Source organism: Salmo trutta, chromosome 30 (assembly GCF_901001165.1).
Source record: "Salmo trutta chromosome 30, fSalTru1.1, whole genome shotgun sequence".
NCBI classification, from domain to species: domain Eukaryota; kingdom Metazoa; phylum Chordata; class Actinopteri; order Salmoniformes; family Salmonidae; genus Salmo; species Salmo trutta.
In genome coordinates, this window is record NC_042986.1 from 28,270,102 (window position 1) to 28,412,694 (window position 142,593).

At 44.8% G+C, this 142,593-nt stretch overlaps 6 protein-coding genes and 1 long non-coding RNA gene across 14 annotated transcripts in view; 5 read left to right on the top strand and 2 right to left on the bottom strand.

The window, feature by feature from the left end:
* The first annotated feature begins 1,115 nt into the window (after nt 1–1,115).
* Nucleotides 1,116–23,172, top strand: brpf1 (bromodomain and PHD finger containing, 1). 3 transcript variants are annotated; one of them, XM_029723674.1, is made up of 16 exons: nt 1,116–1,464; nt 2,784–3,556; nt 5,552–5,741; nt 6,075–6,362; nt 15,025–15,542; nt 16,470–16,710; nt 16,978–17,109; nt 17,247–17,375; nt 17,484–17,865; nt 18,012–18,320; nt 18,499–18,768; nt 19,628–19,775; nt 19,903–20,036; nt 21,616–21,731; nt 21,898–22,052; nt 22,651–23,172. In XM_029723674.1, the coding sequence occupies exons 2-16, from the start codon at nt 2,829–2,831 to the stop codon at nt 22,832–22,834; spliced, it is 3,924 nt and encodes a 1,307-aa protein (XP_029579534.1). In that variant the 5' UTR covers nt 1,116–1,464; nt 2,784–2,828; the 3' UTR covers nt 22,835–23,172. The 3 variants fall into 3 exon arrangements, with proteins under 3 accessions (XP_029579534.1, XP_029579535.1, XP_029579536.1); XM_029723675.1 differs by having other exon boundaries at nt 21,619–21,731; XM_029723676.1 differs by having other exon boundaries at nt 16,470–16,668.
* Nucleotides 23,173–40,848: 17,676 nt separating this feature from the next.
* On the top strand, nt 40,849–62,058 carry LOC115168420 (interleukin-17 receptor C). Of its 2 annotated transcripts, XM_029723677.1 has the most exons (18): nt 40,849–41,023; nt 47,182–47,315; nt 47,527–47,542; nt 47,709–47,825; nt 48,050–48,144; nt 48,257–48,340; nt 48,522–48,636; nt 48,736–48,920; nt 50,904–50,972; nt 51,141–51,207; nt 55,426–55,622; nt 55,705–55,752; nt 57,748–57,793; nt 57,952–58,103; nt 58,402–58,470; nt 58,577–58,628; nt 58,822–58,929; nt 59,602–62,058. In XM_029723677.1, exons 2-18 carry the CDS (start codon nt 47,199–47,201, stop codon nt 60,573–60,575), a joined length of 2,511 nt encoding a protein of 836 aa, XP_029579537.1. In that variant the 5' UTR covers nt 40,849–41,023; nt 47,182–47,198; the 3' UTR covers nt 60,576–62,058. The 2 variants fall into 2 exon arrangements, with proteins under 2 accessions (XP_029579537.1, XP_029579538.1); XM_029723678.1 differs by lacking the exon at nt 40,849–41,023 and having other exon boundaries at nt 46,529–47,315; nt 48,745–48,920.
* A 1,839-nt stretch (nt 62,059–63,897) lies between these two features.
* Nucleotides 63,898–82,205, top strand: LOC115168421 (uncharacterized). The gene is given in 18 exon segments (XM_075074264.1): nt 63,898–64,246; nt 64,601–65,007; nt 69,436–69,460; nt 71,350–71,478; nt 71,904–72,014; nt 72,191–72,294; nt 72,442–72,550; nt 74,289–74,330; nt 77,360–77,499; nt 77,622–77,678; nt 77,818–77,875; nt 77,977–78,215; nt 78,305–78,367; nt 78,495–78,546; nt 79,065–79,160; nt 80,697–80,735; nt 81,039–81,806; nt 81,809–82,205. Coding segments are annotated over 17 exon segments (2,310 nt in total). The 5' UTR covers nt 63,898–64,246; nt 64,601–64,761; the 3' UTR covers nt 81,841–82,205.
* Nucleotides 82,206–85,637: 3,432 nt separating this feature from the next.
* Nucleotides 85,638–95,007, top strand: creld1b (CRELD disulfide isomerase 1b). The gene is made up of 11 exons (XM_029723679.1): nt 85,638–86,494; nt 90,223–90,365; nt 90,555–90,637; nt 91,107–91,217; nt 91,357–91,448; nt 91,534–91,713; nt 91,837–91,932; nt 92,427–92,510; nt 92,621–92,716; nt 92,896–93,036; nt 93,120–95,007. The coding sequence occupies exons 2-11, from the start codon at nt 90,249–90,251 to the stop codon at nt 93,338–93,340; spliced, it is 1,221 nt and encodes a 406-aa protein (XP_029579539.1). The 5' UTR covers nt 85,638–86,494; nt 90,223–90,248; the 3' UTR covers nt 93,341–95,007.
* Nucleotides 94,976–98,166, bottom strand: LOC115168423 (uncharacterized). Its single transcript, XR_003870664.1, has 3 exons — nt 97,827–98,166; nt 95,659–95,711; nt 94,976–95,562 (listed from the first exon to the last, which is right to left on the bottom strand). It is a non-coding gene; the product is annotated as an uncharacterized LOC115168423 (long non-coding RNA).
* Nucleotides 98,167–114,079: 15,913 nt separating this feature from the next.
* On the bottom strand, nt 114,080–116,576 carry LOC115168897 (methyl-CpG-binding domain protein 4-like). The gene is made up of 4 exons (XM_029724420.1): nt 114,965–116,576; nt 114,522–114,629; nt 114,459–114,468; nt 114,080–114,396 (listed from the first exon to the last, which is right to left on the bottom strand). Exons 1-4 carry the CDS (start codon nt 114,997–114,999, stop codon nt 114,322–114,324), a joined length of 228 nt encoding a protein of 75 aa, XP_029580280.1. The 5' UTR covers nt 115,000–116,576; the 3' UTR covers nt 114,080–114,321.
* Nucleotides 116,577–116,894: 318 nt separating this feature from the next.
* Nucleotides 116,895–142,593, top strand: part of ift122 (intraflagellar transport 122 homolog (Chlamydomonas)) — a 36,516-nt gene continuing 10,817 nt past the window's right edge. Inside the window, exons 1-23 of one of the 5 annotated variants that reach the window (XM_029723681.1) lie at nt 116,900–117,075; nt 117,433–117,499; nt 117,609–117,693; nt 117,785–117,863; nt 118,026–118,102; nt 118,220–118,286; nt 118,373–118,519; nt 118,779–119,048; nt 119,300–119,375; nt 120,726–120,917; nt 121,405–121,543; nt 122,003–122,205; nt 124,930–125,067; nt 125,214–125,378; nt 125,570–125,767; nt 125,880–126,020; nt 126,251–126,304; nt 128,613–128,774; nt 131,530–131,696; nt 132,177–132,348; nt 135,032–135,134; nt 141,058–141,198; nt 141,328–141,449. In XM_029723681.1, the coding sequence (XP_029579541.1) occupies nt 117,017–117,075; nt 117,433–117,499; nt 117,609–117,693; nt 117,785–117,863; nt 118,026–118,102; nt 118,220–118,286; nt 118,373–118,519; nt 118,779–119,048; nt 119,300–119,375; nt 120,726–120,917; nt 121,405–121,543; nt 122,003–122,205; nt 124,930–125,067; nt 125,214–125,378; nt 125,570–125,767; nt 125,880–126,020; nt 126,251–126,304; nt 128,613–128,774; nt 131,530–131,696; nt 132,177–132,348; nt 135,032–135,134; nt 141,058–141,198; nt 141,328–141,449 (3,024 nt within the window). In that variant the 5' untranslated portion in view covers nt 116,900–117,016. Of the gene's footprint in view, nt 117,076–117,432; nt 117,500–117,608; nt 117,694–117,784; nt 117,864–118,008; nt 118,103–118,219; nt 118,287–118,372; nt 118,520–118,778; nt 119,049–119,299; nt 119,376–120,725; nt 120,918–121,404; nt 121,544–122,002; nt 122,206–124,929; nt 125,068–125,213; nt 125,379–125,569; nt 125,768–125,879; nt 126,021–126,250; nt 126,305–128,612; nt 128,775–131,529; nt 131,697–132,176; nt 132,349–135,031; nt 135,135–141,057; nt 141,199–141,327; nt 141,450–142,593 lie in introns of those variants that run through there. The other 4 variants (XM_029723683.1, XM_029723682.1, XM_029723680.1 and 1 more) reach the window with 4 other exon arrangements.

The window sequence follows — 142,593 nt, forward strand, 5'->3', positions numbered from 1 at the left end:
TCAACTTGAGGCATCTGGCATTGTGTTGTGTGACAAAACTGCTACATTTTAGAGTGGCCTTTTATTGTCCCCATGACAAGGTGCACCTGTGTAATGATCATGCTGTTTAATCAGCTTCCACCTGACACCTGATGGATTATCTTGGCAAAGGAGAAATGCTCACGAACAGGGATGTAAACAAATTTGTGCACAACATTTGAGAGAAATAAGCTTTTTGTGCGTAATGAATATTTCTGGGATATTTTATTTCAGCTCATGAAATATGGGACCAATAATCTACATGTTGCCTTTATATATATATATTTGTTTATTTGCACCAAAGAAAATAAGTGATAGACAACAATACAGATGTAAAAAAACTAATATTATAAAAAAAAGAAAGTTTGCAGGTGTGGTTGGAAGTCCAAGGACTTATATGAAAACCACACCATGAAAATAAATGCAACACATCAGTATATTTCAAGGCTTAATTATCTTTCCTCCAGAAATGAGTCTGTTCAAATTGACCTCCAATGACAATTCCACCCACCTCCACTTTTTGATAGTCTGCCATCTTTTATTTGTATTACCATCATGATAAAATTACATTTTGGCCTACATTACTACTGTATAAATGTCAAATTACAGTAATCACAATAGATGACTGGCATTAAGCCTATAATAACAGACATGGCCTATAGTGAACAATGAAAATCTACATTTGACTGTAGAACTATATATATATTGTCTTCCTTTGCCAGGCTATATGAAAATGTGTGCATACTGATCAAATAATCAATTTCAAACCAACCGTGCACATGTAACTCTAATCTGTCGTTTTCATATTCAAATGTATGGCGGAAACCCTCCATATATGATTTACGTTTCCACATTGGCAGATTCGCAAGTGACAAAAAGAAAAAACAATGATCTTAGAAGTTTTCATAAAATCGAATGTAGCGTATTTTATCCGTATGTTTTTCGTCTTTGGACATTCTATTCTTTATAGTGCATATTTATCCAGATGTATATTAAAAAGTGTGAAACTGATAGTTAGATTCGCCACACCGAAAAATAACAACAAAAGGAACCAAATTACATTTAACGGTGAAAACGTGACGCCACTTCCCTAGGTTTCCATTGGTTTCAAAAGTACACCTTCCTCAAACATCAAAGAATAGTACACATCGAAATTAGGGCCTAATTTCGATAATACACCATAGAACAAATCCTTTTCTATTTGACGAAAGTGCCCACACGCGCCTATGCCGTACAGCAGTGGCTGCCCCTTTTGTTCGCTGGAGTTCCTGAATTATTCCTATCACAATGAAATTACTAGGATATTGTGTTGTCGTGTAAATCATTTACCCCACATTTCTTGTGTTAAGATAGTGTTTTATATCATAAATAAATCGATCTGCAATCGTCCCATTTACCGAGCTGGAGTGAGATTTTGCAGCACGCAAGCTTGAGGAGCCCTGAGTAGTAAGTGTTTATTAATTCAGAGCTACATTGACTATGTATTCGTGGTGTCTAGAGAGAAATAGACTTACATTTGTAAGGTGTTTTATGATTTTTTTCAAAACGCAATGTATTTGTGCTTTGATTTATGTTACAATTTGCTTTTCGAATAGTTTCTTATCCTATATAGGTAGCGAGATAAGACCCAGGATTCTGAGTGCTACATTAATATAATTATGACATATTTATCTTTCCCTGTTAGTAAATGTAATTCCCCTAGAACCACATTGATGACTAAGGAAATGGTTTTGCTTTAGTTACATTAATAGGTTGCAATCAGGTAACACAGGGTGTTATTTTGTAGTGGCTTGGTTGATCAGGGTGAGGTCTAAACATTGTGGAGGGAAACATTGTATCAAGCTGATACATCATTTGAGCTGTTACATTGTATCACCTCGGGTTGTTGTCACCTGTAAGAATGGTTACAATGTTTCTCAGGCTTCTATAGATACAAATGTATCATTTTTCTGCCAACTAGCAACAATAGTTGCAATCTAGTGGATATAGCTATCTGGTTGCATTTGCAAGCTATAGTAAATTGCTACACATTTCGTTGGATCTTTGAGCACGTGAGTAGAATAACATAAGATTACGTTATCCAAATGAATACAGGGGCTAAACATTCGATCGATCAAGAGTAAAAGAGTCATTCATATGATTTATTATCTTATACATTGATTAGCTTGCCAGAGTTTTATCTGGTACTTCTGGTGAATATGTTTATTCAATGACAGTGGAGGCTATCGGCAGGTGTTTAGAAGTCTACTTTATGATTGATATAAAAGCATCTGGTCGAATCAACTTGAATGTATCTGTTATCTGTAATCCAACATTCCAAACGTGTAATTTATCTCGGTTGTCAAATCGATCCGGTTACTGGCTATCTAGCTAGCTTTTTGTGTCTTCAGTTTAAGATTTTAAACAATCTTTTATTCGTTAACATTGTTTCTTGTAACGGTAAGTAAGCAGTATTGCAAGTAAAATTTAATTTGCATTGATTTAGCTAGCAAGAAAAATTGTCAGACGCACCTGTCGTTGCCATGGTAAAGTTGACAACTATCCAGCCACGTGCCTGCTGTTTGCAGGGGTTTGTTTCCTAGAAATCAGCAAGACAACATGGAATAGCTTTTAGGATTCCAAAGGGCTAAAGGCAATGGACACAACTGTGTTGTTTTCAACATAGACTGACTTTTATTTTGACATAATACCCACTGGCATGTCTGTGTTTCAATTATGTTGAAGTGAGAGATGCCAACACCCTCCCCCTCCCCTCTCTGTCTTAGATGTAAGCTTGAACAGCTCCTGTCCCGGCAGTGGCCATCGGCACAATGGGGCTGGACTTTGACGTGAAGACTTTCTGCCACAACCTCCGAGCCACCAAGCCCCCTTACGAGTGCCCAGTGGAGACCTGTCGCAAGGTCTACAAGAGCTACAGCGGCATCGAGTACCACCTCTACCATTACGACCATGACAACCCCACGCCTGCACAGGGCATGCCCCAGAAGAAGAGGAAGGGGCGCCCCCCTCGCATGTCCCTGGTGGGGACCGGGGATGGGGAGGGAGGGCTGGGAAAGGGAGGTGGGCCAGGGCAGGCAGGGAACACCCCTGGGAGTCCTAATCAGTCAGAGCACTCCCACTCCCCAGGCAGGGAGACGATGACCTATGCCCAGGCCCAGCGCATGGTGGAGCTGGAGATCCATGGACACATCCACCGCATCAGCATCTTTGAGAACATTGACGTGGTATCAGAGGACGACAGTGGGGCCGAGGACCCTCCGTCCTTGGGCGGAGGTGGGGGAGGGGTGTGTAATGGGGGTGACAGCGGGGGAGGAGGGAGTGAGGTGGGGGGCAAGGACAGGCCAGACACCCCTGCTGCTAACGGGGGGAAGGCCACACCCAAGTCCGGGAAGCACAAGAGTAAAGAGAAGAAGAAGGAGGGATCGTCACACCACCACAGCGCTTCCTCTGGCCCAGCAGTCAAGCTGCCTGAGGTGGTGTACAGAGAGCTTGACCAGGAGAGGCCTGACGCACCCACACGACAGTCATCCTATTACAGGTCAGTCACAGTACCGCGCGACCCTCATCCTACTGCAGGTCAGTCATAGTACCACACGACCCTCATCCTACTACAGGTCAGTCACAGTACCGCGCGACCCTCATCCTACTGCAGGTCAGTCATAGTACCGCGCGACCCTCATCCTACTGCAGGTCAGTCATAGTACCACACGACCCTCATCCTACTACAGGTCAGTCACAGTACCGCGCGACCCTCATCCTACTGCAGGTCAGTCATAGTACCGCACGACCCTCATCCTACTGCAGGTCAATCATAGTATCACACAACCATCATTCTACTACAGGTCAGTCATAGTACCACACAACCATCATTCTACTACAGGTCAATCACAGTACCACACAACCATCATTCTACTACAGGTCAATCACAGTACCACACAACCATCATTCTACTACAGGTCAATCATAGTATCACACAGCCATCATTCTACTACAGGTCAATCATAGTACCACACAACCATCATTCTACTACAGGTCAATCATAGTACCACACAACCATCATTCTACTACAGGTCAGTCATAGTACCACACAACCATCATTCTACTACAGGTCAATCATAGTACCACACAACCATCATTCTACTACAGGTCAATCATAGTATCACACAACCATCATTCTACTACAGGTCAGTCATAGTACCACACAACCATCATTCTACTACAGGTCAATCATAGTACCACACAACCATCATTCTACTACAGGTCAATCATAGTATCACACAACCATCATTCTACTACAGGTCAATCATAGTACCACACAACCATCATTCTACTACAGGTCAATCATAGTACCACACAACCATCATTCTACTACAGGTCAATCATAGTACCACACAACCATCATTCTACTACAGGTCAGTCATAGTACCACACAACCATCATAGTACCACACAACCATCATTCTACTACAGGTCAATCACAGTATCACACAACCATCATTCTACTACAGGTCAGTCATAGTACCACACAACCATCATTCTACTACAGGTCAATCATAGTACCACACAACCATCATTCTACTACAGGTCAATCACAGTATCACACAACCATCATTCTACTACAGGTCAGTCATAGTACCACACAACCATCATTCTACTACAGGTCAGTCATAGTACCACACAACCATCATTCTACTACAGGTCAATCATAGTACCACACAACCATCATTCTACTACAGGTCAGTCATAGTACCACACAACCATCATTCTACTACAGGTCAATCATAGTACCACACAACCATCATTCTACTACAGGTCAGTCATAGTACCACACAACCATCATTCTACCACAGGTCAATCATAGTACCACACAACCATCATTCTACTACAGGTCAATCATAGTACCACACAACCATCATTCTACTACAGGTCAGTCATAGTATCACACAACCATCATTCTACTACAGGTCAGTCATAGTACCACACAACCATCATTCTACTACAGGTCAATCATAGTACCACACAACCATCATTCTACTACAGGTCAATCATAGTACCACACAACCATCATTCTACTACAGGTCAATCACAGTATCACACAACCATCATTCTACTACAGGTCAGTCATAGTACCACACAACCATCATTCTACTACAGGTCAATCACAGTACCACACAACCATCATTCTACTACAGGTCAATCACAGTATCACACAACCATCATTCTACTACAGGTCAGTCATAGTACCACACAACCATCATTCTACTACAGGTTAGTCATAGTACCACACAACCATCATTCTACTACAGGTCAGTCAGTCCTCTGTAGTTTAGTTGGTAGAGCATGGCTCATACGTAAACAATGTATGCACACATGACTAAGTCTCTTTGGATAAAAGTGTCTGCTAAATGGCATATATTATCATATTATAGTCAGTCACAGTACCCTGCCTCAGCTGATGGTATTGAAGGTCTGAATTTCCATACTCTGTCATTCCATTCCTCTCTGCTCTCTCCCCACACTTTCCTCTCTCTCAGGTACATAGATAAGTCGGTGGAGGAGTTGGATGAGGAGGTGGAGTATGACATTGATGAGGAGGACTATATCTGGCTGGACATCATGAATGACAAGCGGCGAAGTGACGGGGTGACGCCCATCCCCCAGGAGGTGTTTGAGTACCTCATGGACCGGCTGGAGAAGGAGTCTTACTTCGAGAGCCACAACAAGGTGACACACTAGATACTCTCTCTCTCTCTCTCTCTCTCTCTCTCTCTCTCTCTATATATATATATATATATATATATATATATATATATATATATCTGGGCCTGGCTCTGAATGACAGATTTTGTGTCATTCCAGCTTTTTTTCACCTTCTTTCCAGACATGATGTTGACTTGCTTTGTCTGTCACCTTCTGTTGGGTGTGTGGTGTACTGTATTGAGTGAGCAGTAGGATGTAAAATGGCATTAGCTGTGTGAGTCTGTTCCCCTAAATAGTTATCCCTTTACTTACCCTCTTGTCCATTTTCTACTCCACCTTTCCCCTCCTCTCTATCAGACGGACCCCAGCGCCCTGATCGACGAGGACGCCGTCTGCTGCATCTGTAACGACGGCGAGTGTCAGAACAGCAATGTGATCCTGTTCTGTGACATGTGTAACCTGGCCGTGCACCAGGAGTGTTACGGCGTGCCCTACATCCCTGAGGGCCAGTGGCTGTGTCGCCGCTGCCTCCAGTCCCCCAGCCGTGCCGTCGACTGTGCCCTCTGCCCCAACAAGGGTGGGGCCTTTAAACAGACGGACGATGCACGCTGGGCCCACGTGGTGTGTGCCCTCTGGATCCCCGAGGTGAGAGTGTGTGTGTGTGTGTGTGTGTGTGTGTGTGTGTGTGTGTGAAGGTAGGAGTGAGTGTGTGTGTGTGTGTGTGTGTGTGAAGGTAGGAGTGAGTGTGTGTGTGTGTGAAGGTAGGAGTGTGTGTGTGTGTGTGTGTGTGTGTGTGAAGGTAGGAGTGTGTGTGTGTGTGAAGGTAGGAGTGTGTGTGTGTGTGAAGGTAGGAGTGTGTGTGTGTGTGTGTGTGTGAGAAGGTAGGAGTGTGTGTGTGTGTGTGAAGGTAGGAGTGTGTGTGTGTGTGTGTGTGTGTGTGTGTGTGTGAAGGTAGGAGTGTGTGTGTGTGTGTGTGTGAAGGTAGGAGTGTGTGTGTGTGTGTGTGTGTGTGAAGGTAGGAGTGTGTGTGTGTGTGTGTGTGTGAAGGTAGGAGTGTGTGTGTGTGTGTGATGGTAGGAGTGTGTGTGTGTGTGTGTGTGTGTGTGTGAAGGTAGGAGTGTGTGTGTGTGTGTGTGTGTGAAGGTAGGAGTGTGTGTGTGTGTGTGTGTGATGGTAGAAGTGTGTGTGCGTATGATGGTAGGAGTGTGTGTGTGTGTGTGTGTGTGATGGTAGGAGTGTGTGTGTGTGATGGTAGGAGTGTGTGTGTGTGAAGGTAGGAGTGTGTGCGTGTGATGGTAGGAGTGTGTGCGTGTGATGGTAGGAGTGTGTGAGTGTGATGGTAGGAGTGTGTGTGAGTGTGATGGTAGGAGTGTGTGTGTGTGTGATGGTAGGAGTGTGTGTGTGTGTGATGGTAGGAGTGTGTGTGTGTGATGGTAGGAGTGTGTGTGTGTGTGATGGTAGGAGTGTGTGTGTGTGTGTGTGTGTGTGTGTGTGTGTGTGTGATGGTAGAAGTGTGTGTGCGTATGATGGTAGGAGTGTGTGTGTGTGTGTGTGAAGGTAGGAGTGTGTGTGTGTGTGTGTGTGATGGTAGGAGTGTGTGTGTGTGAAGGTAGGAGTGTGTGCGTGTGATGGTAGGAGTGTGTGCGTGTGATGGTAGGAGTGTGTGAGTGTGATGGTAGGAGTGTGTGTGAGTGTGATGGTAGGAGTGTGTGTGTGTGTGATGGTAGGAGTGTGTGTGTGTGTGATGGTAGGAGTGTGTGTGTGTGATGGTAGGAGTGTGTGTGTGTGTGATGGTAGGAGTGTGTGTGTGTGTGTGTGTGTGTGTGTGTGTGTGTGAAGGTAGGAGTGTGTGCGTGTGATGGTAGGAGTGTGTGTGATGGTAGGAGTGTGTGTGTGTGAAGGTAGGAGTGTGTGTGTGTGTGTGTGATGGTAGGAGTGTGTGCGTGTGAAGGTAGGAGTGTGTGTGTGTGTGTGTGTGTGATGGTAGGAGTGTGTGTGCGTGTGATGGTAGGAGTGTGTGTGTGTGATGGTAGGAGTGTGTGTGTGTGTGATGGTAGGAATGTGTGTGTGAGTGTGTGAAGCTAGGAGTGTGTGTGTGTGAAGGTAGGAGTGTGTGTGAAGGTAGGAGTGTGTGTGTGTGTGTGAAGGTACGAGTCTGTGTGTGTGTGTGTGTGTGATGGTAGGAGTGTGTGTGTGTGTGTGAGGGTAGGGGTGTGTGTGTGTGAGGGTAGGGGTGTGTGTGTGTGAGGGTAGGAGTGTGTGTGTGTGTGAGGGTAGGAGTGTGTGTGTGTGTGAGGGTAGGGGTGTGTGTGTGTGTGAGGGTAGGGCTGTGTGTGTGTATGTGAGGGTAGGGGTGTGTGTGTGAGGGTAGGGGTGTGTGTGTGAGGGTAGGGGTGTGTGTGAGGGTAGGGGTGTGTGTGTGTGTGTGAGGGTAGGGGTGTGTGTGTGTGAGGGTAGGGGTGTGTGTGTGAGGGTAGGGTGTGTGTGTGTGTGTGTGTGTGTGAGGGTAGGAGTGTGTGTGTGTGTGAGTGTGAGGGTAGGGGGGTGTGTGTGTGTGAGGGTAGGGATGTGTGTGTGTGTGTGTGTGTGTGTGTGAGGGTAGGGGTGTGTGTGTGTGTGTGTGTGAGGGTAGGGGTGTGTGTGTGTGTGAGGGTAGGGGGTGTGTGTGTGAGGATAGGGGTGTGTGTGTGAGGGTAGGGGTGTGTGTGTGAGGGTAGGGGTGTGTGTGTGAGGGTAGGGGTGTGTGTGTGAGGGTAGGGGTGTGTGTGTGAGGGTAGGGGTGTGTGTGTGAGGGTAGGGGTGTGTGTGTGAGGGTAGGGGTGTGTGTGTGTGAGGGTAGGGGTGTGTGTGTGTGAGGGTAGGGGTGTGTGTGTGAGGGTAGGGGTGTGTGTGTGTGAGGGTAGGGGTGTGTGTGTGTGAGGGTAGGAGTGTGTGTGTGTGAGGGTAGGAGTGTGTGTGTGTGAGGGTAGTGGTGTGTGTGTGAGGGTAGGAGTGTGTGTGAGGGTAGGGGTGTGTGTGTGAGGGTAGGGGTGTGTGTGTGAGGGTAGGGGTGTGTGTGAGGGTAGGGGTGTGTGTGAGGGTAGGGGTGTGTGTGTGAGGGTAGGAGTGTGTGTGTGAGGGTAGGGGTGTGTGTGTGTGAGGGTAGGGGTGTGTGTGTGAGGGTAGTGGTGTGTGTGTGAGGGTAGGAGTGTGTGTGAGGGTAGGGGTGTGTGTGTGAGGGTAGGGGTGTGTGTGTGAGGGTAGGGGTGTGTGTGTGAGGGTAGGAGTGTGTGTGTGAGGGTAGGAGTGTGTGTGTGAGGGTAGGAGTGTGTGTGTGAGGGTAGGGGTGTGTGTGTGAGGGTAGGGGTGTGTGTGTGAGGGTAGGGGTGTGTGTGTGAGGGTAGGAGTGTGTGTGTGAGGGTAGGAGTGTGTGTGTGAGGGTAGGAGTGTGTGTGTGAGGGTAGGAGTGTGTGTGTGTGTGTGTGTGTGTGTGAAGGTAGGAGTGTGTGCGTGTGATGGTAGGAGTGTGTGTGATGGTAGGAGTGTGTGTGTGTGAAGGTAGGAGTGTGTGTGTGTGTGTGTGTGTGTGTGTGTGTGATGGTAGGAGTGTGTGCGTGTGAAGGTAGGAGTGTGTGTGTGTGTGTGATGGTAGGAGTGTGTGTGCGTGTGATGGTAGGAGTGTGTGTGTGTGTGTGTGTGTGTGTGTGATGGTAGGAGTGTGTGTGTGTGATGGTAGGAGTGTGTGTGCGTGTGATGGTAGGAGTGTGTGTGTGTGTGTGTGTGTGTGTGTGTGTGTGTGTGAAGGTAGGAGTGTGTGTGTGTGTGTGTGTGTGTGATGGTAGGAGTGTGTGTGTGTGTGATGGTAGGAATGTGTGTGTGAGTGTGTGAAGCTAGGAGTGTGTGTGTGTGAAGGTAGGAGTGTGTGTGAAGGTAGGAGTGTGTGTGTGTGTGAAGGTACGAGTCTGTGTGTGTGTGTGTGTGATGGTAGGAGTGTGTGTGTGTGTGAGGGTAGGGGTGTGTGTGTGTGTGTGAGGGTAGGGGTGTGTGTGTGTGAGGGTAGGGGTGTGTGTGTGTGAGGGTAGGAGTGTGTGTGTGTGTGAGGGTAGGGGTGTGTGTGTGTGAGGGTAGGGGTGTGTGTGTGAGGGTAGGGGTGTGTGTGTGTGAGGGTAGGAGTGTGTGTGTGTGAGGGTAGGAGTGTGTGTGTGTGAGGGTAGTGGTGTGTGTGTGAGGGTAGGAGTGTGTGTGAGGGTAGGGGTGTGTGTGTGAGGGTAGGGGTGTGTGTGAGGGTAGGGGTGTGTGTGAGGGTAGGGGTGTGTGTGAGGGTAGGGGTGTGTGGTGTGAGGGTAGGAGTGTGTGTGTGAGGGTAGGAGTGTGTGAGGTAGGAGTGTGTGTGTGTGAGGGTAGGGGTGTGTGTGTGTGAGGGTAGGGGTGTGTGTGTGAGGGTAGTGGTGTGTGTGTGAGGGTAGGAGTGTGTGTGAGGGTAGGGGTGTGTGTGTGAGGGTAGGGGTGTGTGTGTGAGGGTAGGGGTGTGTGTGTGAGGGTAGGGGTGTGTGTGTGAGGGTAGGAGTGTGTGTGTGAGGGTAGGAGTGTGTGTGTGAGGGTAGGAGTGTGTGTGTGAGGGTAGGGGTGTGTGTGTGAGGGTAGGGGTGTGTGTGTGAGGGTAGGAGTGTGTGTGTGAGGGTAGGTGTGTGTGTGTGAGGGTAGGAGTGTGTGTGTGTGTGTGTGTGTGTGTGTGTGAAGGTAGGAGTGTGTGCGTGTGATGGTAGGAGTGTGTGTGATGGTAGGAGTGTGTGTGTGTGAAGGTAGGAGTGTGTGTGTGTGTGTGTGTGTGTGATGGTAGGAGTGTGTGCGTGTGAAGGTAGGAGTGTGTGTGTGTGTGTGATGGTAGGAGTGTGTGTGCGTGTGATGGTAGGAGTGTGTGTGTGTGTGTGTGTGTGTGTGTGTGTGTGTGTGTGTGTGTGTGTGTGTGATGGTAGGAGTGTGTGTGTGTGATGGTAGGAGTGTGTGTGCGTGTGATGGTAGGAGTGTGTGTGTGTGTGTGTGTGTGTGTGTGTGTGTGTGTGTGTGTGTGTGAAGGTAGGAGTGTGTGTGTGTGTGTGTGTGTGTGATGGTAGGAGTGTGTGTGTGTGTGATGGTAGGAATGTGTGTGTGAGTGTGTGAAGCTAGGAGTGTGTGTGTGTGAAGGTAGGAGTGTGTGTGAAGGTAGGAGTGTGTGTGTGTGTGAAGGTACGAGTCTGTGTGTGTGTGTGTGTGATGGTAGGAGTGTGTGTGTGTGTGAGGGTAGGGGTGTGTGTGTGTGAGGGTAGGGGTGTGTGTGTGTGTGAGGGTAGGGGTGTGTGTGTGAGGGTAGGGGTGTGTGTGTGTGTGAGGGTAGGTGTGTGTGTGTGTGAGGGTAGGGGTGTGTGTGTGTGTGTGTGTGTGTGTGTGTGTGTGGAGGGTAGGGGTGTGTGTGTGTGTGTGTGTGTGTGTGTGTGAGGGTAGGGGTGTGTGTGTGTGTGTGTGTGTGTGAGGGTAGGGGTGTGTGTGTGTGTGAGGGTAGGGGTGTGTGTGTGTGTGTGTGTGTGTGTGTGTGTGTGTGTGTGTGTGTGTGTGTGTGTGTGTGAGGGTAGGAGTGTGTGTGTGTGTGTGAGGGTAGGGGTGTGTGTGTGAGGGTAGGGGTGTGTTTGAGGGTAGGGCTGTGTGTGTGTATGTGAGGGTAGGGGTGTGTGTGTGAGGGTAGGGGTGTGTGTGTGAGGGTAGGGGTGTGTGTGTGAGGGTAGGGGTGTGTGTGAGGGTAGGGGTGTGTGTGTGTGTGTGAGGGTAGGGGTGTGTGTGTGTGTGAGGGTAGGGGTGTGTGTATAGGGGAGTGTGTGTGTGTGTGTGTGTGTGAGGGTAGGGGTGTGTGTGTGTGTGTGAGGGTAGGGGTGTGTGTGAGTGTGAGGGTAGGGGGGTGTGTGTGTGTGAGGGTAGGGGTGTGTGTGTGTGTGTGTGTGAGGGTAGGGGTGTGTGTGTGTGTGAGGGTAGGGGTGTGTGTGTGTGTGTGAGGGTAGGGGGTGTGTGTGTGAGTGAGGGTAGGGGGTGTGTGTGTGAGTGAGGGTAGGGGTGTGTGTGTGAGGGTAGGGTGTGTGTGTGAGGGTAGGGGTGTGTGTGTGAGGGTAGGAGTGTGTGTGAGGGTAGGGGTGTGTGTGTGAGGGTAGGGGTGTGTGTGAGGGTAGGTGTGTGTGTGAGGGTAGGAGTGTGTGTGTGTGAGGGTAGGGGTGTGTGTGAGGGTAAGGGTGTGTGTGTGAGGGTAGGAGTGTGTGTGAGGGTAGGGGTGTGTGTGTGAGGGTAGGGGTGTGTGTGTGAGGGTAGGGGTGTGTGTGTGAGGGTAGGGGTGTGTGTGTGAGGGTAGGGGTGTGTGTGTGAGGGTAGGGGTGTGTGTGTGAGGGTAGGAGTGTGTGTGTGAGGGTAGGGGTGTGTGTGTGTGAGGGTAGGGGTGTGTGTGTGTGAGGGTAGGGGTGTGTGTGTGAGGGTAGGGGTGTGTGTGTGAGGGTAGGAGTGTGTGTGAGGGTAGGGGTGTGTGTGTGAGGGTAGGGGTGTGTGTGCGAGGGTAGGGGTGTGTGTGTGAGGGTAGGAGGGTGTGTGAGGGTAGGAGTGTGTGTGTGAGGGTAGGAGTGTGTGTGTGAGGGTAGGAGTGTGTGTGTGAGGGTAGGAGTTTGTGTGTGAGGGTAGGGGTGTGTGTGTGAGGGTAGGGGTGTGTGTGTGAGGGTAGGGGTGTGTGTGTGAGGGTAGGGGTGTGTGTGTGAGGGTAGGAGTGTGTGTGTGAGGGTAGCAGTGTGTGTGTGTGAGGGTAGGAGTGTGTGTGTGAGGGTAGGAGTGTGTGTGAGGGTAGGGGTGTGTGTGTGAGGTAGGGGTGTGTGTGTGAGGGTAGGGGTGTGTGTGTGAGGGTAGGTGTGTGTGTGAGGGTAGGGGTGTGTGTGTGTGAGGGTAGGGGTGTGTGTGTGTGAGGGTAGGGGTGTGTGTGTGAGGGTAGGAGTGTGTGTGAGGGTAGAGTGTGTGTGTGAGGGTAGGGGTGTGTGTGTGAGGGTAGGGGTGTGTGTGAGGGTAAGGGTGTGTGTGTGAGGGTAGGAGTGTGTGTGTGAGGGTAGGAGTGTGTGTGTGAGGGTAGGAGTGTGTGTGTGAGGGTAGGGGTGTGTGTGTGTGAGGGTAGGGGTGTGTGTGTGAGGGTAGGGGTGTGTGTGTGAGGGTAGGGGTGTGTGAGGGTAGGAGTGTGTGTGAGGGTAGGGGTGTGTGTGCGAGGGTAGGGGTGTGTGTGCGAGGGTAGGGGTGTGTGTGCGAGGGTAGGGGTGTGTGTGCGAGGGTAGGGGTGTGTGTGCGAGGGTAGGAGTGTGTGTGCGAGGGTAGGGGTGTGTGTGCGAGGGTAGGGGTGTGTGTGTGTGTGTGTGTGTGTGATGGTAGGAGTGTGTGCGTGTGAAGGTAGGAGTGTGTGTGTGTGTGTGTGATGGTAGGAGTGTGTGTGCGTGTGATGGTAGGAGTGTGTGTGTGTGTGTGTGTGTGTGTGTGTGTGTGTGTGTGTGTGTGAAGGTAGGAGTGTGTGCGTGTGTGATGGTAGGAGTGTGTGTGTGTGTGTGATGGTAGGAATGTGTGTGTGAGTGTGTGAAGCTAGGAGTGTGTGTGTGTGAAGGTAGGAGTGTGTGTGAAGGTAGGAGTGTGTGTGTGTGTGAAGGTACGAGTCTGTGTGTGTGTGTGTGTGATGGTAGGAGTGTGTGTGTGTGTGTGTGTGAGGGTAGGGGTGTGTGTGTGTGAGGGTAGGGGTGTGTGTGTGTGAGGGTAGGGGTGTGTGTGTGTGAGGGTAGGAGTGTGTGTGTGTGTGAGGGTAGGAGTGTGTGTGTGTGTGAGGGTAGGGGTGTGTGTGGTGTGAGGGTAGGGGTGTGTGTGTGTGTGTGTGTGTGAGGGTAGAGGTGTGTGTGTGTGTGAGGGTAGAGGTGTGTGTGTGTGTGAGGGTAGGGGTGTGTGTGTGAGGGTAGGGGTGTGTGTGTGAGGGTAGGGGTGTGTGTGTGAGGGTAGGGGTGTGTGTGTGAGGGTAGGAGTTTGTGTGTGTGAGGGTAGGGGTGTGTGTGTGAGGGTAGGGGTGTGTGTGTGAGGGTAGGGGTGTGTGTGTGAGGGTAGGGGTGTGTGTGTGAGGGTAGGGGTGTGTGTGTGAGGGTAGGGGTGTGTGTGTGAGGGTAGGAGTGTGTGTGAGGGTAGGGGTGTGTGTGTGAGGGTAGGGGTGTGTGTGTGAGGGTAGGGGTGTGTGTGAGGGTAGGGGTGTGTGTGTGAGGGTAGGAGTGTGTGTGAGGGTAGGGGTGTGTGTGTGAGGGTAGGGGTGTGTGTGTGAGGGTAGGGGTGTGTGTGTGGAGGGTAGGAGTGTGTGTGTGAGGGTAGGGGTGTGTGTGTGTGAGGGTAGGGGTGTGTGTGTGAGGGTAGGGGTGTGTGTGTGAGGGTAGGAGTGTGTGTGTGAGGGTAGGAGTGTGTGTGAGGGTAGGGGTGTGTGTGCGAGGGTAGGGGTGTGTGTGCGAGGGTAGGGGTGTATGTGCGAGGGTAGGGGTGTGTGTGCGAGGGTAGGGGTGTGTGTGCGAGGGTAGGAGTGTGTGTGCGAGGGTAGGAGTGTGTGTGCGAGGGTAGGGGTGTGTGTGCGAGGGTAGGGGTGTGTGTGTGAGGGTAGGGGTGTGTGTGTGAGGGTAGGAGTGTGTGTGTGAGGGTAGGACTGTGTGTGTGAGGGTAGGAGTGTGTGTGTGAGGGTAGGGGTGTGTGTGTGAGGGTAGGAGTGTGTGTGTGTGAGGGTAGGGGTGTGTGTGTGAGGGTAGGGGTGTGTGTGTGAGGGTAGGAGTTTGTGTGTGAGGGTAGGGGTGTGTGTGTGAGGGTAGGGGTGTGTGTGTGTGAGGGTAGGGGTGTGTGTGTGAGGGTAGGAGTGTGTGTGTGAGGGTAGGAGTGTGTGTGTGAGGGTAGGGGTGTGTGTGAGGGTAGGGGTGTGTGTGTGAGGGTAGGGGTGTGTGTGTGAGGGTAGGGTTGTGTGTGTGAGGGTAGGGGTGTGTGTGTGAGGGTAGGAGTGTGTGTGTGTGAGGGTAGGAGTGTGTGTAGGAGTGTGTGTGTGAGGGTAGGAGTGTGTGTGTGAGGGTAGGAGTGTGTGTGTGAGGGTAGGGGTGTGTGTGTGAGGGTAGGAGTGTGTGTGTGAGGGTAGGAGTGTGTGTGTGTGAGGGTAGGGGTGTGTGTGTGAGGGTAGGGGTGTGTGCATGCTGTGCATGTCTCTAGTCTGTCCTGTTGACAGTCCTGTTGCAATGAATGTGGCTGATCTCCTCACCTCTTTCTCCCTCTCCTTCTCTCTCCCCAGGTGTGTTTTGCCAACACAGTCTTCCTGGAGCCCATCGACAGCATCGAGCACATCCCCCCGGCCCGCTGGAAGCTCACCTGCTACATCTGCAAGCAGCGCGGCTCAGGGGCCTGCATTCAGTGCCACAAGGCCAACTGCTATACAGCCTTCCACGTGACCTGTGCCCAGCAGGCCGGCCTCTACATGAAGATGGAGCCCGTCAGGGAGACCGGCGCCAATGGCACCTCATTCAGCGTCCGCAAGACCGCCTACTGCGACATCCACACCCCGCCCGGCTTAGCACGCCCCCTCGGAGGGGTGGGAGGGGCTAGCATGGGCTCCTCCCACAGTGAAGGCGAGCTGGAAGAGGACGATGAGCCCAGTATAGGTCACGATGACGACACCAAGGGCTGGAGCTCAGAGCGGGCAAAGAGGGCCAAGGCCAAGTCCAGACTGAAGATGAAGAGAGCCAGGAAGATACTGGCTGAGAAGAGGAATGCAGCGCCCGTGGTGTCTGTGCCCTGTATACCCCCACACAGGTACTCACACACACACACCCTGTATACCCCCACACAGGTACTCACTCACACACCCTGTATACCCCCACACAGGTACTCACTCACACACCCTGTATACCCCCACACAGGTACTCACACACACACACCCTGTATACCCCCACACAGGTACTCACACACACACACCCTGTATACCCCCACACAGGTACTCACTCACACACCCTGTATACCCCCACACAGGTACTCACTCACACACCCTGTATACCCCCACACAGGTACACACACACACACACACCCTGTATACCCCCACACAGGTACTCACTCACACACCCTGTATACCCCCACACAGGTACTCACTCACACACCCTGTATACCCCCACACAGGTACTCACTCACACACCCTGTATACCCCCACACAGGTACTCACTCACACACCCTGTATACCCCCACACAGGTACACACTCACACACCCTGTATACCCCCACACAGGTACTCACTCACACACCCTGTATACCTCCACACAGGTACTCACACACACACCCTGTATACCCCCACACAGGTACTCACACACACACCCTGTATACCCCCACACAGGTACTCACTTACACACCCTGTATACCCCCACACAGGTACTCACACACACACCCTGTATACCCCCACACAGGTACTCACACACACACCCTGTATACCCCCACACAGGTACTCACTCACACACCCTGTATACCCCCACACAGGTACTCACTCACACACCCTGTATACCCCCACACAGGTACTCACACACACACCCTGTATACCCCCACACAGGTACTCACTCACACACCCTGTATACCCCCACACAGGTACTCACTCACTTACACATACTCACTGCAGACACAAAGGCATACCGATTCAGACCTCACATACTCTCCCAGTCTCTTCAGTCCTACCATCTCCCTGTGTGTTCCTCCCCAGGCTCAGTAAGATCACCAGTAACCTGACAGTGCCCAGGAAGAGCCAGTTTATGCAGCGACTGCACAGTTACTGGACCCTGAAGAGGCAGAGCCGGAATGGTGTCCCTCTGCTGCGGCGGCTCCAGACCCACCTGCAGTCACAGCGCAACACGGAGCAGCTACAGCCACAGCCGCAGGCGCCACAGTCGCAGGTTCCCACGGTAACCACCACACAGTCTCTGTCTGGTGTTGTTATCACAGCGGTAGGGAGAATACTACTAGAAGCTCTGCATGTGTTTGGACTGAAGTGTGCCGGCTTTTCAGAGACAGAAGGAAAGAGTGTGCTCTGTTTATGTAAATGCTAAGGTTGCATTGTCTCAGGCGATTGCCTTGTTTGATTCTGCTGTGATGTAGTGGCTGTGGTGCTGCTTCCTGATTTAACTATGTATGCAGGCTTACTGGTGTGTAACACTGCCAAACTAACCAGTTTGTGTGTGTTTATTTTGTGTGTGTGTGTGTTGGGGCCCCAGAGGGACAGTGAGGAGAATAACTTGGCTCTGAAGGAGCAGCTGAAAGCATGGCAGAGACTGAGACATGACCTGGAGAGAGCCAGACTACTGGTGGAGCTCATCCGTAAGAGAGAGAAACTCAAGAGAGAGACGGTGAGACACACACACACTCCTCACATCCTTACTTCATGCACACGTTTGTATATTGGCACGTGAACACACACTTGACATCTGTCCGTTTGCACAGTGAGCAGGTGTGCGGACACACGTTGATCTGTCTGTGTGTTCAGATCAAGGTGCAGCAGATGGCGCTAGAGATGCAGCTGTCTCCCTTCCTGGTCCTGCTGAGGAACACCCTGGAACAGCTACAGGACAGAGACACCAGCAACTTCTTCACTGAGCCTGTCCCCCTGGCCGAGGTAACACACACACACACTCACACACACGCACACACTCTGACACCCCTTTGTGTTATCTCACACATACTGTGGCCGGTGGGGTTTAACCCCTAACCTCTCTCTCCTCAGGTGCCAGACTACCTGGACCACATCGAGAGGCCAATGGACTTCCAGACCATGTGGAACCTACTAGAGGCTCACCGCTACCTCAGCTTCGAAGCCTTTGAGGCAGACTTCGGCCTCATTGTCAACAATTGCCTCAAATACAACGCCAAGGACACAGTGTTCTACCGCGCTGCTCTGCGCCTCCGGGAGATGGGCGGGGCCGTGATCAGGACTGCCCGCAGACAGGCAGAGCGAATCGGCTTGGACTATGACACAGGTATGCACCTCCCTCGAGAGCCCAGCCCGGACAGCCAACGTGACAGAGAGAGAGACCGAGAGAGGGACAGGGACCAGGAACGAGAGAGGGACGGAGACGGAGATAGGCCGCTGTCTTCCAATGAGGATGGTGAGTGGCTTAGAGTCCTGTATTATCACCAGATGTTCTACTCCCCCTTCTCCTTTTCTTAAAGTTGTACTCTTCCACTTAAGTTATTATGTTGCTGTATAGCCGTGTGGGATTCTGTAGTTGTTACATTTCTCTCTGTCCCTTAGACCTGCTCTTACCAGAGAACCGGCGGCGGCTGCCATTGGAGGAGCAGCTGTGTTTCCTTCAGGCGCGCTTTGATGAGGTCAGCTCAGGGAAGCACAGCATTGGTCGGTCGCGGCGTGCCAAAGCCCTGAGGAAAGAAATGACGGTCATCAAGAGGAAACTTGCCCACCAGAGAGAGGGAGGCTCAGGCATGGGGGGCAGGGACTCAGGGGGTGGGGGGGACAGGGGACCATCCCTCCCCCATCACCCCTCATCCACGGGACGCCACGACGAGGGGGAAGAGAGCAGCAGTCAGGAGATCAGTGGCAAAGGTGAGACTGAGGGGATATCTAAACTAAGCTCAGTGTACACGCTCCAGAATTAATTTACAAATTAATCTCACATAGGCTTAGCAATACTTATCATGTCTAACTCTCATTATGTTAGATTTATGAAATAACATTTTCAGTCTCTGTCTCCCTGCTTCTCCCTCCTCCTCTCTCTCTGCAGATTTAAGTGCATCGTCCTCGGCTCTCGCTCCAGAGGTGGGACGTCGTACCTCTGTCCTCTTCTCCAAGAAGAACCCCAAAATGGCCGGACCCCCCAAGAGGCCGGGCCGTCCCCCTAAGAACAGGGACGTGGGACACGGAGGGGCAGGGGTGAACCCCAGTCCAATAGGTCCCCCTCAGCTGGCCCTCTTGTCTCCCCCTCGGCAGAGGAAGAGACCCCACAGCAGCTCCAGCTCTGAGAGCGACAGTGATATCGACAACCTTCTCCCGAGTAAGACACGCACAATCAAACCAATCACATACACAATCACACTAGGCCTGTACAACATTATTACATTGTCATTACTCTTATCTTTTAACGGTTACGACTCTTTAAGGTCAGTCTAGTAACTGTAACGACTCTTTAAGGTCAGTCTAGTAACTGTAACGACTCTCTAAGGTCAGTCTAGTAACTGTAACGACTCTCTAAGGTCAGTCTAGTAACTGTAACGACTCTCTAAGGTCAGTCTAGTAACTGTAACGACTCTTTAAGGTCAGTCTAGTAACTGTAACGACTCTTTAAGGTCAGTCTAGTAACTGTAACGACTCTCTAAGGTCAGTCTAGTAACTGTAACGACTCTTTAAGGTCAGTCCAGTAACTGTAACGACTCTCTAAGGTCAGTCCAGTAACTGTAACGACTCTCTAAGGTCAGTCTAGTAACTGTAACGACTCTTTAAGGTCAGTCTAGTAACTGTAACGACTCTCTAAGGTCAGTCTAGTAACTGTAACGACTCTCTAAGGTCAGTCTAGTAACTGTAACGACTCTCTAAGGTCAGTCTAGTAACTGTAACGGTTACGACTCTCTAAGGTCAGTCTAGTAACTGTAACGGTTATGACTCTCTAAGGTCAGTCTAGTAACTGTAACGGTTATGACTCTCTAAGGTCAGTCTAGTAACTGTAACGACTCTCTAAGGTCAGTCTAGTAACTGTAACGACTCTCTAAGGTCAGTCTAGTAACGGTAACGGTTACGACTTGATAAGGTCAGTCTAGTAACTGTAACGGTTATGACTCGATAAGGTCAGTCTAGTAACTGTAACGACTCTCTAAGGTCAGTCTAGTAACTGTAACGGTTACGACGTTATCTGCTAGGCCTGCCCACTAACGGTTTTGGCGGGGCCAACCAGCCGGTGACGGAGAGTTTTCGGGTGTACAGGAACGAGAGGAGCCTTCCTCGATCCAGCTCTGACTCTGAATCCACCACCAGCAGCAGCAGTAGTGCTGCCTCTGACAGAACCAGGTAATCATGGACACACACTGTGATATTTATACACAGCCACATAGTCAAACACAACTGCACTGTCTATTATGCACACATTTGGTTTAGGATGAATGAATGACTCTCTTTTTGTCTTTCTCTCTCTCAGTACCACTCCGTCTAAGCAGGGCCGGGGGAAGCAGTCGTTCTCTCGTTCAGCCTTCCAGGAGGACAGCAGTGAGGAGACATCAGGGACAGAGAACGACTCCTACTCTGTGGGAGGGTCACGCAGCGTCTCACACTGTGAGTACCACACATACACACACATACATGCATTGGCATGCATGCACTTATCTGTCTTCGTCAATCTCATCTATCGTGCCACCTCTAACTCTCATTTTCCCAAAGTGTGTGTGTTTAGGAGGTATACACAGTGCCTTCGGAAAGAATTCAGACCCCCTGACTTTTTCCACATTTTGTTAGGCCTTATTCTAAAATTGTAAATCATTTTTTCCCTCATCAATCTACACACAATAACCCATAATGACGAAGCAAAAACAGGAATTGAAAACTGAAATATCACATTTGCATAAGTATTCAGACCCTTTACTCAGTACTTTATTGAAGCACCTTTGGCAGCGATTACAGTCTCGAGTATGATTCTGCAAGCTTGGCACACTTGTATTTGGGGAGTTTCTCCCACTCTTCTCTGCAGATCCTTTCAAGCTCTGTCAGGTTGGATGTGGAGTGTCGCTGCACAGCTATTTTCAGGTCTCTCCAGAGATGTTCGATCGGGTTCAAGTCCGGGCTCTGGCTGGGCCACTCACGGACATTGAGACTTGTCCCGAAGCCACTCTTGCGTTGCCTTGGCTGTGTCCTTAGGGTCATTGTCCTGTTGGAAGGTGAACCTTCACTCCAGTCTGAGGTCCTGAGCGCTTTGGGGCAGCATGATGCTGCCACCACCATGCTTCACCATAGGGATGGTTCCAGGTTTCCTCCAGAAGTGACTCTTGGCATTCAGGCCAAAGAGTTCAATCTTGGTTTCATCAAACTAGAGAATCTTTTTCTCATGGTCTGAGAGTCTTTCGGTGCCTTTTGGCAAACTCCAAGCGGGCTGTCATGTGACTTTTACTGAGGAGTGGCTTCTGTCTGGCCACACTACCATAAAGGGAGGACTGGTGGAGTGCTGCAGAGATGGTTGTCCTTCTGGAAGTTTCTTCCATCTCCTCAGAGGAACTGAGCTCTGTCAGAGTGACCATCGGGTTCTTGGTCAACCTCCCTGACCAAGGCCCTTCTCTCCCGATTGCTCAATTTGGCCGGGTGGCCAGCTCTAGTAAGAGTCTTGGTGGTTCCAAACTTCTTCCATTTAAGAATGATGGAGGCCACTGTGTTCTTGGGGACCTTCAATGCTTCAGAAATGTTTTGGTACCCTTCCCCAGATATGTTTCTTCGACACAATCCTGTCTCGGAGCTCTACGTAAAATTCCTTCAACCTCTTGGCTTGGTTTTTGCTCTGCCGTGCACTGTCAACTGCGGGACCTTATATAGACAGGTGTGTGCCTTTCCAAATCATGTCAAATCAATTTAATTTACCACAGGTGGACTCCAATCAAGTTGTAGAAATCGCAAGGATGATCAATGGAAACAGGATGCACCTGAGCTCAATTTCGAGTCTCATAGCAAAGGGTCTGAATACTTTAGTAAATAAGGTATTTCAGTTTTTTTTTTTTTTAATTAGCAAAAATGTCTAAACATGTTTTCGATTTGTCATAACGGGCTATTGTGTGTAGATTTTCAAATAAGTCTAATGTAACAAAATGTGGGAAAAGTCAAGGGGTCTGCATAGTTTCCGTGATTGTGATGTATTGGGTGTTTCTCTCAGTAGGGTGGGGACGGGGCCGATCAGGTTGTAGGACGCCATCAGATGACTACTCTTCCCTTGATGCTCTGGACCTGGTGTGGGCCAAGTGTAGAGGCTATCCTTCATACCCTGCTTTGGTAATCCAGCCATGGATGTACACACACATATTAGGATAAACTATGGTTGACATTTCCATTCGGCTACAAGTTGCTAGTATCTCATACCAACCAATACCATGAAACTTAAAACTATTGTATTTACTTGTCCTGTACCCTCCCTCTAACCCTTCCCCTCCCCCTGTAGATCATAGATCCTAAAATGCCCAGTGAGGGGGTATTCCACAGAGGGGTTCCTATCCCCGTGCCCCCTCTGGAGGTCCTGAAGCTGGGGGAGCAGATGACCCAAGAGGCCCGGGAACACCTCTTCCTGGTACTCTTTTTCGACAACAAGAGAACCTGGTCAGTACACTGTCTGTCTCTCTCTCAGTCCTCTGTGTTTGTCTTTCTCTGCCCCTCGCTCTCTCTTCCCCCGCTTTCTTCTTTCTTTCCTCCCTCTCTCTCTCTTCTCTCTGTCTTTGTTCTCACTCATTTTCCCCCTTCTCTCTCTCATGTGAACCTCTATCCCTCTCTCACACTAGTGGAGAAGTGTTGTTTTGAAGGCTTCTCATTCTATATCCCAGTGGAGGCAGCGGAGAACCCAGAATCAGAGTGTAGCAGCAAACCTCATTCTGTAGTCAACAATGTGCAGCTCAGCGGCATTAAATCATTTCAAAAGGCTGTCTGCACGTAGTACAAGAGCAAAGGATGTTGTTTTTTTTACATAGAAATGCAAGAAAGCAACAAAAAAATCCATCTCTCGCTAGCAGAAGTGGGTCAGGGGTGATTGAAGAGGACGCTTTGAGAGAGAACAAAGAGAGAAAATACACTTTGTTTTAGGTCACGACACAACACACAGCAGTTAGTGCTGCACTGTGGGTGTGGGTGGATAATTACCTACCTGTGAGACAGTGTTTCTAACCCTGTGTGTGTGTATGTGTGTGTGTGTGTGTGTCTGAAGGCAGTGGCTGCCGCGTTCTAAGCTGGTTCCTCTGGGGGTGGACCGGGAGCTGGACAAGGAGAAGATGCTGGAGGGAAGGAAGTCCAACATCCGCAAGTCAGTGCAGGTGGCCTACCACCGCGCCATGCAGCATCGCAACAAGGTCCAGGGAGACCCCAGCAGCGACACCAGCGACAGCGACTGAGCACTCGCACACATATGCATGGGCTGCACACTCACACAGATATGCCCAACACACAGACACACACACACACGTCTTTGCTGGCCTCCCCAGCTATTGATAGGGTATTGGTTTCAGATCTGTGGGTTTTTATCTACCCTGTGGCCTTGGAGAGCCTAGCACCCAGCACAATATGCCAGTAATACCTATTGGAAAGCACATGCAACACTCTCTTTCCAACACACACACACACACACGTTGTTGGCACACACAGTGGTATTTAATCTGAGATGTAAAATATGTATTTAAGAGAATTGAAACAAAAAGGGTATTAAGAAAAAAATATATTCCCAGAATCATGATTGGGAATTGTCCTTGTATATGGTTGATATGAGTATTTACCAGCGACTGAAGAACATGGGCTGCAGAAGGTCACATCACACAGATATGCACACACACACACACACACACACACACACACACACACACACATATATATATATATATATATATATATATATATATATATATATATATATATATATATATATATACACACACACACAGTTGAAGTCGGAAGTTTACATACACTTAGGTTGGAGTCATTAAAACTTGTTATTCAACCACTACACACATTTCTTGTTAACAAACTGTAGTTTTGGCAAGTCAATTAGGACATCTACTTTGTGCATGACACAAGTAATTTTTCCAACAATTGTTTACAGACAGATTATTTCACTTATAATTCACTGTATCACAATTCCAGTGGGTCAGAAGTTAACATACACTAAGTTGACTGGGCCTTTTAAACAGCTTGGAAAATACCAGAAAATGATGTCATGGCTTTAGAAGCTTCTGATAGGCTAATTGACATCATTTGAGTCAATTGGAGGTGTACCTGTGGATGTATTCCAAGGCCTACCTTCAAACTCAGTGACTCTTTGCTTGACATCATGGGAAAATCAAAATAAATCAGCCAAGACCTCAAAAGAATTGTAGACTTCCACATGTCTGGTTCATCCTTGGGAGCAATTTCCAAACGCCTGAAGGTACCACGTTCATCTGTACAAACAATAGTACGCAAGTATAAACACCATGGGACCACGCAGCCGTCATACCGCTCAGGAAGGAGACGCATTCTGTCTCCTAGAGATGAACGTACTTTGGTGCTAAAAGTGCAAATCAATCCCATAACAACAGCAAAGGACCTTGTGAAGATGCTGGCGGAAACAGGTACAAAAGTATCTATATCCATAGTAAAACGAGTCCTATATCGACATAACCTGAAAGACCGCTCAGCAAGGAAGAAGCCACTGCTCCAAAACCGCCATGAAAAAGCCAGACTACGGTTTGCAACTGCACATGGGGACAAAGATCGTACTTTTTGGAGAAATGTCCTCTGGTCTGATGAAACAAAAAAAGAACTAACATAATGACCATCGTTATGTTTGGAGGAAGAAGGGGGAGGTTTGCAAGCCGAAGAACACCATCCCAACTGTGAAGCACGGGGGGTGGCAGCATCCTGTTGTGGGGGTGCTTTGGTGCAGGAGGGACTGGTGCACTTCACAAAATAGATGGCATCGTGAGGTGGGAAAATCATGTGGAAATATTTAGGCAACGTCTCAAGACATCAGTCAGGAAGTTACAGCTTGGTTGCAAATGGGTCTTCCAAATGGACAATGACCCCAAGCATACTTCCAAAGTTGTGGCAAAATGGCTTAAGGACAACAAAGTCAAGGTATTGGAGTGGCCATCACAAAGCCCTGACCTCAATCCTATAGAACATTTGTGGGCAGAACTGAAAAAGCGTGTGTTCTGAGCAAGGAGGCTTACAAACCTGTCTCAGTTACACCAGCTCTTTCAGGAGGAATGGGCCAAAATTCACCCAACTTATTGTGGCAAGCTTGTGGAAGGCTACCTTAAATGTTTGACCCAAGTTAAGCAATTTTAAAGGCAATGCTACCAAATACTGAGTGTATGTGAACTTCTGACCCACTGAGAATGTGATGAAATAAATAAAAGCTGAAATAAATCCTTCTCTCTACTATTATTCTGACATTTCACATTCTTAAAATAAAGTGGTGATCCTAACTGACCTAAGAAAGGGAATTTTTACTTGGATTAAATGTCAGGAATTGTGAAAAACTGAGTTTAAATGTATTTGGCTAAGGTGTATGTAAACTTCCGACTTCAACTGTACATTCAAACAGGGCAATGCATATGCACACACACACATCCACACACCCTATGGTGTGCACTTATGGTTCCACAGTATCACTGGTCCAACACCCTCTCTACACAACTCCCTCTGCCCGCCCCCTCGGATCCCCGTGTTCAATCACGGCTTAGTGGAGCACGGGGTCAGCTGGCATGGCCAATCGACTGTAAGCAAAGCAACTTCCTCTGTTATTTATTCCGTACATTTACATTTTCCGTCTCTCAAGGACCTCCAGTCTTCTTCTCTCTACTAGTCTGACGGACTGTCTCCACAACATTGCATTGTGCAGTCGTTTCCTCTACTCTTCCGTATGTGTTTATTTTGTTTCCTTAGTTACGTCTCTTTTTGTTCTTGTCTGTTTGTACTATTCTGGCCGCTGGCGAATAATGAAGACTAATGTAAATGTGATGAGAAACACACGCCAGCCTCACTGTCTGTTCTAGTCTCGGGACAATGGCTTTAGAACTTTTTATATATACAGATTACATAAAATAGAAGTTTAATAAAATAATTGAGTTTTGTACACCTTGGTCCTGGTCAGCTCTCTTTTGCCTGTGTTTGTGCATCTGTATTTTTCTGTGTATGTGTGTGTACAACATTGCTGCCTTTCCCTGTTAAATTCAAAGGTTCTCTCATTAAAAATATTTTTGCAGATATGATATCTAATCACACTGAATTACATGAGTACATACAGCAGGGCCTGGACTTGTTGCGCAACCTTCATTACCCAGTTGTAAGAAGGAAGTTATGTGTAATACCCCTGTATGTTCTAAGGAAGCCCTGTTCTGTTTTTCAACCACGATGAATCATGAGTGACTGTATTTTGTTACCACCGTAACTGGGAGAAAAGGCTCAATATCAGTATAACCTTATCTATATATTTCCCGTATATCTGACATTTTATCAGATATAAGGAGTAGACATGCTCCAGATACGCATGTTCCTAATTTCATATGGAGCTAGGATATTCTCCGTAATGGGACAGTTTTTACATGCATCCAATCCGGACCTCAGGAATCTCCTAGCTACCATATCAATCCAGGGATATACAGTTGAACTCGGAAGTTTACATACACTTAGGTTGGAGTCATTCAAACTAGTTTTTCAACCACTCCACAAATTTCTTGTTAACAAACTATAGTTTTGGCAAGTCGGTTAGGACAACTACTTTGTGCATGACACGTCATTTTTCCAACAATTGTTTATAGACAGATTATTTCACTTATAATTCACTGTATCACAATTCCAGTGGGTCAGAAGTTTACATACAGAAGTTGACTGTTCCTTTAAACAGATTGGGAAATTCCAGAAAATGATGTCATGGCTTCAGAAGCTTCTGATAGGCTAATTGACATAATTTGAGTCAATTGGAGGTGTACCTATGGATGTATTTCAAGGCCTACCTTCAAACTCAGTGCCTCTTTGCTTGACATCATGGGAAAATCAAAAGAAATCAGCCAATACCTCAGAAAAACAATTGTAGACTTCCACAAGTCTGGTTCATCTTGGGAGCAATTTCCAAATGCCTGAAGGTACCACATTCATCTGTACAAACAATAGTACGCAAGTATAAACACCATGGGACCACGCAGCCGTCATACCGCTGATAAGAGAATTATCTAATAAAGGTAAATGAATCAATAAACCATGATGAATTATTAGTCATACAGCAATGTGTAATGAATAATCAATGTAATGATCAATGTAGGGATCGATTAGTCTGATTAGTTCCAGAAAGTCCAGGAACCACTGGAGAGGGAAAGAAATGTGTGTATGCCATTAGGAGGGACAGCAGGAGACAGATGGTCAAGGGAGTAAAAGCTTCAAAGAGTTCCTAACCTTGAGGGAAAAGAACAGGCTGAGCTCTGGATAGTGATAAACAAGTGTGTGAAGTCTATGGGGGATGCATGTCACCAACAGTTTGTGTGTAAATGCATGTGCGTAAGAAAGCAAGAACTATATAATGACTGTTTTGTTATCCTGACCTCAGAACGTTCTCTGAATAAAGCTACAGAAACCTTTTGTAGAAAGCTGAGTCCTTGCCTAATTATTTTAACCCATTGTCTTACATACCTTGGGCATTAGTCAAGGCAAATTGATTATTGATTATTATCATCAAGATATAAAATTCTTAAAATTCTTAAAACAATTGGTCCTATTCGAGCCGGATCTCAAACTGCCGCTGTCGTTCCAAGGAGACACCGAAACCGTGCACGGGCGGATGAAATATCCGTAAATCAAAGACCTGGCCCTTTTCTGTGGGTTCTTTACAGGCCGGTGGCAAACTGGTACGCGACAGAGGTGGTGACGAGATTCAACGAACATTGAAAAACTCTGCAAATTATAAGGTTAGTAGACTTTATTCATTGTTTTGGGGAATAGCACCTGTATGATTACATTAAATAAGGAATGAGTGGTACACCTGTGTGTCTGCGTTGCATGATGAGTGATACACCTGTAGGTCTGCATTACATGATGAAATGAGGAATACACCGGTATGTCTGCATTGCATGATGGAATAAGGGACACAATTGGGTGTTGGCATTAAAGGCAAAAGCGATTGTTGTGAGTGAAAGGTACTCTGGGTGTTAGACGCTGAAATTGATGAATGTTATAGCTGGTGACCTGGCTTCAGAAGTTCGCGTGGAGAAAAATCGGTTTTAAAGGGAATCAAGTATTCTGCGCGAATAGAAGACAGGAATCAGTTGTAAATTCAACATTTCATTGTTGTGAGAGTGAAAGGCAAAAACGATTGATGTGAAAGGCGAGAGCAAGTAGAGGTTTTTAATGTACTCTGGGGGTTAGACGCTGAAATTGGTGAATGTTATAGCTGGTGACCTGGCTTCAGAAGTTCGCGTGGAGAAAAATTGGTTTTAAAGGGAATCAAGTATTCTGCGCGAATGGAAGGCAGGAATTAGTTGTAAATTCAAAACGACGAATTCGAAAACAGGGCAGGGTCCGAAATCGACCCTGAGCAACTGTGGCCACTGCATAAAACTAAACTAGGGCTTGTGGTGAGACCTGATAACGTAGCACAAGGGTCAAAAAACCATGAGGGGATAGTCGGTACCTAAATAAAGGCTTTAGGTCTGAGATCTATGGGTGAAGTGAGACCTAATATGGCGGAGTGAGATACAGGTATTGGTGTCAACAGTTACATGAAGCAACAGATAAATAGGCTGTTAACTAGGGCTTTACGACCCCTGGAAAGTAGTTTATAGTTGCATACGTATGCGACCTAATGTCTGTTCGACAGTCCCCTCTGTAGATAAAGTTTCGTGAGAGATAGAGTAACTATGCTGGGATGAGGGATTGCGTGTGAGGAGAATTCTGTCAATAAATCGCGAGAAAAAGACAGACAGTAAAAACATAAAAATAAAACGGGTTGCAGTGTTTGTCTATGAGCGAGATAAAGACCGTGTGAGGATAGATACGTATAATCATTCTAGCAGAACAACTCTATAATGCGAATAGAAGGATAACGAAAACATATTGTTAAAATCAACAGTCGCAAAAAAAGCTGGTTTGTTCTTTTAAGCGAGAGATAGAAGCAATGTGTCATATAGCCCCAAATTCTAGCTTAATAACGAAAACATATTGCTAGAATCAACAGGCGCGGGATAAAAGCCGTTTGTTCTTTTGAGCGATGAGATGGAAGCAATGTGTAATATAGCATGCGAATAATTATTCCCCAAATTCTAGGTTAATAACGGTAAAATAGCATACACATAAAGATTAACAACGAGTAGACACTGATCGTATTTGGTTCGGAGTTGTATAAATTGAAGCACATATGAATAAAAGATAGTTTATGGTTCTTACGAATAAAATTTCTAAAACTCTAGATTGGTTCCTTTAACAACATGGGTAGTAAATCCTCTAAGGAGATCCCGGCATTGACGGGAGATGAACGGTTTATGCTGGGAAAAGATAAGAGGAACATTTATTTTGGCCCGAAATGGAGGAAGAAATACGATTTTAATGGATGTTTAAATGTTGAAAGATTGGAATTAATGATAAAACAAATACATAGGGTGGTGTTTTAATTGAGAGAGAACAGGATATTTTGATAGCTTGTTTAGTTTAAATGGAAAGGCGAATTCGATAAAGTACGTTGTTTGTGGTCTAAATGGCCTGCTTTAAGGATTTATAGAGAATGGGAGTTGTATTTGAAGGACGGAATCAAGGAAAAGGCAGTTACCTAAATCTAATGAATTATAAGGAGCGGAAATTAATAATTGCGACAGAATTGTGGCGATATACATTATATTTTTTTAAACCCTTGGACATTTCATAAGACTATAAGCCAATACCTAGAGAGATTAAAGGACGTGTCCAATGCTAATAGTGGGTTAATAGAAACCCCGGTAGTGGATGGATTTGATGCCCCGTATTATCAGCAATTAAAAATTGCTTTCCTCAGTGGAATGCGTCCCGAGATAAATCGTGCCACCAAACAGAACCTCGTAGGGTGGGGGCTAGCAGATCTGAGGGAAGTAAGAGAGGACAAAGAGGGGGTCGAGACAAATACAGAGAGAAGGTCAGGCGCCCACAGAAAATCATGTTCAATCACATAAACCATTGAGGAAGTTTAAAACTAATGATGGGGGGGAGTACAATGGAATTATAAGTATTATTACGTTTTGTTTATAGTCAACTTTGGGGTTTTTGAATCAGTGTGATAGGATGAAACGCTGACCAAGTGGTTATTTTATGGAAAAAGAAGCGCTTAGCTCTCTTTGGGGAAAAAAAAAAAAAAGTAAATAACAAATTCCTAGGGACATGATATCTTAAAGGGGTATACACACGTGGCATTTTGGAAGTTTTGTTTTCTTAGTTTAATTAAACACGTGAAATTCTTTTGATAGGGAATGTTCTGTGAACCTGGGATACAAAATGTAGATAAAGTTCTTAGCTTCAATTTGTTTAATGTAGTAAGAAACACGGTTCTGAAAGGGTGGTATGACTTTTGACCCCTCTAGTGACTTTTCCTGTGTGGTCTGATCAGCCACATTGAAAAGCCATTTGGATGGTGAATTTAAGGTCATTGGTGATATTGATTTTAAGGGAATTTGTAGAACTGATAATGATGATGGAGTTAAAGCTCTTAGACACAATTGATCATTTGAACCAATGATGGGACTAAAAGGGAAAAGCCTTAGACTAAGGGTAGGCTTCCTTAAGTCTATTTTCCTAGAACAATAAGGGTAAAATAATTTTTCTTGGTGGAGTAAATAAGATTAGTCATTTTGATCTGATTATGTGATTTGAAAATATTTTGACCAGTAGCAGGGGTATTTTTTACATGATCTAGATACGTTTATTTTCCCTTAGGAAGTCAGCTGTTGTTGAATTCAGTATAAGAGATTTAACACAACAAGGCTATGGAATTGATATACTAGTATTACTATATTTTGTTGTGAATAAGTTTAATAATGGTAGACTTATGTCAACAGGACAGGGATATATGACATCTGTAGGTGATCCAGGATTATTGAGGGTATCGAGATACATTTAAGTAGATATGCAATATCTAGAAAGGTTGATTTTTCTAAAACTCAGGAGTGCAACCAAGGAGACAATGAGACATTTAGTCAATATTTAGAAACAACACATATTATGACAAAAAGTTGGAGACAGATAGAAGGGCAGACAGAGATCCTCCCCGGCACTGCTGAAACCTTGAGGGGTGGGGAGTAGCAGGAAGAAAGGAGGGGGGCCAGCAGGAGTAGATAGGAAGAGATTTTGGTTCACTTAGCTTTAGGATATGAATTCATGGAGAGACTATCGGCTCCGTTGGCAGGCATGTATTTTAGTTTCGATTTTAAGTTTATGTTTGGTAAATTCGCTAGGAGGAGATATGAAAGCTTAGTTGGTTTCAGGTGTTAGACACTGAACCATTGCCCAGACACTATTCTGCACAGTAGGCCGAAATAGTAGCATTGACTAGAACCGGTGAAATAAGAAAGGAGAGAAAAGTTACTATTTACACAGACAAGCACATAGACATTTAAAACCATACAAAACAGCACAGATACATCTTAAAGAAGATAAAACACTTGACAGAGAATTGTTACAGAATAGCCGAGGATGAAGGCCCCAGGGAGAATTGGACATGTGGAAAATGAAAGGGGGCATCCTATAAGAGAAGGTCTGACATAAGGATAATTTACTTATCCTACCAAAGACATTGTATGGATACGCAGCAATATTGATACATAGGCTAAGCAATGTATCAAGGGGAGGGACGTATAGTAGAGTAGTTATTAAAGAGTGATGGCCTAGAGGATAATTACTTTAAAAAAAAAATTGTAAGAAAATCCATTCCAACATTTGGAATTGGACTTATTGAAATATTCTGAATTAAGGGGAAGAAGGGGTGTTTAACAAGAATAGATAAGTATAGCAAATGGGTAGAAGCGTTCCCAACTTACTTGGTGGACATGATTATGGTAGCTAAAATATTAAGTCAAGATATTATCCCTAGAGTTGGTTTACTAGGAGCCATCTCTTTAAATGATGGATGACAGTTTAGCTAATCAGGTAGAGCCTATAGAATGACAGAGTTAGAGATACCAGAACAGGTAGACATAGAAGTTGAAGAAATACTAGCAGAGCACATGAGAAGACTGTTTGTTAACCAAACCCGTATGTCCAAGATTTTGTGTCCAACAGGTGAATTACAGGAGAAGGTGATTCACTCAATCCAACCAGGAGACTGGGTGTGGATCCAGTCCCTGAGGAGAAAAAACTGGAAGCAGCCCCGTGGGGAAGGCCCATACCAGGTTCTGTTAAACCACTGCCTTTGCCATTAGAAAAGCTGAGAGAGTCACTTGGGTCCACGTTACCCACTGCAAGGAGGTATGAACACTGTTGATCACACACAGAGTTAGGAGAAGAACCGATACCAACAGGGTCCGGGGTTACCTCCTTAACGAAGATTTCCTATGCCGACCGTTCATCACTGTGTGTGCTCCTAGAGGTGTGAGTATGGGGTGGTACCTAGCAGAGAGACTAAGGGCAGGAGAGGGTTGGCGGTTTTTGGGAAGAGTAGAGACTCTGAGCTGCATCATAGTCTAATCTTTCTGATACATTCAGATCCACAATCTTCTGGTACTAATCATACGATACCGTTGTCATTGAGAAGAAGTAGAGGATAAACTATATAATACACTGATGAGTGACATACAGAATAAGGAATCAAAGAAGATCAAGATGTAGAATTTAAGGTAAACATTAAACAATTTCCTGGGGAAAGAAGACAACTGTACAGGAATTGGGGTTGGCCAGATTGAAGTACTCAGCCAACCCACCTCGGTTTACCTAAATTCCGGATGAATACCAGTGTTATAGATACAAGAATGGTACCGAGAACTTAGATGATTTTAATGGCTGAAAGTAATCGTTAAGGTGACTGACTTAGGTTTGAAAGCACAGGAGAAAATGTTTAACCTCATAGCACCTATAACTGATGTAGGGTGGGCTAGTACCAGTAAAGGATGCATACGACAGAAATTACCACAAAGGGTGGTTAGGAACTTGCGCCCTGGGGTTATAGGTCCAACCAGTTTGAGTTAGTCAACAGAGGCCAGTTATAGGAGGCTAAAGTAGGCACAGGAGGAGTTTTGACCAGGATGGGAGTAGCTTTGTCTAGATGTATGCTATTGGCATCCTCAGGGAAGTTCCAGATGAATACAAAGCTATGAATAAAATGTGTGAAGGCTTTAACACTACATTATTTTGGTGGTTGATAATAAATAAAAATGTGGATGGGATTAATGACATATTTTATAATCAACAGAGATTCATGAATGAAAACGGTGATGCAGTAAAGAGGTTCTCTGATCAATTATCCACCACCCCCCTCATGACCTGGTAAAATAGACTGACTCTCGATATGTTATTGGCAGAAGAGGGCAGTGTAGGTAGAATGATTAGGTTCAGCGCTACACGTACATTCCTGATAACACATCCCATGTTTGGGAAATGGAAAAGTGTTGTAAGAACTGTATTATGGGCTGCTTTCACCTGTATGAGTGTGTTTGTGTTGTGTGGATGTTGTCTCGTCCCATGTGTGAGAGGTTTAATCACCAGGACTCTAGAGGGATCGATGACGCAGCAGTTGGTGAGATATGGACCGATTCCGAGCTCCGATCAGTGGGATGGCGAATGCGGGCCTCCAGGCCAGGAAGATGGCTCCGTCTCTTTCAATAACGAGGAGCCAATGTTTGATGAAACAATTTTCAACGTTCTGATTGAATTTTCAACGTTTTGATAGACTGTTCCTTTAATGAAAATTGATGAAAATCCTGAATCGAAGTGTCATAATTGGAAAGAGGCCTAGGACTGTCATTGATGGGTATAGGAGGAATAATTATGTATTAGTCTTGTTTAATCCTTGTATTACTATTAAGTTCCATATAGCGTGTGATTTCCATATAGCGTGTGATAATTAGTGATTACTTATAGCATGTGATCATCATGGTGAATTAGTGAATCATTTAAGGGTGGAATTGATAAGAGAATTATCTAATAAAGGTAAATGAATCAATAAACCATGATGAATTATTAGTCATACAGCAATGTGTAATGAATAATCAATGTAATGATCAATGTAGGGATCGATTAGTCTGATTAGTTCCAGAAAGTCCAGGAACCACTGGAGAGGGAAAGAAATGTGTGTATGCCATTAGGAGGGTCAGCAGGAGACAGATGGTCAAGGGAGTAAAGGCTTCAAAGAGTTCCTAACCTTGAGGGAAAAGAACAGGCTGAGCTCTGGATAGTGATAAACAAGTGTGTGAAGTCTATGGGGGATGCATGTCACCAACAGTTTGTGTGTAAATGCATGTGCGTAAGAAAGCAAGAACTATATAATGACTGTTTTGTTATCCTGACCTCAGAACGTTCTCTGAATAAAGCTACAGAAACCTTTTGCAGAAAGCTGAGTCCTTGCCTAATTATTTTAACCCATTGTCTTACAAACCTTGGGCATTAGTCAAGGCGAATTGATTATTGATTATTATCATCAAGATATAAAATTCTTAAAACAACCGCTCAGGAAGGAGTTCTGTCTCCTAGAGATGAATGTACTTTGGTGTGAAAAGTGCAAACCAATCCCAGAACAACAGCAAAGGACCTTGTGAAAATGCTGGAGGAAACAAGTACAAAAGTATCTATATCCACAGTAAAACAAGTCCTATATTGACATGACCTGAAAGGCCGCTCAGCAAGGAAGAAGCCGCTGCTCTAAATCCGTCACAACAAAAGCCAGACTACGGTTTGCAACTGCACATGGGGACAAATATCGTAATTTTTGGAGAAATGTCCTCTGGTCTGATGAAACAAAAATAGAACTGTTTGGCCATAATGACCATCGTTATGGTTGGAGGAAAAAGGGGGAGGCTTGCAAGCCGTAGAACACCATCCCAACCGTGAAGCACGGGGGGTGGCAGCATCCTGTTGTGTGGGTGCTTTGGTGCAGGAGGGACTGGTGCACTTCACAAAATAGATGGCTTCATGAGGTGGGAAAATCATGTGGATATATTGAAGCAACATCTCAAGACATCAGTCAGGAAGTTACAGCTTGGTCGCAAATGGGTCTTCCAAATGGGCAATGATCCCAAGCATACTGCCAAAGTTGTGGCAAAATGGCTTAAGGACAACAAAGTCAAGGTATTGGAGTGGCCATCACAAAACCCTGACCTCAACCCTTTAGAACATTTGTGGGCAGAACTGAAAAGTGTGTGCGAGCAAGGAGGCCTACAAACCTGACTCAGTTACACCAGCTCTGTCAGGAGGAATGGGCCAAAATTCACCCAACCTATTGTGGGAAGCTTGTGGAAGGCTACCCTAAACGTTTGACCGAAGTTAAACAATTTAAAAGCAATGCTACCAAGTACTAATTGAGTGTATGTAAACTTCTGACCCACTGGGAATGTGATGAAATAAATAAATGCTGAAATAAATAATTCTCTCTACTATTATTCTGACATTTCACATTCTTAAAATAAAGTGGGGATCCTAGCTGACCTAAAATAGAGAATTTTTACGAGGATTAAATGTTAGGAATTTTGAAAAACTGAGTTTAAATGTATTTGGCTGAAGTGTATGTAAACTTCCGACTTCAACTGTATCTGGGGTGAGATCCTTTGAAGACACGCACGTGATGCACATGGCACCCGTTTACATATTTATAGAATATTCAAACTCTGGAAAGGTATGTGTCAACATGCTGACATATCTAAGCCTTTATACTTAGGCATGAATGAATCCACATATTTTCAGAAATGTATCATCTCTAGTCATTACCTGATAATTTATGTATCCGTATTTTCTTGTAATGCATAATTTCAATAGATATCCTTACATCATATGTAATATTCATCCTCGTATGTTAGATCCGACTCATGATCAATGTCCAGTGCACAAATGATTTGACCTATTAAGGCGCTGAAAATCATTGCGCTTCTTCACATGAAGGTGGCATATCTGAGCATACGTTTGCACGATATTTAGTAGTAGGCTAGAAGGCATGCAAGGGCCAACATCGTCATATTTAATCCAAGTTGCTATTTCCAAAGCACATCTCTGCTATTTGTTTAAAAAATGCAGCACAGCAAATCCAGAGCTCCTATCACAATTTACGTTTTCTGTAAAGATGCAAATTTAGGCCAATCTTTGCTAAATGTTTTTTTGATTTATAATGAACAAAAATATAAACGCAACATGCAATAATTTCAATGATTTTACTGAGTTACAGTTCATATAAGGAAACAGTCAATTGAAATGAATTCATTAGGCCCTACCTAATCTAGGGATTTCACATGACTGGGCATAGGCCCACCCACCTGGGAGCCAGGTCCAGTTTTTCCCCACAAAAGGGCCTAATTACAGACAGAAATACTCCTCAGTTTCATCAGCCGTCCACATGGTTGCAGGTGGCTTATGGTAGAGAAATGAACATTCAATTCTCTGGCAACAGCTCTGGTGGACATTCCTGCAGTCAGCATTCCAATTGCACGCTCCCTCAAAACTGGAGACTTCTTTGGCATTGTGTTGTGTGACAAAACTGCACATTTTAGAGTGGCCTTTTATTGTCCCCAGCACAATGTGCGCCTGTGTAATGATCATGCTGTTTAATTAGCTTCTCGATATGCCACACCTGTCAGGTGGATGGATTATCTTTGCAAAGGAGAAATGCTCACTAACAATGATGTAAACAAATTTGTGCACAACATTTGAGAGAAATAAGCTTTTTGTGCGTAATGAACATTTCTGGGATCTTTTATTTCAGCTCATGAAACATGGGACCAACGCTACATGTTGCATTTAGTTCAGTATATTTAACAGAAAATAAAAATGGATGGATGAGATGAGTGCAGATTGGGTCGTCATGTCAGTGGTGGTCCCTCACAGTCCAGACCCAATGTGGTGGTAGTGTCGGACTGTGATCCACTCCAAACTGTAAATGCATAAATCATTAATAATTTCACGCAATTATACCAGAAGGTAGCTACTCTACCGTCTTCAATCATGACGAGAAAACTATCTGGAACAAGCTAGCTAGCTAAGTTAGTTAGCTAGCTTATACTAACCAGTAATACAAAATACACCTAAACTTTTTAAAACGTTAGCTGTCCCCTTGAGGCTTGATGGGGGTAAAAAGAATTGGCCTGAAAGGGAGGCAATTTTGTTGTTAGCTAGCTAGGATACTAGTTAGCTTTTGCCCCATTTCAAGCCTCGCTAGTTAGCCCTACTGGCTGCTAGCCAAATTAGCAAATTCTTTTGATTCTAGTTATTAAGATAAATAAAACATCTCAAATTAGCTACTCAGTTTTGCGTTAACTTATTTTAGGTATTTTCTGAACAGCTTCTCACTTCTTTGTTTCTCCAGTTGAAATTGACTCTTTTTGCCCAGTGCATGCCTAACATACAGTACACTCCCCCTGACCTCTTTCATTGTGTGTCTCTCTCTCTGTCTGCCTGTCACTCACACACTGACGCACTGAGAGATGACAGGACGTCTAAACTAGGCCATTGGAGCTGGTACAACTAGTTAGCATTTCCTGTTAACACTAGGGATTCCTTCGCTCTAGGCCCACTATATCATGTCAGATTTACAGTCTTTCAAAACACAGTCTTTCAGGGACATTCAGATTATCTTTTCGATAAGTAGGGATGGACTTGTAGCCACATGCAATGTATCACAGTAGAAATCACAAAGACGTGTCCCCCCATGCCCTGCATATTGTTTCTTATCAGCATGTGTGGGCATATGCGTGTCATATTTTCTTTACAGGTTAAAGATCCCCCAGCCACCCAGGTCACCCACTCAACTCAACTTCACAGGTTAAATATCCCCAGCCACCCAGATCACCCACTCAACTTAACTTCCCTTAGTATTTCCATTCAGGCTAAAGACTCACAGATAACTAGACAGCCCACTTCTCTGAAGATCTCTGTTTTCTGCCCTAAACCCCCACTCCTGTTTACAGTCATAGGGAGGATGAGTGGGAGCTGGAAGAACTGATAGATATCACCCAGTAGTTTGGTGAAAGGACAGATGACATGAGAGATAAGCTCAGGATGTCGACACTGTTGTTTTTCTTCATCTGACAGTTCATGAGTTCTTTGATCTCTCTATGCAAACATACACCCTGCTACCATTTCCACCACAGTTCTATGTGCGTGTGTGTGTGTGTGTGTGTGTGTGTGTGTGTGTGTGTGTGTGTGTGTGTGTGTGTGTGTGTGTGTGTGTGTGTGTGTGTGTGTGTGTGTGTGTGTGTGTGTGTGTGTGTGTGTGTGTGTGTGTGTGTGGAAACCTTAGAACGTAAGCCTGTGATGTTATGTTGTAATGTTCTCTCACAGCAGTAATAGCCTATTCTGAAGTGAAACTCAAAGGGTTGGGTGTCTGAAAACACTCAACAGTGTTTGTCTCCTAGCTGTTGGAACTAGGGTATGACGCTACAAGCTGGGCACACCTATATTTGGGGAGTTTTTCCCATACTTCTCTGCAGATCCTCTTAAACTCTGTCAGGTTGGATGGGGAGCGTCGCTACACAGTTATTTTCAGGTCTCTCCAGAGATGTTAGATCGGGTTCAAGTCCAGGCTCTGGCTGGGTCACTCAAGGATATTCAGAGACTTGTCCTGAAGCCACACCTGCGTTGTCTTGGCTGTGTGCTTAGGGTCGTTGCCCTTTTGGAAGGTAAACCGTTGCCCAAGTCTGAGGTCCTGATGGCTCTGGGGCAGGTTTTCCTCAAGGATCTCTCTGTACTTTGCTCTGTTCATTTTTCCTTCTATGCTGACTAGTCTCCCAGACCCTGCTGCTGAAAAACATCCCCACAGCATGATGCTTCCACCACCATGCTTCACCGTAGCGATGGTGCCAGGTTTCCTCCAGATGTGCCCCTTGATATTCAGGCCAAAGAGTTCAATCTTAGTTTCACCTGACCAGAGAATCTTGTTTCTCATGGTCTGAGAGTTATTTAGGTGCTTCTTGCCAAACTCCAAGTGGTGTGTCATGTGCCTGTCACATGTGCTCCCTCTTTGGCTTCTAGGTCACCATGCTGCTCGTTATGGCGCACACCTGTCACCAGCATTACACGCTTAATGACACTCACCTAGACTCCATCACCTCCTTGATTACCTGCCCTTTATTTGTCACTCCCTTTGGTTCCTTCCCCAGGTGTCATTGTTTCTGTTTCTGTGTCATGTCTGTGCATTGTTTTTGTTTTCTTGTTTTATATTATGTTACCTTTACTTATTAAAACCCTCACTCCCTGAACTTGCTTCCCGACTCTCAGCGCACATCATTACAGTGCCTTTTACTGAGGAGTGGCTTCCATCTGGCCACTCTACTATAAAGACCTGGTTGGTGGAGTGTGTGGCGGATGAATCAGAATTAGTTGGGTAACATAGATAATTAAGATGTTTTATTTGTATAATATGCTTATGTGAGATACTTGTCATTAGGATGGCGTGCCCTTTGGACTCTGGTGTTGACAGTTGTACTTTTCCCTTAGCTAGGGCTCAGTCACTTGGGGCCCAGAGAGGGGAGAAGTCAGAATGAAACATTGTCTTCATATGTGAATGTGTCTTTACCTATTCTTAAACCATGTGAAGGGATGGCGTGATTAATGGGGAACCAATTACTTGTCTCCACGCATGTCTGTGTGCAAGTCACTCCCTCCTTTTCTATGTTGTGGGGAGGTGTATGGCAGTGTCTGGGACCATTGTATGTCCTCTCTCTAGATATTGCACTTATCCTGGGATAGTGTATGACCTGGAGGCTCACTCCCCTCAGTGAGCTTGTCCAGGAGTGGAGTCAAGAGGGGGTTTACTTGAGATGGGAGTATCTAGAGTTGTCAATTGATTTATGCCATTGGATGAGCTAATGGTTCTGTTCTATACCGTACCAGGGAGAGACGGTTCCAGTTTGGAGTAGGAGGACCAGATACTGGTCTATACAATGAACACTGTTGATACAGCAGTTGCTGTCTGCTATGTTTTATAGATATCTTTCATACAGAATTTAACCTTTGTGAACTGTTCCTAAGATCTGTTGTTCGTCATGTACGTTGAGAGGGGTGGGTCTTGGGTATAAAAGATCTTTGTACTTTTGTGTAATCACTTTTCAATGGTTCATTGAAGGTCAAGTGCTTTTGCAAAAGCATCTTAATTATTAAAGATGTAGTTTTAAGTATAACTGACTTGTGTGTGAAGTTTGTAACTCTCCTCATTTGGTAATGCAGAAATTAACCACCACAAGTGCTGCAGAGATGGTTGTCCTTCTGGAGGTTTCTCCCATCTCCACAGAGGAACTCTGGAGCTCTTTCAGAGTGACCATCAGGGTCTTGGTCACCAGCCTGACCAAGGCCCTTCTCCACCAATTGCTCAGTTTGGCTGGGCGGCCAGCTCTAGATCTGTGCTTCAACACAATCCTGTCTCTGAGTTCTACGGACAATTCCTTCGACCTTGTGGCTTGGTTTTTGCACTGACATGCAGTGTCAACTGTGGAACCTTATATAGACAGGTGTGTACCTTTCCAAATAATTTCCAATCAATTAAATTTACCATAGGTGTACTCCAATGAAGTTGTACAAACATCTCAAGGATGATCAATGGAACCAGGATGCAACTGAGCTCAATTTCGAGTCTCATAGGTAAGGGTCTGAATACTTTTGTAAATAAGGTATTTCTGTTTTTTATTTTTAATACATTTGCAAAAATGTGTAAACCTGTTTTCGCTTTGTCATTATGGGGTATTATGTGTAGATTGATGAGGAAAACAATTAATTTAATCAATTTTAGAATAAGGCTGTAACGTAACAAAATGTGGAAAAAGGGAAGGGGTCTGAACACTTTCTGAATGCACTGTATTGTGACAATCAGCACCACTATGAAACCTTTGTGTGACAATCATGATAAATATTTATTATAACTCAGAACACTAAATCAAAACAACAAAGGAAAACGAACGTCACGTTCTGCAGGCTTTACTGAGCTGTACAAAAACAAGATCCCACAACTGAAGGAGGGAAAAAGGGCTGCCTAAGTATGATTCCCAATCAGAGACAACGATAGCCTCTGATTGGAAACTATACTCAGCCAAAACAAAGAAATACAATGACATAGAATGCCCACCCCATATCACACCCTGACCTAACCAAACAGAGAACAACAGCTCTCTCAGGTCAGGGCGTGACACTTTGACCCAGTTAGAGACCCTGTTTGCCATCAACTAGAGTTAACAATTAACACGTTATAGCGTGTGTTTCAGAGAGATAGAATTGAAAAAAATCGGACTATTTCTGTACAAAAACTAATAGACAGAAACCCACACATCATATATTGTTAGAAGACCTATAGATGGGTTGGTTAGCTGACCTCACGAAAACAATGTGTGCACTTCCAGGGGCAGAAGTCAGCATGTTGTTGTGATTCTGGATGGTGAGATTGCTAGCAAAAATGACAAGAAACTGCCATCTGGGGAATCGTAAGTGGCTCAATTCAGCTCGTTTCATATTGATACCATATCTTGTTTTGAGGTGTTTTAACTGGCTAAAATTAGCTAGCTAGCTAACCAATAACTGTAATGATGTATTTGAGAGACAACAAGTGTTCATTGTGCAAATGTATTTATGTTATCAATAAACATTGAAGATGAAATATAGCATACATATTGTCAACAATCTACGCCAACCCTGTCTGTGTTGGCCCATAGTTGTGCATGACTCAGTTTTGTTGCTAAACAACCAACAGTCTATATAACATTATAAACTGGGTGGTTCGAGCCCTGAATGCTGATTGGCTGACAGCCATGGTATATCAGACTGTATACCATGGGTATGACAAAATATATATTTTTACTTCTCTAATTACATTGGTAACCCGTTTATAATAGCAATAAGGGACTTTGGGTGTTTGTGGTATACGGCTAAGAGCTGTATCCAGGCACTCTGCATTGATACAAGATGACACCGACAGACATGGCAGCTCTGCTTCTAGCTCCTAAGCAACTTTGCAGTATTATTTTTTTTTTGTGTTATTTCTTACATTATTAGCCCAGAATGTTTTTTTGTTATTACATACAGCCCGAAATAACTTTTGGATATTAGAGCGGCAGTAGCTCACCAGCATTACGACCAGGAATATGACTTTCCCGAATTGGATTCTTTGTTCGTACCCCCCAGGGCAATTTAACTTATCCCAGATGCCGCCGGCGGAGAAGAGGTATTCGGAGTGGACTTCTAGTCTGACTCAGGAGGCAGGCACACCATCCACCGCTTCCGAGTATATTACTCGCTAATGTTCAGTCTTTGGATAATAAAGTAGACGACCTCAGGGCAAGGATCTCCTTCCAGAGAGACATCAGGGACAGTAACATACTCTGTTTCATGGAATCATGGCTCTCTTGGGATATACTGTCTTCGTCCATACTGGCTGTACTGGGTCCATACTGGGTTCTCAGTTAAACGTGTAGACAGGAATAAAGAACTCACCTCTCATGATTAACTACTCATGGTACGATTGTGATAACTTACAGAAACTCAAGTCCTTTTGTTCACCCGACCTAGTATACATCACAATCAAATGCCGACCGTATTACCTCCCAAGATAATTATCTTCGGTTATAGTCACAGCCGTGTATATTTCCCCTCAAGCCGATACCACGACAGCCCTCAAGGAACTACACTGGACTTTATGTAAACTGGAAACCACATATCCTGAGGCCGCATTTATTGTAGATGGTGATTTTAACAAAGGAAATTTGAGGAAAACGATACAGAAGTTCTGTCAACACATTGACTGTAGTACTCTCTTAGGAAAAAACACTAGACCACTGCTACTCGCCTTTTCGAGATGCCTACAAGGCCCTCCCCCGCTCTCCCTTCGACAAATCAGATCACGACTCAATTCTGCTCCTCCCTTCCTACAGGCAGAAACTCAAACAGGAAGTACCCATGCTAAGGTCTATTCAATACTGGTCTGACCAATCAGAATCCATGCTTCAAGATTGTTTTGATCACGTGGACTGGGATATGTTCTGGGTGGCCTCTAAGAATAACATTGACGTTTTCACGGACACGGTGACTGAATTCATCAGGAAATGTATAGGGGATGTTGTTCCCACAGTGACTATTAAAACCTACCCAAACCAAAAACACTGCCCTATCCCATCTGGACAAGAGGAATACCTATGTCAGAATGTTGTTTATTGACTATAGCTCAGCCTTCAACACCATAGTACCCTCCAAGCTCGTCATTAAGCTTGGGGCCCTGGGTCTGAACCCCGCCCTGTGCAACTGGGTCCTGGACTTCCTGACGGGCCGCCCCCAGGTGGTGAAGGTAGGAAACAATAACTCCACTTCGCTGATCCTCAACACAGGGGCCCCACAAGGGTGCGTGCTCAGCCCCCTCCTGTACTCCCTGTTCACCCATGACTGCGTGGCCAGGCACGCCTCCAAATCAATCATCAAGTTTGCAGATGACACAACAGTAGTAGGCCTGATTACCAACAACGACGAGACAGCCTACACAGAGGAGGTGAGGGCCCTGGCGGAGTGGTGCTAAGAAAATAACCTCTCCCTCAATGTCAACAAAACAAAGGAGCTGATTTGGGACTAAAGGAAACAGCAGAGGGAGCAAGCACCTAGGTGGAAAGCTTCAAGTTCCTCGGCGTACACATCACTGACAATCTAAAATGGTTCACCCACACAGATAGTGTGGTGAAGAAGGCGCAACAGCACCTCTTCAACCTCAGGAGGCTGAAGAAATTTGGCTTGGCCCCTAAGACCCTCACAAACTTTAACAGATGCACAATTGAGAGCATCCTGTCGGGCTGTATCAACGCCTGGTACGGCAACTGCACTGCCTGCAACCGCAGGGCACTCCAGAGGGTGGTGCCGTCTGCCCAATGCATCACCGGGGGCACACTGCCTGCCCTCCAGGACAGCTACAGCACCCAATGTCACAGGAAGGCCAAAAACATAATGAAGGACATAAACCACCCGAGCACAGCCTGTTCACCCCCCTATCATCCAGAAGGCGAGGACAGTACAGGAGCATCAAAGCTGGGACCGAGAGACTGAAAAACAGCTTCTATCTCAAGGCCACTTTAATAATGGAACACTAGTCACTTTAATGTTTACATAGTGCTTTACTCATCTCATATGTATATACTGTATTATATTCTATTCTATTCTACTGTATTTTAGTCAATGCCACTTCGACATTGCTTGTCCTAATATGTTTTATATATTTCTTAATTCCATTCTTTTACTTTTCGATTTGTGTATTGTTGTCAAATGTTAGATACTACTGCACTGTTGAACTAGGAACACAAACATTTCACTACACCCGCAATAACATCTGCTAAATATGTGTATGTGACCAATAAAATTTGATTTGATATTGGCCATATACCACACCTCCTCGTGCCTTATTGCTTAATTGGAAAAACAACACATGAGCCTAACCAGAGGCTGTTGCAGGCATGGGTTGAATATTAACCTGAAGTTTTTTCAAATCATTTTCTATAAACAGCATACTATCTGAAACTATTTTCAAATACTTCTTTCCAAACATTGTCAAAGGCTATAACCAAACAGACCAGGTTCAAATGCATGAGAGTATTTAAATATTTGTATTTCCACATACTTCAAATAAAATAAAAAATATTCAAATATTTAGGGTGCGTTGGTAAATTCACTCTGGCCATCTACTCTGATTTCAGAGCACTCTAGTCTCAAATCAAATCAAATTCTATTTGTCATGTGCGCCGAATACAACAGGTGTAGACCTTACAGTGAAATGCTTACTTACAGGCTCTAACCAATAGTGCAAAAAAGGTATTAGGTGAACAATAGGTAAGTAAAGAAATAAAACAACAGTAAAAAGACAGGCTATATATAGTAGCGAGTCCTTTTCTTTTTTTCTTTTATTTAAGTAGGCAAGTCAGTTAAGAACACATTCTTATTTTCAATGACGGCCTAGGAACAGTGGGTTAACTACCTTGTTCAGGAGCAGAACAACAGATTTTTACCTTGTCAGCTCGGGGATTCAATCTTGCAACCTTTCGGTTACTAGTCTAACGCTCTAACCACTAGGCTACCTACCGCCCACCTATAAAAGTAGCGAGGCTACATATAGACACCGGTTAGTCAGGCTGATTGAGGTAGTATGTACATGTAGATATGGTTAAAGTGTCTATGCATATATGATAAACAGAGAGTAGCAGTAGCGTAAAAGAGGGGTTGGCGGGTGGTGGGTGGGACACAATGCAGATAGCCCGGTTAGCCAATGTGCGGGAGCACTGGTTGGTCGGCCCAATTGAGGTAGTATGTACATGTATGTATAGTTAAAGTGGCTATGCATATATGATAAACAGAGAGGAGCAGCAGTGTAAAAAGAGGGGTCGGGGGGTTGAGGGGGGGCACACAATGCAAATAGTCCAGGTAGCCATTTGATTACCTGTTCAGGAGTCTTATGGCTTGGGGGTAAAAACTGTTGAGAAGCCGTTTTGTCCTAGACTTGGCATTCCGATACTGCTTGCCATGCGGTAGAAGAGAGAACAGTCTATGACTGGGGTGGCTACGGTCTTTGACAATTTTTAGGGCCTTCCTCTGACACCGCTTGGTGTAGGGGTCCTGGATGGCAGGAAGCTTAGCCCCAGTGATGTACTGGGCCGTACGCACTACACTCTGTAGTGCCTTGCGGTCAGAGGCCGAGCAATTGCCGTACCAGGCAATGATGCAACCAGTCAGGATGCTCTCGATGTTGCAGCTGTAGAACCTTTTGAGGATCTCAGGACCCATGCCAAATTTTCCTGAGGGGGAATAGGCTTTGTTGTGCCCTCTTCACGACTGTCTTGGTGTGTTTGGACCATTCTAGTTTGTTGTTGATGTGGACACCAAGGAACTTGAAGCTCTCAACCTGCTCCAATACAGCCCCATCGATGAGAATGGGGGTGTGCTCGGTCCTCCTTTTCCTGTAGTCCACAATCATCTCCTTAGTCTTGCTTATGTTGAGGGATAGGTTGTTATTCTGGCACCACCCGGCCAGGTCTCTGACCTCCCCATATAGGCTGTCTCGTTGTTGTCGGTGATCAGGCCTACCACTGTTGTGTCGTCTGCAAACTTAATGATGGTGTTGGAGTCGTGCCTGGCCATGCAGTCGTGGGTGAACAGGGAGTACAGGAGGGGACTGAGCACGCACCCCTGTGGAGCTCCAGATTTGAGGATCAGCGTGGCAGATGTGTTGCTACCTACCCTCACCACCTGGGGGCACCCGTCAGGAAGTCCAGGATCCAGTTGCAAAGGGAGGTGTTTAGTCCCAGGATCCTTAGCTTAGTGATGAGCTTTGAGGGCACTATGGTGTTGAACTCTAAGCTGTAGTCAATGAGCTGTAGTCAATGAATAACATTCTCACATAAGTGTTCCTTTTTTCCAGGTGGGAAAGGGCGGTGTGGAGTGCAATAGAGATTGCATCATCTGTGAATCTGCTTGGGCAGTTGGAGTGGGTCTAGGGTTACAAATTGGAGTGGGTCTAGGGTTTCTGGGATAATGGTGTTGATGTGATGTGTGCAAGAGCTCAGAATAACTGAAGAATTTACAACCGTGCAACACTCGTTGGATATGACCTAGTGTCAGTAAATGTAGGCAAAAAAAAACGTTATTAAATTGTTGCCAGCAGCACACTTACAGTCACCAACGCTCTAGAGAACATGAAAACAGCTTAACCAGCTCTGATAGGGTGAGTAAAATGGTCAGAGTGAGGTGGGCTCTCGTTTGTTTCTGGAAGTAGCTAGCAAGCTAGCCAACTTTGGTCAGTTAGCTTGGGTGCTTGATGCCAGTTGTTAGGTAAGAACGCTCGGATCAACCGTAATCCTCGGCCAGCGCGTCCAGTGTGCGCTCTGAGCGCTCCGAGAGCTGAAACGCTCTGAATTTACGAACGGACAATCTGACAACAGTCTGAATTTACTAACGCCCAGAGCGCACTCTGAGCATGCTCTGGCATCCTGAGTGAATTTACGAACACACCCTTACTTCCAAATGTCTTAGAAAGTTACTGAATTACCCTAAATAGCATTTGAACCAAGGTCTGTTAAAGAAAAGATGCGGTATTTATGATTAACAGAGCAGTGACTGTGCAGGGGGGACTGCTATGTTTGCCAATACACGTTTCCTTCTCGATGTCGCGTTAAAAAATAAGTATTTCTTAACATAGCCTGACTGATATTTCCTCGTTGTTCGTAAAAATAAATATCGAACGAGTACACACTGTCTGAGGCATTTGGAAAGGTGGAGCTGTACTGAACTACCCACTCACTCACTCACTCACTCACTCACTCACTCACTCACTCAATACACAACTTAATACGCATGGAACAACTCTTAATGAGTCATTTTTTTACCGTTCTTATTGGGAACAGACAAAACAACATAGCACTGGAACTTATCAGTAGGCTACGTTTCCGTTTTCTTGGATTTCATTTCGTTGATTTTAATATGCACGTAAGGCTAAACGTCTTGAGTGTGGTCTGTCGTTCTGCAGTTTTTTTGCGCATTTGCGTTTTTTTGTCCCTAGGGCCAAAGTTGTTCAAGCAACATTGGATACGCCGTGACTTTTTACAAGTGCCTCTGTTGTGAGTAGGCTAGTGGTCATCCGTCATGATGATGAGACGCGGGAATCGACCTGCCCTTGCTGTGCTCCTGCTCCTGTTTTTCCTGCTGCGGCTCCTGTGCGCCTCTGAGGAGATAACACGCGCCAGACTAACTGTCACCGAGGTAAGGGACTAATTCATACCATCTTTGGGGTCCACCACCATGGACATAATGTAATTAATATGCAACATAGACATTATACTCAGACTGTATATAATATAAATAATGTATTGGAAATTGATTAGCCTATGTGAACCTGTCCTGCATCAAGATTCACTTCACTAACCCAGTGTTTTTTTCTTTCTCCTTTTCTTTCTCTATTTCTCCACAATAGATTCAATACCAAAATGGTAAGTGTTACTTCAGGCCATGGTCCCTATGGGATAACTCATTTTGTACACAATATGAAGAGGAACCATTTATTTGGCATTTTCAGACTTCACTTGTATACTTATTTTACTGCGTATATTGTTTTGAGTGTCCGTATGTTCTGTGTTTCTGTATTTTTTTCTGTAGGTTCCAACTGGAACCTTCAGAGTCTTCCTCAGCTGAGTCTGTCCACTCTCGGGTTCTCTCCATCACAAGGCTCCTGTTTTGCCTGTGTCCATGTACGTGTCAGAATGAAAGCGGCAGGTAAGACTGTTTCCCATCCACAACCAATCTCTGCCTCTCCGCACCATCCTCATCCCCTTTAGAACTTTCCTCCATCCATCCTCTTATCTAAAGTCTCAGTCTCCCTTTCTCTGGCCTTGTGTTTGTTTCAGTCTATATCTTTCTTCCTTAACCTGACTTCCTCTCTTTCTCTCGTTCTACCTTTACTGCCATAATTCTTTCATCTGTCCTCTGTGTTCCTCTAGACTTCACTGGGACACTGACCATTAAATACCTGGAGCTGTCAACTAGAACTCCCAGAACCATCTCGATAAAAAATGTCAATAATGACACTTTACAGGTAAAATTTCTTGAAATGGAACCCCTCTCCCTTTCAGTATTCTTTAGGAAGAGTTAAAAAGGATAAGATAGATGGATAAAATAAAATTCACTTTATTCATTTTTATTTTAAGTGGAGTGACCCGTTTCGACCCATCATAGTAGGAAAGACCAACATTAAGCGCTTACATCCCCATGACATTGGCCACGTGATTGTGGTAAGATCTGATATTTTCATGCATGCACACACACACACACACACACACACACACACACACACACACACACACACACACACACACACACACACACACACACACACACACACACACACACAGTAGAATGATGAAAGTGTGCTTCTGATCATGTTGCTGCGTGTGTGTCTCTGTTGCCTTCCAGTGGGAGTTGGTGTATGACTGTTTCCCTGCTGACGCAGGGCGAGAGGTGTATGTGTCTTTGTCCTCTAAACCACAGAGACAGCACAGGTACATCGTACAGGAGGACATCTGTCCAGGTACTAATCTCACCTTTCACCTCCATCACTTATCCCCCTCCCTCACCTGTGATGTGATGAGAATGACATAATACTAATCATACTATGACTCTGTCTGAGGTGATGCAGATTCAGATCCAGTACCAGAGTTTGATCTGTCTGTGGATGAGCTGGCTCGATCCCTCAATGTAACAGTAGCAACTGGAGACCACATATACCAACCGGCTCTGTCATCTGATGTATACACCAGGTTGTGCTACAGACACACAGATGCAGAATGCTCCAACCTTTCTGCTCTTTTTACTGTAAGCTAATTTGCATGTGTGTATTGTGTGAGTGTGTGCTTGCACGTGTGTGTCTGTGTGTGTGGGTGGGTGCGTGCATGCGTGCGTGTATAGGGGTGTGTTAAAAGGTGAATGTTGTTTATAACATACACTACCGGTCAAACGTTTTAGAACACCTACTCATTCATTGGATTTTCTTTATTTTTACTATTTTCTACATTGTAGAATAATAGTGAAGACATCAAAACTATGAAATAACACATATGGAATCATGTAGTAACCAAAAAAGTGTTGAACAAATCAAAATATATTTTATATTTGAGATTCTTCAAATAGCCACCCTTTGCCTTGATGACAGCTTTGCACACTCTTGGCATTCTCTCAACCAGCTTCATGAGGTAGTCACCTGGAATGCATTTAAATTAACAAGTGTGCCTTGTTAAAAGTTTATTTGTGGAATTTCTTTCCTTCTTGATGGGTTTGAGCCAATCAGTTGTGTTGTGACAAGGTAGGGGTGGTAAACAGAAGATATCCCTATTTGGTAAAAAAAAATATATATATATATATTTTAATTTAACCTTTATTTATCTAGGCAAGTCCGTTAAGAACAAATTCTTATTTACAAAGACGGCCTACACTGGCCAAACCCAGACGACACTGGGCCAATTGTGTGCCGCCCTATGGGACTCCCAATCACAGCCGATTGTGATACAGCCTGGATTCGAACCAGGGTGTCTGTAGTGATGCCTCTAGTACTGAGTTTCAGTGCCTTAGACCGCTGCGCCACTCGATATTATGGCAAGAACAACTTAAATAAGCAAAGAGAAATGACAGTCCATCATTACTTTAAGACATGAAGGTCAGTCAATACGGAACATTTCAAGAACTTTGAAAGTTTCTTCAAGTGCAGTCGTAAAAACCATCAAGCGCTATGATGAAACTGGCTCTCATGAAGACTGCCACAGGAATGGAAGACCCAGAGTTACCTCTGCTGCAGAGGATACGTTTATTAGAGTTACCAGCCTCAGAAGTTTCAGCCCAAATAAATGCTTCATAGAGTTCAAGTAACAGACACATCAACATCAACTGTTCAGATGAGACTGTGTGAATCAGGCCTTCATGGTCAAACTGATGCAAAGAAACCACCACTAAAGGAAACCAATAAGAAGAAGAGACTTACTTGGGCCAAGAAACATGAGTAATGGACATTATACTGGTGGAAATTTGTCCTTTGGTCTGGAGTCCAAATTGGAGATTTTTGTTTCCAATCGTGTCTTTCTGAGACGCGGTGTGGATGAACAGATTATCTCTGCATGTGTATTTCCCACCTTAAAGCATGGAAGAGGAGGTGTTATGGTGTGGGGGTGCTTTGCTGGTGACACTGTCTGTGATTTATTTTGAATTCAAGGCACACTTAACCAGCATGGCTACCACAGCATTCTGCAGCAATACGCCATCCCATCTCGTTTGGGCTTAGTGGAACTATCATTTGTTTTTCAACAGGACAGTGACCCAACACACCTCCAGGCTGTGTAAGGGCTATTATACCAAGAAGGAGAGTGATGGAGTGCTGCATCAGATGACCTGGCTTCCACAATCCCCCGACCTCATCCAAATTAAGATGGTTTTGGGATGAGTCGGACCGCAGAGTGAAGGAAAATCAGCCAACAAGTGCTCAGCATATGTGGTATCTCCTTCAAGACCGTTGGAAAAGCATTCCAGGTGAAGCTGGTTGAGAGAATGCCAAGAGTGTGCAAAGCTGTCATCAAGGCAAAGGGTGGCTATTTGAATAATCTCAAATTTAAAATATATTTTGATTTGTTTTAACACTTTTTTGGTTATAACGATTCCATATGTGTTATTTCATAGTTTTGTTGTCTTCTTTATTATTCGGCAATGTAGAAAATAGTAAAAATAAAGAAAAACCTTTGAATGAGTAGGTGTTTTTTTGACCGGTAGTGTAGGTTGATAATCTGTTAATGAATATTCTGTTGTTCTCTCCAGATTAACACCAATCAGAATCGGTCAGTGACTCTCAGTTTCCCCTACCTGCTACCCTGTGTCTGTGTACAGGTAAGAAGGTCTCACTCAGTGACATATCACAATGAGCAAAGATAACTATCAGATAATGTGCAATGGACAGTGACAGTACTGCATGGCTAAAACTACAGTATGTCTCATGTTAGTGTCCTTGCATGTCTCTCTGCCTGTCTGTCTGTCTGTCTGTACATATGACTGCAGGTATATTACACACACCTAGACGCAAGGCGAACCACAGTTTGCCCGTTTGTGAATGGCTCATTAGCTGGTGAGTATCTAATCTAAATTCGCGCTGGAGAAGAAGTAGACGTTTTACGTGCCCCCAACCGATTGTGTTTTTTTGTTAGTTTATTTGCGTTGTTTGTAACTTATTTTGTACATAATGTTGCCGCTACCGTCTCTTATGACCAAAATCATTTCTGGACATCAGGACTGCGATTACTCACCACGGACAGGCAGAATCCTTTTTTTCCCCATTAACAAGTCTGACGAGCCTGACGCAAACGATATACTGCTTTCTCGGGAACAGGCCCAGATCCCCGTGATTTGCATGAAGAGGAGGCGGAGAAAAAGGGGCCAAAGGGCAGGCTGCCTTCTGAGAATTCGTTGGCGATCGAATAAACCCCCACTTCCTTCCATTCTGCTAGCAAACGTGCAATCTTTGGACAATAAAATAGATGACCCACGCAGAAGATTGAACTACCAACGAGACAATCAAAACTGTAATATCTTACGCTTCACGGAGTCGTGGCTGAACGACTACACTATCAACATATAGCTGTCTGGTTATATGCTACACCGTCGTCTGGTAAGACAAGGGGTGGCGGACTATGTATTTTTGTAACAGCTGGTGCACGATATCTAAGGAAGTCTCGAGCTATTGCTCGCCTGAGGTAGGGTATCTCATGATAAGCTGTAAACCACACTATCTACCTAGAGAGTTTTCATCTGTATTTTTCGTAGGTGTTTACATACCACCACAGTCAGAGGTTGGCACTAAGACAGCATTGAGCTGTATTCCGCCATAAGCAAACAAGAAAACGCTCACCCAGAGGCGTTGCTCCTAGTAGCCGGGGACTTTAATGCAGGGAAACTTAAATCCGTTTTACCAAATTTATATCAGCATGTTAAATGTGCAGCCAGAGGAAAAAAATAATAATAAAAAATAATAAAAAAATCTGGACCACCTTTACTCCACACACATACAAAGCTCTCCCTCGCCCTCCATTTGGCAAATCTGACCATAATTCTATCCTCCTGATTCCTGCTTACAAGCAAAAATTAAAGCAGGAAGCACCAGTGACTAGGTCAATAAAAAAGTGGTCAGATGAAGCAGATGCTAAGCTACAAGACTGTTTTGCTACCACAGACTGGAATATGTTCTTGGATTCCTCCGATGGTATTGAGTACACCACATCAGTGATTGGCTTCATCAATAAGTGCATCGATGACGTCATCCCCACAGTGACCGTACGCACATACCCCAACCAGAAGCCATGGATTACAGGCAACATCCGCATTGAGCTAAAGCTGCCGCTTTCAAGGAGCGGGACTCTAACCCGGAAGCTTAAGAAATCCCGCTATGCCCTCCGAAGAACCATCAAACAGGAAAAGCGTCAATACAGGACTAAGATCGAATCGTACTACACCGGCTCTGACGCTCGTCGGATGTGACAGGGCTTGCAAACTATTACAGACTACAAAGGGAAGCACAGCCGAGAGCTGCCCAGTGATACGAGCCTACCAGATGAGCTAAACTACTTCTATGCTCGCTTCGAGGCAAATAACACTGAAGCATGCATGAGAGCCCCATCTGTTCCGGAAGACTGTGATCACGCTCTCCGCAGCCGATGTGAGTAAGACCTTTAAACAGGTCAACATTCACAAGGCCGCAGGGACAGACGGATTACCAGGACGTGTACTGCGAGCATGCACTGATCAACTGGCAAATGTCTTCTGTTATACACGCCTCTTGGAGGAGGGAACGCAACACCCCGCTACACTCAACTCCCCATGGAGTGAAAGAGGTATGTGATTGTAGGTGCGGGTAAGGATGACAGAGGCAGAGAATATTACCGTTTACTGGGAATTTATTTCCTTAACACGGTAATGTGGGGAAAAGGGTCTGGACAGAACCAAAGCAAAGAAAGTAAAGTTAAAGAGTCCCCTCTCCTACCTTCCCACTACTTACCTAACCTTAACACCACCTGGCGCGCTAACCAAAATATAGGGGGTGGTCCGCCCAGGTCTTACCTAGTGTGCATAGACAGAGTACATACTACGGGTATATGTATGCCCGCAGGCCTCTTGCCTAAGCACTTTCAAGGAGCCTTCACCTTCCCCCCTGTGAACAAATGAAACAGAAAAGTACAAACAATTTTAATAATCAAAACACAGTCCTTTTGACATAAACATTCCTCAGCAGAACCAGCTACAAAATACTTTACAAAAACTGTCTGAGCAACAACCAACACAGGACATCAAAGAAGCTCTCTCTCCTAACATAGGAACACTGGCTTTTATCCAGCTGCAGAAGGAGTTTGTAGCCGACAGCTGTATCCCCTAATGAGAGGGCGGGATCAGAGTGCCAATCTGTCATGGGGCTGACCAATCAGCTGCTTGGGGGAATCCAGGAAGCCATTTCCTGAAATAAACACATACAAACCCACAACAACGCAGAAGCTGGGGAACGTAACATCTTCACTGACATTTTCAACCTCCCCCTGTCCGAGTCTGTAATACCAACATGTTTTAAGCAGACCACCATAGTGCCTGTGCCCAAGAACACTAAGGTAACCTGTCTAAATGACAAACCGACCCATAGCACTCACGTCTGTAGCCATGAAGTGCTTTGAAAGGCTGGTCATGGCTCACATCACCATTATCTCAGAAACCCTAGACCCACTCCAATTTGCATACCGCCCAACAGATCCACAGATGATGCAATTTCTATTGCACTCCACACTGCCCTTTCCCACCTGGACAAAAGGAACACCTATGTGAGAATGCTATTCATTGACTACAGCTCAGCGTTCAACACCATAGTGCCATCAAAGCTCATCAATAAGCTAAGGACCCTGGGACTAAACACCTCCCTCTGCAACTGGATCCTGGACTTCCTGACGGGCTGCCCCCAGGTGGTAAAGGTAGGTAACAACACATCCACCACGCTGATCCTCAACATAGGGGCCCCTCAGGGGTGTGTGCTCAGTCCCCTCCTGTACTCCCTGTTCACTCATGACTGCACGGCCAGGCACGACTCTAACACCATCATTAAGTTTGGCAATGACACAACAGTGGTAGGCATGATCACCGACAACGACGAGACAGCCTATAGGGAGGACGTCAGAGACCTGGCCGTGTGGTGCCAGGACAACAACCTCAACGTGATCAAGACAAAGGAGATGATTGTGGACTACAGGAAAAGGAGGACCGAGCACGCCCCATTCTCATCGACTGGGCTGCAGTGGAGCAGGTTGAGAGCTTCAAGTTCCTTGGTGTCCACATCACCAACAAACTATCATGGTCCAAGCACACCAAGACAGTCGTTAAGAGGGCACAACAAAACGTATTCCCCCCCAGGAGACTGAAAAGATTTGGCATGGGTCCTCAGATCCTCAAAAGGTTATACAGTTGCACCATTGAGAGCATCCTGACTGGTTGCATCACTGCCTGGTATGGCAACTGCTTGGCCTCTGACCGCAAGGCACTACAGAGGTTAGTGTGAATGGCCCAGTACATCACTGGGGCCAAGGTTCCTGCCATCCAGGACCTCTACACCAGGCGGTGTCGGAGGAATGCCCTAAAAATATTCAGACTCCAGCCACCCTTGTCATAGACTGTTCTCTCTGCTACAGCACGGCAAGCGGTACCGGAGTGCCACGTCTAGGTCCAAGAAGCTTCTTAACAGCTTCTACCCCCAAGCCATGAGACTATTTGCATTACCCCCCCTCTCTTTTACACCACTGCTACTCGCTGTTGTTATCATCTGTGCATAGTCACTTTATTAACTCTACCTTCATGTACATATTACCTGAACTAACCGGTGCCCCCGCACATCGACTCTGTACTGGTGCCCCCCTGTATATAGTCTCACTATTGTTATTTTACTGCTGCTCTTTAATTACTTATTTCTTATTCTTATCCGTTTTTTTTAAACTGCATTGTTGGTTAGGGGCTCGTAAGTAAGCATTTTACTGTAACCTGTTGAAATCGGCGCATGTGACTAAAACAATTTAATTTGATTTGAGTACACCTCTGATTATTCATGTATTGTTTGTCTCTTAGACCTGCTTGAGATGCCGTAGGTGATGATTAGCTTCCGTTTCTGTGTGTGTTGTTACCTATACATTTTCCAGTGAATCAGACCTGGGGATAGCAGGGGCTTTCTGCTGGAGCAATTATTAATATGAGTCACAGACAAACCAGCAGAGCATGCAGTCCTCACACTATCAGTAACAGTGCACTGTCTGTGTTTGACCACCAGGGGGTAGAGACGTGTGGGGCTCCAGTAATGTGACTCTGTATGGTGAGTTGAGTTCAAGCATGGCCTGGAGTGCCTTGTGTCCTGCTGCTTACCTGAAGCCCTCTGCCTCCCTCTGCTGGCGACACCAGAGAAACACACCACAATGCACTCCCATCCTCAACTCCACACTGGAGGACATGGAGAAGAAGGGAGATCTGGTGAGTGTTGATGATGACGGTGATGATGATGAAGAAGAAGATGATGATGATCCTGCTGATCTCTTCCCTCTATCCTTGACAGAATTATAATGTTTCTGCTGTGGATAAACACCCTCAGATGTGTGTGCAGGTAAGAATGTATAAGCCAATAAAATCAAGTCAATGTTATTTGTCACATGCGCTGAACGTAACATGTGTAGACTTTACCGTGAAATGCTTAACCAACAGTGCAGTTGAAGAAAGAGTTAAGAAAATATTTACCAAATTAACTAAAGTAAAAAATAATTAAAAGTAACACAATAAAATAACATTAAAGAGGCTAAATACAGGGGGTACCAGTTCCGAGTCAGTGTGTGGGGGTACAGGTTAGTCGAGGTAATTTGTACATGTAGGTAGGGGTGTAGTGACTATGCATAGATAATAAACAGCGAGTAGCAGCAGTGTAAAAAACACATGGGGGGGGGAGACGTTAAATGTAAATAATCGGTGGCTATTTGATTAATTGTTCAGCAGTCTTATGGCTTGGGGGTAGAAGCTGTTAAAGTGCCTTTTGGTCCTAGACTTGGCACTGTGGTACTGCTTGCCATGCAGAAGCAGAGAGAACAGCCTATGATTATTAAAGTGACTATGCACAGATGATAACAACAGAGAGTAGTAGTGGTGTAAAAGAGGGGGGGCAATGTAAATAGTCTTATGGCTTGGGGGTAGAAGCTGTTTAGAAGCCTCTTGGACCTAGACTTGGCATTCTGGTACCGCTTGCCGTGCGGTAGCAGAGAGAACAGTCTATGACTAGGGTGGCTGGAGTCTTTGGCAATTCTTAGGGCCTTCCTCTGACACCGCCTGGTATAGTCCTGGATGGCAGGAAGCTTGGCCCCAGTGATGTACTGGACCGTACTCACTACCCTCTGTAGCGCCTTACGGTCAGATGCCGATCAGTTACCATACCAGGCAGTGATGCAACCGGTCAGGATGCTCTCGATGGTACAGCTGTAGAACTTTTGGAGTATCTGGGGACCCATGCCAAATCTTTTCAGTCTCCTGAGGGGGAAAAGTGTAAGGGGTGCGTAACTGGTGGCAGGGAAGTCAGATGCAGGAGAGCAGAACTGGGTAATAACCGGAGCAGTTTAATTGCAAAACCAACGGCATAAAAAATAACAAACATGGGTACAAAACCCGTCGCGCAGCAGTAAACATGTGCACAAGCACTTACAACAAACAATTCCATACAAAAACATGGGGGGAACAGAGGGTTAAATACACAACACTTAATGAGGGAAATGAAAACCAGGTGTGTAGGAAAACAAGTGGAAAACAAATGGAAAATGAAAACAAATGGAAAACAAACAAAACAAATGGAAAATGAAAAGTGGATCGGCGATGACTAGAAGACAGGCGACGCCGACCGCGGGACGCCGCCCGAACAAGGAGAGTCGTGACAAAAAAGTGTTGTCGTATCCTCTTCACGTCTGTCTTGGTGTGTTTGGACCATGATAGTTTGTTGGTGAAGTGGACACCAAGGAACTTGAAATTCTCGACCCGCTCCACTACAGCCCCGTCGATGTTAATGGGGGCCTTGTCGGCCCGCCTTTTCCTGTAGTCCATGATCAGCTCCTTTGTCTTGCTCACATTGAGCAATATACACTATGTTATACTCTTTCCATGACATATACTGACCAGGTGAATCCAGGTGAAAGCTATCATCCCTTATTGATGTCACCTTTTAAATCCACTTCAATCAGTGTAGATGAAAGGGAGGTGACAGGTTAAAGAAGGATATTTAAGCTTTGAGACAATTGGATTGTGTATGTGTGCCATTCAGAGGGGGAATGAGCAAGACAAAAGATTCAAGTGTCTTTGAACGCAACTGTGGGAAGTACTGGAGTCAACATGGGCCAGCATTTCTACGGAATGCTTTTGACACCTTCTCGAGTCCATGCCCCAACGAATTGAGGATGTTCTGAGAGCAAAAGGGGTGCAACTCATCATTAGGAAGGTGTTCCTAATGTTTTATACACTCAGTGTATGTCTAATATCAACAGTTAACAGTATGATACATGATACATGTGGATTTCAGTCACTGATGTCTCTCTCTCTCTCTCTCTCTCCCTCTCTCTCTTCTCTGTAGTTTTCCTTCAGAGGCAGCCATGATGTCCGCTGTCCATTCCAGCCAGGTGAGAGACCACAAGACCACAGTGATAGAAGTACTGCACTTGATATTGTTAATATCATAAACATCATCTCTCTCTTTCTCTCTCTCTCAACTCCTCTCTTTCTCCCTCTCTCTCTGTCTCTCTCGCTCTCTCTCTCTATCCCTCCCTCCTTTCCTCAGGTATGTCTAAGTGGGAGGCATATGTTGGTCCTGGTTCACAAAGTCTCTGTGTCTATCTCACCTCCACTATCCCAGCATCCTTTGCTGCACAACTCTGTGTCTGGCAGGAGAAAGGATGTGTGTCCAGAGGAGCTATCTACTTAGTAAACATGGTAAGATAAGAAACTATCACCATATTATAGAGACATAATAGCCTCTATAATGTGCTGTCTTGCGTGCTCCGACCTAACTGTGCTATTTTGTGATTCTTTGGGCGTTTATCTTTACTTTTTCGTGTTTTCTTTATTATATATTTTGTATTTTATTAGTTATACTAGTTTTGATTGCTGCACTGTTGGATAGAGCATGCAAGTTAAGCATTTCACTGTACTTGAACATGTCACAATAAAACTTGAACTTAATAGACACTGCTGGTCCATGTTGTTAAGAGTGCAGTTTTCTGTTCTACAGGGTGGGGGCACCAGAGAGACACAGCTGAACCTGCCCTTATCATCCCTGACTGAGGGTCTATGTGTGCAGGTACGAACGACCTAACTATCAATGGCTTTTGTATTACGTGAAAGCATCTCTTATCTTACTTTTACTTTTTCTTTATTTCCATTTCATGCTCTCTATATCTCGGAAGGTCTGGCGGTCAGATCCTGCGCAGTATGGGAGGAGACTACTGTGTCCTGACTGTGAGTTCAGCCTCAGCCACGCACACGCACACACACGCACGCACGCACGCGCACGCGCACGTGCATGCACACGCACACACACACACACACACACACACACACACACACACACACACACACACACACACACACACACACACACACACACGTGCCTTCCAGCACTTATACATGGTATCCTCATATGCCTCCTCAGATTCTAACAGGAGACGGGGTCTCTATGCTGTTGCAGTCTTGACACTTCTGGTTACTGTGGCAATGCTGGGAAGCCTCATCCGCTATGTGACCAAGAAGGGAGTCACAGGTCAGTTTTTCTTGTACTGTACGTAGGTAGACCTTTGTAGCCCCTTCTTGTGTCCTCAGTCATATTACATTGCATTAATATTGAGTGCTATCCTTAACCTATCTGCTCTATCTGTGTGTCTATCTGCTCTGTCTGTGTGTCTGTCTGTCTTACCTTATCCTTCAAACCTAACAAACTTAATTTAATCCATTGATTTAATTCCAAAGGCATAATGGCCATCATCAGCTAAATAATAGAGAAATCAGTGAATAAATACAAATCATTTCCAATATATTTTTTGTCTGTCTGTCTGTCCGTCTGTCCGTCTGTTTGTCTGTATTTTTTTCTCTCTCAACTCCACCATACTCATCTCTCTCTCTCTCTCTCACTCACTCTCTCTCTCTCTCTCTCTCTCTCTCACTCACTCACTCACTCACTCACTCACTCACTCACTCACTCACTCACTCACTCACTCACTCACTCACTCTGTCTCTCTCTGTCTCGCTCCCGCCCTCCCTCTCTGTCTGTCTGTCTGTCTGTCTGTCTGTCTGTCTGTCTGTCTGTCTGTCTGTCTGTCTGTCTGTCTCTCTCTCTCACTCTCTCTCTCTCTCTCGCTCTCTTCCCTTGACCATCTCCTTCTTTGTATATGTCTTTGTGTGTGTGTCTCTGCCTCCCCCCTCTCTCTCCCTGTAGGTTGGCTATTCATCCAGAGGCCTGTGTTGTTGGTGTGTTCCTCAGAGCAGTCAGCCCATGTGTCTGCCGTGTGCGCTTTGGCCTCCTTCCTACAGGGGGAGTTGTGTGCTGATGTGCGCATGGCTTTGTGGACCCAGAGCTCCATTGGGGCTTGTCCTGGGGCTGTGGAGAGGTCTTGGGCTGGGGTGGCTGAGCTGGGCCCTGTGCCCTGGCTGTATGGACAGTGGGAGGCAGTCAGAGAGGCAGGAGGCCAGGTGCTGATCGTATGGAGTGCAGTGGCTAAAGAATCCTACAGGAGCTGGAGAGAAGAGAGGGAGGGAGGGGATAGGAGGGAGGGGAAAAAGACAAGAGGGAGTAAAGGAGAGGAGATGCAACAAGGGGAAAGGGGAGGAGAAAAAATGGAAGAACTTGAGAAAACAAGAGTGGAACAGGAGCAAGCAGGAATGAAGAAAGGAGAGGAATGGAAAGAGAGTAGGAGCGGAGAGGAGAGAGAGCCCTCCTCAGTGACAGGGCCAGTGTTCAGGGCTGCCCTGTCCTGTCTGCTGGGTGCACGACAGGGGGCAAGCAGGGTCAACGGCTTCACCATTGTCTACTTCCAGGGCCTCTGTCACAGTCGAGACATCCCCAAGGACCTCAGAGGAGTCCCACGCTACTGCCTGCCTCGGGACTTCGGAGGCCTGATACGTGAGCTGGATGGGACCGCTAGCGGGAGGAACAGTGTGATTGGCAGCTGGGACTGTTGGCCCAGACTCCTTTCCAAAACACTGTCACTTTGGTTGGCACGACGACTAACTCACAGGCTCAGAGTGTGGTTGTCACAGGAAGAGGAGGGGCTAAAACTGAAATCATCACAGGAAGTGATATCAGAGAGGACACTGAACAGGCATGTGTTGTCGCTGTCAACTAATGAGGAGAGGACAGAGCCAAGCACTTTGCAGCAGAAGGAGTTGCTCAGCGGGTCACCATGGCAATGAAGCAGGGCATCTCAGGTTTCACCTTTATACAGGGGTCAGACCTTTGTCTTGACTGTAACATGAGGCAGAGCACATCGGTGGTGTAGTGACCCAAACAGTGGAGCAGAGACACTGAGCATTTCACAGGGCTTATTACCGAAGTCAATAGGGGGTATTGATAAAACTACTAAGAGAACTTACCACTTGATTTGCCTAATGGTGAAGAGTAGGTAAATATTCTCCTCTGGGCTACATCCCCCATATTTCCACAGTTTATGCTTTTTATGCTGAGTGTACAGTTTGAACCTGAACGTAAAGCCACACATCAGCCTTCTCTAAGTGGGTATGCCTGAAAGTCAGGTTGTAACTTCAACTTAGTGTATAGAACTGGATACCCTCACCACAGGTGCTCCAGTGGAGAGAAAGGATATACTTCATCATTCTCAATGTCAACAGTAGATGATCAAATAATGTGATATCTTTGCTCTGAGGGCACATACTGTACATCCAAACTGTTGTTTTACCCGAGCCTCCACTTTCCACATGACTGTCAGATCCTTTCGAGAACGTTTCAAAATGTATTTGTACTGAAGTACACAGCATCAACGTGCCCCATCTTGAACCAGCACCTGTCCATCTCTCAAACTGGTTGGCTGTAGAACTGCTTGGTTATGTACAGTGCCATAGAGGATTATGGATGCTATATTATCTATGTATGGGTATAGAGACCATTCCTACACTGTGATGACCTGAACTGGAGCGGGATAGGCCAGCTCTATAGCAACCGGTCTACTCCAATGAGCTCCTATGGACTGTGTACTGTAACCTACTGTATATAAGAAATAGACACCTTAGTGACTCATTCTTTAGTCCAAAGATATTATGGTTTTAATTTAACATTTGAGTAATTTAAGACTTTGTTCTCAGAATAGTTCACTTCGCAGTATATAGTTATTTTCAACATAGCATTCAACAAAGATACAATGACTTCTGTATTAATAATGTATTTTCTCATTGCACCTCTTATTAATTCAGATAGCCTTTTGTTCAATTAAAATGAAGATTTAACATTGATTTACTTAATGGACACACATAGTACAGAGCCTGTTATTGTATCAAAGCCGGACATTTATAATTTGAATATAAGAAATTAGCAGATGCTTTTATCCAAAGCGGCTTACATGCGTGCATACATTTTATGTACAGGTGGTCCCAGGAATCGAACCCCCTATCCTGGCATTGCAAGCACCATGCTTTACCAACTGAGCTACAGTTCTTTAATATTATACTACTGTTAGTAAGCCCCTTCAGATTGACAGTGAACCAATATTATTCAAATATCACCAACGACTCACATTCCATTCTCCCACAAAGTCAGTGAACCCACTGGCATCAACAGTAGACTGTATGCAAAGCATCTGGAGCCTCATGCCATAACACAGATGTTGTCCAGCCAAGCTTTTGAGTAGTAGGTTGTGTTTGTAAATAAACAGTTGTTAACAGAGGCAGAGCAGTTTTCATTCAAGTTTAAAGGGACAATATGTCATTACTACATACATTTTTGGACTTATACATTAATGATATATACCCATTTATTCTTGAAGAATATAACCTAATAAGGCCTCATGAGCTTAGTTCAACTGGCATACCCCATCAGAAACCAAAATAATATTTTGCTTGTTTTACTCCACTTTTTCTAAACTAGGTTATTGTAAACATACACTGCATAACCTAGCCTCAAAACATGGTTAAAACGATAATTGTGATGTCATGGATGGTCAGCTCTTGCATCCATAGCTCTGTCTAGGAATTTGAGAGTGGTTATGTTTCTTCAGCCCCATCCCTCAGGTTATTTACTGAAACAGTGGATGGGAAATGATTTGTTATTGTCACGTCCTGACTAGTAAAAGGGGTTATTTGTCATTGTAGTTTGGTCAGGGCGTGGTAGGGGGTGTTTGTTTTGTGTGTTTCGGTGTTTTTGGTTTAGGTTCTATGTTTTCTATTTCTATGTTTAAATCTAGTTTTCTATTTCTATGTTGGGTTTTCGGTAGGACCTCCAATTAGAGGAAGCTGGTTGTCGTTGCCTCTAATTGGAGGCCATATTTAGTTGGGGTTTGTTTCACTTGTGTTCTGTGGGTGGTTATTTCCTGTATAGCCTGGGAGCCTTATGGATCTGTTTTTCGTCGTTTGTTTATTTTGTTTAAGTGTTTTCTTTAAATAAATTAAGAAGATGAGCACTTTACACGCTGCGCCTTGGTCCTATCCTTACGACGCCCATGACAGTTATTGTTTGAACTGCAGATTTCCCCCTTTAAAATGAACTGTATTCAGAACAAATGTTTATGTGTTTACCCTATCTATCATTCTACCATTGTGTGTGGGCTTATAAGTGCCTGTTGCATACATTTTGAAATGCTCTTTTGTAAAATAAAATAAGTGTGTATTATTTTGTAAATATCTTTCACTTTGATATTAGCTGTTGGCCTCATAAAAAGAACTGCTGCATTTATGCTTTCTATAAGACGTTCTTGTTCTATGTATTATCTATGGTAAGTTTGTCTTAAAGTCCATCATGCTTATCTTTCTGACAGCAGCTAAGCAAACATTCATCAACATTATAGCATCAGGCATCCGTGTGGAAAAGCTGCCTATTTAAAGCTTGTCAACATTGCAGGTGCGTGATGATAGGTTCTGTCAAGTAAACTGAACTCAGAACAACCTGTAATTCCTGCCCCACTCAACCGAGTGATGTCATCAGTAAAACAAATGAGCTGGTTGATGTTGCGAAACAACAAGCCAGACTTACAGGACTGATCCGGTGAAAAATATGGAGAAACTACTGTATGAATGGCATAGAGTACATACTGTACCTGGCATAGCCCATCTCTAACCTACATCTAACCATCTCATTCATACCCCGGCTTAGTCAACAAGCTAACTAACAAACTAAGTTTGTTTCAACATTTTCCAGATGTGTGAAACAAAGTAATGCAAAATAAAAATAAAATATGTGTGTGTATGTGTGTGTGTGTGTGTGTGTGTGTGTGGTGTGGTGTGGTGTGGTGTGGTGTGGTGTGGTGTGGTGTGTGTGTGTGTGTGTGTTTGCCTGTGCCTGTGCCAATTAATTCCTGGAATCAGACCATAAAGCATGAAACAGCTGAAACCTGACAGCCTGCCCTGAGAGTGGCTGTGGAACAAACACTGCCTACTTTAGGTATTTACCTCAGTTCACCTCTCATGCCAATCTCAGGTCACTGGTTAATGGTTAAGCTCTTATGGAGAAAGAAAAGCTAACAATGTTTCATTTCAGGCTGATAAGACTCAACCTTAGGGGTTTAGCCTACTGTAACTGAACTTCTGTACATTCTGTGCCTGCCTGTTAGTGGTCTATGGAAAGCAGCAGAGTCCGTATAAGCATAATTTTCAGAAACACTGGACTCATGGTTTACTAAAAAAGCTAAATAGCAAGAAATCTAACTGCCAACTCCATGCAGTGCAATTGAGCCACCTTTTCAGGTAAACACACCTCCCCTCTGTCCTCCTCCTGACTGTCACACACTCACTCTACATTCAGAAAATGCCATTTGAGATATTTTCAGGAGATTGGGTGTAGTGTCACAGAGAACCCGCATCGCTAGCTAGAGGACTGTCGATCAACCTGATACAGGAGGTGCATGTCCACACAAACAACTGTAAGTGAAATTGTTACCTTTTGAAATTGAAATATTAATTAGTTGCTGTGCATCAATATATGAATTACATACAGTTACACATACTGTGCTTGAGAAATGTATCTTATTCAATACAGAAATGTAGCCTGCTTAAAGTTTTAGTAGCCTACTTCAGCTTGCAATTAATTAAAGTTACCTTTTGAAATTGAAATATTAATTAGTTGCTGTGCATCAATATATGAATTACATACAGTTACACATACTGTGCTTGAGAAATGTATCTTATTCAATACAGAAATGTAGCCTGCTTAAAGTTTTAGTAGCCTACTTCAGCTTGCAATTAATTAACTAACCCCCCCCCCTTCTCTCTCTCAGCCAGGTTGGATCCTGTTAACCCTACCTGTCTCCAGCAACCCAGGATCTTCGGCAGGTCCCGTTTCAGTGCCCAGGAAGAACTCACTGAGAAACACTGTGACTTTGGGGGACTGCCAGTACATGTTGGGTTGTGACAATTATAATTATCTTGCCTCTAGGTAATGGTGTTGGAATCAGTCCGATCTGCGCAACTACCTTCACTTTTCCAGACAGACTTTTCGGACAGGGCGCTGGCACAGGAAGGCCTGAACCTTGGACGCATCAGCGCTGTACGCGGTGTTGTAGTGCCAATGGCTCGCCTGTTCCCTTGCACTCACTTTGTCCTACTGTTACTGCTGCAGCTAAGGTCCCCATCTGCAGGTGCACTAGAGATGATAGATGGCGCACATCGACTCACCTGCGACCAGGTAAAAGGAGCAAATTAACATTAGACCTGTCAGGTTTTCTTGAATTGTTTATTGATTTTTTTTATTATTTAAATTATAAAGCTAATAGTGCAAGTACTGTATTTAGACTACATACTGATAAGGTATAGCTATTGCATGGAAGTATGATTGGTAAGTATCCTTGGGACGTCCTTACTCCATTGAAGTTGACATTTAAAATGGTTAAGGTAAGGGTTATGGTTAAGGTCAAGGTAAGGGTAGGGGTTAAGGTTAGGGTTAGGTTTTAGAGTAAGGACGTCCCAAGGATCCCGGATAGCACTGACCAATATGGTAAGTCGGGACGCTATCAAAAACTTTAACATTTGTAACAAGCATGGTAACAAGCATTTGTTGTTACACCTCTGTAATTACAGGTTGCAATTACCACCAGTTACATGTTGTTATTACAGTGTAACTAGGAGTTATTACAATTAACTACAATACTTGTTATAGTATAACAATAAGGACCCCTTAAAATGAAGCGTTACTGTATGGCTGTATAGTTTTAGCATTATGAAAATCTACTCAGATCGTTCTCTGGTGATACTGGATAGGGTCATGGAATGTTTTGGCCTGTAGTTTCCATTAAGTCATATGTTGTGCATGTTGGTGTGATCTGTACTACAACAATGTTTGAATATAACTGCTTATGAGAATCCCACCTGTACCACCCTATTAATTTTGTGTACTCAGGTCAGCCGATGGTCAGCCATATATGTGTGTGCTTGGATGTGCATGTGCACACTTGTGTTGCTTTCTTTACCACATGCAAATGAATGTGGGCTGTGTATGTGTTTATATGAGTGGGTGGGGGGTGAGCTGTCATATGTGGAGGACACATGTAAAAACCAACCACACAGACAAGCTGTAGTTCACTTGCACGCACCATGCACAGCCATTTGCCGTATCTAGCAGGAGGCTGTCAGAAAGAAATCACAACTAGAATACCTGCAACTCTCTCTGAGGAAACTACATTTTTTGATCTAGTCTGGGATACAGTGCATTGGGAAAGTATTCAGACCCCTTGACTTTTTCAACACTTTGCTACATTACAGCCTTATTCTAAAATGGTATTTTTCCCTCTTCAATCTACACACAATACCCCATAATGACAAGCAAAAACAGGTTTTTATAAATATTTACAAGCTCGGCACACCTGTATTTGGGGAGGTTCTCCCACATTCCTCTATGCACATCCTCTCAAGCTCTGCCAGGTTGGAAGGGGAGTGTTGCTGCACAGCTATTTTCAGGTCTCTCCAGAGATGTTCGATCGGGTTCAAGTCTAAGGTTTTGCTGGGCAACTCAAGGGCATTCAGAGATTTGTCCCAGAGCCACTCCTGCGTTGTCTTGGCTGTGTGCTTAGGGTCGTTGTCCTGTTGGAAGGTGAACCATCGCCCCAGTCTGAGGTCCTGAGACCTCTGGAGCAGTTTTTCATCAAGAGCAGTTTTTCATCAAGGATCTCTCTGTACTTTGCTCCATTCATCTTTCCCTCGATCCTGACTAGTCTCCCAGTCCCTGCTGCTGAACAACACCCCCACAGCATGATGCTGCCACCACCATGGTTAACTGTAGGGATGGTGCCAGGTTTCCTCCAGATGTGAGGTTTGGCATTCAGGCCAAAGACTTCAATCTTGTTCATCAGACCAGATAATCTTGTTTCTCATGGTCTGAGAGTCCTTTAGGTGCCTTTAGGCAAACTCCAAGTGGACTGTCATGTGCCTTTTATGAAGGAGTGGCTTCCATCTGGCCACTCTACCATAAAGACCTGATTGGTGGAGTGCTGCAGAGATGGTTGTCCTTCTGGAAGATTCTCTCATCTCCACAGAGGAACTCTGGAGCTCTGTCAGAGGGACCATCAAGTTTTTGGCCACCTGACCAAGGCATTTCTCCCCCGATTGCTCAGTTTGGCCAGGTGGCTAGCTCTAGGAAGAATATTGGTGGTTCCAAACTTATTCCATTTAAGAATGATGGAGGCCACTGAGTTCTTGGGGACCTTCAATGCTGCAGACATTTTTTGGTACCCTTCCCCAGATCTGTGCCTCGTCACAATCCTGTCTCGGAACTCTATGGACAATTCCTTTGACCTCTTGGCTTGGTTTCTGCTCTGACATGCACTGTCAACTGCGGAATCTTATTTTGACAGGTGTGTGCCTTTCCAAATCATGTCCAATTCTTGAATTTACCACAGGTGGACTCCAATCAAGTTGTAGAAACATCTCCAGGATGATCAATGGAAACAGGATGCACCTGAGCTCAATTTCGAGTCTCATAGCAAAGGGTCTGAATGCTTATGTACAGCTGAAGTCGGAAGTTTACATACACTTAGGTTGGAGTCATTAAAACTTTTTCAACCACTCCACAAATTTCTTGTTAACAAACTATAGTTTTGGCAAGTCGGTTAGGACATCTACTTTGTGCATGACGCAAGTAATTTTTCCAACAATTATTTACAGACAGATTATTTCACTTATAATTCACTGTATCACAATTCCAGTGCGTCAGAAGTTTCCATACACTAAGTTGACTGTGCCTTTAAACAGATTGGAAAAGTCCAGAAAATGATGTCATGGCTTTAGAAGCTTCTGATAGGCTAATTGACATAATTTGAGTCAATTGGAGGTGTACCTGTGGATGTATTTCAAGGCCTACCTTCAAACGCAGTGCCTCTTTGCTTGACATCATGGGAAAATCTAAAGAAATCAGCCAAGACCTCAGAGCAAAAATTGTAGACTTCTACAAGTCTGGTTCGTCCTTGGGAGCAATTTCCAAACGCCTGAAGGTACCACGTTCATCTGTACAAAAAATAGTATGCAAGTATAAACACCATGGGACCAGGCAGCCGTCATCCAGCTCAGGAAGGAGACGCGTTCTGTCTCCTAGAGATGAACGTACTTTGGTGCTAAAAGTGCAAATCAATCCCAGAACAACAGCAAAGGACCTTGTGAAGATGCTGGAGGAAACAGGTACAAAAGTATCTATATCAACAGTAAAACAAGTCCTATATCGACATAATCTGAAAGGCCGCTCAGCAAGGAAGAAGCCACTGCTCCAAAACCGCCATAAAAAAGCCAGACTACGATTGCAACTGCACATGGGGACAAAGATCGTACTTTTTGGAGAAATGTCCTCTGGTCTGATAAAACAAAAATAAAACTGTTTGGCAATAATGACAATCGTTATGTTTGGAGGAAAAAGGGGAGGCTTGCAAGCCGAAGAACACCATCCCAACCGTGAAGCAATGGGGTGGCAGCATCATGTTGTGGGGGTGTTTTGCTGCAGGAGGGACTGTTGCACTTCACAAAATAGATGGCATCATGAGGAGTAAAATTATGTGGAAGTTAAAGCTTGGTCGCAAATGGGTCTTCCAAACGGACAATGACCCCAAGCATACTTCCAAAGTTGTGGTAAAATGGCTTAAGGACAACAAAGTCAAGGTATTGGAGTGGCCATCACAAAGCCCTGACCTCAATCCTATAAAAAACCTGTGGGCAGAACTGGAAAGCGTGTTCGAGCAAGGAGGCCTACAAACCTGACTCAGTTACACCAGCTCTGTCAGGAGGAATGGGCCAAAATTCACCCAACTTATTGTGGGAAGCTTGTGGAAGGCTTCCCGAAACATTTGACCCAAGTTAAACAATTTAAAGGCAATGCTACCAAATAGTGTATGTAAACTTCTGACACACTGGGAATGTGATGAAAGAAATAAAAGCTGAAAGAAATAATTCTCTCTACTATTATTCTGACATTTCACATTCTTAAAGTAAAGTGGTGATCCTAGCTGACCTAAGACAGGGAATGTTTACTAGGATAAAATGTCAGGAATTGTGAAAAACTGAGTTTAAATGTATTTGGCTAAGGTGTATATAAACTTCAGACTTCAACTGTAAATAAGGTATTTCTGTTTTCACTTTGTCATTGTGGGGTATTGTGTGTAGATTGATGAGGATTTACATTTTTTTCTAATCCATTTTAGAACAAGTTTAACATAACAAAATGTGGAAAACGGGAATGGGTCAGTGCTGGTTAAACACTTGATCAGTTTGAGTGAGCAGATTTATGTTTTGATTGACAGATGTGATGTACCTCAGTCTGTATTGTAACACACACAGACACATCAAAGTTTTAATGCTCATTATGTATTCATGACCAGGCCAGAGCGTGACACCCAATCCTAGGGCTTGAGTGTTCGATCTCCACTGCTGTTGACCATTTCCAAGAATACGGTTCTGGGAGCAAGGTCATGAGAATTACCTCTAGTGTAGTTGTGTTACAATTAGAGCAGTTAAACGGAAGAGCATGTGTCACGTATATTAAGTGGAAGTATTACTATGTATTTAAATAATAATTACACAATCAGATGTCTGGTCTGGTATGTTGTAGGAAATCACTCTCTCTGTGCTTTTTCCTTAGGGCCTGACTGACTGCAGTGTAAAAGGTGAGACCATACAAAGCACCATAAATAGTGCATCATAAGCCAAAATATATTAGAACACTTATCATGACATTGTGATAGGTTAACCCTTCCCGCTTCCTTTGTCTCTCTCTCTGTTTCTCTCTCTCTGTTCCTCTCTCTCTCTCTCGCTCTTTCAATTCAATTCAAGGGTCTTTATTGGTATGGGAAACATGTTAACATTGCCAAAGCAAGTGAAGTAGATAATACACTGCTCAAAAAAATAAAGGGAACACTTAAACAACACAATGTAACTCCAAGTCAATCACACTTCTGTGAAATCAAACTGTCTACTTAGGAAGCAACACTGATTGACAATAAATTTCACATGTTGTTGTGCAAATGGGATAGACAACAGGTGGAAATTATAGGCAATTAGCAAGACACCCCCAATAAAGGAGTGGTTCTGCAGGTGGGGACCACAGACCACTTCTCAGTTCCTATGCTTCCTGGCTGATGTTTTGGTCACTTTTGAATGCTGGCGGTGCTTTCACTCTAGTGGTAGCATGAGACAGAGTCTACAAACCACACAAGTGGCTCAGGTAGTGCAGCTCATCCAGGATGGCACATCAATGTGAGCTGTTGCAAGAAGGTTTGCTGTGTCTGTCAGCGTAGTGTCCAGAGCATGGAGGCGCTACCAGGAGACAGGCCAGTACATCAGGAGACGTGGAGGAGGCCGTAGGAGGGCAACAACCCAGCAGCAGGACCGCTACCTCCGCCTTTGTGCAAGGAGGAGCAGGAGAAGCACTGCCAGAGCCCTGCAAAATGACCTCCAGCAGGCCACAAATGTGCATGTGTCTGCTCAAAGGTCAGAAACCGACTCCATGAGGGTGGTATGAGGGCCCGACGTCCACAGGTGGGGGTTGTGCTTACAGCCCAACACCGTGCAGGACGTTTGGCATTTGTCAGAGAACACCAAGATTGGCAAATTTGCCACTGGCGCCCTGTGCTCTTCACAGATGAAAGCAGGTTCACACTGAGCACGTGACAGACGTGACAGAGTCTGGAGACCCCATGGAGTACGTTCTGCTGCCTGCAACATCCTCCAGCATGACCGGTTTGGTGGTGGGTCAGTCATGGTGTGGGGTGGCATTTCTATGGGGGGCCGCACAGCCCTCCATGTAGCCTGACTGCCATTAGGTACCGAGATGAGATCTCATGTGGCTGGAGTGTGTCAGTAGTTCCTGCAAGAGGAAGGCATTGATGCTATGGACTGGCCCGCCCGTTCCCCAGACCTGAATCCAATTGAGCACATCTGGGACATCATGTCTCGCTCCATCCACCAACGCCACGTTGCACCACAGACTGTCCAGGAGTTGGCGGATGCTTTAGTCCAGGTCTGGGAGGAGATCCCTCAGGAGACCATCCGCCACCTCATCAGGAGCATGCCCAGGCGTTGTAGGGAGGTCATACAGGCACACGGAGGCCACACACACTACTGAGCCTCATTTTGACTTGTTTTAAGGACATTACATCAAAGTTGGATCAGCCTGTAGTGTGGTTTTCCACTTTAATTTTGAGTGTGACTCCAAATCCAGACCTCCATGGGTTGATAAATTGGATTTCCATTGATTCTTTTTGTGTGATTTTGTTGTCAGCACATTCAACTATGTAAAGAAAAAAGTATTTAATAAGATTATTTCTTTCATTCAGATCTAGGATGTGTTGTTTAAGTGTTCCCTTTATTTTTTTGAGCAGTATATATATAAAAGTGAAATAAACAATAAAAATTAACAGTAAACATTACACTCACAGAAGTTCCAAAAGAATAAAGACATTGCAAATGTCATATTGTGTATATATTCAGTGTTGTAACGATGTGCTCTCTCTCTCTCTCTCTCTCTCTTGATTTCTCTGTCCCTTCTGCATCTTAGATGTTGCCCTTCCTGGCATGAAGGGTCCTGTGAAAGTTAGCCGGCTGGAGCTCAGCGTGTTTCTGTGTTGCATCAACGGCCAATACTGCAAACCCTGCCTGCGAGTCACAGTCTTCTTCACAATCAAAGGTAGCCCTACGGCTTCAACCATTCAGCTGCAGCAGACACTATCATCATAGGCAACTGTGATGTCTGGATGCTATTCCACAGTCTTTGGTCCATAGTCTACCATACCACTATCCCTAACTACACAACTAAACTTGACTCCAACAGGAAGTCACTGTGCCTGGGACAGGAGCATGCCATACCTACAGCAGGATTGTATTGATAGGTTGTATTGATGTATTGATAGGTTGTATTGATAGGTTGTATTGATATATTGATAGGTTGTATTGATAGGTTGTATTGATGTATTGATAGGTTCTATTGATAGGTTGTATTGATAGGTTGTGGGGCTTTTGCAGGTTATTCTTAACTCTTGCTGTTCCCATTTGTTGATGGTGTTTCTGCTGTTCTCAGCACATTACATGTTGTTGCTGTTTCTGCTGTTCCAGATAAGAATGAGGACCAGGAAGTGTCTGGTGACTACGGCGACGAAGATGACAGCTCTAACCAGAAGGAATTAAGAGAAGAGAGTCTCCTAGGGATGCCACGCAGCACAACAGGTCATCAAAAATAGTGTGTCAAAAGAGAGAAAACACACCCACACACACTCCTTGGGCGTACAAGTCGGCCAAGTAAAATAAATGAAAGTCACTCAATCTAAACTTGTGGTTGACTGTTCATGTGTCTTTTGCACTTTCTCATGGTAAATAACTTGCTTTGTTGTCTCTCCTAACAGCTTCTGTAACCGTGTGTTACAGCTACCCAAACATTTTGAATCGCTGCAAAGAAGTGACATTTACATTGATCCATTCAGCTCTGGGGGACCAGCACCCTCCTGAGGTACACATTCCCTTTATCGCCTGTCATTAAACTGTTGTCTATTAAAAATGTTAGGGTTATTTTGGGTAACTTTGGCCACTGCTAGGGTTGTTTAGTTGACAGAACATATAGCCTAGTATGTAATAGGTTCATGTTTGACTTCTGTAGCTGAGGCTGTCCTTATTGTTGGAGCCAGAGCCAGTACAATATGGAAGTCCAGTCAATGTCCACGCATTAAATACCTCAGTTACCACCACTATCCCCTCCTTAGAAGATGGTAAGTGGCATTCTTTATACTACAATACCATAGCTGTACTATAAAGATGTTATTGATATGCATACACTCAAAAGTCAAAACTTATAGAACACCTACTCATTCAAGGGTTTTTCTTAATTTTTTACTATTTTCTACATTGTAGAATAATAGTGAAGACATCAAAGCTATGAAATAACACATATGGGATCATGTAGTAACCAAAAAAGTGTTAAGCAAATCAAAATATATTTCATATTTGAGATTCTTCCAATAGCCACCCTTTGCCTTAATGACAACTTTGCACACTCTTGGTAGTCTCTCAACCAGCTTCACCTGGAATGCTTTCCCAACAGTCTTGAAGGAGTTCCCACATATGTTGAGCACTTGTTGGCTGCTTTTCCTTCACTCTGCGGTCCGAGTCATCCCAAACCATCTCAATTGGGTTGAGGTTGGGGGATTGTGGAGGCCAGGTCATCTGATGCAGCACTCCATCACTCTTCTTCTTGGTAAAATAGTCCTTACACAGCCTGGAGGTCTGTTTTGGGTCATTGTCCTGTTGAAAAACAAATGATAGTCCCACTAAGCCCAAACCAGATGGGATGGCGCATCGCTGCAGAATGCTGTGGTGCTGTGGTGCCTTAAATTCTAAATAAATCACTGACAGTGTCACCAGCAAAGCAATCCCCACCATCACACCTCTTCCTCCATGCTTCACGGTGGGAACCACACATGCGGAGATCATCCGTTCACACACACCGCGTCTCACAAAGACACGGCGATCGGAACCATCTCCAATTTGGACTCATCACACCAAAGGACAGATTTCCACTGGTCTAATGTCTATTGCTCGTGTTTCTTGGCCAAAGCAAGTCTATTCTTCTTATTGGTGTCCTTTAGTAGTGGTTTCTTTGCAGCAATTCAACCATGAAGGCCTGATTCACACAGTCTCCTCTGAACAGTTGATTTGAGATGTGTCTAATACTTGAACTCTGTGAAGCATTTATTTGGACTGCAATCTGAGCTGCAGTTAATTCCTCATTTCTGAGGCTGGTAACTCTAATGAACTTATCCTCCACAGCAGAGGTAACTCTGGGTCTTCCATTCTTGTGGCAGTGCTCATGAGAGCCAGTTTCATCATAGCGCTTGATGGTTTTGCGACTGCCCTTGAACAAACTTGAAATGTTCCATATTGACTGACCTTCATGTCTTAAAGTAATGATGCACTGTCGTTTCTCTTTTCTTATTTGAGCTGTTCTTGCCATAATATGGACTTTGTCTTTTAGCAAATACATCTATCTTCTGTATAACACCCCTAGCTTGTCACAACACAACTGATTGGTTAAAACGCATTAAGAAGGAAAGAAATTCCTCAAGTTAACTTTTAAGAATGAACACCTGTTAATTTAAATGCATTCTAGGTGACTACCTCATGAAGCTGTTTGAGAGAATTGCCAAGAGTGTGCAAAGCTGTCATCAAGGCAAAGGGTGGCTATTTGAAGAATCTCAAATGTAAAATATATTTTGATTTGCTTAACACTTTTTTGGTTACTACATGACTCCATATGTGTTATTTCATAGTTTTGATGTCTTCACTATTATTCTACAATGTAGAAAATAGTACAAATAAAGAAAACCCTTGAATGATTAGGTGTTCCAAAACTTTTGACTGGTAGTGTACATTCCTCAGATCATGTATTTTGACTACCCCCCCCCTCTCTCTCTCTCTCTCTCTCTCTCTCTCCCCCTTGCTATCTCTTAGTTTGTTCCCCAGACCTAGATAGTGTTGTGAAAGAATGTGATGGTGAGTCACTGTAATTTGAAATGCAACCCTGCATCCCCATAGTATTATACTGTACCTGCTTTAGTTTAAACCTTTACATCTCTTATTGATTGACATTTGATATACAGCACCAGTCAAAAGTTTGGACACACCTACTCATTCAAGGGTTTTTCTTTATATTTACTATTTTCTACATTGTAGAATAATAGTGAAGACATCAAAACTATGAAATAACACATATGGAATCATGTAGTAACCAAAAAAGCGTTAACCTCTACGGGCTAGGGGGCTGCATTGAGAATTTTGGAAAAAATATGTGCCCATTTTTAACCGCCTCCTACACCAACTCAGAAGCTAGAATATGCATATTATTGTTCAGGTTTGGATAGAAAACACCCTAAAGTTTCTAAAACTGTTTGAATTGTGTCTGTGAGTATAACAGAACTCCTATGGCAGGCAAAAACCTGAGAAGGTTTCATGCAGGAAGTACCCTGTCTGACAAGGTGTTGTTGTTCTTGCTTCTGTTTATTGAAGAGTCAGGATCTTAGCTGTAACGTGACAATTCCTAGGGCTCCAATAGGCTCTCAGAACCCGGGAAAAACCTGAACGATGACGAGGCAGCCTCAGGCTGAAACACATTATCTCCTTTTCCAAGTGTCCCATCAGGTCACAATAGAATTAGGCGCGTGCGCGATTCGCCCCCGTGGAGTATTTTCATTCGGCTGTTTAGCTAATTGCAGATTCCCGGTCGGAATATTATCGCTTTTTTACGAGATAAATTGCATAAAAATTGATTTTAAACAGCGGTTGACATGCTTCGAAGTACGGTAATGGAATATTTAGAATTTTTTTGTCACGTTCTGCGCCATGCGCCGGACCGTGATTTAGCATTCTGATAGTGTCTAGAACGCACGAACAAAACGCCGCTGTTTGGATATAACGATGGATTATTTGGGACCAAACCTACATTTGTTATTGAAGTAGAAGTCCTGGGAGTGCATTCTGACGAAGAACAGGAAAGGTAAGAACATTTTTCTTATAGGAAATGTGATTTTGGTGAAGGCTGAACTGGTTGGGTGTCTAAATAGCTAGCCCGTGATGGCTGGGCTATGTACTTAGAATATTGCAAAATGTGCTTCATCCGAAAAGTTATTTTAAAATCGGACATATCGAGTGCATAGAGGAGTAATGTATCTATAATTCTTAAAATAATTGTTATGCTTTTTGTGAACGTTTATCGTGAGTAATTTAGCAAATTGTTAGTAAATTCCCCGGAAGTTTGCGGGGGTATGCTTTTTCTGAACGTCACATGCTAATGTAATAAGCTGGTTTTTGATATAAATATGAACTTGATTGAACAGACATGCATGTATTGTATAACATAATGTCCTAGGTGTGTCATCTGATGAAGATCATAAAAGGTTAGTGCTGCATTTAGCTGTGGTTTGGGTTTTTGTGACATTATATGCTAGCTTGAAAAATGGGTGTCTGATTATAACTGGCTGGGCACTCTCCTGACATAATCTAATGTTTTGCTTTCGTTGTAAAGCCTTTTTGAAATCGGACAGTGTGGTTAGATTAACGAGAGTCTTGTCTTTAAATAGCTGTAAAATAGTCATATGTTTGAGAAATTGAAGTAATAGTATTTCAAACGTTTTAAAAATCGCGCCACTGGATTCAACTGGCTGTTACGTAGGTGGGACGAATTCGTCCCGCCGGTCCCATAGAGGTTAAACAAATCCAAATACATTTTAGATTTTTCAAAGTAGCCACCCTTTGCCTTGATGACAGCTTTGCACACTCTTGGTAGTCTCTCAACCAGCTTCACCTGGAATGCTTTTCCATCAGTCTTGAAGGAGTTCCTACATACGCTGAGCACTTGTTGGCTGCTTTTCCTTCACTCTGCGGTTCAACTCATCCCAAACTATCTCAATTGGGTTGAGTTTGGGTGATTGTGGAGGCCAGGTCATGTGACGCAGCACTCCATCACTCTCCTTCTTGGTCAAATAGCCCTTACACAGCCTGGAGGTGTGTTTGGTCATTGTCCTGTTGAAAACAAATTATAGTCCCATTAAGCCCAAACCAGATGGGATGGCGTATTGCTGCAGAATGCTGTGGTAGCCATGCTGGTTAAGTGTACCTTGAATTCTAAATAAATCACAGACAGTGTCACCAGCAAAGCACCCCCACCATCACACCTCCTCCTCCATGCTTCACGGTGGAAACCACACATGCGGAGATCATCCGTTCACCTACTCTGTGTCTCATAAAGACACGGCGGTTGGAACCAAACATCTCCAATTTGGACTCATCAGACCAAAGGACAGATTTTCATCGGTCTAATGTCCATTGCTCGTGTTTCTTGGCTCAAGCAAGTCTCTTCTTCTTATTGGTGTCCTTTAGTAGTTGTTTCTTTGTAGCAATTCGACCATGAAGGCCTGATTCACGCAGTTTCCTCTGAACAGTTGATGTTGAGATGTGTCTGTTACTTGAACCCTGTGAAGTATTTATTTGGGCTGCTATTTCTGAGGCTGGTAACTCTAATGAACTTATCCTCTGCAGCAGAGGTAACTCTGGGTCTTCCTTTCCTGTTTCGGTCTGATGATGGACTGTCATTTCACTTTGCTTATTTGAGCTGTTCTTGCCATAATATGGACTTGGTCTTTTACCAAATAGGGCTATCTTCTGTATACCACCACTACCTTGTCACAACACAACTGATTGGCTCAAACCCATTAAGAAGGAAAGAAATTTCACGAATTCACTTTTATCAAGACACTTGTTAATTTAAATGCATTCCAGTTGACTACCTCATGAAGCTGGTTGAGAGAATACCAAGCTTGTGTCATCAAGGTAAAGGGTGGCTACTTTGAAGAATCTCAGATATAAAATATATTTTGATTTGTTTTACACTTTTTGGTTACTACATGATTCCATATGTGTTATTTCATAATTTTGATTATTCTACAATGTAGAAAATAGTAAAAATAAAGAAAAACATTTGAATGAATAGGTGTGTCCAAACTTTTGACTGGTACTATATGTCTCAGTGCCCAAGCTCAGAGCTGTGATTGATAAGAAGAGAGGTGTGGCTGTGCTCCAACTGGACAGTTCTAACAAGACACCGACCAGTGAGATGGGCATGTGCCAGATGTTCGGGACTGGAGAGCCTTGCAGATACCAGAATTGGGTCAGTATGTCTAAAGAATGGTCTCATCATTAGCTTGTAATGCACACATTTTTTACAAGGTCAAGCTGTGACCTTACTCACTGTCTGTCACCTCTTTCTCACGCCCTTTCTTCTTCTTTCAGAGCCAGAGAGAGATGAGCATTCCTTTGAGGTCTATAGCGCCCTGTCTGTGCTTTCAGGTAAACATTGCTTGATTTTTCTGCAGCTCAGCATACCGAATCTGAGGAACAACTTGTTTCCAATGCTGAATTGAAGATTCATGGTCATTGTCATGCAGGAGTCACTTGTGTACATTCCTTGTATGTTGCTTTACAACAGGTTTGGTGGAAGGGACAGAATCTACGCAGAGAGATCTGCCCTTTCATGAACAACAAAGGTAAGGGGTTCAATCAGATTCCTTCCCTACCGCAGAACTCTTGACTCTGGACTGGAAACGTTTGTTATTGTAACACCCAAATGTCTCCGTTCTTCTCTCAGAGCTTTTCAGAAGAATGTGGGACAACAACGTGTCCGTGTCAGTGGAGGAGGCTCAGACGAACGTGGGGAACGGCACAGTGCTGAGTTGGAACGTGACTGCCCCCTGTCGCCTGGAGGGGGAACTGTGGCTGTGTAGAAAGGGCTCAGCGGGGGGGCATTGCGAGGAGTTGAAGGGCTCCAGGCAGAGGATGCACAAGCACACACATGCCGGGTGGACGCGCACTCTCCACGGACACTGGGTAAGGCCTACCGTGTGAGGTTGACTTACCCTTCACCTTTGACCTTACTGAGGACCTTACTGAACATGACTGTTGAGTTTCTGTTTCAGTTGTTTTTTCAGAAAAGAGGAGTGTTCATCAATGTGAACCCTCATCCTGCTCTGTGTGTCCAGGTAAACACTTCTCCACTGACCTGTGGGCAGAGTGCACTGTTTGAATGAAATTGTGAGCCTGTACTTACTCTGAAATGCAGTACTGTAAGTGTTTATGCCTGACATCGCACTGCTTCTTGTTGTCTAGATGAAAGTACAGGGGATGGATACAAAGCTGGATCCCTTGTGTCCATTTGCAAGTACGCATTTCACCCAATATGGTCAATATGTTACATTTTAGTACAGCCAAATACAGCATACAACCTATAGTTCTAAACTGGTTGTATGCTGTATTTGGCTGTACTAAGGATTGGTTAAATGGTCATCAATTCATTAATGCAACTGACCCACACTCTTAGAAAAAAGGTGCTATCTACAAACTAAAAGTGTTCATTTGCTGTCCACATATGAGAACCCTTTGCAGAACCCATTTTGGTTCCAGGTAGAACCCTTTTCACAGAGGGTTCTACCTGGAACCAAAAATGGTTCTCCTATGGAGAAAAGCGAAGAACCCTTTTGGAACCCTTTTTACTAAGAGTGAAATTTACTGGATTATTAACAGGTTAGCTCTTTGGTTAATCTGTGTCTCTATTTCGCGCAGCATAGAGATTAGTGCTAAATTAGCTAAAGAGGATATTTGGCAGAAATAATGGATACAATGATGGATTATGAGGCATTGATCCACAGCTGTATATAATCAGACTGACTTCCCCTATAGCACCACGGAACCGATGGCTCCTGACTCTCCTGATAGGGCTGCTACTAATCTGTTTGGCAATACTTGGGGCCTACGTCATACATGGTGCTCTCAAAGGTTAGTGATGAAGCTATATATTATCAATATTATCAGCTATCTCTGAAGCTATCTAATCACTAAATGTATTAACTATATATGAATATAATAATATCAAATCAAATAAAATGTATTTATATAGCCCTTCTTAAATCAGCTGTTATATCAAAGTGCTGTACAGAAACCCAGCCTAAAACCCCAAACAGCAAGCAATGCAGGTGTAGAAGCACGGTGGCTAGGAAAAACTCCATAGAAAGGCCAAAACCTAGGAAGAAACCTAGAGAGGAACCAGGCTATGAGGAGTGGTCAGTCCTCTTCTGGCTGTGCCGGGTGGAGATTATAACAGAACATGGCCAAGATGTTCAAATGTTCATAAATGACCAGCATGGTCAAATAATAGTAATCACAGTGAACAGGTCAGGTTTCCATAGCCGCAGGCAGAACAGTTGAAACTGGAGCAGCAGCACGGCCAGGTGGACTGGGGACAACAAGGAGTCATCATGCCAGCCTCAGAGAGAGAGAAAGAAAGAAAGAGAGAAAGAGAGAATTAGAGAGAGCATACTTAAATTCACACAGGACACTGGATAAGACAGGAGAAATACTCCAGATATAACAGACTGACCCTAACCCCCCGACACATAAACTACTGCAGCATAAATACTGGAGGCTGAGACAGGAGGGGTCAAGAGACACTGTGGCCCCATCCAATGATACCCCCGGACAGGGCCAAACAGGCAGGATATAACCCCATCCACTTTGACAAACACAGCCCCCACACCACTAGAGGGATATCTTCAACCACCAACTTACCATCCTGAGACAAGGCCGAGTATAGCCCACAAAGATCTCCGACACGGCACAACCCATGGTGGGGGGCCAACCCAGACAGGAAGACCAAGTCAGTGACTCAACCCACTCAAGTGACGCACCCCTCCTAGGGACGGCATGGAAGAGCACCAGTAAGCCAGTGACTCAGCCCCTGTAATAGGGTTAGAGGCAGAGAATCCCAGTGGAGAGAGGGGAACCGGCCAGGCAGAGACAGCAAGGGTGGTTCGTTGCTCCAGTGCCTTTCCGTTCACCTTCACGCTCCTGGGCCAGACTACACTCAATCATCGGACCTACTGAAGAGATGAGTCTTCAATAAAGACTTAAAGGTTGAGAGAGAGTCTGCGTCTCTCACATGGGTAGAGAGACCATTCCATAAAAATGGAGCTCTATAGGAGAAAGCCCTGCCTCCAGCTGTTTGCTTAGAAATTCTAGGGACAATTAGGAGGCCTGCGTCTTGTGACCGCAGCGTACGTGTAGGTATGTACGGCAGGACCAAATCGGAAAGATAGGTAGGAGCAAGCCCATGTAATGCTTTGTAGGTTAGCAGTAAAACCTTGAAATCAGCCCTATCCTTAACAGGAAGCCAGTGTAGGGAGGCTAGCACTGGAGTAATATGATCAAATAATACTAGCCTGGGTGCCAGCCTGACATTTTTGAGAGTGTAAAGCAAATTTCTCAGATTGGCACTGAGGCTAGGACCCTATAGCACATGTTTTATCTCCCCCACAGGATACGTGTGGAGATGGTTGAAAGATGAGGACATAAAAGGTAAGATAAGCCTTTAAAACATTACCTCACAATTCACTGTCTCCAATTATATCTGAATGCAATTATATTCTTTCTTCATGCTTCAGAAGAAAAACCACCCTCTCTCTATTCCTTTTTTCTCTCTCCCTTGATCTCATTCCCTCTGCCGCTTTTCTCTTTCTGTCCTTCCCCCTCCCCCTCTCTTTTCATTACCTTCTCTCTTTCTCTCTTGTCTCTTTCTCTCTTTCTCTCTCTCTCTCTCTCTCACTCTCTCTCTCTCTCTCTCTCTCTCTCTCTCTCTCTCTCTCTCTCTCTCTCTTGCAGGTGCAGTAGGAGGTGGCCACATTGTGTTGCTGTACCCTCCTGACAATGATCAGGCTGTGCTGGGGCTGGTGTGTCGTCTGGGCTTGTCCCTCTCCTCTCTGGGCTTCAGTGTATCTCTAGACCTGTGGAGCCAGGCTGAGCTCAGTGTCCTGGGACCAGTTCCATGGCTCCACTCCCGGCTTGACCGCCTGCAGAGACAGGGGGGGAAAGTGGTGCTGGTGCTGACCCAGGCAGCCTGGGAGAGGGCTGAGGAGTGGGGCAGCCGGGGCAGCCGGGGCTGGGAGAGGGATACTCTCTGGGGGAGGGGGTGTGACGAGGATGGGGAGTCAGGGGTGGGGTGTCGTTCTCCGTATTCGGATGTCTTCAGTGCCTCGCTCAGCTGCATTCTAGCGGACTACTTGCAGGGCCGCGCCGGCGAACGCTTCACCCTCGTGCAGTTTGAGTCTCTGCCTCCCGGCAGCTGCCGCCCCCTGCCTGAGCTCTTCAGGGGGCTGCCGCTCTTCAGCCTCCCCTCCCAGAGCCTGGGCTTCCTGACTGAACTGGCTTTGGGGCGAGGTAGGGGGGCAGCATCAGGGCGACGAAGGCGGGCAGGGGGGCTCAGGGCAGCCTCACGGGCACTGGCTGGGGGGCTGAGAGGGTTTGTGGGGGGTTCGGCAATGTTACTGCTGGCCGGGCTGCCCCAGGACTGTGTTGGTGCAGGGGTTGAGGACCCCTGGGAGTCTGTGCCGCTGCAGCCGTGTCTCACCACCCCACCGTCCAGCCCTGACACCTGCCCAAGACCAGCGGGATGGACTGGGTCTAAGAGGGCAGGAGAGGCTGGGGAGGAACCAGGGGCCTGTTCCGCAGGATGCTAACTGTGGCACTGACATACTATAATCCGATACTGGATATTAGGGCTTCATGTACTTTTGGAGCTACTGTCCAAAGTAGAGCATGACTTGTTAATATTGTAAATGATTCACTTTTGTGGTCCTGAAAAACTACTGTCAACTCCATTTTAGAGATTGCTCAGTTTGGCTGGGCGGCCAGCTCTAGAGAGGTTCTTGATGGTTCCAAAGTTCTTCCATTTATGGTTCCAAAGTTCTGTCCTATGTACAGTGCCTTCAGAAAGTATTCAGACCCCTTGAATTTTTCCACCTTTTGTAACATTACAACTTAAATCTAAAATGAATGAAATAAAAACAATTCCTCAACAATCTACAAACAATACCTCATAATGACGAAGCTATAACAGGCTTTTAGAAATGTTTGCAAATAAAAATAAAAAACATGCAAAAGTATTCAGACCCTTTGCTATGAGACTCGAAATTGAGCTCAGGTGCATCCTGTTTCCATTGATCATCCTTGAGATGTTTCTACAACTTGATTGGAGTCAACCTATGGTAAATTCAATTGATTGGAAATTATTTGGAAATGACACACCTGTCTATATAAGGTCCCACAGTTGACAATGCATGTCAAAGCAAAAACCAAGCCATGAGGTCGAAGGAATTGTCCGTAGAGACCCAAGAGAGCATTCTGTCGTGGCACAGATCTGGGGAAGAGTACCAAAAAAATTCTGCAGTATTGAAGGTCCCCAAAAACACAATGGCCTCATTCTTAAATGGAAGAACTTTGAAACCACCAAGAATCTCTCTAGAGCTGGCCGCCCAGCCAAACTTAGCAATGGGGGAAGAAGTTCCTTGGTCAGGGTGGTGACCAAGAACCTAATGGTCCCTCTGACATAGATCTAGAGTTCCTCTGTGGCGATGGGAGAACCTTCCAGAAGGACAACCATCTCTGCAGCACTCCACCAATCAGGCCTTTATGGTAGAGTGGCCAGATGGAAGCCCTTCCTCAGTAAATGGCACATGACAGCCCGCTTGGAGTTTGCCAAAAGGCACCTAAAGACTCTCAGACCATGAGAAACAAGATTCACTGGTCTGATGGAACCAAAATTAAATGATTTGGCCTGAATTCCAGGCGTCACATCTGGAGGAAAGCTGACACCATTGCTATGGTGGTGGCAGCATCATGGTGTGGGGATGTTTTTCAGCGGCAGGGACTGGGAGACTAGTCAGGATCGAGGGAAAGATGAACGGAGCAAAGTACAGAAAGATCCTTGATGAAAACCTGCTGCAGAGCGGTCAGGACCTTAGACTGGGGCAAAGGTTCACCTTCAAAACAGGACAACGACCTTAAGCACAAAGCCAAGACAACGCAGGAGTGGCTTCGGGACAAGTCTCTGAATGTCCTTGAGTTGCCCAGCCAGAGCCTGGACTTGAACCGGATCGAACATCTCTGGAGAGACCTGAAAATAGCTGGGCAGGGACACTCCCCGTCCAACCAGAGCTTGAGAGGATCTGCAGAGAGGAATGGGAGAACCTCCCCAAATACAGGTGTGCCAAGCTTGTAGCTTCCTACCCAAGAATGTCTAAAAACGGTTTTTGCTTTGTCATTATGGGGTATTGTGTGTAGAATAATGTGTGTAGATTGATGAGGGAAAAAACTATTTCATCAATTTTAGAATAAGGCTGTAACCTAACAAAATGCGGAAAAAGTCAAGGGGTCTGAATACTTTCCAAAGGCACTGAACATAGTCATTGAACACTGGTCATTTTATAATGTTTACTTCCTGTTTTACCCATTTCATATGTATATACTGTATTCTAATCAAGGCTCACCCTATATAACTACTGCTGTACACACCTTTCAAATCAAATCAAATGTATTTATATAGCCCTTCTTACATCAGCTGATATCTCAAAGTGCCGTACAGAAACCCAGCCTAAAACCCCAAACAGCAAGCAATGCAGGTGTAGAAGCACGGTGGCTAGGAAAAATTCCCTAGAAAGGCCAAAACCTAGGAAGAAACCTAGAGAGGAACCAGGCTATGAGGGGTGGCCAGTCCTCTTCTGGCTGTGCCGGGTCCTATTCATTGCTATTCATATACTGTCTATACTGTCCATACCCTCCATTATATATGTATACACAGTATCAGTCAAAAGTTTGGACACACCTACTCATTCAAGGGTTTTTCTTCATTTTTTACTATTTCTATATTGTATAATAATATTGAAGACATAAAAACTATGAAATAAAACATATGGAATCATGTAGTAACTAAAAAAGTATATATATGTTTATTTTAGATTTTAGATTCTTCAAAGAAGCCACCCTTTGCCTTGATGACAGCTTTGCACACTCTTGGCATTCTCTCAAACAGCTTCATGAGGTAGTGACCTAGAATGCATTTCAGTTAAAGCTGTTTGAGAGAATGCTACGAGTGTGCAAAGCTGTCATCAAGGCAAAGGGTGGCTTCTTTGAAGAATCTAAAATCTAAAATACACATATACTTTTTTAGTCCAAACTGATTGGCTCAAACGCATTAAGAGGGAAATAAATTCCACAAATTAACTGACAAGGTAGTGGTGGTATACAGAAGATAGCCCTATTTGGTAAAAGACCAAGTCCATATTATGGCAAGAACAGCTCAAATAAGAAAAGAGAAAGGACAGTCCATCATAACTTTAAGACATGAAGGTTAGTCATTCCGGAAAATTTCAAGAACTTTGTTTCTTCAAGCGCAGTCACAAAAACCATCAAGCGCTATGATGAAACTGGCTCTCCACAGGAAAGGAAGACCCAGAGCTACCTCTGCTGCAGAGGATAAGTTCATTAGAGTTACCAGCCTCAGAAATGGGGAATTAACTGCACCTCAGATTGCAGTCTAAACAAATGCTTCACAGGGTTCAAGTAACAGACACATCTCAACATCAACTGTTCAGAGGAGACTGCGTGAATCAGGCCTTCATGGTCGAATTGCTTCAAAGAAACAACTACTAAAGGACACCAATAAGAAGAAGAGATGTGCTTGGGCCAAGAAACACAAGCAATGGACATTAGACCGGTGGAAATCTGTCCATTGGTCTGATGAGTCCAAATTGGAGATGTTTGGTTCCAACCGCCGTGTCTTTGTGAGACACAGAGTAGGTGAACAGATGATCTCAGCATGTGTGGTTCCCACCGTGAAGCTTGGAGGAGGAGGTGTGATGGTGTGGGATTGCTTTGCTAGTGACACTGTCTGTGATTTATTTAGAATTCAAGGTACACTTAACCAGCATGGCTACCACAGCATTCTGCAGCAATACGCCATCCCATCTGGTTTGGGCTTAATGGGACTATAATTTGTTTTTCAACAGGACAATGACCCAACACACCTCCAGGCTGTGTAAGGGTTATTTGACTAAGAAGGAGAGTGATGGAGTGCTGCATCAGATGACCTGGCCTCCACAATCACCAAACCTCAACCCAATTCAGATGGTTTGGGATGAGTTGGACTGCAGAGTGAAGGAAAAGCAGCCAACAAGTGCTCAGCATATGTGAGAACTCCTTCAAGACTGTTGGAAAAGCATTCCTCATGAAACTGGTTGAGAGACTGCCAAGAGTGTGCAAAGTTGTCATCAAGGCAAAGGGTGGCTACTTTGAAGAATCTAAAATGTAAAATATATTTTGATTTGTTTAACACTTTTTTGGTTACTACATGATTCCATATCTGTTATTTCATAGTTTTGAAGTCTTCACTATTATTCTACAATGTAGAAAATAGTAAATATAAAGAAAAACCCTTGAATGAGTAGGCGTGTCCAAACTTTTGACCGGTACTGTGTATATATATATTTACATCATTTCTGAATTCCTTAGTTTTTTTTTGTGGGCGGGGGTGTATTGTTTTGTGTTGTTAGGTATACTGCACTGTTGAAGGTTGAAACATAAGCATTTTGCTGCACTTGCGATAACATCTGCAAAATATGTGTACTTTATGCGACCAATAAAATGTGATTTATTTTTGTGTTCATCCCTGAACTGTAAATGGGTGACATTGTACTCAACCATTATCTTCGTTTCAAAATGTTATTTGGTTAATTTGTAAAGTATTTATTTTTACTGAGGGGTTTGTTGGTTAATTGTATAACATTTTATGCATTTGTGCGTTCTGTTATGGTGCAGTTCTATGTCGTGACTGGGTTATCCATCATCAGTAATAGGTATAAAGTTGTTTGATTCTATTTTCTGTGTAATTTTTGTACTGTGCGTTTAATTACTATTTCAATATTATTACTTTTTAATGTTGAATTTGCAGTTATTCTAGTCTTGAATGATTCCTGTCTGACAAAGTCTATCAGAGACAATGACCCATCCCACTTCTTTAAAACAAGACACGCCCTGTTTTGTACTCGGCGGGTAATGATTGGTTGAAGCCTGAAGTCCCAGTGGGATTGGGCAGTATCCTGCCAGCTGCGCCTCAGCTAAACAGTCTGGGAAGAAGAATCAACAAGAACCACTGCATCAGCACCGGTTAATGAATGGCACGGATGAACAACTAAACCGGTGAAACACCGTGAAATTGTATTAAGGTGCTGAGGACGCTCCAGTCAGTTGTCTACAAGCTGCCGAGAGTTTGTAGCAAGCTGAAGGTAGGATGCAGCGCAGCATCATTTATTGGAAGCTAGCTAGCGATAGCTGGGTAACGCTAATTTAGCTAACATTAGCTATCCATCTAGATAGATTGCTAGTTTGCCATGGTAGTGCGTTCGCTGGGTAGCGAACTAGAAATCACAGTCAATTTACTGCCATGCAATGTAGCAATAGACAAGAAGAAATAGCCAGCAGAGGTGATTTTGATGACGTTTAAGATGGATAATCATGTCATTACTTGTACTGACCTGATGGAGGGTTACCTGATTTGCCAACGGGACCTTACAGTAACTAGCTAACGTTAGCTCACCACACTAGCCAGTCTAACTGATTATGAAGATGCTATTCAGAATGATGATGATGATGATGATGACGATAATCCTCATTGGACCACAGCTTAAATAGTTCAGTCAAGGTAACAATGCAGTGAGCTCCATACCTAGCTAGCTAAGAATTTAACTAGCTATGTTTTTTTGCCAGGCAGCAGAGGGAATGGAGCATAATCATCACTAGGCTTACCCTTAACAGGATCCAACTAGGTTTGGATTTGGCAATGAACATTGACTATGTGAGAGATACAGGAATTCAGTGGCTCTGCGTTGTTTACTGAAACACTGATAAAACTCATCCTCTTATCTTTTCACACACATTTAATCCTGCTGCCCATCATGATAATCAAATCAAATGTATTGATCACATACACGTATTTAGCAGATGTTATTGTGGGTGTAGTGAAATGCTTGTGCTTCTAGCTCCAACAGTGCATTAATATCTAACAAGTAATATCTAAGTAAGGAATGGATTAAGAATATATATACATATATGTCAGAGCGGCATTGGACTAAGATACAGTGGCATAGTATAGAGTACGGTATATACATATGAGATGGGTGATGCAATATTTACAAACAATTAAAGCGATTAAGATACTGTAGAATAATATAGAGTACAGTTTCCAAATGCCTGAAGGTACCACGTTCATCTGTACAAACAATAGTACGCACACGCTTTTTCAGTTCTGCCCACAAATGTTCTATAGGATTGAGGTCAGGGCTTTGTGATGGCCACTCCAATACCTTGACTTTGTTGTCCTTAAGCCATTTTGCCACATCTTTGGAAGTATGCTTGGGGTCATTGTCCGTTTGGAAGACCTATTTGCGACCAAGCTTTAACTTACTGACTGATGTCTTGAGATGTTGCTTCAATATATCCACATCATTTTACTCCTCATGATGCCATCTATTTTGTGAAGTGCACCAGTCCCTCCTGCACCAAAACACCCCCACAACATGATGCTGCCACCCCCGTGCTTCACAGTTGGGATGGTGTTCTTCAGCTTGCAAGCCTCCCCCTTCTTCCTCCAAACATAACGATGGTCATTATAACCAAACAGTTCTATTTTTGTTTCATCAGACCAGAGGACATTTCTCCAAAAGGTACGATCTTTGTCCCCATGTGCAGTTGCAAACCGTAGTCTGGCTTTTTTATGGCGGTTTTGGAGCAATGGCTTCTTCCTTGCTGAGCGGCCTTTCAGGTTATGTCGATATAGGACTCGTTTTACTGTGGATATAGATACTTTTGTACCTGTTTCCTCCAGCATCTTCACAAGGTCCTTTGCTGTTCTGGGATTGATTTGCACCTTTCGCACCAAAATACGTTCATGTCTAGGAGACAGAACGCGTCTCCTTCCTGAGCGGTATGACAGCTGCGTGATCCCATGGTGTTTATATGTGTGTACTATTGTTTGTACAGATGAACATGGTACCTTCATGCGTTTGGAAATTGCTCCCAAGGAGGAACCAGACTTGTGGAGGTCTACAATTGTTTTTCTGATGTCTTGGCTGATTTCTTTTGATTTTCTCATGATGTCAAGCAAAGAGGCACTGAGTTTGAATGTAGGCCTTGAAATACATCCACAGGTGCACCTCCAATTGACTCAAATTATGTCAATTAGCCTATCAGAAGCTTCTAAAAGAAGCTTCCACTGGGTCGGCAGGTAGCCTAGTGGTTAGAGCCTTGTAACTGAAAGGTTGCAAGATAGAATCCCCGAGCTGAGAAGGTAAAAATATGTCGTTCTGCCCCTGACTGTTCCTAGGCCATCATTGAAAATAAGAATTTGTTCTTCACTGACTTGCCTAGTTAAATAAAAATAAAATAAAGCCTTGACATCATTTCCTGGAATTTTCCAAGCTGTTTAAAGGCACAGTCAACTTAGTATATGTAAACTTCAGACCCACTGGAATTGTGATACAGTGAATTATAAGTGAAATAATCTGTCTGTAAACAATTGTTGGAAAAATGACTTGTGTCATGCACAAAGTAGATGTCCTAACCAACTTGCCAAAACTATAGTTTGTTAACAAGAAATTTGTGGAGTGGTTGAAAAACTAGTTTTAATGACTCCAACCTAAGTGTATGTAAACTTCCGACTTCAACTGTACATATGAGATGAGTAATGCTAAGATACGGAACATTATTAAAGTGACTAGTGATTCATTTCTAAAAGTGGCCAGTGATTCCTAATCTATGTCGGTAGGCAGCTGCCTCTGATGTGCTAGTGATGGCTGTTTAGCAGTCTGATGGCTTTGAGATAGAAGCTGAAAAACAGCTTTTATCTCTTGGTCCCAGCTTTGATGCACCTGTACTGACCTAGCCTTCTGGATGATAGCGGGGTGAACTGGCAGTGGCTCGGGTGGTTGATGATCTTTTTGGCCTTCCTATGGCATCGGGTGCTGTAGGTGTCCAGGAGGGCGGGAAGTTTTCCCCCGGTAATGTGTTGGGCGGACTGCACCACCCTCTGGAGAGCTTAGCAGTTGTGGGCGTTGCTGTTGCTGTACCAGGTGGTGAAACAGCCCGACAGGATGTTCCCAATTGTGCATCTGTAAAAGGTTGTGAGGGTTTTAGATGTTAAGCCAACTGTCTTTAGCCTCCTGAGTTTGAAGAGGCAATGTTGTGCCGCCTTCACCACACTATTTGTGTGGGTGGACCATTTCAGTTTGTCAGTGATGTGTACGCTGAGGAACTTGAAGCTTTACACCTTCTCCACTGTGGTCCCATCGATGTGGATAGGGGGGTGCACCTTCTGATGTTTCCTGAAGTCCAAGATCATCTCCTTAGTTTTGTTGACTATTGAGTGAGAGGTTGTTTTCCTGACACCACACTCCCAGGGCCCTCACCTCCTCTGTGTAGGCTGTCTCGTCGTTGTTGGTAATCAAGCCTTCCACTGTAGTGTCATCTGCAAACTTGATGATTGATTTGGAGGCGTGCCTGGCCACGCAGCCATGGGTGAACAGGGAGTACAGGATGGGGCTGAGCACGCACCCTTGTGGGTGCATATGAGGCTCTCCCCCACCCTCTATTCGGCAAATCGGACCACGATTCCATCTTGCCCCTCCCCTCCATTAGGCAGAAACTCAAACAGGAAGCACCCGTGGTGAGGAATATTCAATGCTGGTCTGACCAATCGGAATCCACGCTTCAAGATTGTTTTGATCACGCAGACTGGGATATGTTCAGAGTAGCTTCAGAAAATAATATTGACACATATACCTATACTGTGAATGAGTTTATCAGGAAGTGATGAATACACAGCAGTTCTCAGTATAATAAATGACTAAGTTGATTGAAAGATACCGTGACCATAACCACTGTGATGATGAACAAATATCTGACTGTTTATCAGTAGTTAGGATCCTGTTCTGTCTGAATCCCCTGTCTCTGTTCTCAGTGGCTGAGTGGTAGGTAGTCCAAGCCATGTGGTGGTCGTGGCCCCTGCTCCCTGCCCTGGTGCTCTTCTCTGTGCTGTCTGTGGTACGAGTACAGACTGCACCATGTCAGACCTGCCGCAAACTAACTGACAGCTTCATCAAGGTAGGAGTCTCTATCTCTCTCATTCCCTCAGTCTGTTGATTAGTTTGTCGGTCATATTGTCATTTTTGTATCTATTGGTATCTCTTTTGCTTATTGCTTATGTTTCTGTCAGTAGCTGCCATTTTACTCTCCTTGCTGTTCTGTTTCTGTCTTCACCTGGTGGTCTTTTATTAAAACACATTTTTTCAGGGCCTGGAGAAAACGTCCAATAAAAACTTTGGGGGTGGGAAGACTGCTTGGGAGGAGGAGAAGCTGGCTAAATATGCTCGCAGGTACTTTTGGCCCCACTAGGCCTGTCACTAGAATCTCCACAAATATGCAGTCATAGGACCTGCAGTCTAACATCTGTGTTTACGTAGAGGGAAGTCCACAAGGCCTGCTAATTCCTGACAAGCCTTAGCATGTTGTTGAATGGCCAATGCACCTTTATTGTGTTGCTATGAAGGCTTGTTACCTGATGCCTCTGACCTGAATTGGACTCCTCATGACTGAGCCAAGGCAATGCTGAACCAGTACAGTACTGACAAGACTAGGGCTCTACACCCCATATGTCCTTACAAAATATGACAGCCTTTTAAAACTAGGCCACACTGTGTGTGTGTGTGTCTGTGAGTGTGAGAGTGAGCGAGCGTGTTAGAGATCCTCCTAGAGTGCATAATGGAGAATAGGAGGGTGTATTTGTTTTCTCTGTGCTCTAGTGAAGTGTTCCACATTACTCACATCTCTCCTCTTGGTTCTCAGTGAGACCAGGCTGCTGGAGATAGTGGAGGCAGCATGTGAGAAATCTGACTTTGACTGTAACAAGCTGCTGGAGCAGTTAGAGGACCAAGTGGAGACATGGTGGTTCCACCGGTATGTCTCTGATCATGTAAATGTGGTGTATAATCAGTTTTGTTTTACTGTTTTATTTACACACCTGTGTATTATATTGTTATGTGTGTGTGTCCTTTCCCTCTCATCACTGACCTTGTGATTGTCTCTGTGTGTGTAGGCAGCAGGAGGCTCCAGATCTGTTTGAGTGGCTGTGTATAGAGGAGCTCCGACTCTGCTGTCCCCCAGGACGCTTTGGCCCAGACTGCAAAGGTATTGAACACACACACACGGTAGTTCTCTCTATAGTTCTCTCTCTGTTGTCACATTATTAACCCTGTGTGTTGTTGTGCTGCAGAGTGTCTGTCCGGTCCTGGAGGTGTGTGTGGTGGTCTGGGTCGCTGTGAGGGAGAGGGCACGCGTCTGGGAGATGGAGAGTGTGTGTGTGATCCGGGGTACTTTGGTCAGCTGTGTCAGAGCTGTGCAGACGGCTACTACAGAGAGAAGAGCTCCAATCACAGCACACCAGCCTGTGCAGGTACCCAATCAGAAACAGTTTTGCCTGTCTGATCATGAACCAGACAGCCTGGCTTATACTCAACCAACCTCATGTAGAAGTCTCACAGACCAATCACTTCTCCTCTGTGTGTGATGTCTGTAGCATGCTACCACTCCTGTAAAAAATGCTCAGGGCCAGAGGACTACAAATGTGTGGACTGCAAACCTGGGTGGATCCTGCATGACAACAAGTGTGTTGGTGAGTATTTGGCTTTTATGTGTGTATTTGAGAGAGCATGTGTCTTCTGTTAGCTTTCTTACTTGTATCTGTGTTTGTAAAGGGGAAATTCAGTTTCCGTTACAAGTAATTATTAACACAATGCTTTGTGACACTCATTTATGTACAGGTTGATGGTCACTAGACTTGATACTAAATGTTATGGATTGTTCTCATATCTGGAGGTACAAGGACCGAGGACACTGATTGTTGTTGTATTCTGTGACAATGTGATTCAAGCCTGTTAGTGGGTGTTTTCAGAACATTTCGTGCTGTGAGAATAAATGAGAATATAAGGGTCTGCTTAGAAAAGACAAGTTAGACATTGTCTCTTTCTGTGCTGGAGGTGTCTCCCTGTTGCAACTTGTATTAAACCAGATTGATTTTGATTGACTTCGTCTGTGACTGCCCTTCTTTTATTCACCTTGAGAATCCCTACTACAGTGTTTAACTCCTGTTGTGCATGTTGTTTCCAGACACCGATGAGTGCGGCACAGAGCTGGCTCGATGTCTCTCCAACACATATTGCCACAACACAGATGGATCGTACGAGTGCAGAGGTACTGTAGGCTCTCCCTCTACTATCTGCTAGTAACAGAGTAATGATGGTTTGTGTTGTTGGTAAACCTGTGTTCTGACCCAGACCTCTGTTCTCTCTCCTCTGTGCCAGGCTGTGACCAGGCATGTGTGGGCTGTATGGGCAGTGGTCCTGCCCGCTGTAAGAAATGTGCTAGGGGATACAAGCTCAGAGGAGCCAAATGTCTTGGTGAGGGAACCCGGCTGTGTTTTAATTTGTCTGTGTGGTCCTCTTTTACTAGTCTATAGATGGTTTGGCCAATCAGATGAACCTTTTGTTAAAGCAGTCTGACTACTTACTTGTAGTGTACATCTGTATCCGCCTTGGTATGGGTGTCACTCTGTCCATGTTCTCTCTCTTCCTCCTAGATGTGGATGAGTGTAGTGAGAGGGCAATAGCTTGTCCAGGGCTGAATGAGGCGTGTTTCAATGAGGAGGGCTCCTTCCGCTGTGAATGTGCTGACGGCTTCATCCGAAGGGACAGCATCTGTGTGGAGAACCAGCCTTACAGTAGGACGTGCGAGCACCCTTGATAGTTCTCTCTACTTGGCACACTCCTATATACACAGCATCTCTCTCTCTCTCCCCATCAGGTGGTCCAGAGAAGGGTCTGTTTGATGACATGACTGATGACGAGGTACTTGTCCTGCAGCAGATGTTCTTTGGCGTGGTCATCTGTGCCCTAGCAACGCTTGCCGCCAAGGGTGACATGGTCTTCACCGCCATTTTCATCGGGGGCGTGGCCGCCATGGCCGGATACTGGCTATCAGAGAAGGGTGATCGCATGCTGGACGGCTTCCTGAAGGGACGCTAGCCTATCAGGAACCAGGGATACGGGAGAGAGGAAGGAACTCATTGAATGCAAGCCGATGCGGGCGACAAAGACTGGGGGTGGGACGGCTACAGGAATGCTAGCCATTCAGGGATGTACTATACTACTTTGGGGTGGTAGGGGTTAGGGTGGGAGAAGAGGGGTCCTAAAGGATGCCTTGAAAAGGCTTGAGATTATTGTGGGTCTTCTGGAATATGAACTTTCCAGATGTTAGAGGGAGGTGAATAAGAGAACATGGAGCTCAGAGGAAGGTCAAATCAGAGAGCTCAATGGAGGGAGTGAATATAGAAGAAGACCAGGTACAACTTGATCCAAAAACACTGAGAAGACTGGAGTGTCTGTCTGCACTGATATGGGAGACAAAACCCAACCCTCTTGCCTCGACTCTGGGGTAGGAAAGGGACGGAGTGGGGGTAGGATAAGACCACTACTGATTGTTACCAAGTTATTATGCATTTGTATCTTCCACTGGGCAAAATTTTGCTCCAAAATTATATGTGGTTCAAAACCATGTCGCAGGTTCGAATTCTCAAGCCGACTAGGTGAAAAATCTGTCAACGTGCCCCTGAGCAAGGCTCTTAACCCTAATTGCTCCTGTAAATTGCTCTGGATAGGAGTGTTTGCTAAATGACTAAAATGTTAATGTCTGTCCATTTCCACTCATCACAAATCAAACTTCTTAGGCACCCCTTACCTCATCAGCATCTCCTGTTCATCATTTCACCTTTTACTGAGGAACAGAGGCTGTTCCCGTGGTGATGGAAGATGGAGGGTGGGATGGGATTGTCATTGGGGCTTTGCACTGAAGGCTGCTGCTATGGTGGACTAGTTAAGGAAAGGACTGCTGTATCCTGTTGCGCCAGTTGAATTCCATCCAGTGTTAAAACACTGTTTATTTATAATCCTGTTCATATTATGACTGTATTTATCTGTGTTTTTGCACAGACAGATTCTTGCTGTATGAATGCACGAGAAAAGGATCTGAGAAAGGCTATACTGTACTGTATGTATTATCCTGTGATTGGCATGGAAGACTGAACTTTATAGAGCTGCTTGTTTCCCTCTTTAAACTGTACAACCAGGATACAAGGATCATCACTACTGCTTCACCACCCCCTAAACCTACTGCCTGAGCAATCTGCGTGTGTATGTGAGAGTAAAATACTCTAGTCCTATTGAGGATGCCTCCCATTTCATTGTTTTGCAATAGGTCTTTTCTAAATGTATTTTTTGTTTGTTTTTAGCAAAAACCTTTTATGATTTTTATTCTGCATCTGTTTGGTGTGTGTGTGTGATACATTGAGTTTGATCAGCACCAGGTAATATGGGGTACTGTACAATGAAATGCACAAGTGTATTTTATCAGAGGTGTCAACATTTACAGTTGAAGCAACTAAATGATATCTGACCAATCATATCCCTCCACATTATTCCCCCTCATTCTGAGTAGCTACTAGATCTAGCACAATTGTTATTCAAATGATCCATGTTTTTTCATTTTCAACCTTCAATAATATCCATTTTAACTGTTAATAATCATGTCCTTTGGTTACAGAACGTGTGTGTGTGTGTGTGTGTGTTAGGCCTACATTTCAACTGCATTTCTTTGCATTATGATCATTATTAAACCTCTCTTACCATTTTATTTTGACATGCTGTTGAAAGAAATGTCATTTGAACTCATGCTGCTCATTGCTGAAGACCTTAATAAAATACTGCCGTTGCATGGAGACGATAGAGCCGAGCCAGGAAACAGATACTGGAGAAACCCTAGAATGCTAGCTATGTAAGACTGTGAGCAGAGGTGTGTGTGCTTCTATTTCAGTGTGCTGCTCCAGTTAATTGTGGTTTTTGCACAGCAGTTCTCTCTCCATCAGGATCTCCAGAGAGCATGTCAATGTCCTGTCGCTCTAGCTATGCTCCATCAGCTGCACACACACACACACACACATGAAAGAGGAGTATGTGTGTGTATATATATATATATACAAAATCTCACATTAGGAATAAGTGTGTGTGTGTGTATTACCCTCTTATTCTCATCTCTGTACTAACTCCTCTCTTCTGTTGTATCCTTTGCTCTCTCTGACTAGACAGAGCCAAGCGATCCACTTCCCATAAAAACTCTGCCTTACTGGCCAGCTGCAGCATCAGCCCCCGCCCTCTTCTCCATTTGTCTCTTCAGCTGCTCACATACCTCCTTCCTGGAAAATAGAGAGACGGAGAGATATATAAACAATATGACAGAAGCTCAGCTAGGTATAGGAGGGAAGTAATAATTCAGACGAGGATGCTTTTACCTGGACACTCAGTGCAGGTTCTGTAGAATGGCTTCTGCCACACCTGGTGATACCTAACGAATCCCCAGAGAAACATTTATTAATCAAATTGTATTTGTCACATGCGCTGAATACAACAGGTGTAGACTTTACAGTAAAATGCTTACGTACAAGCCTTTAACATACAATGCTTTAAGAAGTTTTTAAGAAAAAAAGTTAAGTAAAAAAATAGAAAATAAAAGTAACAAATAATTAAACAGGAGCAGTAAAATAACAATAGTGAGGCTATATACAGGTGGTACCGGTACAGAGTCAATGTGCGGGGGCACCGGTTAGTTGAGGTAATATGTACATGGAGGTAGAGTTAAAGTTACTATGCATGGATAATAAACAGAGTAGCAGCAGCGTAAAAGAGGGGTCTGGGTAGTGCTTTGATTAGCTGTTCAGGAGTCATGGCTTGGGGGTAGAAGCTGTTAAGAAGCCGTTTGGACCTAGACTTGGCTCTCCGGTACTGCTTGCCGTGCGGTAGCAGAGAGAACAGTTTATGACTAAGGTGGCTGGAGTCCTTGACAATTTTTAGGGCCTTCCTCTGACACCGCCTGGTATTGAGGTCCTGGATGGCAGGAAGCTTGGCCCCAGTGATGTACTGGGCCGTATGCACTACCCTCTGTAGTGCCTTGCGGTCGAAGGCCGAGCAGTTGCCATACCAGGCAGTGATGCAACCAGTCAGGATGCTCTCGATGGTGCAGCTGTAGAACCTTTTTAGGATCTGAGGACCCATGCCAAATCTTTTCAGTCTCCTGAGGGGGAATAGGCTTTGTCATGCCCTCTTCACGACTGCCTTAGTGTGTTTGGACCATGATAGTTTGTTGGTGATGTGGACACCAAGGAACTTGAAGCTCTCAACCTGCTCCACTGCAGCCTCGTCGATGAGAATGGGGGCGTGCTCGATCCTCCTTTTCCTGTAGCCGACAATCATCTCCTTTGTCTTGATCACGTTGAGGGAGAGGTTGTTGTCCTGGCACCACCTGGCCAGGTCTCTGATCTCATCCCTATAGGCTGTCTCATCGTTGTTGGTGATCAGGGCTACCACTGTTGTGTCATCGGCAAGCTTAATGATGGTGTTGGAGTGGTGCTTGGCCGTGCAGTCATGAGTGAACAAGGAGTACAGGAGGGGACTGAGCACGCACCCCTGAGGGGCCCCCATGTTGAGGATCAGTGTGGTGGATGTGTTGTTACCTACCCTTACCACCTGGGGGCGGCCCGTCCGGAAGTCCAGGATCCAGTTGCAGAGGGAGGTGTTTAGTCCCAGGGTCCTTAGCTTAGTAATGAGCTTGGAGGGCACTATGGTTTTGAACTCTGAGCTGTAGTCAATGAATATCATTCTCACATAGGTGGTCCTTTTCCCAGGTTGGAAAGGGCAGTGTTGAGTGCAATAGAGATTGCATCATCTGTGGATCTGTTGGGGCGGTATGGAAATTGGAGTGGGTCTAGGGTTTCTGGGATAATGGTGTTGTGAGCCATGACCAGCCATGACCAGGTTACCTTAGTGTTATTGGGCACAGGGACTATGGTGGTCTGCTTGAAGCATGTTGGTATTACAGACTCAGTCAGGGAGAGGTTGAAAATGTCAGTGAAGACACTTGCCAGTTGGTCAGCGCATGCTCGGAGTACACGTCCTCGTAATCTGTCTGGCCCTGCGACCTTGTGAATGTTGACCTGTGTAAAGGTCTTACATCGGCTACGGAGAGCGTGATTACATAGTCTTCCGAAACAGCTGATGCTCTCATGCATGCTTCAGTGTTACTTGTCTCGAAGCGAGCATAGAAGTAATTTAGCTCGTCTGGTAGGCTCGTGTCACTGGGCAGCTCGCGGCTGTGCTTCCCTTTGTAGTCTGTAATATTTTACAGGCCCTGCCACATCCGACAAGTATTGGAGCCGGTGTAGTACGGCAGAAATGTGCCATTTTCATATCAGTAACGGGCTTATGTTTTACTACTAGGCAAACTCTCCTGTAGTGCTACTTTCTGTGCATGACTAGTGCCCTCTGGTGGTAGTGGGGATGCACATAAGGTGTCTCCAGGTTGACTGTCTGCCTACGGACTAGAGGGGTTACAGTCTGGGGACAAACTTCCGGCCAGATAGGAAGCTTTCACACAAAAGCAGGCTAAAATAATTTCAATACTTACATTTTCTGTATCTTAGAGTCAATTCACCCCTGGCTGACTATCAGTGCTGCAGAGGCAGGTCAGATGATGGGCAGTGTCAGGGGAGTGACTATACGGTAGAGACTGTAGGACAGGTGTGCATCGAGGAATAGACACAGGTGTGGTGATGTTTAGTAACATAATTAAAACATGCACAGTACAAACACTGAACGTTCAAACAGTCAAACATGCACAGTACAAACACTGAACGTTCAAACAGTCAAACATGCACAGTACAAACACTAAACGTTCAAACAGTCAAACATGCACAGTACAAACTGATAGTAAACCATTCATTCAAAAAATCAAAATGTCATTCCATAGACAGAGTTGTGCCTTGGGATTCCCCAGCAGTGTAGTCCTTGTGCGTTAAACACTTCTAAAGGGTCAGACAACTTTCACACATAACAGAAGTACATTTTCATAACTGTAAAGTTGAATAAACATGCAAACTAATTCCTTTTCAAATATTTACATTCAAGACTATGATAACTTGGATTTAAATAGGAATAGTATAAACAAATGCACTCACCTGCGTCTGGCAATGGTTGCCTTGGGAATCAGGTTACTCATGTACAGACCTGAGAGAAAGCTGGATCCGAGCGTAGTTCAATGCACCGGTGTCCTATTGAAGAAAGTTTATTAGCATGTGAACTAGGGCTGGCCGAGCTACAGTCAGAGGATGGCTGTACAGAGCTAGATAGATGGAGAGTATTCAGTACACCCAATAAAGGAGCACATTCATCTCCACTAGAAAAAGGGGACACGGTTTAGGAGCCAGGCTTTTTTCACTATACTCGACTTGAGTGGGTTGAGTCAGTGACGTTATCTTCCGGTTCGAACCCCTTGTGGCATGTCTTGTGGGGTAAGTGTGTGTATCAGTGCTGTGTGTAAGTTGACTATGCAAAGAATTTGGAATTTCCAACACATTGTTTATTATAAAAACAAGTAGTGACGCAGTCAGTCTTTCCTCAACTCTTAGTCAAGAGAGACTGGCATGCATAGTTTAATATTAGCAGTCTGATTACAATGAAGAACAAGACATGCATCTCTGTTCTGGACCAGCTGCAACTTAACTAGGTCTTTCTTTGCAGCACTTGACCATATGACTGGACAATAACCAAGATAAGATAAAACAAGAGCCTGCAGGACAAGCTTTGTGGAGTGTGGTGTCTCTTTATTACAGGCAGACCTCTCCCCATCTTTACAACCATTGAATCTATATGTTTTGACCATGACCGTTTATAAACTAAGGTAATAGCAAGTGATTTAGTCTCCTCAACTTGTTCAACAGCCACGCCATTCATTACCAGATTTAGCTGAGGTCTAGAACTTGATTTGTACCAAATACAATTATCTTAGTTTTACAGATGTTCAGAACCAGTTCATCATTGGCCACCCATTCCAAAACAGACTGCAACTCTTTGTTAATGGTTTCAGTGACTTCATTAGCTGTGGTTGCTGATGCATATATGGCTGAATCATCAGCAGTCAAATGTTTGGACACACCTACTCATTCAAGTTTTTATTTATTTTTACTATTTTCTACATTGTAGAATAATAGTGAAGACATCAAAACTATGAAATAACACATATGGAATCATGTAGTAACCAAAAAAGTGTTAAACAAATCCAAATATATTTTATTTTTTTAGATTCTTCAAAGTAGCCACCCTTTGCTTTGGTGACAGCTTTGCACACTTTTGGCATTCTCTCAACCAGCTTCATGAGGAATGCTTTTCCAACAGTCTTGAAGGACTTCCCACGTATGCAGAGCACTTGTTTGCTGCTTTTCCTTCGCTCTGCGGTCCAACTCATCCCAAACCATCTCAATTGGGTTGAGGTTTGGTGATTGTGGAGGCCAGGTCATCTGATGCAGCACTCCATCACTCTTGTTGGTCAAATAGCCCTTACACAGCCTGGAGGTGTGTTGGGTCATTGTCCTGTTGAAAAACAAATGATAGTCCCACTAAGCGCAAACCAGATGGGATGGCGTGTCACTGCAGAATGCTGTGGTAGTCAGGCTGGTTACGTGTGCATTGGATTCTAAATAAATCACAGACAGTGTCACCAGCAAAGCACCCCCACACCATCACACCTCCCTCTCCATCGTTCATGGTGGGAACCACACATGCATAGATCATCCGTTCACCTACTCTGCGTCTCACAAAGACACAGTGGTTGGAACCAAAAATCTCCAATTTGGTTCAAATTTGGACCATCAGACCAAAGGACAGATTTCCATCGGTCTAATGTACATTGCTCGTGTTTCTTGGAACCAAGCAAGTCTCTTCTTCTTATTGGTGTCTTTTAGTAGTGATTTCAGAAATTTGACCATGGCCTCTGTGAAGCATTTATTTGGGCTGCAATTTCTGAGGCTGGTAACTCCTCTGCAGCAGAGGTAACTCTAGGTCTTCCTTCTAGTGGTTAGAGCATTGGGTCAATAAGCAAAATGTTGCTGGATTGAATCCCCGAGCTGACAAGGCAAAAATCTGTCGTTCTGCCCCTGAGCAAGGCAGTTAACCGACTGTTCCCCGGGCACCAAAGACGTGGATGTCGATTAAGGCAGCCTCCAACACCTCTCGGATTCAGAGGGTTAAATGCGGAAGACACATTTCAGTTGAAGGCATTCAGTTGTACAACTGACTAGGTATCCCCCTTTCCCTTTCCTGTGGCTGTTTCATCATAGCGCTTGATGGTTTTTGCGACTACACTTTTTTTGCGACTGCAAATTTCAGTATTGAGGGATCTTTATGTCTTAAAATAATGATGGACTGTCATTTCTCTTTGCTAATTTGAGCTGTTCTTGCCATAATATAGACTTGGTCTTTTACCACCCCTACCTTTTCACGACACAACTGATTGGCTAAAATGAAAAACGACCCAACTGATTGGCTAGAAGGAAAGAAATTCCACAAATTAACTTTTAACAAGGCACACATGTTAATTGAAAAGCATTCCAGGTGACTACCTCATGAAGCTGGTTGAGAGAATGCCAAGAGTGTGCAAAGCTGTCATCAAGGCAAAGGGTGGCTACTTTGAAGAATCTCAAATATAAATATTTGTTTCAAACTTTTTTGGTTACAACATGATTCTATATGTGTTATTTCATAGTTTTGATGTCGTGCGGTGTTCGGCGGTCGACGTCACCAGTCTTCTAGCCATCGCCGATCCATTTTTCATTTGTTTTGTCTTGTTTTCCCACACACCTGGTTTTCATTCCCTCATTACGTGTTGCATATTTAACCCTCTGTTCCCCCCATGTATTTGTGTGGTATTGTTTGTTGTAAGTGCTTGTGCACATTGTTGTCTGGTGCGCGATGGGTTTTGTACCCATTCTTTATTATTCTGGATGCCGGTGGTTTTATATATATGTATATATGTGTGTATATTAAACTATTAAACTGCTCCGGTTATTACCCAGTTCTGCTCTCCTGCGTCTGACTTCGCTGCCACCAGTTACGCACCCCTTACAGAATACCACACCCGAATATGGAGTCAGCAGAAGCAGGTGCCCCTGGTATGGGGGTCGAGGAGCGCGTCCAGGAACACACAGCGATACTCCACCATCTCGGCGCTGCCAAGGACCGCGTCGTCCAAGCTATGGACCGCTGGGAGAAACGGAGAGTTCCTCCAGCACCTCCACCAGCACAACAGGGGCCTCCACTACTCGCTCCCCCTGCACCCGGTTCTAGTGGGATTCGCCTCGCTCTTCCCGGGGAGTACGATGGGATGGCTGCCCGCTGCCAGGGTTTCCTGCTGCAGTTGGAGTTATACCAACCGTCCACCCGGCTCCTTTGGGCCGTGAAAGTGTGTCCGTCCTCGTCTCATGCCTCTCGGGGAACGCCTTGGAGTGGGCCAACGCCGTGTGGGTGGAAGGAGATGCGGTGCTCGACCACTTTGAGGAGTTCACCCGTCGTTTCTGGGCAGTCATCGACCACCCGCCCGCCCTAGGGTAGAGCGGCGGGTGAACGTCTTTTCCACCTGTGGCAGGGGACGAGGAGTGCACAGGAGTTCGCTTTGGACTTTCGGACCCTGGCCTCCGGAGCGGGATGAAACGACAGGGCCCTGATTGACCACTATCGCTGCAGTTTGCGCAGGGTGTTAGAGTAGGGGCTACAGCTGCTCTGGTGGAGAGTGTTAGAGTAGGGGCTACAGCTGCTCTGGTGGAGAGTGGTTAGAGTAGGGGTTACAGCTGTTCTGGTGGGGGGTGTTAGAGTAGGGGCTACAGCTGCTCTGGTGGAGAGTGTTAGAGTAGGGGCTACAGCTGCTCTGGTGGAGAGTGTTAGAGTAGGGGCTACAGCTGCTCTGGTGGAGAGTGTTAGAGTAGGGGCTACAGCTGCTCTGGTGGAGAGTGGTTAGAGTAGGGGCTACAGCTGCTCTGGTGGAGGGTGTTAGAGTAGGGGCTACAGCTGCTCTGGTGGAGGGTGTTAGAGTAGGGGCTACAGCTGCTCTGGTGGAGGGTGTTAGAGTAGGGGCTACAGCTGCTCTGTTAGAGTAGGGGCTACAGTTGTCCGTCGAGAGTTGGCCTGCAGGGACACCACCCTCAAATTCGACCAGCTGGTGGACCTGTCCATTTGGCTGGATAACCTGCTGGCTACCCGCGGACGTCCAGATCGGGGTCTGTTGGTTCCATCCCCCAGCCCCACGGCTCCGATGCCCATGGAGCTGGGAGGTGCTGCGCTCAGGTAGATCGGAGGAGGTTCCGTCTCGTGCACCATCTGTGGCCGCAGAGGTCACACTGCCGGTCGGTGTCGGGTTGGTTCCTCTGGGGGTCGATGCAGCAGGCAGGGCACTCTGGCGTCACCCCAGGTGAGAAGGCACCATTCTCACCCAGAGCCCTCTGTTGCACACGTTTTTGTTCGTTACTTTTCCTAAGTTTTCCCTGCATTCCCAGCATTAGGCGCTCATCGATTCAGGCGCGTCTGGGAATTTTATTGGCAGATCATTTGCCCATAGTTTAGGGATTCCTGTCGTTCCTGTGGCTATGCCCTTCCCAGTTCACGCCTTAGATAGTTGACCATTAGTAGTCGACCTGCATTTTCCTGTGGTGCTAGGCCTACCCTGGTTAGCTTGTCATGACCCCACTCTTTCATGGCAACGGAGGGCCCTCACGGGGTGGTCACGAGAGTGCTCGGGGAGGTGTTTAAGGGTTTCCGTAGGTGCTACTACGGTGGAAAGTCCATACCAGGTCTCCATCGTGCGCATTCCCCCCGAATATGCCGATTTGGCTCTCGCCTTCTCCAAAAAGAAGGCAACTCAATTACCACCCCATCGACAGGGGGATTGTGCGATAAATCTCCTGGTAGACGCCGCTCTTCCCAGGAGTCACGTGTATCCCCTGTCACAGGCGGAGACGGTGGCTATGGAAACATATGTCTCCGAATCCCTGCGTCAGGTGTACATTCGGTCCTCCACTTCACCTGCCTCCTCGAGTTTCTTTTTTGTGAAGAAGAAGGAGGGAGGTCTGGGCCCGTGTATTGACTATCGAGGCCTTAATCAGATAACTGTGAGGTACAGTTACGCTTCTTCACCAAACTTGATCTCAGGAGTGCTTAGAACCTGGTGCGTATCCGAGAGGGAGACGAGTGGAAAACGGGGTTCAGTATGACCCCCGCCGAGCATGTGTCCCTGGTATGCAAGGTGCTTGGTCGATTGTTGGAGCATGACCTGTACGCCAAGGCTGAGAAATGCCTGTTCTTCCAACAGTCCGTCTTCTTCCTAGGGTACCGCATTTCCACCTCAGGGGTGGAGGTGGAGACATTTACATTTACATTTACGTCATTTAGCAGACGCTCTTATCCAGAGCGACTTACAAATTGATGCATTCACCTTATGATATCCAGTGGAACAACCACTTTACAATAGTACATCTATATCTTTTTTTGGGGGGGAGGGGGGGTTAGAAGGATTACTATATCCTATCCCAGGTATTCCTTAAAGAGGTGGGGTTTCAGGTGTCTACGGAAGGTGGTGATTGACTCCGCTGTCCTGGCGTCGTGAGGGAGCTTGTTCCACCATTGGGGTGCCAGAGCAGCGAACAGTTTTGACTGGGCTGAGCGGGAACTGTGCTTCCGCAGAGGTAGGGGGGGCAGCAGGCCAGAGGTGGATGAACGCAGTGCCCTTTTTTGGGTGTAGGGCCTGATCAGAGCCTGAAGGTACGGAGGTGCCGTTCCCCTCACAGCTCCGTAGGCAAGCACCATGGTCTTGTAGCAGATGCGAGCTTCAACTGGAAGCCAGTGGAGTGTGCGGAGGAGCGGGGTGACGTGAGAGAACTTGGGAAGGTTGAACACCAGACAGGCTGCGGCATTCTGGATGAGTTGTAGGGGTTTAATGGCACAGGCAGGGAGCCCCGCCAACAGGGAGTTGCAGTAATCCAGATGGGAGATGACAAGTGCCTGGATTAGGACCTGCGCCGCTTCCTGTGTAAGGCAGGGTCGTACTCTGCGAATGTTGTATAGCATGAACCTACAGGATCGGGTCCCCGCCTTGATGTTAGCGGAGAACGACAGGGTGTTGTCCAGGGTCACGCCGAGGCTCTTAGCACTCTGGGAGGAGGACACAATGGAGTTGTCCACCGTGATGGCGAGATCATGGAAAGGGCAGTCCTTCCCCGGGAGGAAGAGCAGCTCCGTCTTGCCGAGGTTCAGCTTGAGGTGGTGATCCATCATCCACACTGATATGTCTGCCAGACATGCAGAGATGCGATTCGCCACCTGGTTATCCGCCAAAACCCTATTCTATGTGACAACATGAGTATGCCTGACATATCCATTACGAACGCAACCAGAGACTTTTCTGTCGTCTCTCTCCAGCAGATGGACCGGCGACCACAGAGAAAGACAACAAGACATACGCTCGTAAATATGTAAATTGCAATTTATTTTCAAATGAGTGGTTGTTCATATTCAAAATATTAGCAATTTCTATGAGTGTAGTTATCAGCTATGAGTTTCCTGCAATTGAGCGGTCCCCACCCCCTTTCCTTTGTCTAGCAAGCCGTCATATCGGTTTCGACCACTAGGGACTTTTTCATTGTATCATGTAGCACCCAATTGTGTGTGTGATTATGCAATTCTGTGATTTATTTAGTTAGTAAATAAATAATTGAACCAATTTGTATATCGCTGATTCATGATTTAGGCTATGGTTCGTGCAGATATCCAAGGGTTTGCGACGTTCAAGAATATGACTGATGAGGTAATAATAATACATTAATATAAAACTGTACTCAATAAGATATGAAAATATCTGAAGAGTTATATTCGGGAATTGAAACTCTATAAACAACATATTCCCGTGGTGCCCTGACTTCCTAGTTAAATAAAGGTTAAATAAAAATTTGAGGGCGAGTGGTGTCATCTATTTTCTGAGTGTTTATAACAAGCTTCTCAGGCTCCATCTCAGTGTGCTTCATTCTATATCTAGAGGACTCCTGATATCTCCAGGAGTGATAAGTATACTTTTTTTGTCTATCTGTTCAAATCAAATCAAATCAAATTTATTTATATAGCCCTTCGTACATCAGCTGAAATCTCAAAGTGCTGTACAGAAACCCAGCCTAAAACCCCAAACAGCAAGCAATGCATGTGAAAGAAGCACGGTGGCTGGGAAAAACTCCCTAGGAAAAACTCCTGAGAAAGGCCAAAAACCTAGGAAGAAACCTAGAGAGGAACCAGGCTATGAGGGGTGGCCAGTCCTCTTCTGGCTGTGCCGGGTGGATATTATAACAGAACATGGTCAAGATGTTAAAATGTTCGTAAATGACCAGCATGGTCAAATAATAATAATCATAGTAATTGTCGAGGGTGCAACAAGCACGTCCGGTGAACAGGTCAGGGTTCCGTAGCCGCAGGCAGAACAGTTGAAACTGGAGCAGCAGCATGGCCAGGTGGACTGGGGACAGCAAGGAGTCATCATGCCAGGTAGTCCTGAGGCATGGTCCTAGGGCTCAGGTCCTCCGAGAGAAAGAAAGAAAGAGAGAAAGAGAGAATTAGAGAGAGCATATTTACATTCACACAGGACACCGGATAAGACAAGAGAATACTCCAGATGTAACAGACTGACCCTAGCCCCCCGACTGAGACAGGAGGGATCAGAAGACACTGTGGCCCCATCCGATGATACCCCCGGACAGGGCCAAACAGGCAGGATATAACCCCACCCACTTTGCCAAAGCACAGCCCCCACACCACTAGAGGGATATCTACAACCACCAACTTACCGTCCGAAGACAAGGCCGAGTATAGCCCACAAAGATCTCCGACACGGCACAACCCAAGGGGGGGGCGCCAACCCAGACAGGAAGACCACGTCAGTGGCTCAACCTACTCAAGTGACGCACCCCTCCCATGGACGGCATGGAAGAACACCAGTAAGTCAGTGACTCAGCCCCTGTAAAAGGGTTAGAGGCAGAGAATCCCAGTGGGAAGAGGGGAACCGACAAGGCAGAGACAGCAAGGGCGGTTCGTTGCTCCAGCCTTTCCGTTCACCTTCACACTCCTGGGCCAGACTATACTTAATCATAGGACCTACTGAAGAGATAAGTCTTCAGTAAAGACTTAAAGGTTGAGACTGAGTCTGCGTCTCTCACATGGGTAGGCAGACCATTCCATAAAAATGGAGCTCTATAGGAGAAAGCCCTACCTCCAGCCGTTTGCTTAGAAATTCTAGGGACAATTAGGAGGCCTGCGTCTTGTGACCGTAGCGTACGTGTAGGTATGTACGGCAGGACCAAATCGGAAAGATAGGTAGGAGCAAGCCCATGTAATGCTTTGTAGGTTAGCAGTAAAACCTTGAAATCAGCCCTTGCCTTAACAGGAAGCCAGTGTAGGGAGGCTAGCACTGGAGTAATATGATCAAATTTTTTGGTTCTAGTCAGGATTCTAGCAGCCGTATTTAGCACTAACTGAAGTTTGTTTAGTGCTTTATCCGGGTAGCCGGAAAGTAGAGCATTGCAGTAGTCGAGCCTAGAAGTAACAAAAGCATGGATTAATTTTTCTGCGTCATTTTTGGACAGAAAGTTTCTGATTTTTGCAATGTTACGTAGATGGAAAAAAGCTGTCCTTGAAGCAGTCTTGATATGTTCTTCAAAAGAGAGATCAGGGTCCAGAGTAACGCCGAGGTCCTTCACAGTTTTATTTGAGACGACTGTACAACCATCCAGATTAATTGTCAGATTCAACAGAAGATCTCTTTGTTTCTTGGGACCTAGGACAAGCATCTCTGTTTTGTCCGAGTTTAAAAGTAGAACATTTGCAGCCATCCACTTCCTTATGTCTGAAACACAGGCTTCTAGCGAGGGCAATTTTGGGGCTTCACCATGTTTCATTGAAATGTACAGCTGTGTGTCGTCCGCATAGCAGTGAAATTTAACATTATGTTTTCGAATGACATCCCCAAGAGGTAAAATATATAGTGAAAACAATAGTGGTCCTAGAACGGAACCTTGAGGAACACCGAAATTTACAATTGATTTGTCAGAGGACGAACCATTCACAGAGACAAACTGATATCTTTCCGACAGATAAGATCTAAACCAGGCCAGAACTTGTCCATGTAGACCAATTTGGGTTTCCAATCTCTCCAAAAGAATGTGGTGATCGATGGTATCAAAAGCGGCACTAAGATCTAGGAGCATGAGGACAGATGCAGAGCCTCGGTCTGACGTCATTAAAAGGTCATTTACCACCTTCACAAGTGCAGTCTCAGTGCTATGATGGGGTCTAAAACCAGACTGAAGCGTTTCGTATACATTGTTTGTCTTCAGGAAGGCAGTGAGTTGCTGCGCAACAACTTTTTCAAAATTTTTTGAGAGGAATGGAAGATTCGATATAGGCCGATAGTTTTTTATAATTTCTGGGTCAAGATTCGGCTTTTTCAAGAGAGGCTTTATTACTGCCACTTTTAGTGAGCTTGGTACACATCCGGTGGATAGAGAGCCGTTTATTATGTTCAACATAGGAGGGCCAAGCACAGGAAGCAGCTCTTTCAGTAGTTTAGTTGGAATAGGGTCCAGTATGCAGCTTGAGGGTTTGGAGGCCATGATTATTTTCATCATTATGTCAAGAGATATAGTAGTAAAACACTTTAGTATCTCCCTTGATCCTAGGTCCTGGCAGAGTTGTGCAGACTCTGGACAATGAAGCCCTGGAGGAATACCCAGATTTAAAGAGGAGTCCGTAATTTGCTTTCTAATGATCATGATCTTTTCCTCAAAGAAGTTCATAAATTTATTACTGCTGAAGTGAAAGCCATCCTCCATTTGCGAATGCTGCTTTTTAGTTAGCTTTGCGACAGTGTCAAAAAGAAATTTCGGATTGTTCTTATTTTCCTCAATTAAGTTGGAAAAATAGGATGATCGTGCAGCAGTGAGGGCTCTTCGATACTGCGCGGTACTGTCTTTCCAAGCTAGTCGGAAGACTTCCAGTTTAGTGTGGCGCCATTTCCGTTCCAATTTTCTGGAAGCTTGCTTCAGAGCTCGTGTATTTTCTGTATACCAGGGAGCTAGTTTCTTATGACAGATGTTTTTAATTTTTAGGGGTGCAACTGCATCTAGGGTATTGCGCAAGGTTGAATTGAGTTCCTCGGTTAGGTGGTTAACTGATTCTTGTCCTCTGACGTCCTTGGGTAGGCAGAGGGAGTCTGGAAGGGCATCAAGGAATCTTTGGGTTGTCTGAGAATTTATAGCACGACTTTTAATCTTCCTTGGTTGGGGTCTGAGCAGATTATTTGTTGCAATTGTAAACGCAATAAAATGGTGGTCCGATCATCCAGGATTATGAGGAAAAACATTAAGATCCACAACATTTATTCCATGGGACAAAACTAGGTCCAGAGTATGACTGTGGCAGTGAGTAGGTCCAGAGACATGTTGGACAAAACCCACTGAGTCGATGATGGCTCCGAAAGCCTTTTGGAGTGGGTCTGTGGACTTTTCCATGTGAATGTTAAAGTCACCAAAAATTAGAATATTATCTGCTATGACTACAAGATCCGATAGGAATTCAGGGAACTCAGTAAGGAACACTGCATATGGCCCAGGAGGCCTGTAAACAGTAGCTATAAAAAGTGATTGAGTAGGCTGCATAGATTTCATGACTAGAAGCTCAAAAGACGAAAACGTCATTGTTTTTTTTTTTGTAAATTGAAATTTGCTATCGTAAATGTTAGCAACACCTCCGCCTTTGCCGGATGCACGGGGGGTTTGGTCACTAGTGTAACCAGGGGGTGAGGCCTCATTTAACACAGTAAATTCATCAGGCTTAAGCCATGTTTCAGTCAGGCCAATCACATCAAGATTATGATCAGTGATTAGTTCATTGACTATAACTGCCTTGGAAGTGAGGGATCTAACATTAAGTAACCCAATTTTGAGATGTGAAGTATCACAATCTCTTTCAATAATGGCAGGAATGGAGGAGGTCTTTATACTAGTAAGATTACTGAAGCGAACACCGCCATTTTTAATTTTGCCCAACCAAGATCGAGGCACAGACACGGTCTCAATGGGGAAGGCTGAGCTGACTACGCTAACTGTGCTAGTGGCAGACTCCACTAAGCTGGCAGGCTGGCTAACAGCCTGTTGCCTGGCCTGCACCCTATTTCATTGTGGAGCTAGAGGAGTTAGAGCCCTGTCTATGTTCGTAGATAAGATGAGAGCACCCCTCCAGCTAGGATGGAGTCCGTCACTCCTCAGCAGGCCAGGCTTGGTCCTGTTTGTGGGTGAATCCCAGAAAGAGGGCCAGCTATCTACAAATTCTATCTTTTGGGAGGGGCAGAAAACAGTTTTCATCCAGCGATTGAGTTGTGAGACTCTGCTGTAGAGCTCATCACTCCCCCTAACTGGGAGGGGGCCAGAGACAATTAATCGATGCCGACACATCTTTCTAGCTGATTTACATGCTGAAGCTATGTTGCACTTGGTGACCTCTGACTGTTTCATCCTAACATCGTTGGTGCCGACGTGGATAACAATATCTCTATACTCTCTACACTCGCCAGTTTTAGCTTTAGCCAGCACCGTCTTTAGATTAGCCTTAACGTCGGTAGCCCTGCCCCCTGGTAAACAGTGTATGATCGCTGGATGATTAGTTTTAAGTCTAATACTGCGGGTAATGGAGTCGCCAATGACTAGGGTTTTCAATTTGTCAGAGCTAATGGTGGGAGCCGTCGGCGTCTCAGACCCCACAACGGGAGGAGCAGAGACCAGAGAAGTCTCGGCCTCCGACTCCGACTCGCTTAATGGGGAGAACCGGTTGAAAGTTTCTGTCGGCTGAATAAGCGACACCGGTTGAGCATTCCTACAGCGTTTCCCTCCAGAAGCCATGAGAAAGATGTCCGGCTGCGGGGACCGTGCGAGGGGGTTTATACTAACGTTACTATCTGTACTTGCTGGTGGCACAGACGCTGTTTCATCCTTTCCTACACTGAAATGACCCTTGCCTAACGATTGCGTCTGAAGCTGGGCTTGCAGCACAGCTATCCTTGCCGTAAGGCGATCGTTCTCCTGTATATTATGAGTACAACGACTGCAATTAGAAGGCATCATGTTAATGTTACTTAGCTTCGGCTGTTTGAAGTCCTGACGAACCATGTCCAGATAAAACCTCCGGGGTAGGAAAGTTGAAGGAAAAAAAAAAAAAAAAGTTGAGTGAGGGAAAAAGTAAAAATATACGGTAATGAAAAAGTAAAAACCGTCAGGTAGCAAAGTAAAAACGGCAACAAAAACGCACAGCAGCGTAAACAAGTCTGCAAGTTGTGACCGGAAGCAGCTGTTGTGGTCTAGTACTATCTTTTTGTTAGCTAGGGCCATCTACTTTAAGTTCTGCCTGTTTTCCCAGTAGCCTACTTGGTGTGTGAACTGCTGACTGCTCATAACTTGCAGATAGTTGTTGACACATTAACCAGGATCAAGGGGCAGGGCAATTTGTGACTTGTTTTGGTAATCAGTGGCTGTATTGGGGGGGAGTGATTTCACCTCCCCTAGGCAATCAGCAAATAGTACAGGGAGGTGTGCTCTCCACCTCTGCTAGGCAGTTAGCAATTATTGTTTGTTATTCAGTGGTTTTTCAGTGGTTTCTCAGCGGCAGCTGTATGCAGCGGTCATGTCAGTGGCGCCGAAAAAAGACAGTTCTGCGGAGTTGTTTGAGGAAAGAAAGAGAGGGAGGCTCCACACCACTCACTTGGCTATGTTACCTAGTTATTTGCAGATGATCAAAATTTGCTCTTTTGTAGCTTTGTCAACTATGTGTGTGTTTTCTATACCTGTTCGCACCTCTCCCTGTAGGCTTTACAGACATTCCCCACCCCTTGGCTGCAACCCTTCTAATTTAGTGTACCCTGCCCGCACAAACCATGTGGAATTCCGGGTCTCTGGCAGCGTTTGGAACTGCCAATCTTCGGTCAAGAACGCTGAGTTAATCTCAGACAGGGCTACTCATTTCTCCTACGTGGAGATGTTCTATTTTCTCTCACCTGTCCATTTCCTCATTTGAATTCCATGTTGTCACTATCACTGGTCCACTCAAGTTTAACATTATTGTAATCTATCGCACACCAGGTGCCCTTGGAGAGTTCCTCAATGAGCTTTACACCTTGATAAACTCATTTCCTGACAATGGCTCACCGCTCTTCATACTTGACTTCAACCTCCCAACATCTGCCTTCGATTCATTTCTTTCCAACTCTCTCTTTCCCCTCCTTTCCTCTTTTGACCTCACTCTTTCCCAATCTCCTCCAACTCACAAGGCAGGCAATACTCTTGACCTCATCTTTACTAGAGGCTGCTCACCTACTAATCTCACTGTAACCCCACCCCAGGTCTCTGATCACAACTTTGTTTCCTTTCTGTCTCCCTTTCCTCCAACCCTAACCACTCATCCCCTACACAGATGGTCATGCACCGTCGCAATCTTCGCTCTCTCGCTCAACCACTACTCTCCTCTTCTATCATATCATCTCTCCCTTCTGCTAAATCCTTCTCCCTTCTGTCTCCTGATTCTGCCTCTTCGACCCTACTCTCCTCCCTTTCCGCATCCTATGACTCGCACTGCCCCCTTTCCTACCAGCCGGCTCGGCCCTCCCCTCCTGCTCCATGGCTGAGTAACTCATTGCGAGCTTACAGAACAGGGCTGAGCGAAAATGGAGAACTAAACTTCCTATCATCCTTTCACTCCCTCCTCTCTACCTTCTCTTCCTCTGTAGCCACTGCTAAAGCCACTTTCTACCACTCTAAATTCCAAGCTTCTGCCTTAAACCCTAGGAAACTCTTTCCCACCTTCTCCTACCTCCGTAATCCTCCACCAACTCCCTCCTCCCTCACTGCGGACGACTTTGTCAACCACTTTGAAAAACAGATTGACGACATCCGCTACTCATTAACTCAGCCTATTGAGTCATCTGGTCTCACTCACACAGTACTACCCTACGCCTTGACTTCTTAAACCTCTCTCTCCAGATGACATCTTGGGACTAGTGAAGTCTGGCCACCTGACAACTTGTCCGCTCAACCCCGTCCCCTCCTCTCTTCTCCAGACCATCTCTGGAGACCTTCTCCCATTCCTCACTTCCCTGTCGTGTCTTTGGCATCATTAAACTGAAAATTAATCTTTATCAAAAATTCTCTGTAAATATTATTACGTGATTAAACTACTTCATGTAACTGTAATTAACTAGGAAGTTGGGGCACCAAGGAAAATATTCAGATTACAAAGTTATAATTTTCCTAATATAACTTTCAGATATTTTAATATCTGATCACTTAGTCTTCTGATTAATGAATTATTCTTTACCTCACGTTAGTCTCATTCCAAACGTCGTAAATTCTTGGTTATCTGCACAAACCCAGTCTTCACTATGAGTCATCCATACATCAATTGTCTTAAAATCATTTATTTACTAAGTACACACAGAAATGCATAACAAACAGTAGATATGGTTACAAAGAAATGATAGTGGAATGTGCCCTAGTGGGCTAAACCGGCATGGCGGCTTGTTAGACAGAGGGACTGTTAAGGGCGCGAAAGATAAGACACTACAAAGTTGATAATTATAACAATTGTAATGCTAATCCTTTGCACATGAACGCTCACTCATTCGGGAATAATTGCAATCAATATATATATTTACGCTCAGTGTGTCGTCGGGATCTCTGTTTAAAGGTTTGTTTCTGTTGGAGAGTTTGTCCGCCCTCTCTCTCTCTCTGTCGTGGTTAGAATAGATAGTTCAGAGTGACATTCATTCATGTCGTTATAGAATAGATGTTTCGGCGGTTGTCGGTCTTTGCGTTTAATGATACTGAATTCCTAGCTGCAGACTAGTAATTAATATCAAAGACTTGTTCTTATTCTGTCGGTATCGATAGTCTAAGTGTTTAACCACGTGGGATGGTTAAAAGATTCAGCAATCTACTCAAGCCTTATTTCCCTCTGTGATAGAGGCACTGGTCTCGTCTCAACCCTTAGCCCTCTCGTAATTGAGGTAAGCTGGTCTGGAGTGGGAAAACCCAGGTGGCGGTTTTATTCAGAACATAGAAAAGGGCTGTCCCATGATTCCAGGTCCTGTCTGGGGGCGTGCCAATGACTTAGTGAAACATTAAACAGAAATACAATTCTCTCACATTAACATCATTACATAGCATCACATCATTTTACAAATAGTTTCATCTTTACTCATCATTTTATACAACAATTAGATGTAAGCCTCATAACTGAGGCTATTGTATAAACAGCGTTATGGTAATGTGGCCGTATTGTCTCTCATGAGTTTCACAAAATTGTACCAAACGGACCAGTTCATAGCTGGATTCTTCACCAATCTTTTATACATTCTCCAGAACATAAATATTGTTCGGACCTCCAGTTCTGTGAGGTGGAAGAAATTCCTTTGTTCTCTCTATGAAAACGCACTCTCTCTCTATACTCTGGCCATGAGGAGGGGACCTCCTCTAGGAATTTACGACCTCTCTGACCACAGCAGCCTGGGTGTAGGAGACAGAGGTAGGGGGATGGTGCAGAGGTAGGTGGATGGTGCAGAGGGAGGGGGAATAGTGCTCGCTGTACCCAAAGAGGGCAACGTCATGACATCCCTCATCAACTCATCCCTGACCACTGGCTGTGTCCCCTCTGACTTCAAAATGGCCCGAGTTGCTTTATAAATACATTTGATTGATTTATCAGTTGCATTTCCAGAGGCACAACATCAAAGTCCAATTCAATAGAAATTTGTCGCTAGGCTTTTAAAACATGATTAAACAGTTTATTTAATACAATGATGTTGAGTGACAGTTGCTTTTTTACTGATAAGACAATGGAATGTCACTACCGAGTCTTGAGAGTAGATGGGATCAGTAGTAGCCTAATCTCTGGATTATTTCCAAGAGAGATACCGGTATGTCCGCCAGGGTATAAGCCTAATGAAATAATAACTAGAACATTCTTCCATTAATAAAACAGGTTGTGATAAAATGTGTCATAGTTCAGATTCCCAACCTCCCATGGTTCTCCCACAACCAGGCATGGTACTTGTTCAGTTTATGGTCCTGAGGTTTCACCTATGTAAACACACACACGCACATATACACACAAAGTTAACCTTTCTAAATCCATCACTTACATCCAATATTCTTTTTTTAGCATAAAATATTTGCATTTCATCCTGAAATGAAAAATGGAAAACCTGGTCTTGTTGAGGATGGTGGCCACCAGGAGCTTCCAGGGGTCATGGAACAGGGTCTCCTGCACCAGCTGGAAGGGGGAGCGAAGAGGGGTCCACTTCCTCCTGGGGCTCGGGACAGACGGCAAATATAAGAAAAAGGGGTTTTGATAACAAATAAACAGTTTTTTATTAAACTGACATTTCTCTCCAAGAATGGCAAGTTCTGTTAAGCTCAACCTTTTATTAAATTATGACCATCACTCAGTTACTTCCTGCTGAAAGAAGGACTGGTCTGCTGTTTCTCTCCTAATAGTTCTGTGCAGAACAGGAACAACAGGCACCTAAGGCATCACTACACACATTGAATATGTTATTGGTCAATACACTGAAACCCGGTCCAAGAAGATGTAAAATTTATGATGCACATTATGCATCATAACTCCTAGCACAATGCACATACATACTGCTCTGGGGATCTTTTAGTGGTGTACAGCGTCATCCAGTGGTCTGGGGAGATGATAGCAGGGCTTCATCATTCACCTCTGCCTGTATATCCCCCACACACTTTCCCTCCCCCACTCTCTCACTCTCAGAAGCAGACTGCACCCTAAGGACTGGGCCATGTAAAGGTGACACAGGAAGCCGCTCTCCTTGACCAATGAGAGCGTCCTGTAGCTCAGTGGGCGGGGCCAGCCTGACCAGCTTCTCTCTCAGCAGCCCTGGCCTCCTCTGGGGACTCTTCTCAAGTACGATATCATCAACTGGCTCCGCCGACACAGCCTGCAGACGCCTCTCAGTCTCATTGTCATCACCATCATCATCACCCCTTCTCACAGAGGTTTGTATGTTTCTCTCGTTAATGTCCTCATTGGTGTCTGATGGGTGGCCAGTTTCTGTGTCTCTCCCAGCTGCCTGTCTGTGAGTCTGTCGGGGGTATACTGAGTTGACATAGTGCCTTTTCCTCTAACTCTGAGTTCTCTGCTTGTAGGATTTTGCGAAAGAGGCTATTTTTGTGTTATTTGGAGGAAGGCGTAATATTCGACCCTCCTCTTCCATATTCTCCTGTGTCCTGCCTGTCTGTGTCCTGCCTGTATGTGTTCTGCCTGTCATCAGTGACCTCTTAGGTGTGACGTTCCTGATGACCATTCCTCTGTCTCTCCTGGCTGGGCAGTGGGGTCACAACTGCACTGCCACTCCTGGCTGTGGGGACGTCAAAGTTGTCTATCTGTAGATCCCCTCCGCCATCTTTAAGGAGGAAGGCTTGAAGAGACACTCTGGATGGAACCTCTGTCCCTGGGGACTGCAGAGGTAGACAGATCAGTTACCTCATGTGGAATCATTGATCCGACTTCATGATCTCACTCTGCAATGCACTTAGCCCCTAGCCCTGACAGTAAGATACAGACATACTTCAGTGATGTTTACATGCAACAAGACTTGATAATGAGAGCATATGATGAAGAAATACATCTGAATAATCTTGTTATATAGATGTCCATTTTGCCTGCAGTCTACCCACTTTCCCTCTGCCTCACCACTATCTCCCAGCCCAGTGGCTTACTAGAAGGCTGGCAGTCATACCAGAACGAAGAGGAGAAGGTGAAAATGCCATGCCTCATCCTCCTGTCTAGTCAGCTGACTCCTGGCTGCACTTGGATCAGTCTCACAGGCCATCTCTGTATTGGACCCAGCTTGTTTCCTAACCATCATATCTGAACCAGGAACAGCCATAGTGTCTGTGTCTCCATCAGGATTAGTGTGTGTCAGTGATGGTGTTCTTTGTGTTGAGGTCAGTGTTTTTTAACCTGGTTGTGACCGTGTTGTTGGTGTCAGTAGGTGAAGCACAACTTTTATCAAAAGTGGACTGTCTCTCTCACAGCCTGTGATGGAGCTGACTGTCCCCTGTTGAGTTTCATGTAGCTCAGATCCTCATGCTCCAGTCCTCTCTCATCTTCAGTCATGATGTTGCTTTCTTAATCTATCTGGGGTTGAAGCTCTATTCCTAGCTGCCACAAACACAAATATGAATTACAACAGTCAATCCACTGTCCATCATGTCATATGGATTGGGCAAATAGGTGACTATTAACTAACTAACTAGCTAACTAAACTAACTAGCTAACAAGCTAGCTAAGTAATGCATTTGCAGAGGCTTGATCTGACAGCTATGTTTTGTTTACATGCCTCATCTCCACGTGCTGTTCTGGAAAAATGTTGCATATTACTTAACGATCGAGTTTAATAAAGTTGTCGGGTGCCAGGCATTTCGGAGACATGACATCAACATATTGGATAAATTGTATCTGCCGTTGTGTTGTGTGAAGTTCTGTGAACTGGTTTGTGAGCAATTCTGCTTGACTCATGCGCAGAACACAGGAAAGAGGACAGGAAAGAGAGAAGGGAGTCTGCGCACAAGCAAGCAGGTCCTGCCATGTAAACGGTCCTCGGCTCCCCGAAAATACAGCAACTTGTTGAACAACCTAACGTGTATCTGTTTAATTTGTTAAACAGGCAAAATGAGGGCAGTTCCAACGTGGATTGACAAAGTACATGATCGCGACAAAGTTGAACAATGGTAAGATATCCAGCCTTTGCATTTATAGTTTTATCAACAGGCCTGATGTTGCACAGTTGGGAGTGTTGATAGCAACGGCGGTTACTATGTAAACTCCCGCAGTGGCTGGCTAGCTAGTTAGCCAACTGTAGCAAGCTAGCTTTGTTACCTAACATTTTCACTATCCATTTCATGCAATCTTAAAATAAATGATGTGTCTACTAACGAGTGATACCGTTGCTAGTTAGCTAGGTAATCTGTTTGCGTAGCTAAGCACAGCTAGAACAATGCTAGCTAGCAGAGCAGCTACCTATGGCTTAATAGCATAATTGTAACAGATTTTCAGCATATTGTGATTGCAGTACATTCTCCCCCTAGTATTTACGACCTTGCCTTCAAACCAGATGGCAGCCAGCTTATTGTGGCAGCTGGGAATCGTGTTTTGGTGAGTTTGGGGATGATGATGATGATGATGATGCCATTGCTTTTCAAATCATAGCTAAGTTGAGGAGAGTGGAATTGGATACAATAAGTATTGCATCTTGTCTTTCCAGGTGTATGACACATCAGATGGAACTCTCATTCAGCCTCTGAAAGGACACAAGGACACAGTGTACTGTGTTGCCTACGCCAAAGATGGTACTTAGTACAGTATACTCTTAAGACACCAATCTAGACGTTCCCAATTAACAAACACGAGTGTTGGGTCTCACATTGTGCTTCTCTGTAGGGAAACGGTTTGCCTCAGGTTCTGCTGACAAAAGCATCATCATCTGGACATCTAAACTGGAGGGTATTTTGAAATATACGTGAGTGATCATGATTATTACCATAGAATTAGGAATTAGAATCATTTAATAGGATCTCTATGATTATTACACGCATTGCAACATTATCAGTAGCATTATGTTCTGTTGAGGTCACTCCTGGCTCACTCTCTATGCATATTTTGTTTGTCTGTTGCTCCTCAGACATAATGACTCCATCCAGTGTGTTGCCTACAACCCAGTCAGCCACCAGCTGGCCTCCTGCTCCTCTGGGGACTTTGGTGAGTGGTACACTGGGGTTGTCCTGTACTCCACACCTCTACAGGGATGGGCTTAAAGGGGTGTTGAACACATCCAGTCATGAGAGCAGCATCTGCATAATTTGTTTCTCTCTCTAGGTCTGTGGTCCCCAGAACAGAAATCTGTATCCAAGCACAAAGTCAACAGCAAGATAACATGTTGTGGGTGAGTATTGAGAAATTGCTGCTATCTCCTTTTTGTTTGGATAGCCTCTCTTATGGTCAGTATTGCCATAATCCTTTTGGCCACAGGTGGACCAACGACGGTCAGTACCTGGCCCTGGGTATGATGAACGGGGTGGTGAGCATCAGGAATAAGAACGGAGAGGAGAAGGTGAAAATAGAGCGACCAGGAGGATCCTCCTCTCCTATCTGGTCCATCGCATGGAACCCCTCCAAGTGAGTCACTCTCCTCTCATGTGTTTTTTTTTTTGCTATGTAAAACATTTTAAAACCTGTGTGTGTTATGTCTTGGAGAGTTAAGGTTTACTGGTTTTGAAATCAACAATAATATATTTTTTTCTGAGGGATATTTCTCTGTATTGAGTCTTTTTAAGCTGCCAGTTCAACAAGCATGGTAGTGAAAATCAGAGAATGATAGTGTATGGCCTGTAGACAGCCAGCAAGTGTCAGTGTTTGACCAGGCAGGCTCTGACAGGGACTGGTGGAAGTGGATGCCCTTCTGTGAGGGAGAAGATGACGAGGCGGTGGATGTGGACAGTAGCATGCCAGAGCCCCTGTGCCTGCTCATTGACACCGCCTACAGCCAGAGCTGCAGTAGCAGGGTAGAGGTCCTGGGGTTAGGCAGGCAGCTGGAGCGAGAGAGGCAGGCAGGAAGAGGAGCAGAGACGGACAGGTCTGGAGGAGAGGAGGGGGAGCCCATGCTGCAGGGAGCGTTCTCTGATCCAGACCACTTCAGCCAGCTCAGGTAGGGAAGGCAGAGAGGGAGGACAGGGAAATTGAGAAAGGTAACATCAAAATACAGGGAAATACTTTGGTAAGGTATAGATTTATATGTTTGGAGGCAACACAATGATATAGGACACTTACTTTTACCATACCAGTGTAGGGTTTAATATACCCTTTGGATGAATAAGATTTGAAATCTTTCTAAATCCAGTTTAATTGTCAGAATGTTAAAGTGGAAAATATAAACTCATGTTGAAGTGTCTCTCTTAGGGATGAGCACAATGACATCCTGGCTGTGGCAGACTGGGGGCAGAAGCTGTCCTTCTATCAGCTCAGTGGAAAACAGGTGTGTGTCTGCAAAAAGCATGTCCGTGAACCATCTCCCCAACATTTACTTCAGGCGTCTGGAATTTAATAAATGTTTTTGCCTTCTTCCCGGCCCATCTGGATAGTGGGAACATGTTGAATAAACATTTTGGGTTTGTTTCCACAGCAAATGAATAAATAGCCTACATGTCTAACATAAAATAACACATAAAATATACTAAAAATGCAATGGTGAAAGATATTGAAAAGAGCAACTTTGCTTAATAGAAACTACTGTGTAGCACATCGGTGTGTAGGACACGTAGTTGTTACATACAGATCAAGTAAGTAGCGCTTCATGAGTCTTGACTTGTATGAGCCGAAAAAGCTCATGGAAGCAGGAGCATGAGCCAAGTACACCCCCTGGACAGGACGCTAGTATATCTCAACCGCAAATCTATCTCGTGCTCAGTGCCAAGCAAAGATGGATTAGGTCCCATTTTTACAGTCTTTGATATGACTCGGCCCGGGGATCGAACTCTCAACCTTCCAATCTCAAGACGGACACTTTAACCACTGAATTGGTTACAGATCAAGAGGCCTAGGTTATGACCACGAGTTTAGGTTGTGCTCCCAGGTGGCCACCGGTGATTGTGAAACCCCAATGGCCTCAGTGCTATCACTCATCCACGATAACACATAAACCACTTAAGGAGGCCACTGTCTGAGACCTTTAAGCCCTGTATTTCCTGTTGCAATTAGTCTGTCAGGGACTATTGAAACCGTAACACTGCACTGGAAATGATCCTGTTCGGCGATTAATAATTATTCCGTCACTGCTCCTCCCCCATATCCCCCTGGGTAATATTGTAATTGCAGACAAATATGCACTGTTTCATTACCCTGCCATGGAACCTTAGTCTCATGTGTTGTCACTGGGCTGTTTGTCTGTAAGTGAACATGCTGTTTTGATTACCGTGCTATGAGTAGTCTGTAATGAAAAAAGGGAGGTTGTCCAAATGGGTTTTATTTCAGGGTAAAAGAATGGACTGTCAGGCGGTTCTTTTTCAGGGTGAGGAGAAACAGATGCACAGAGTCGGGGAACTGATATGACGTTGCGCAAATGGACTTCAAGTGCCAGCACAATAGAGCCTATTTAGAAGCAAGAAAGTGTGTATGTGTTTTTCCATCTCTTTGGTCAGGCGCTTAAGGGGATGGGCTAAGGACTGTAGGCTTTCCTGATATAGTGCACTACCCTGTGGCTCTGGCAAAATATAGTCCATTCCCCAAGTCAGGGGAAATCCTTGGCCTAGACAATCATAGCCCAGTTAAAGGTCAATAAATATGAAGTAGACTTTGTTATTTCAATATCTGTTCCTCTCTCTCTCAGATTGGGAAGGACAGAACTCTGACCTATGACCCCTGCTGTGTCAGCTACTTCTCCAAGGGGGAGTACATTGTGATGGGTGGCTCGGATAAGCAGGCCTCCCTCTACACCAAAGATGGGGTGCGGCTCGGCACCATCGGGGAGCAGAGCTCCTGGGTGTGGACCTGTAGAGTCAAACCTGACTCCAACTATGTGGTGTGTCTCTTTTAGTCACGTGTGTGTACGTTTGAGTAAATGTGTACGTGCGTGTGTCTGAAGTGAACTGTATTGGAACGCTGTAATTTAAAATAGTGCTGACATGATGCTGAGACGTTGTGAAGAACGCAGAGCTGAAATGCTAAAATGCTACTGACAACGCCGCAGATGTCATCTGTCAGATCAAGTGTTGATGCAGCCTCATATCACTTTGGGATACATTTAGAGATGAGTTATTTTTAACTTGTGGAAAAAGCATCTGTGATCACCCATAGAGAACATGGAAGTAATATCACTATATCTTTCTTTTGGATTATATTAATACTAACAATTCATATGGGAGGGCATAAGGTGCTACCTTGCTGACATCTCCACATTGTCTCAGACAGGGCTCTAACAAAAAGAAGGAACACCCTGTCTCTGTCTTTTCATGGAAGTGTTAATGGGAACCACTGCTACATTGAACTCTCATTTCCTCTCTGTTTAGGTTTTGGGCTGCCAGGATGGGACCATAGCCTTCTTCCAGCTCATCTTCAGCACGGTGCACGGCCTGTACAAGGACCGCTATGCCTACAGAGACAGCATGACCGATGTCATCGTCCAGCACCTCATCACTGAACAGAAAGGTGGATTCATTTAGACTAGGGCTCCCCAACCCTGTTCCTGTAGGTTATCGCTTCAACCCCAGTTGTAACTAACCTGATTGTGCATATCAACCAGCTAATTATTCAAATCAGGTTGCGCTAGATTAGGGTTGGAGTGACAACCTAAAGGACAGTAGCGCTCCAGGAACAGTGTCGGAGAGCTCTGATTTAGACAGTACACAGTGTTGTACTTCTCTTATTAGAATTCAGATAAAGCCTGTTTGTTTTATTCAAATGCGAATCTGTAGCACCTTGCGTGACCTTTTACCTCTTCAGTGTTAGCATATCTGATGGAACTGGATGGGTGTAAGCAATACGGTGGTCCATTGGAAGGCTATGTAGTCACACCATCTGGTTTATTCAGGAAGGAGCTATAGGGGACTGGGATTATATGCCCTGTTCTAACTATGCCTCCTACTTTTGTGCTTTCTTCATGCCCAGTGAGGATCAAGTGCAGAGAGCTTGTGAAGAAGATAGCTATCTACAGGAACCGCCTGGCCATCCAGCTGCCTGAGAAGATCCTCATCTACGAGCTTTACTCTGACGACTCCTCGGACATGCACTACCGCATCAAGGAGAAGATCTGCAGAAAGTTTGAGTGCAACCTGCTCGTGGTCTGCTCTCAGCACATCATCCTGTGTCAGGTGAGACTTATACCCAATCCCAAAATCATACCCTATCACCTACTTCCCCCAGACACACATCTACACTATAGTGGTAGTTGTGTCATATTATTTGCTCACATTAATGTCTGTATTTAGACTAAATACTTTGATTAATAACTGTTGCTTTTGGCTTGAGACTTTTCTCAAATACTCCGTAACAAGCATCTCTTTAAGTGCCATACCAACACAAACTATTTGGCCTGACTCAATAACACTGACCTGCAGAGACATCGTCTCATGTAAATTATACTAATGCATCGGTGACAGATTGCGAAAGACCCTGCCGAGAGACATTAGCATGCTGTTATCATAATTGAAACCCAGTGAATTAGCGGTTAGCGCTGCGGCGCTACTCCAAAACACCCTAGAGAGAGAGGCCAGAGATGGATGGTTAGAGCCAGTGGTCGTCCAGATGTTTCTTCCTATCCTTATAGGCTCCAGCTGTATCTGTGCTCCTTTAGGGCAGGGGTGGCAACAGGCAGCCCGTGGGCAAAAACCAGCCTGCAAGTGTTTTTCTTTTTATTGGGACCCCCAAAGTTTTTGGTAAAAAAATAAATATCAAATATTTTTTTTTCTTTTTGGAGGGGGATTTTATTTTTGTTGTTAAAAAAGACGGTACAATTACCATGGAAATCTGTTCCCAAGTATTTCCACGAATAAAAAAAAGACGTGATCATGTCTCAATGTAATCCAATACAACCACTGTATGGGCTTAGTTGTGGTCAGTTTGCAGTGTACAAATTATTATAATTATTTCCCGGCCCCCGACCATCCGCTCTGATAAAAATCGGCCCGCGGCTGAAAATAGTTGCCTACGCCAGCTTTAGGGTTTAGGCTTCCTATTTCGCAACCAAGCCTCCCTCACTCATGCTGCCAAACATACCCTCGTAAAACTGACTATCCTATCGATCCTTGACTTTGGCGATGTCATTTACAAAATAGCCTCCAACACTCTACTCAGCAAATTCGATGCAGTCTATCACAGTGCCATCCGTTTTGTCACCAAAGCCCCATATACTATCCACCACTGCGACCTGTATGCTCTCGTTGGCTGGCCCTCACTTCATATTTGTCGCCAAACCCACTGGCTCCAGGTCATCTATAAGTCTTTGCTAGGTAAAGCTCCGCCTTATCTCAGCTCACTGGTCACCATAGCAGCACCCACCTGTAGCACGCGCTCCAGCAGGTATATTTCACTGGTCATCCCCAAAGCCAATTCCTCCTTTGGCCGCCTTTCCTTCTAGTTCTCTGCTGCCAATGACTGGAACGAACTGCAAAAATCACTGAAGCTGGAGACTCATATGTCCCTCACTAACTTTAAGCATCAGCTGTCAGAGCAGCTTACAGATCATTGCACCTGTACATAGCTCATCTGTAAATAGCCCACCCAACTACCTCATCCCCATATTGTTATTTATTTTTTGCTATTTTGCATCCCAGTATCTCTACTTGCACATTCATCTTCTGCACATCTATCAGTCCAGTGTTTAACTGCTAAATTGTAATTATTTCGCCACTATGGCCTATTTATTGCCTTACCTCCCTAATCTTACTTCATTTGCACACACTGTACATAGACTTTTATCTATTGAGTTATAGACTGTACGTTTGTTTATTCCATGTGTAACTCTGTGTTGTTTATGTCACACTGCTTTGTTTTATCTTGGCCAGTTGCAGTTGTAAATGAGAACTTGTTCTCAACTAGCCTACCTGGTTAAATAAAGGTGAAATAAGAAAAAATAGGGGCTCTGTCACTTAGTCTCTTTTCCTCAGCCATCAGACAGCCTAAATGAGACTTGGAGGAGTGAGAGGTTACCACCACAGCACTGTGGAACCTGGCTGGATGTCTCTGGTGGTTTCCTCTCTGATTTGTGTCTCTGTGGTTTGACAGAGAGGAGGAGCGGAGGGGGAGCAGTCCGGAGTTAACTCTGTATTATTTTCCCCTAAATGGGTGTGTGTGTGACAGAAGTGCTTTAGATCTGTCTCTAATAGCCCTGTTACAGCTTCACCAACTGAGGCTGATGGTTTCTCTGTTAACACTGTCTAACCTCTGACCGGGCTGTGGTTGTTCTGTGTCAAATCAACTCAGACTTTATCTTCACAGAGCACTGAATGAGAATAAAAAATATGGATAGTAAGAATTGAAGGATATATTAAGAGCAAGTGTAAACTATTAAAAGTAGACAAAATGGTAGTGATGAATGAATTACAGTAGTGGCCAGACTATGCATAAAATATACTAAATAGATATGCCTGTGTTTGATGTTCCGGTGTTTTAACATGGTGGTATTCTTACTTTGTCTGGCTACCCAAACACCTTGCTCCGGCCTAAAGATACGCCACACCCACGGACGTTTCTTCTCCCCAATGAGTCTGGATCTGAGTACCTCCCCAATGATTTCTAGAACGCAAACACATTCTAGAAGTTCTGATTCGTCCCAGAAACCGATGGGTTGTGCCAGATCCAGAACACATGTGTAAAGCAGGGTTTTGAAAATTCATAAATGGCTTTGATACTCTGATTGGTTACAAATGTTTCAATCGCTGATGACTTTGTTTTGTACAACACCCCTCATATTGACATCACCACAGATTACTTCAATGATGGCAGAATGAAGTATCTCACAATCTCAGAATGAAGTACAGTATGTAGCGAGTCGTCAGGCAAATTGTCACTGTCTCCTCTCTGACCCTCCCCTTCAGGAGAAGAGGCTGCAGTGTCTGTCCTTCACCAGTATCAAGGAGAAGGAGTGGCTTATGGAGTCTCTGATTCGCTACATCAAAGTGATTGGGGGCCCACCGGGCAGAGAGGGCCTACTGGTGGGGCTAAAGAATGGAGCTGTGAGTATGACAGACAGACAGACAGTACACACAAACACTTAGCTAACTTACTTGTATTTATCCAGGTTAGTCTTATTGAGATGCTATTTCCTGTGCCTCAATTCAATCAAATTCTGTGGCTCAACTGGTATTAATTTTCTCTTCAGATCCTAAAGATCTTTGTTGACAACCCATTTGCCATCACTCTGCTGAAGCAGTCTACGTCAGTGCGTTGTCTGGACATGAGTACATCCCGCAGCAAGCTGGCCGTGGTGGACGAACACAACACCTGCCTGGTTTACGACATCCACACCAAGGAGCTGCTCTTCCAGGTCAGAGGTTAGGGGTCAAGAGTTATTAAGGCCAAGGTCGAGGTGGTTTCATTTTCAAATTAGGGTTCACAGGTTGTGTTTGTGGGGGTAAAGTATAACACCCATCTCCATTGTTGACTCACTCCTTCTTTCCTTCGCCTCCGTTTCCCCTGACTTCCCTTTCTCTGTGATCGTCCTTCCCTACTTCCCAGGAGCCCAATGCTAACAGCGTAGCCTGGAACACCCAGTGTGAGGACATGCTGTGTTTCTCAGGCAGCGGCTACCTCAACATCAAGGCCAGTAACTTCCCAGTGCATCAGCAGAAGCTGCAGGGCTTCGTGGTGGGCTACAACGGCTCCAAGATCTTCTGCCTGCACGTGTACTCCATGTCCGCCGTGGAGGTGCCTCAGGTGGGCTGGAAGAATAATACTTGAAGAACTGAGCTTTATTATCTTCTGTTTAGTTGTGTTTCTAATTATATGTTGAATTGACTGGTTTCCCCTTCCTTTCCCTTCTCCCTAGTCGGCTCCCATGTACCAGTATCTGGAGAGGAGGATGTTCAAGGAGGCCTATCAGATCGCCTGCCTGGGTGTGACTGACAGTGACTGGAGGGATTTGGCCACGGAAGCACTGGAGGGGCTCGACTTTGACACCGCTAAGAAGGTCAGACAGACACACACACACACACACACACACACTTTTTCAACCAGGAACCACTGCAATGCTAGTGTCCATCACTAGATGGTGCAGCCTGAAGCTATTGGTATGTTGAACCTCTCATCCTCATTTGACTAGTGTGATAGAATAGCTGAAGGATGTGGTGTGAGTGGAATCTCTGGATACTGTAAGAGTTCCACACATTCTGTTTACTCGTGTGTCTCTCCCTTTCTCAGGCATTCATCAGAGTACGAGACCTGCGCTACCTGGAGCTCATCAACAGCATTGAGGTACAATATGGCACAGACACACTCCCCTCACATGAATAATGGATTAGTCTGAATTGTATAAATCCAAGATCAGAGTTTGTGACTGTAGAAAACAGAACAGACCACATAGCTTTAATCAGGATGGATTTACTGGCTGACCAGAGTTGCCCATGGCATCATCAAAGCAGTAGCGGTGCATGGGTAAAAAACTAAGCCAGAAACAAGTGCCATATTACAACATATCTGTTGTGATTATTGAGTTGTTTGCTCTATAACCTGTTAGTTCATATGCCTTGCGACCGTGATATATAGGCCTAAGGCCAAGACCAGTGGCAAAATAAATTCAACCACACCTTTATTTCATCACAAAACCAGAGAGCAACCTCTGTCAGGTGAAGTCCATAAAGCATATTGCATGTAACAAATAGTTACATGACCTACAGCATGGTCAAGAAAGTACGTTTCCGACATTTTTGGACTACCAAACAACCATTGGTTTAGAACCGTGGAGAGTTACTACAAGTCAACTTCAACATCATCTAATCACCTATGCTTAGTCTAATACAGTGACAATTAAAAGATACCAAAAACTATTTATGATGTGGCTGTCCATGGTTCTGATTTGTGTGTGTGCGTTCGTGTAAGTTCAAAAAACATGTTGACTCACCCTACTTGTAGAGAAACGCCAATGGATGCCATCCTCCTGTTTCATGTTGACGAAACGGTCTATGTACTGTCATACAGTACACACTTTTATATCATTTTTATTTACCTGGCTAAAATGCTTGCTGGCTAGCCTAACTTCCTTTCATGGACAACGTTAGCTAGTTAACATTAGCCTTCTACATCTAGTTACATATTGAACATCCATCCTCTCAGGCCAGGAGCACCATGCATTTTATGGTTGGATCAGAATCACCATTATAATCATTGGCCAGGATGGGGAATTAAGTAAAACCACATGTCCAAATCCCTGTCTCCATCCATGACTCATTTAGGAAAGGGCCAATTTTAGCTAGCTAGTCACCGGAGGACAACAACATAACGAGATTCAACAATTCAAGTTGTTTCTATCGATGATGTATTTCTCTGTAATAGGAGTGAAGCCAAATCCAAACTGGCTTCTTTTTTATTTGGTGTGCCAGGACCATTCACAGTTGAGCTCACTCAGTGATTGGCTGTTATTTGATACTTTTTTATCAAGGGAGGCCAAATGGTCGCTGGCTTCCCTTGCATTCAATGCTACGGGCTGCAACAATGTTATACTCATTATGAGCAGAAAGCTGGCCTACATATACGGAGACAGAGGAGCGCTGTTTCGCTCGCTCGGATTGCTTTCTCTGGAGAGATACAGTATATTCAGCCTCTTGTGAATTTAAGGAAAATTATGAAAACACAGAGAGACGAAAAATAAATGATTTAATTATTTTTTTCTTGGTACATTTTTTTGGGGAAGCCTGGCTTCCCTTGGCACCCATGAATACACGCCACTGCATCAAAGGTAGACAGAGGAAGGGAATTGTTGGGATTGCATGCGTTGCTCTGATTAAAGGCCCAGTGGAGTCTAAAACAGAATTTCCTGTGTTTTATATATTTCCACACTGAGGTTGGAATAATACTGTGAAATTGTGAAAAATATGATAATGCCCTTTTAGTGTAAGATCTGTTTGAAAAGACCACCTGTAATTTCAGCCTGTTTTGGTGGGATGGAGTTTTGGCCTGCCTGGTGGCATCACCAAGCGGTAAATTAGTTAATAGACCAATAAAAAAGAGAGTTCCACACCTCTCGGCCAATAACAGCTAGTTTTCAGTTTTCCCCTCCCCACTCAGACCACTCCCAGACAGTCCTAGTAAAATTCTTGCTTGAGAAATTGCTCTTTGCTAAGAAGCTATTTTGATTGAAAACAATCACAGTAAGGTTCTTAATTGTCACCTAGCAATGAGTTAATATTGAGTTAAAAAAGGCTGCATTGGACTTTTTAAGCATTTAATTAGTAAACAGTAAAAAGACAGGCTATATACAGTAGCGAGGCTATAAAGTAGCGAGGCTACATACAGACACCGGTTAGTCAGGCTGATTGAGGTAGTATGTACATGTAGATATGCTTAAAGTGAGTATGCATATATGATGAACAGAGAGTAGCAGTAGCGTAAAAGAGGGGGTGGTGGGTGGGACACAATGCAGATAGCCCGGTAAGGTGTTCTTAATGTTTTGTAAACTCGGTGTACGTGAAACTATGGACTGATAGTGGAGTATCAGACTAGGGTGAAACTGACTCCCCTTTGTTAGCTCATGTCTTTCTCTGTGTCCATGCTGATGGATTTGCAGGAGAGGAAGAAGAGAGGTGAGAGCGACACTGAGCTGTTCCTTGCGGATGTCTATGCCTACCAGGGGAAATTCCACGAGGCTGCCAGGCTCTACAAGAGGACTGGCTTGGAGTCCAGAGCTCTCAGCATGTACACGGATCTGCGCATGTTTGAGTACGCTAAGGTGAGTATGCGTACTCACACACTCGCATAACCTCAAGTATGCCTGAAGGCTGAAGGTGAGTGTTAGACATTAGACATTCACAGACTTTCGATGAATGTTTGAATGTACCTATACTGTACACCCACACACTAATGCACGTTGCACCCAGGCTCTACATACAATATGTTCAAACATGTGAGACCTGTGCACACATGCGGACAAACACACACGTTCAAACTACGCAAACACACACACGTTCAAACTACGGGAGCATGTAGAGGAGATCCCAGCATGTGTTTTCACTCACCGTGTACTTATGCCAAATAGAGGACCTGTACATTGGCAGACCTCCTCCACATGTTTCACCTTCCCATACATCACTAGATGTCTCGCTATATATCATCCCATCAATACACACTCGCACACCATTTACATTTTTGAAATAAATAAATACATATTTTTAAGGAAACATTTTTTTCCCATGGGGCATAGAGAAAAATGTGCAGTTTTATTGCTAATATCATAATATTTTATCATGAGGCTCAGAAAAAATATTGCTATTTTAGAAGTAATTTCCGGCTATTCTATACATTTTTCCTTAAGCTGAGAGTTTTGTTTTTTTGCAGTTTTAAAGCTAATGTCCTGTAATTCTATAATGATGTGTTCTTATGCTATCTGGGGGACCCAACCTCTGCCCCCCCCCAAAAAATAAAAAATAAATAAATAATCTAAGCTTGGTGGCATCCCGCCTTGTGGGGCTGTGGGTGTTGTCGTGTCTTTGGCTATGCCGGTGATATGACATGGTATTCTATAAAATCCTTTCTCTGTAATTAATATTACCTGATTAAGCTAATCAGGTTAATGTAATTAACTAGAAAGTTGGGGCACCACAAAATAATGTTTATAGAGCTGTTATTTTCCGAATAAACTCTTAAAGACCTGGTAATCTTTTACCTCAGTAGTAGTCAATATTTAATCGTCACTTTATTTAGTCTCATCTGAAAGTTGTAAATTCTTGGTTATCTTCACGAACCCTGGCTAACAAGTTGAATCAGCAATACAAAATTTGGTTTAATTATTTATTTACTAAATGCCTAAATAATCACACAGAATTACATATACACAGAATGGATCATACATTGATTACAAATTATGTCATAAAGGAAAACGTCCCTAGTGGACAGAACAGATACGACGGCTGGTTTCACAAAGAGAGGGGGTTGGGTTTGAGTGAAAGAGCGGGAAGACTGAGTAGCAAAAAAGGTTTTGTGTCTCTTTCGGGCTGTAGGCAGCTATGCTATCGTAAATACAGTATCTTATGCATTCTAAATAACTGCCCATTTGAAAAAGGAGAATGCAATAAATATTTACTCTGAGCTGCGCTTCGGTAGGTTGTCCGTAGATGGAAGGCCGGGTGGTCCAGCATGGATCTCTGGTCCTCTGAAGAATGTCTAGTGGTGAACTGGAGCGTGGTAGAATGGCTACTCTGTCCGTCCTCTCCTAGCCCACGTTTAGCAGGCGGAGGGGGTAGCACTTCTTTAGTGAATAAGAGTTCAAAGTTCATACCAAGTTGCCGTACTTTAAGCTCATGCTATATTCTGGCTGATCTAGTCGAAATTCATTCTTCCGGCGTGTAGGTCGTCACCTTCACATTGAAATTCGATGCCGATTTCGTTAGGTTCTTGCTGATGTTGGCTTAGTTCTGAAGGTGGTCTTTGTCCTTTCAACGTGGGGACTGCCAGTCCGCACGTTCTAGGAATAGGAAGTTACATTTTCGTAAACGGGTTTATATAGTGGTGAAAGAAGGGCGTGTTTCATAGTTTACAACCCATGTCTGTTCACTTGGGCGGGGCCTCTGAGTGAGCAGAGTGGTGTTCTTCTGACAAACCGTTCTCATTAAGAAGCTAAAATTACATTTAATCTTTTCACAGATAGTTTCATATTTAAACATTTAAATTGCACAACAATTCCATGTGATTCTGATAACTAGAATGTGTCGAGTTTCCAAGATACAGTTTGTCATCCTGTCATTAGTAATAATGTCTCAGACAACAACTGATCTGAGATCATATTCATTAAGTAGCAACGCATATTTTCAACTGGTTGGATTACTGAAATATGGTTCCGTTTCCCATCTTTTGATGTCACCAGACTCTCCATGTTAACAAAGGGATTTTCAATAGTCACATCGGTAGAGTAGAGAGAGGAAAAAGAGGAAAGGTATTTATGGGGGTCATAAATCTCCCCCCTCAGGCCAACTTCATGACAGTGTGCATGCTATTCCAATGAGACACACACACACACACACACACACACACACACAGGCTGTAGCGTTACACGTTTCCAAGTGTCAGTTGTTGAATGGGAATTATTTGATGAAGGGGTCAGTTCAAGTTGAGACAATCTCGTGTTTAGTGTGTTTATATATATGTGTGTGTGTTCACAGTACTGAAGCAGATGACACAGGCCTAATTCCTTTCCCCTCCTGTGTGTGTGTGTCTTGACTGCTGTGCAGATGTGTGTGTGTGTGTGTGTGTGTGTGTGTGTGTGTGTGTGTTTTTTGGGGCTGCTGTATATTTGTGTGGCCATCTGTTCCTCGAGGCCATTTGTTTTAGCTCTGGAGGACACCGGAGGGGGAATCCTGGTCCTGTTTATGTGACTCCATGTTCCCCCTCTCCAGGCCCTGACCCAGATGGGCCTGTCTCTCTCTCACTCCTTCTCTTTCTCTTTGTCCCTCTATCTCACCCACCCTCCCTCTCTTCCTGTCCCTCTGTAGGAGTTTGTGGGCGCGGCAGACCCTAAAAACACTCGCATGCTGATGTCCAAGCAGGCCGACTGGGCTAAGAACAGCAAGGAGCCGCGGGCCGCTGCTCAGATGTACCTGACTGCAGGAGAACACCTTAAGGCCATCGACATCATAGGAGAACACGGCTGGGTCGACATGTGGGTAACACACATACACACACGCACATACATACATACATACATACATACATACATACATACATACATACATACACACACACACACACACACACACACACACACACACACACACACACACACACACACACAGAGCTCTTGGTTCTCCTCTCTTCGTCCCTCCTGTGAGTCATGGTGTCATGTGAAAGTGGGTGTGTGTGATTGGGAAACAGGCAGATACATAAGGCTGGTCCTGTGGTCCTATCAGAGCTCCCCACGGGCTCCCTCTCTGACCCAGTGTCTGCTGCTTGTCAATCACACCCCCACTCTGGCCCAGACCACCTAGGCTAAGGCTGGACCAGCATAACAAACACAGGGAAAGACTGGTTGGCCCCGTTAAGCTTTATCAGGCTTGACAGCTTCCCATACTACACACATTAACACACACACACACACCCTCCCACTCCATCTGATCTCATCTCTCCTCAACTCCCCTATCAGGCTGATTGACATAGCCCGTAAACTGGATAAGGCGGAGCGCGAACCACTGGCTAAGTGTGCGGCCTACTTCCAGAAGCTGAAGCACCATGGTTACGCCTCTGAGACCTACTCCAAGATGGGAGACCTGCAGGCCCTGGTGCATCTGCACGTGGAGGCACGACACTGGGACGAGGTCAGTCAGAACCATTCACATTTCACTTATGGTCCTTACACCTGTTGGACACAGCTACAGTATTGTATCTTACTTGGCTCATCAGAAAGTATACCTCATACACCAAATTAGTGGATTCGGCTATTTCAGCCACACCCGTTACTGACAGGTGTATAAAATCTAGCACACAGCCATGCAATCTCCATAGACGGACATTGGCAGTAGAATGGCCCGTACTGAAGAGCTCAGTGACATTCAATGTGGCACTGTCATAGGATGCCAGCCAGTCAGTTCATCAAATTTAAAATTTCTGCCCTGCTAGAGCTGCCCTGGTCAACTGTAAGTGCTGTTATTGTGAAGTGGAAACGTCTAGGAGCAACAATGGCCACAAAACCTCACAGAACGGGACCGCTGAAGTGCGTAGCGTGGAAAAATCGTCTGTCCTTGGTTGCAACACTCACTACCGAGTTCCAAACTGCCTCTGGAAGCAACTATTCGTCGGGAGCTTCATGAAATGGGTTTCCTTGGCCGAGCAGCCACACACAAGCCTAAGATCACCATGCGCAATCCCAAGCGTCGGCTGGAGTGGCGTAAAGCTGGTTGCCTTTGGACTCTGGAGCAGTGGAAACGCGTTCTCTGGAGTGATGAATCACACTTCACCATCTGGCAGTCCGACGGACTAATCTGGGTTTGGAGGATGATAGGAGAACGCTACCTGCTCGAATGCATAGTGCCAACTGTAAAGTTTGGTGGATGAATTATGGTCTGGGGCTGTTTCTCATGGTTTGGGCCCCTTAGTTCCAGTGAAGGGAAATCTTAACACTACAGCATACAATGACATTCTAGATGATTCTGTGCTTCCAACTTTGTGGCAACAGTTTGGGGAAGGCCCTTTCCTGTTTCACCATGACAATGACCCCATGCACAATGCGAGGTCCATACAGAATTTTTTTGTCAAATTCAGTGTGGAAGACCTTGACTGGCCTGCACAGAGCCCTGACCTCAACCCCATCGAACACCTTTGGGATGAATTGGAACACCGACTGAGAGGCCTAATCGCCCAACATCATTGCCTGACCTCACTAATGCTCTTGTCGCTGAATGGAAGATTTTGGAATGACGATACTTTTAGCCATTTAGTGTAGGTCTAACCCAGAACACAGAAAATGACACTGCATATTTACTGGAACAATACAAAATAGGTTGCAGGGAGGTTCTGGGAATGTTTTACTATGGTTCCCTGAACGCTTTCCTGGCAGGTTTTATTATTGTTCTGAAAACTGAAATTATAGGTTATTTGAAGGTAATTAAATAATGTTCTGAGAACGTTCCAATAAGACTTTTAATAACACAGCTATCTTTGGGTTAACTGTTTTGAACTCCAAGAACAGATAGGACACATGGAAATTCATTTGGTTAGGCATTAGTCATGTAAACACATTTACATTTTTATTTATTTTGCCACGGTATCCGTGAGGTTTGATCCTGTGATCTTCTGTTCGCTGTCCATGGAATTAGTCCACTGCGCCACCAGGATGGAGCTACTGTAGCATGCCAATGTTTTTTAATTCATACAAAGCTGTTAATTTTTGTCTATTCAAAATAGTCCCCATTTCAATTGAAACAAGCACTCATTAAGTTTAGGTGTGGCCAATTAGTGGGTGTGGCCAACACACCTGAACACACTTAACAAGATAGAGGATAGTGAAATGTATATAAATAACATTCTTAGAACGTTCTTTGAAAGTTAATCATGTTTACTTTTTTTATGGGTCGTTTTCTTAATGTTCTGAGAACATGACATTAAATAGACCCATGAGGAAACCGGCAGAAAATGTTATGCTGAAGTACTGAAATTCCCACAGAAGAACGTTGTTCTTGGAACAACGTTAAATAGAACAATGAGGAAACCTGTAGGAGACATTACGCTGAAGTACTGAAATTCCCACCTAAGAAACATATGGTTCTCAGAACGTTATGTGCTAGCTGTTTATCCTGCACCATTACCAGAATGTTGTGGGAAGGTTGTGTGCAAAATAACCGTAGGGCAACCACGCTCTAACCAAGCTCTAAGAAACATATGGTTCTCAGAATGTTATGTGCTAGCTGGGGAGATATGTAGAAAATACTAAATGTTCTAAGTGTTTTATCGAGTTATGGGTGGAACTGAGCGCAAACGTGTGATTTCCACTGTGAAACAGAGAAAATGCCAAAAAACTAGAACATTAAATCACATTCATATTGTATGAATCTTGCACAGCGTCTGAGGAGCTTTCTCATCCGTTCATTTGATCCTGAGAGAGAGAAAGGACGAGAAAAAGAGAAGGTGGAAGGCTTAACGAAAGTCATGCTATTGGACAATTAGGTTAATCAATCAAGATGACAGGCAGGTATGCCTCTGTTGGCTACTGTCATACTATTCTACTACAACATGTCACCATAGCTGCACACTAATTGACCATGACATGAAATCAGTCTAATATGCTAACCTTAACATATCACATTAGTAATGAGCTGTATTAATGTTTTGGTGTGTCTGTTTTAAAGCCTGTGTTAATAATCACTGACAATTTCTAGGCAAATTATCCTGGGCATATTGACTCAAAAACACATGATACAGTAAACCTAATACATTTCCTAAGTGATTTAATCTGGTTATATGTAAGGCATCTGATTGAGCCCTTCTTCCCCTCTCGCCCCCCAGGCCTTCTCTCTGGTGGAGAAACATGCCCAGTTTAAAGATGACGTCTATGTGCCCTACGCTCAGTGGCTGGCTGAGAACGACCGCTTTGAGGAGGCACAGAAAGGTGAGGATGAAGAGGGAGAATGCTCATCCCAATATGTTATAGGAGCTCGATGTTTGATGTTCCCACATTTTGTTGTAACTTTGCCAAGAACATGTCGGCTGAAACACCTTATCACTAGTTTCTAGAAAAATCCCATTTTGTGCACCTAACATTGAGCAGGCATATCTCAGATCATTCTGGAATCAGAACTATATAAATGTATCATAGAAAACCACAGAGGGCTGTAAGGGCATTGTCAGTTCATATAACATAGGGTACATATGGAAACCATATCAAGTTTGCCCCGTGTTATATCCCAGAGTTTTTCACTACTCCCTCTGCAGTGCTGCTCTCTCTATTCACTGTAAAACATGATCCTCAGTTAGAGACAGAGCAAGTCCTGACTGCTTACAGTGTTACACGCCATGCATATTTCCAATCAGCACTATAACAAGCAACTCTTAATGATGATTACCCATGTGAGCAGAAGAACTGTAATCACCGCATGGGCTTACACTGAGTGTACATAATATTAAGAACACCTGCTCTTTCCATGACAGACTGACCAGGTGAATCCAGGTGAAAGCTAGGACCCCTTATTGATGTCACCTGTTACATCCACTTCAATCAGTGTAGATGAAGGGCAGGAGACATGATAAATATCACTTTTTAACCCTTGAGACAATTGAGACAGGGATTGTGTATGTGTGCCATTCAGAGGGTGAATGGCCAGGACAAAAAACGGGGTATGGTAGAAGGTGCCAGGCGCACCGGTTTGAGCGTGTCAAGAACTGCAACGCTGCTGGGGTTTTCATGCTCAACAGTTTCCCGTGTGTTTCAAGAATGGTCCACCACCCAAAGGACATCCAGCCAACTTGACACAACTGTGGGAAGCATTGGAGTCAACATGGGCCAGCATCCCTGTGGAACGCTTTCGACACCTTGTAGAGTCCATGCCCCAACGAGACTTTCCTGAGGGCAAAAGGTGGTGCAACTCAATATTAGGAAGGCATTCCTAATCTTTTGTACACTCGGTGTATAATTATGATCCCTGCATGCCTATTAATGTACAGTACCAGGGATTTTTCAGGGGGGTGGGGGGGAGCGAGACATTCAGGGAGAATAGAAATTCCAAAAACAATGAATTTAGCAATATATATTTTGTTATTATGTTTGAGCAAAAGAACACAGCATTAGCCATGACAAAATGCATAGAATTGCAGGAAATTAGCTTTAAAACTGCCAAAATTTCTCTCGTCTCCATGGAGATTTCTCTCAAAATCAGCCGTGCCGACGAGCCAATCACGCCCCCTGCCACGCCCACCGCCTAAGCTCCTTTTTGATCCATAAAAAAGCCTGAGTGCTGTATCCAATCCATCCTGCATAATATCCTTCTCTGTGTCTTGCTGTGTGTGGAGTATAGAGTTGAACAGGCCTGGTTGTGTTTCAGCCTGGCAGTAAACTGGCGTTGTGCTGACTGTATTGTGTTTTAGTGGGGCAGTAATGCTGTATTGTGCTACCACCACAGTGATTGTAATTGACTTTAGGCCCCTGTAGCATTGTACCCTGGTGGTTCCTCACCTGGCAGGGCTGACTGGTCACTGACTGTAACTCCTCACCAACGCAGCATTGTTGTATCTGAGCTACATCACTGAGTTATGTGGGCCCAGACCACAGCCCATGTTAATCATCTTTAGCATAGTGTGTGTTTGGGGGAGTGTATGTGGTTTGTGTGTGTGTGTGTGTGTGTGTGTGTGTGTGTGTGTGTGTGTGTGTGTGTGTGTGTAGCTGTATGTATGTGTGTGTCCTTACACTAACCAGCAGCACTTGACTGTGTTTTATCTGCCCGGCTGCAACACTAATATTTCTTGACTCCCTGTACAAGCAGGACAGACAGGGCTGCATCCCTGGAGATGCCTTTAATTAGCGAGAGATTGCAACATGAAGAATAGGACACATGGGCAATTCAATTAAAGGGATACTTTGGGATTTTGGCACTGAGGCCCTTTTATCTACTTCCCCAGAATCAGATGAACTTGTGGATACCATTTTATGTCTCTTGTGTCCAGGAAGGAAGTTAGAGGTGGGTTTCGCGAGCCAATGCTAACTAACATTAACACAATGACTGTAAGTCTATAGGTATCTGCTAGCACATAAAATGGTATCCACGAGTTCATCTGACTCTGGGGAAGTAGATAAAGGGCCTCTTTGTCAAAATCCCGAAGTATCCCTTTAAAATGTATGCCAAACTAAAAACCTTGATTTCAAAGTTTAACAAACCATATAACTCTATTCACAAAGACTACTTTTAACAATTCACACTGAACATTTTATAGTAATGCAAAGTTTGGTAACATAATTTCTGTAAAGTCTCCCTTAGTTTTTTATGTGACCTCGTTTTCCCCAAAAAGATATGCTCCGAATTAATATTCAAAGATAAAGAATGGGGTGTCAGCTATGATATGACACCTTGAGTTGAATAAAAATATATTTTGGTTATTGTAAGTGAACTGGATTTACACCAGATTTTTTTACACCTGATTTTTGGTTATTGTAGGTGAAGTGGATTTACACCTGATTTATAACAGAATTTTGGTTACAAAATTTCATAATTTGACCCTGATCTGTACTACACAGAAATGCATAATTATGGATATGAATGTCATTATCTTCATGGTGATGTATCCTAAATAGGTACACAAAGGTAGAAATATTCAATATCCTCCTTTTGCATATTTGGGTATTATCCTCCACACTGGCTATTATTCTAATGAGCTCCGCCACCAAACAAGACCACATTTTGTTGGGTTGGACCGGATCAAATATGAACCATCCATAGACGTCTACAGTATGTTTAACAAGTTTGGACATCAAAGTACAGTAACAGTAGAGTACAGTATAGTCAAGTAGAGTATAGTTCAGTAAAGTAGCTATAGTTCAGTACAGTCCATTATAGTGTACTCAAGTGTGCTCTACTATGTACTGTACTGTACTGAACTCTACTGTACTTTACTGTGCCTTACTGTAATGTGTTGTCCAAAACTGTGAAACATAGATGTCTATGATTGGTTCAAATTTGGCCCGGTCATCAGATATCTGGACGTTGAAATCAAGGTTGGTCCGGATCGGACCGAAAAACTACATCTGTAGACGTTGAAATCAAGGCCACGGTGGACTGACCAAATTTCAACTACTTTTCAGCATCCATTGACGTCCGGTGTCGGCCGGTGCTCAGTGGGTCAGGATGCTGATTACAGTAAATAGAAAGAGAGGGGACTCATGGGTAGGTTTACGTGCGCACCGTATTCCAGATAATAGCTCATATTCCTGTTTAGGTCTAATTTAGGATCACTTTACATGCACCTTTGAAATCCCGCTCATGAGTATCCATCCCTGCATGCATAAATAAACATAATATTGATAATTGTCTGTCATTACTTGATACTTTAGAATATTAAATAAAGCCATGCTCACCAGAATGTCATAAATCGATAGAATGAATATAGCATCCACGATCTAGTTGACATCAGTAAAGTTTTCTTGTTCATTTCTGCTTCTCTCGCGTAGCAAAGACACTTAGGGAATGGGGAGATTTTCCTTGCAGGATTTCCAATTGACATCAGTTTGTTGATCGGTATTAAGGAAATGAAATGCTGTGAAAACGATCCAACATGTGTTTGAGTTTGTCTTCTATGCATATTTTATGTGGTTGAAAGTGAAATGCTGTCGGCTGTCAGCTATGTCGCTGAAAAAAGTTGCACGGTTAGTCTACACAGCACAGTCCCTAATTGGACATTTACATTTTCTCAAGATGAAAGAAAGAAACCATATTTCTCCACTCCTGTTCCCGAGAAAAAATTACATTTGGTCTATAATTTTACAGCAAGAAACACTTAATTCTGTATGACTTAATATTATAAAAGCCTACATGTGAGGCCTACAGTCAGTGTCCTGACTTGACTTCAGTTACTATTCCAGCTATTACTGTTCCCATCTGAACTTCAAAGGTGATACTATGCAAAACTGAGCCTGCGCAGACCTTTAAAAACAACAGTAAACGGGATAAGATGTTTACATGCCACAGTATCCCGTCTTAGATCAGCATATCCCAGGCATCTTATCCGGGTTTCAGTAGCAGGTGACCCTATGAGCTGAACATAACAGTATGCCAGTGGAAAGGAGGACAGTAGCAGGTGACCCTATGAGCTGAACATAACAGTATGCCAGTGGAAAGGAGGACAGTAGCAGGTGACCCTATGAGCTGAACATAACAGTATGCCAGTGGAAAGGAGGACAGTAGCAGGTGACCCTATGAGCTGAACATAACAGTATGCCAGTGGAAAGGAGGACAGTAGCAGGTGACACTATGAGCTGAACATAACAGTATGCCAGTGGAAAGGAGGACAGTAGCAGGTGACACTATGAGCTGAACATAACAGTATGCCAGTGGAAAGGAGGACAGTAGCAGGTGAACCTATGAGCTGAACATAACAGTATGCCAGTGGAAAGGAGGACAGTAGCAGGTGACACTATGAGCTGAACATAACAGTATGCCAGTGGAAAGGAGGACAGTAGCAGGTGACCTTATGAGCTGAACATAACAGTATACCAGTGGAAAGGAGGACAGTAGCAGGTGACCCTATGAGCTGAACATAACAGTATGCCAGTGGAAAGGAGGACAGTAGCAGGTGAACCTATGAGCTGAACATAACAGTATGCCAGTGGAAAGGAGGACAGTAGCAGGTGACCCTATGAGCTGAACATAACAGTATGCCAGTGGAAAGGAGGACAGTAGCAGGTGACCCTATGAGCTGAACATAACAGTATGCCAGTGGAAAGGAGGACAGTAGCAGGTGACCCTATGAGCTGAACATAACAGTATGCCAGTGGAAAGGAGGACAGTAGCAGGTGACCCTATGAGCTGAACATAACAGGTTGCCAGTGGAAGGGAGGACAGTAGCAGGTGACCCTATGAGCTGAACATAACAGTATGCCAGTGGAAAGGAGGACAGTAGCAGGTGACCCAACTGTGGTTTGTGACTACTATGATTTCCTGTTGTAGCCAACTCAATTGCAGAAATTCCGTTACCAAATTTGTTTTAAATTCTGTTACCGATTTGGTAACAGAATTTCAAGTTTTAATCACTTAATAATTCATAAACTAAATTGATATCAGTAACAACACTAGAAGTAATTGGTAGGTGTACCTTTGCTTGTTACTTCTGTGAACTTTCATTATGTTTAAGATAGAACATATTGAATGTGGGGTAACGGGACAAGGCACTGTTTCTTAAACTTACAGGTGGCAAAAAAAAGTGTTTATTAGTTAGCAGGTGTCTTTACTTCAAAATGATTGTGTTTTGATGTATTTCTAATACCTGTTAAGACTTTTTCTGGTAGGTGTTGTGTAAGACCGCTTTTCTATCTGTTTGACAAGAAATCAAAGCATTTGCTTATAACACATTTTTAGTTTGGAAAATGGTTAAAACATTTGTATATGACTTCATTTTTCAAAAATATAGACTCGTAACCTTCATTTGACATCCTTTTTGGCATGCTCCTATGAACGTCACATGTTGGTGCTCATGGGTCCTTTTGCATGGAAATGACCACATGTTTATTGGAGTTGCATGCTGTTTGAAATTTGGGAGTGGGTTTGTTTTAGATGTCTGTTTGTGGTTACTAGTGAAAAATGAGGAAAACATTGTCTCGTATACGTTAAGTACAAATTGCCCCTGGTGTGTAAATGTGTGTCTGTGTGATATTGTTCATCTCTGGCAGCCTGAGAATGAAAGGGTGTAATGGGAAAGGGGTCAGCTCCTATAAGGCTGAAACTCTATTGTCAATGCAATAGAAGCAGTGTTAAGCGTTGCTCTAGCTCGCAATGTTCCCGCTTCATCGCTGCAATTAAGTCTCTTCCCTCCCTTCTCTCCTCCCCCCGCAGCGTTCCACAAGGCGGGCCGACAGAGCGAGGCTGTGAAGGTGTTGGAACAGCTTACCCACAATGCCGTGGTGGAGAGCAGGTTCAATGACGCAGCATATTATTACTGGATGCTCTCTATGCAGTGTCTGGACATCGCTAGGGGTAAGTAGGTCTACCGACACCCATATACGTCTTACTACTATCACCACTGAATTCCTACTGTAACTGCTTCATTTTTATTTTGGTGTGTGTGTGTGTGTGTGTGTGTGTGTGTGTGTGTGTGTGTCACAGAAAACGAGGAGAGGAAGGAGGAGATGCTGAAGAAGTTCAAGCGTTTCCAGCACCTGGCTGAGCTCTACCATGTTTACCACTCAATACAGCGTTACACAGTAAGATGCTCACCACAGATGAAGGTAGGGACAGAGTAGAGCCAAGTAAGTATAGTTAAGACTAAGTTAAGGTTGAGTTCAGAAAAGTAAAGAAGTTAAGAATAGGCGGGGTTGAGAGAGTTGAGAAAGGTAGACTGCAAAAAAATCCCTTCAGTCCCTTAGTTGAAATAGGAAATGCTTCTGGAATCCGTTCCAATTCAGCCAGACACTGCTACAAAGCATAACTACGTTAGATATACAGAGAGCATTTCTGAAGATTCTGTCAACAACATCCCCATAGCTACAATCCTACTCATGTTAATCACCACGGTCAACTCTCTGAACCCACTATGACCTCTATTTCTATAGTAACCAGTTAATTGGTTGATCATTAATCAGGATAACCCCTTCCACCAGCAGCCCCCCCCCCTCGCCATTGCTTGGTTCTAAACAAGCTATGCCTGGTTATAAGCACTCTTTACGTTGGTTTGCTGTGGCTGCAGTACACCCGGCATTTGTCAGTGTGTCTTTGTGCGCTCTCTCTCTCTCTCTCTCTCTCTCTCTCTCTCTGTTTGTTTTTACAGTACTAGTCACACCCCTGAAGTGAGGAATCCCTGTGATTGAGTCCAGAGCAGGAACCTTCTATACCTCACTTTAACTCTCCCAGCCACCTGGCTGTGCTGAGCCATCAAACACCGTGGGAGCTAGCTGGCGCTGTACGCTAATGACCACTCCCTGCCTCTGAACCTAGCCCCTGTGAGAGCAGTGCTCTGTGCTGTGAAGGGAGTCTGTGGCACAGCTCAGGCTATTCTTCATCTTCAGACTAGTGTTTAAGGCAGGAGAGAGAAGAAGAGAGATAAAAAGAGAGGAGAAGAAGAGGGGGAGGGACAGACACAGGATCATTGTGCCTCTGAGACTCTTACAAAGGTGCCCAAAGCTGTGCGTATTTGATTGATGTTGTTATGTTCTCTCTCTCTCTCTCTCTCTCTCTCTCTCTCTCTCTCTCTCTCTCTCTCTCTCTCTCTCTCTCTCTCTCTCTCTCTCTCTCTCTCTCTCTCTCTCTCTCTCTCTCTCTCTGCCCTCCCCCCTGCTACATCTACCTGCCTCTAATTCCCTGTCTCTTTCTCTGCATCCCCTCTCCCTTCCTGCTACATCTACCTGCCTCTAATTCCCTGTCTCTTTCTCTGCC

Coding starts and splice junctions, on each gene's coding strand:
- brpf1 (XM_029723674.1), top strand. CDS start 2,829: ATGGGGCTGGACTTTGACGTGAAGACTTTCTGCCACAACCTCCGAGCC. Junction 19,776..19,902: donor GCTGCCTCTGACAGAACCAG/GTAATCATGGAC, acceptor TCTCTCTCTCAG/TACCACTCCGTCTAAGCAGG. Junction 21,732..21,897: donor ATCCTTCATACCCTGCTTTG/GTAATCCAGCCA, acceptor CTCCCCCTGTAG/ATCATAGATCCTAAAATGCC.
- LOC115168420 (XM_029723677.1), top strand. CDS start 47,199: ATGATGATGAGACGCGGGAATCGACCTGCCCTTGCTGTGCTCCTGCTC. Junction 48,637..48,735: donor ACAGGAGGACATCTGTCCAG/GTACTAATCTCA, acceptor ACTCTGTCTGAG/GTGATGCAGATTCAGATCCA. Junction 58,629..58,821: donor GAGACTACTGTGTCCTGACT/GTGAGTTCAGCC, acceptor ATGCCTCCTCAG/ATTCTAACAGGAGACGGGGT.
- creld1b (XM_029723679.1), top strand. CDS start 90,249: ATGTGGTGGTCGTGGCCCCTGCTCCCTGCCCTGGTGCTCTTCTCTGTG. Junction 91,449..91,533: donor CTTTGGCCCAGACTGCAAAG/GTATTGAACACA, acceptor GTTGTGCTGCAG/AGTGTCTGTCCGGTCCTGGA. Junction 91,933..92,426: donor GCATGACAACAAGTGTGTTG/GTGAGTATTTGG, acceptor TGTTGTTTCCAG/ACACCGATGAGTGCGGCACA.
- LOC115168897 (XM_029724420.1), bottom strand. CDS start 114,999: ATGACGCTGTACACCACTAAAAGATCCCCAGAGCA. Junction 114,630..114,964: donor ACTAAAAGATCCCCAGAGCA/GTATGTATGTGC, acceptor GTCTGTCCCGAG/CCCCAGGAGGAAGTGGACCC.